Here is a 105,837-nt window from a genome sequence, read left to right on the forward strand (position 1 = left end):
GACAATGGGAGGATTGGGCTGCCGCCCTGTGAACCCACGGATTGGCCAGCATCACTACACACGGGGCAACTAGACACTGTGTGCCTCTGAATGGGATGCAAGAGGAAACACACAGCACTATTCACAAGGGATTCCTCCCATCCCCCCAAACTGAACCTAGCTAAAACCACACTGTGAGAGCTAACTTCCTGCATATTCTGAGAAATAGAGGAGATGGAGGAAAAGTTAAATGACACCACAAGGAAGCAAACAGACCAATCTAGACAATGGACTTCCTACAGAACCACATTTATTCAACCAGTCAGTGACATGAATAAGTGGGAGAAAGTGTTCGAGAGCACTTAGCCCAAGTAATGTGTGATTTTGTTGGGATCCTGGCTCAAACAAACTAACACATTAATTAAAAAGGACACTTTGAAACAATTGTGGGTACTCGATATTTCCATGGAATAGTTCATTTTTGTTAGGTGTGGATGGTATTGTGGTTATGTAAGAAAATGTCCATTTTAGAGATGGATATTGAAGAATGTAGAAGTGAAATGACATAATGGCTGGAATTTGTTTTTAAACACTTCATAAAAAAAGGAAAAAGGATGATTAAACCAGAGTGGACAGATTTGGGAGAACTCTAGATGAGGTTGGGTTGGAGCAGGTGAGGGCAGATATGCCCATGAGGCATATGAGAAAGAACGAGAGAGGGTGCTGGATCTGGAGCAGTGGGGTGAGACCTGGATTGGCAATGAGATGGGGAGATGGCAGCATTTGTGCAGTCCGAGAGGATATCGGGGATGTGCAGAGCCGACTTCTCCAGGCACAGTGCCCACGAAGAGGTTCTATTTGAAAGCCCACCAAAATGTTTTGTTTTAAAATAAGAAAAAAAAAAGAACTTGTAGGTTGAAAAAATGTTTTAATACACAATATTAATTTATTCATCTTTATATCAACACAGTTGTGCAAAGTAATTTTTTTGAATTTTTAAAAATTTGAGAGAGAGAGAGAGAGAGAGGAACATTGATGTGTTGCTCTACTTATTCATGCATTCATTGGTTGATTTTTGTATGTGCCCTGACTAGAGATTGAACCCACAACCTTGCTGTATCAGGATGACACTCTAACCAACTGAGCTACCTGGCCAGGGCATAAAATAGAATGTTTATTTACTCTTTTAAAGGAGGAGGCCGCCCACAAAGCAAAAGTGGCATGGGCTATGAAAGTCAGAAGTGGCCCTAGGGTGGGGAGAAACCTGCCCGGACATGGAGCCTGAGGGAGGCAGGAAGCCTCTAAGCCTGCACTGTGGGGAACAACCCGGGGGGGGGGGGGGGGGGGAGGAGATGTGGTCGTGGTCCACCCTCTAGGCTCCATCCTTGTCTCTCCTATACAAAGACTTAGGGCATCTCAAGCTGGGCTAGGAGCTAGCACATCTGGGTTTGACTCTCCCTGGATCTTGGGCTGTGCCCAGAGCAGAAGAGACTCTGTCTGTCTGCCTACCCCAGTCTGGTCCAGCCTGCAGCCCAGGGACCGGTGGAGCGTGGGAGGACTCCCATTGACACTGGGAGAGGCCCAGGAACCAGGAAGGCTCTGCCCTGCTCAGGTCCCCGTGTTTCACTAAGCCTTCCTAGCTGAGGCTCAGTGCCTGTAGGTGCTCATGCCCCAGTCCCTGCACACACAGACCTCTCGGCACAGGCCCTTAGTGTAATCACTGTGTTCTTGTAAAGCTGTAAATAAATCCCACAGGATGGCCTGCTTCTCTGCTGAAGGGGGACACCCTGTGATCATTTCCTCTAGGTCTCTACTCCGTTTGTCCTCAGGGGAACATCTGTGTCTGGAGAGGCCTTGAGATTAGGGCAAAAATAAGGGAGTTGGGAGGTATCTCAGGGAGCCACTGGCCTTGCTATTTGGAGGGAAGAAGGAAGGCTTCCTCACTTGGGGAGCCCCCAGTGTGAGTGGGGAGGCAGGGCAATCACATCACACTGGGGCTGCCAGGCCACTGGGCCTGCCTACTTTCACAGGCTGAGCAGGAGAATAGAGAGAGCGTAGCTTGCCCTGGGGTTGCTGAGATGGGCTTTCTGCCCACCCAACCCCCCCCCGTTCTAGGCCCATAGCACCTGACCAGATCAGATAGGGCACGTTCCTGCAGTGAGCTGCCCACTGACTGGGACTGTGCTGACGCAGGCAGGAAAATATTAACCCAGTGGAATGGGCTCATACTCATGTGTGCACCACTGCGTGTGTGTGTGTGTGTGTGTGTGTGTGTGTGTGTGTGTGTGTGTGAGAGAGAGAGAGAGAGAGAGAGACAGAGAGACAGAGAACACAGAGAATAGTTTTCACATGCAAGACCAGATAGAGATATGCACATGCACAACACACCTGCCCATTCACACACATGTTCACACACAGACATATACAAAGACACACATGGTTTTTATACATGCCTATTCCTTCAGTATCATCTCCCAACTTTGTCAATGAGACCCCCTCCTCCAGGAAGCCTTCCCTGATAGCACCAGCTCATACTAGAAAGTGACAGGCCTGAACTCTATGCCTGGTTTCTGATGCCACATTAGGCAGTCTGACATTAGCTTTAGAGTGGAGCAGGCCTGGGTTTGAATTCTGGTTCTTTGACTTACAGGACGTGTGCCCTTTGGCAAGTGGCTGTGCCTCCTGACCCTGTCTGCTCTAGTCTCTGTCCACATTGTCCTGGAGGTCCAGGCATGACTGAGAAGGAAGGACAAGAGCCGGGCTGGGGGTATGGTTATTGCAATGTCAGGGTTAAAGACCATCCTGGGTCCTGCCTGTGCTGTCCTCCCTCAACCCTGCCCCAGACTAGCCCCTGAACCCCTAGTTCTCCTATCTTGGCGGGCCCTGGCTTCCTAAGGCAGGGGCAGAGTTCTGATTTAGACATTCTGGTTCTGGGTGATCTTGGGCAAGTTGTTACCTTGCTCTGAATCTCAATTTTCTACCTGAAAAATGAGTTTGAAAGGGAACACTTACCTAGGTGAGGCTTAAGGGTGTTTTCTTTTTTGAGGAGAATGAGAATCTCACAACTTCACCCAGCTGATGTGGCTCAGTGGTTGAGTGTCGATTCCCAGTCAGGGCACATGCCCGGGTTGCTGGCTTGATCCCCAGTAGGCAGCTGATCAATGATTCTCTCTCATCATTGATGTTTCTATCTTTCTCTCCCTCTCCCTTCCTCTCTGAAATCAATAAAAATATTTATGAGAGAGAGAGAGAAAGAGAGAGAGAGAGAGAGAGAGAGAGAGAGAGAGAGAGAGAGAGAGAGAGAGAGAAAACCTCACAACTTCAAGTGATTTCAGAGAGACCGGGGTCCTGGAGGGACCTGTACTGGGCTCCCACCCCAGCCCTGCCCCTGCACCAGAGCAGCTCCTTCCTCACTGCTGGATGCGACGGACTCCTCAGGTACACAACCCCGGGCTCTGAAGAGTCAGAAAAAACCCAAGTCTAAGACATTTGATTGCAAGTAGTTTACATGACAAGTAAGTTAATCAAGTGGCATGTTGGTTGAAACAAATAATTAGCTAAAATGGTTAGCTTTTTTACACATCAACACTTTTGGGGCATTTTGGAGAAGATCGGAGAATTTTTGGCATCTTTGGGTGTTTTCCTTCACTCTCATTTTAAAAAATTTCTATGTGCATGTTTACTCCTTATTGGGTTTCAAGCACTTGTGTCTGTCCCATGCTGTTCACGAGAGAGAAGAGTTGGACACATTTGAAATTCTGTGCTGTACAGTCAATGCATGATGTGGATGTGGACCTATTGGCATGAAAAGCTATTCTGAATACATGTTTTGAGTGAAAAAAGTACTGTACAAAAACTTTATGTAGGTTTTATTCTTTTATTATTTAAAAAATTTTTTAAATATATTTTATTGATTTTTTACAGAGAGGAAGAAAGAGGGATAGAGAGTTAGAAACATTGATGAGAAACATCGATCAGCTGCCTCCTGTACACCCCCTACTGGGGATGTGCCCACAACCAAGGTACATGCCCTTGACCAGAATCAAACCTGGGACCCTTGAATCTGCAGGCCGACGCTCTATCCACTGAGCCAAACCAGTTAGGGCTCTTTTATTATTTTAGATAATAAACAAATAAAAGAATCTGAGATTTTCAAATTTGTTTTCTATTTTTAAAAAATTTCCTCTTCAACGATAGACAATTATATCTGCTCGACTTGCTTGGCTATGTGTTCATAAATATTTAAATTTTCAGTTAGGTTGAACATGAGTGTCACCACTCACCAGTTCACATTGTCAGGTTTTTGGTGTCATGAGAAATAAATGAGCATGGGGTTATTTCCAACCTTTTGCTAGTAAAAATAGTGTATTGCAGACAAAATTAGAACAAGAAAACTAAACAATTTCTGAAAGAGGGACTTAATGCCTAAAGAAACATCAGTTTGCAAAAATTGCCCTGCAGCATACTCATTTTACCAATTCATTTTCAGCCAAATTAGTTTTTGACTTGATGGGCTGTTGCTACCTTCACAAACCTTTTCCTGGGGCCTGTCTGGATGCCAAGAGTGACTGGTGGCAGAGCCACATATCTGCCGACCCCGTCTCACAGATGAGGAAGCAGAGGCCCAGGGCAGGGACTGAGCCAAGGTTGTGCAGAGAATTTGATGCCCAGTGAGGACTTACACCTGGGGGGGACGGGGGGGGGCAGTCTTCACTGCAGTTCAGAGCCAGCTAAAATTTGAATTTCAGAGAAACAATGGATCGTGTTTTAGTATAGGTATGTTACAGATATTGCAAATATTGTTCCTTTGAAATTCAAATTTAGCGGAACATCTTATATTTTATCTAGTGGCCCTACTGAGAGTTTACCCCGTGCAGATAGGCCCCCGGGTGTCCCCTCTCTGCTCTCCATCATCCCACTGGCCCTGGAGATCCTCCCAGGCTCTGCATAGACGCAACTCTGACCCAAACACCCAACCTTGCAGCCCCTTTAGCTGCCTCTCCTCTCTCCACAGTTGATCTTCCTGTCTCCTTAGCCACCACGTCTTCAATGTTGTGGCCACTCTCCATCCCACCAGCTCATCAAGGCTGGTCTCTTCTCACACCCAACTCGGGCCACAGCCCCTTCGAGCTCCTGGCAGCCCAGTGAATGGGTGTCTATCTCCTCCTCACCTGCTCCTTCTCAGCCACCCACGTGTCCCCTGTCTCTTGCCCCACTCCCTCCCGCTTCCTGGCAATCCCATTGACTCTCATGGTGAAGGCCCAGGCGCTCATATCTCCTGTTCTCTTTCTCCAGCGGGAACCCTCTCCCAAGCTCAGGCCTCCTGGATGCTCCAGGGCCTCAAGGACCCTAAATTGACTACTTTGTTCCTCTCTTTGCTTAGAACCCGTCGATGGCTCCTCAGGCCCTTGGGATAAAGTCTGATCCCGTGTCCTGGCAGACAAAGTCCTTCATGGTCTGCCCCTGCTCACTTCTCCAGCCCTCCCTCTGAAAGCCACTCACAGCTCCCAGGTTTTCTCACAATCCCATTGGGCTTCAAATCATCGCCCTCATCCCACCCTCCCCCACTCACCTTGGTGGACTCAGCTCCCATGTCATCTCTTCTGGAAAATTCTTACCTCCCTCCAGGCTGGCTTAGCTGCTGCCCGGACTCGCTCCATCTTACCACGGTGTGTCCTAAGTCATCTGCCATTTATCTTCTCTCTCCCGAGAGACAAACGGGACTGCGTCTTCTCCATCTCTGGTCCTCAGCACCCAGCCCAATAAATGAGCTTAACCACTGACTTCAACATGGATTTCACGTTCCTCCCTCACCAGCCGGATACCAGCCTAATCCAACTTTGCCCAAGCTCTGACCTCATCCTAGACCTCAGCTCCACTTTTGACCCTTACCTCACCCTCATCTCAAAAGCACACACACAAGAAAGGATTAAAGGCAGGTGTCCTCCATGTCCAGGGTACATTCTCCTGTCCCAGGAAGGACAGCATCCTGAGCCCACTTGAGTCTGCAGAGGTGAGGAGTGGAGCCTGTATGTGTGTGTGTGTGTGTGTGTGTGTGTGTGTGTGTGTGTGTGTGTGTGTGGCAATGAAAGAGTTCACTCCTAAGGATGACTTCTGACTCAGACTGCCGCTGATCCCTGCCTCTCCCTGAAGCATGGCCTGCAGGACAAGTTGGGATGGGGACCTGGGCAACCCAGGTTCCAGACCTGGCCTGGTCTACTGGCCCCCTCTAGAGGACAGTCCTATTCCAGCTCTTACACTGCCTCCCCACAAGGAGTTCCCTGGACTTACTGTCTCCCACCTACCAGTCCGCTTCACGGGTCTCCTTACAATTTGCAGACCAGCAACCATTCCCTTTTGTCTCAGCACTGGGTCACCTGCTTAAATCCCGAATTGCCTCATCCTTGGAGGCCCAGCTGTGCCCCAGCTCCAGAAGTCCTCTCAGAAGGCAGCGGGTCCCCGGCTGGTGCCTGACCCCACCTTGGTCACTGAGCTCCTGCAGCCCTGGGTCGGAGCCCCATACTCTGGTCAGCTTTGGTTCCTCCACAGGGGCCTCACTTGCTATGCCCAAGGGAAGTGTTTTCGAGCACAGGGCCTAGGTGTCCCACCCCCTGCTCAGATGGGGGCTCCCAGAGGCTGAGACCCAGGCTTCTTCTCTCCCACTCCAGAGTAGGGGCCCCCAGAGGACCGGGCTTGGCTTTCTTCCTCCCCTCTCAGATTGGAGTTTTCCTGCAAATATGGCTCATGTGTCCTCCTTCCCTTCAGACTGGGTAAGTCCAGGGCCTGAGTCTCTCCTTCCTCCTTCAGAATAGGGGCTCCCTGAGGACTGACCCAGGGTCTCCCCCCGAACCTCTGCACCGGTGGTTGTTGATCTCCAGAACTTTCCAATCCACATTCTGCACAGCTCTCCCCACAGCCAGAGACGCAGGAGCCTCTGGAGCCTGCCCTGGGCCTGGGAGGGCTTCCTCTGGCTCTGGGCTGGACACTTGGCTTGGAGGACAGGCCCTTCCTCTGGGACCATGAGGCCCAGGCCCACCCTCAGCTCCATCTCTGACCTCACAAGGGCTTTCTCAGAACCTGGTTTCCATGGCACTGCTGGCAGGAGAAGTGATGCTATTCTGGGCAGTTCATCTGGACTTGGCTCAAGTGGCACGGGCCAAACCCCTGCTCCACTGACCTCTCCTCTGGAGGAGCAGAGCAGAGCAGAGCAGCCCTGGGCGCCGCCCCAAGAGGGCGGAGGGGCGGGCCCTAGACAGGGGACACAAGGACAACAGAGCCCCAGCTGGGGGAGCAGCCAGAGCTTGGGACAGTCATGGAGAAACAAGACTGAGACCTGCTGTAACTGCGCAGGCCCCAAAGTGGACGCTGAGGAAGAAGGCATTTCAGCAGAGTGAGTCTGGCTCTAGGCAGGGCTGGGACACGGGGACCTCCTCTGGGACCCGGGCCTGGGACTGCCACTCCCCGGGAACCATATGGGGAAGAGGTGACCATGTGACCATCTGGGGAAGAAACCCCAGATGGGAGGTGAAAGCCTGGATGTCTGTTCTGGTTTAGTCCTGAGTTGCTGCATGACACTCGCTCTGGGCTTGTTTCCTCGCCTGTAAATTGAATGCTGGGAGGATCAGCGGTGGAGCAGATTGGGAGGATGTGTGGCGCTGGGCTGTCAGCAGGGTGAGGGGTGGAATCAGGAGACAGTGGAGACCAGTGACATTGGATTGAAGCAGGAGGGATGAGGATCAGAGAGATGGGTTATTGCTGGCTTTGCTGGAGTGATTTCTCCCCCTGGAGAGGCTGGGGTTGGGGCTAAAGCGGTTCTGCAATCAGGGCTGGGGTTGTGACTGTGCTGCAGCTAGAGGGAATTGGGCTAGAGAACAAGTGGGACATACAGGATGGGGAAACTCAAGAGTTATGTTGGTGCTGCCATTTGCAAGGAAAATGGGAATATAAGGAATTTCCAGGAATGGTGAGAAGGATAAAACTTGCTCTGAGGGGGGTATGGACCTAATGAATTTTTAGAACCTCATCCTGTGTGCATATGTGTGTGCAAGGAAGAGGCCCTGGAAAGTCACAGTTTAAGTCAGCAGCAGGAGGGCTTGAGGTGAGGCCCAAGGCAATAATAGCCGCACGTGAGGGTGGAGCCACTGCGGGAGTCTGTGGTCATCCCCGCTGTCAAAGTGTGTTACAGACATGGGGAGGTCAGAGGAGCTCTGAAGGGCCTGGTCCAGAGGTTAGGGTCCTGAGGACAGCATGGGTAGAGGGGGTAGGACTCCAGGGCCTCTTCCCATTGGCTGACGCACATCCAACCGCATGCCTACTCCCTGCCAGGTTGGCTGGGTTGAGGGGTTGGAACCAGTAGCAACTGGTCCTGTAGCTTCTCCTGGAGGCTGAGGTCTGAGGAGAATGTGGGGCCAAGTTCTGCACCCCCAAGCCCTAGTGACCACTCTTTGCTTCCACAGTATCTAAACATCTCTGCCAGAATGACTCAAGCGGACAAAAAGAAGCGGTAAGCACCCACTCATTCCCCTATACCAGCCCCCATCTCCCACCCAGGCGCACCCAGTGCCCTCTCTGCCCCACTCTCAGCCTCCCCCTCATGCCAGCTGATGCCCTCAGAAGCTCCTGGGGCCCAGAGAAAGGGCCTCTCCCACCTGTGCCTGTAGCGGAGCACAGGCTGGGCCCTGGGGTGAAGGGAAGCTCAGAAAGACCTGGGTAAGGGTCAAGGGGTTGGTCAGTGGTGGTGCTCATCTGAACTAAACTCACTACCTCTCACCCTCTCAGGCTCAGGTTTTATTGGGTGAAATAGAGGCCACAGTCCTTGCAATGGCCAAGGCCCTACCTACCTAGTCTGTTTCCTCTCTGACCTCCCCTACCCCACCCCAACTCTGCCCACTCCAGCCACATTGGAGCTTCCTTTTTTTTTTTTTTTTTTTTTTAATATATTTTATTGATTTTTCACAGAGAGAAAGGGAGAGGGACAGAGAGCTAGAAACATCGATGAGAGAGATACATCGACCAGCTGCCTCCTGCACACCCCCCACTGGGGATGTGCCCGCAACCAATGTACATGCCCTTGACCGGAATCGAACCTGGGACCCTTCAGTCCGCAGACCGACGCTCTATCCACTGAGCCAAACCAGCCTCGGCCACATTGGAGCTTCCTTACCTCAGTTCTTCAGTGACTGTTCCTTTGCCTGAAATACTCTTCCCATAGTTAATTGTGTCTTTGCTCAAATGCCACATCTTATTTATTTATTTAAAGAGAGAGAGAGAGAGAGAGAGAGAGAGAGATTGGCTTGTTGTGCCACTTATTTATGCATTCATTGATTGATTCTTGTTTGTGCCCTGACTGGGGATCGAACCTGAAATCTTGATGTATCAGGATGATGCTCTAACTCAGAGGTAGAAAACATCTGGCCCATGGGCCATATAAGGCCTGCGAAATCATTTGGTCTGGCCCTGCCAAGGTATTAGGGGTGAGTTAAATATTTGACCAAATACAGCAGGCTAATTTTTAAGTTGATAATTTGCATAGCTCATGGATGATGTTTTAAATATTCAAACAACCCTTGGCAGAAAAAAGGTTCCCCACTCCTGCGTCTAACTGAACTATCTGGCCAGGGCTCAAATGCCACATTCTCAATGAGGTTCACTCTGACTGCTCTATTTAAAATCACACCCCCCCTCCTTTTCCTCGCTCTGTCTTTCCCCGTAGGACATACTTCCTGCTCTATCCACCTCTCCTCTGCCTCTGTGGCACCTTCCCAGGACTGTTTTTGGGTCCCTGACTGCCTCAGGCTGCTCCTAGGCTCTTCTTCGGGGCTAAGGAGGCCAGTCATGGGGGCAAGGGGACCATACATGGTGATGCATGGGAGCTGGAGTTGGATGGGAGCCAATGGGTCATCCCGGCAACTCTATGTCCCTCCCATGCGCAGCCCTGGGTTTGTTTTCCTGGGATAAGGACAGAGCAAGGACTGGGGTGGGTGAGCAATGAACATGGGGGCCCCGCCAGAAAAGTAAAAGGTGGTGTATCCATGCCTGGTTCACATTTCTCACTCCCTCTCCTTACTCTGTGCTGCTGTGAGGCTGGGGAAATTTAGGAGGTCTGGGTGGGTGGGGGTGATGTTGCTATCCCAAGCAGGGCAAGGTAGTAAGTGCCTAGTGTCAGCTTCAGGCAGTCAACGAGGAGGGTCACCAGTCTTAACACGCACCAAAGGCCACACTTAGAGTTACCTCTACCCCTCTTTCTCCTCTTTAGCCTCTGCACCCCAATCTCCTCCAAACTCAAGCTCTATCCCTCCCCACCCCCAATAGACGATAGAGCCTAAAACTCACTTTTTCCCCTATCCATCCAATCATGAGTTTATTAAATAAATATTTATCAAGCATCTAACATGTGCAAGGCACTGCAGAAAGTTCTGGGGATCTAATGGAAAGTAAGACAGATGAATTCCCCAGTTTTTATTCATTCTACAATATATATTGGAACACCTATGTGTCTGGCACTGTGCTAGGCACTGTGAATACACCAAGGAGTAAGATCCTCCTTTCCTCTCTCTCTTTCTCTCATTTGTTCACTCACTCACTCACTCACTCACTCACTCACTCAATAAACTTCTGTTGTGTTGACCTGGTTTTGAGCGGGTGCACTTTGCAGACCCCCTCATCTTTGACAGAACCTGGTGCACATTTCAGGCCTCAGTGCTGTTTATAGAGCCTGGGAGCAGGCTTTGTCTCACCCTGTGCTGCGTGCAGAATGCCTTTCGGTTGTCAGGTCCTGCCTGATGTCTTGCCTGTGTCCTCAAGGTACCTGGTTCCTGCAGGCAGGCAGACAGATAGACAGACAACTGAGTTCCACCTTCCTCCCTGCTCTCTCCCACTTGCTTCTCACCCAAGGCTCATTGGCACCACAGATTGCATTAATCAGATCCCCAACTGCCCCCTCTGCAAAGTGGCCTTGTTGGTGGGGTCTTCCCACTGGCACAGTCCCCACCAGAAAGAAGAAGCGGCATGACCCGATTGTCTACCCCCAGCCCCTCTCCACGTCCCTGTGACACTCAGGTGTCTGATCCCAGCTGTCTCAGCAGCCCGGAGCAACAGGAGGTGTGTGTGTGGACAGGCCATTGGGTTACTCATTAACTCAGCCATGAGTTAAAGGGCTGATGGGTAAGTAGCAAGTACACTTGAGTCTCACTTTTGCTTATGGGTTTGGGCTGCTGCTTCAGGTCCACCTGCAGGGCCAGGATGATCCTGTCGCCCGTGGTAATAAGGATGCAAGCAATACTGCAGAAGGAGATGGTGCGGGAGTTCCTGGCTGAGCTCATGAGCACATTTGTCATGATGGTGAGTGTCATGATGGGGCTCTGAGGAAGGGGCAGGAACCCAAGACTTCACGAGGCTGGGGCTCAGTAAGGGCAACCCATGACCCCCTCCCATTGCTGGCCTCCTGGGTCACATTGCCCATTCCCCGTCTCTGATCTGGGAGCCTGAGGGGGAAGCACAGGAAAGTAAGGAGAGAGCTCTGCCTTCCTCACTGTCTTTTTGGGAGAGAAAGGGCTCGTACTTTGTGGAGGCAGAACAAAATCATGGGCTGGGGAGTGTCAGGGGGCATGGCTGGAAGTGGGGAGAAGGGAAACCAAGAGGAAAGAGATTGGAGAGAATGTTGAGTGTCAGGTTTTTTTCTTTTTTTTGTTAATACTCATCTGAGGATATTTTTTCCCCATTGATTTTTAGAGAGAGTGGAAGGAGGGGAGGGCGGGGGGGAGAGAGAGAAACATCGATGTGAGTCATGTGGATTGGTTGCCTTCTGCACTCACCCTGACCGGGGCTGGGGATAGAACCTATCATCCAGGTATGTGCCCTTAACCAGGAATCGAATCTGCGACCCTTCAGTGTGCAGGCCAACGCTCTAACCAGGCCAGGGCAAGTGTCAGGTTTTGAGAATTAATACTGAGGGCAATGGGGAGACATTGAAGGTCTTCAAGCAGAGGGGAATGATGCGGTCAGATTTGGATTTTTAGAAGGAAATTCTGGGTGTAGTGTGGAGTCTCAACAGAATGGGCAAAGCTGAGTCAAGTGAGGGGAACCAGTTAAGAGACAGTTGCAAAGACCTAGGATAGAGAATGGCAAATGGTCCAGGGGTAGAGAAGAAAGCACCTGTTTGAGGCAGTTGTAGAAGATGAAATCAAGGAGGTTTCTTAAGCCATAGATGTGGGGTAAGTGCCAAGGGGGCCATTCTGAGCCCTGGGCCCAGCACAGGGCCAGAGGTCAAGTCAGTTTGGACATGATCAGGTGAGGTGCCTGGGAAGAAATCTAGGGGGTGTCGGCTGTAGAGGTCTGGAGCTCATGACAGAAGCTTGGGCTGGAAGTATGGAGTTAGAGTTCGTCAGAATATGGATGGTGGTTAAAAAACTGTTCAGTGAGAGTGAATATGAAGAGACAATACGTTGAGGAGAGAGAATGAAGAATGGCACACAAAGGGGCCAGGGGCCAGAGAGGTGGAGGAGAAAGTGGGCGGTGACCTGGTGACAGAGTGTGGGGGGCCCACAGACAGAGAAGGTGAGAACTGACCAGGGTCCATGCGGTTTGACAACATGGAAGTCACTGGGCACCTGGCAAGGGCTCCTTTAGTGGGTGAGAGGACAGAAATGAGACCTCAGCCAGGAGGTGCGGTTTCTTGGAAACTCCCTCCTCCCCTGCTTCAGCTCTGCCACCTTCCCCAGCCAGCCTCGGCCCCTAAGCTGTAGCCATGCTTGTTTGTTTGCACCTTACGGAGGACCCAGGTCCATGGAAAGGAGGGGCAGCCTCTGGGAAGAAAAGTAAAGGCCGTCAGGAGCACGCCAGAGGAAGTGGGGGGAGAGAGGCAGAGTGTGTGAGACAGTGTGAGCGTGCCTGAGTGTGTGTGTGTGTGTGTACGTGTGTGCGCGCCCCAGGATAGGAGATGGTGGGACTTACGGAGCCCAAGGGACTCTGGATGCCTGGGTCCTTATCCTGATCCTGCCACTGAGGTCTGCCTGGAGCAGATCTCTCTGTGCCTCGGAGTGTGCCTTCTCAGTCATAAAATGTGCTGAATGGGGCCTTCGTGGGCTTTGGAGATGGGTTTGAATTCCGGCTCTGCTACCTTCTACCTGTGTGATCTTTCATAAGTATCTTAACTGTTAACACTCTAGCTTCCTCATTAGTAAACATGACACTAACATCGAGCTGGCAGACTTGTGTGAGGAAGATCAAGAGCCCAACACCCAGTTCACATGTAGGACCCCTGTGTTGGTGTCTGGTCATCATGACAAGTGCTCTAAGCTGCTCTCTCCTCCCTGCCTCCCACTCCTCCCTCCCTCATTACTCACCCTCCTGCTTGGCTCCTGAGCTATGAGGACAGCACTGGATTCTGTCCTGCCTTAATCCAGGGCAAAGTAATTCATTTATGACAAAACATTCCAGTCCCATGAGGGCTATTAAACCTTGGAACCCTGGAGGCAGGAGGGTGCTTCCTTGGAAAGCCCTTAGGGGAAAGGGCACCACCCAGTGATGCCTGCCCATGTCTGCGTTTCTCTTCCTTTTATGGAGATTATTATTGAGCATCTATTGCATGCCAGGCACTGATGCTAAACTAAGCCCCTTACATGCAATACCTTCCCAAATCCGCAGTTTCCCCCTCTGAGAAATTATCCCCATTTCTCAGAGGGGGAAACTGAGACTCCATGAGACTGGTATTTGCCCCAAGTCACATTTTAAGGTAAGATTAAATCCAGTCTAGTCTAACATCATGGTCTTGACCCTTAACCTCTATGCTCTGTGTCTTAGTGATGGCAGGATTTCTGACCCTCTGGTTTGTTAACTAGCCCCTGGCTGAGATAAGGCCCGCACTTTCGGGCTCCAGACAGTCCAAGACCTCACTCCGAGCCTTGTTTTCCCCGTCTGTAGAGTGGGAGCAGAAACATTCGCCATTCAGAATTGCTGTGAGAATTAAAAGAAGTAACACATGTAAAAGAACTTTGGGAGGTTTAAGCTCATATAGGACATTGTGTTATTGTTATTTGTTGGGCCTGTGCCAAATTGATAGGAAGTTCAGTGAATCATCGGGGTAAAGGTTTTACAAGAAAAGCAAGTGTGACCTTGGGCTCCGTTTACTGCGGCCAGGATGAGGGAAACGGGCTGTTCCACTCAATTCCTCTCTGCCATCTGTGGAGAGTGTTGTCCTCGAGGCTGGCCTTCTGACTGTTGGAAGGACTTGGCCACATTTACTGACCAGGAAGGGAGGAGCTGGGACATCAGGGAGCTGAAAAACCAGCTGTAGACGTGAACTGGACCATAGGGCAGGGGTTGCAAACTTACTCGCTCCGGGGGCCAGAGAGAGCAACTCAGAGTGGAGGGGTCCTAACTGCAGAGCGCCGACCCGTGCAAGGACGCAGTTGCCACTGCTCCCGCTGACTGCTGCCATGCAGGGTGGAATGTAGGTTCGCATTACCTGGGCTTCTGATTCCTCAAGAGAAGCGGAAACTTCTGATCGTCAAAACTGAGTTATCCAAACCAAGCACGTGTGTTGGATGGATTAGGCCCATGGGCTGCCACTTAGCAACCATGACACAGGAGACCAGGTGGGGTTTATTCGCTCATTCATTATTTTTAGCAAATGGCTCTGAGCTCCTACTTGGAAATAAGGACCCTTGATCTTCAGACCTGCCATGCCCGCTCCACTCCCTGCACTTCCTGACACCTCCCAAACCTGTCAGTCTGTCCTGACCTCACTCCCCACTCCCACATCCCATCTGGTTCCTGTCGTTTCCTGCCTCATCCTACCCTTGGCCCTAAGCTGGCCCACTTCTGGGCCCCTCTGCACCTGTCCTAGGGCTCTTGAGGAATGCAGTGGACCCTGCTCACTGCCTCTGCCCTACTCTATCCTGGCTATTTCACTTTCCTTCAGACTTCCCCAAAGCTGCTCTGTACTCTGCCTGCTTTTTATTTTATTGTTTTTTCTTTTTTAAAATATACTTTTATTGATTTCAGAGAGAAAGGAAGAGGGAGAGAAAGATAGAAACATCAATGATGACAGAGAATCATTGATCGGCTGCCTCCGGCATGGCCCACAGTGGGGATCAAGTCCACAAGCCAGGCTGGGAATTGAACCGTGACTTACTGGTTCATAGGTCCACACTCAACCACTGAGCCACGCCGGTTGGACTGCCTGTTTTTTATTTTTTAATTTATTTTTTTAAAATATATTTTTATTGATTTCAGAGAGGAAGGGAGGGGGAGAGAGAGAGAGAAACATCAATGATGAGAGAGAATCATTGATTGGCTGCCTCCTGCACACCCCCTACTGGGGATCAAGCACGCAACCCGGGCATGTGCCCTTGACCAGAATCGAACCTGGGACCCTTCAGTCCGCAGGTTGACACTCTATCCACTGATCCAAACCAGCTAGGGCGGACTGCCTGTTTTTTAAAATCAGCAAATGGCTTGGCCTCCCGCTTGAAAGAGAAAACCATCAGGTGGGCTTCTGTGTCTGGCTCCTTACCCACCTGTCCCTCTCACCACCAGAACACACCTACCTGTGTATCCACATTTCTCCCCCTCCACTCAGGCATGGCCCTCCTTCAATCCTGTCAGTCCCATCCCTCAGTCTACTGAGATACTTTACCCCGTCTTTTCTCTCTCTCCTTCATCTCCAGCCTCTCCCTCTCTCAATCGTAACATACCAAAGTCTCTCTACTTAAAACAGCACAACACAGAACAAAACATCCCTCCCTTCATCCCATGAGCCCCTTCATTTATCACATTCTCGCTCCCTTCCTTCTCAGGCAGGTTCACAAAGGGAGGTCTACCCTGGAGCCCTTCAACTCTTCCTCGCTGCCTACTCACCTCTCAGCCTCTAAGACCTGGCTTCTGTCCCCATGGCCTGATGATACAGTGCTCACCACATTATTAACCCTACCAGACCTGAGGCCCTGAACCTCACTGTCCCCTATACCTGGGCTCCTGAGCATTAAAGAGAAAAAATCAACAGGATATAGAAAAATGTTAGTTACATGCAAACGAGTGGTTAGAATAAGATGGAACTTGGAGACATTGTAGAAAATAGGTACTAGGCAAAGTACAGAAAATTAGGTAAAGCAGTATAGCGGCAGATTCGGAAATTACCGAAAAATCGGTACAGCGGTCTGGTAGCTTTAAGGCCTTCATGCACTTGACCCAAAGGCTGCACCGGACTGTGTGGACCACACCCTCCTTGGAAACGCTGCTTCTCCCTGATGTCCAGGACACATTCTCTCCTTGTTCTTCTTTCATGTCAACACCTGCTCCAGCGAGCATATCCAATGCCCTCCAGGCTCAGCCCTCAGGTGCCTTCTCACTCTGCGTCCTCTCCTGCTTTCCTCCTCCCTGATGGCTTCAGAAATAGTCCTCATGTCCACAATTCTCCGGGTTATCTTTTTCAAAAACTCTAGAACTATCGAAGGGAAATACAATAATGAGCCATATATGTAATTTTAAATGTTTTAAAAAGGTAAAAAGTGACAAGTGAAACAAATTTTAATAATTATTATATTTAACCCATAGAGCCAAAATATTACCAGTTCAACATGCAATCAATATACAATTATTAATAGGATTCTACAGTCTCCTTTTCCTACTAAGTCTTTGATGAATTTGTACTTTACACTTAAAGCAGATCTCAGTTGGGACTAGCCACATTCCAAGCACATAAAAAGCCACATGTGGCTGGTGGCCGTCACATTGGATGATACAAATCCAGATTCTGATTTCCAGCAGTCTGGACATCTAGAGGTTCCTCGGAGTCAACATGTCCAAAACACATGGACTTTTTTTTCAAAGGAGGTGCTGAGTGTGGCCTTAAAGCAGACTGTCATTTTGTCAGGATCTAGGATCAGGTATTCCAGACAGAGGAAATAGCATATGGAAAAAAAGGGGCATGCAGGGAACAGTGTGATTGTTTGGTTTGAGGCTGTCTGGCATAGGTGACTGCCTGGGATTCAAATTCTGGCTTACTACATGCAGGCTGTGTACTTTGGCCAAGTCACTCAACTTCTCTAAGCCTTGGATTGTCCATCTGTCAAATGGGGAGATCAATAGTACCTAATGCATATGTTGGTGTAAGGGTTAAAGGAAGTGAGAGACGTAATGTTTACCAGTGCCTGGCACATAGTAAATTTTCAATAAGTGGTTATTATTATTTAGTGGTAATACTACTGCTGAACATAGAGAATACTGGAGCAGATATGAAACGGAGAGGCAGAAATTATGTCTTGAATGGAGGCCTACTGAGCTTGGACTTTATCCTAGAAATGAAGGGGTGCCAGTGAATGTTTGAATGAGGGGCTGACACGATCAGACCTCTGAGTTAGAAAGGTCACTCTGGCTGCAAGGAGCAGGCTGAAAAAGATCTGGGAAGAATGTAAACAGAACTGATTGGGTGTGGGGGAGGGGGGAGAGAAAGCTCTCATTTGTGACATCCAAGTTTCTGGTTTGGCCAACTGAAATGGGGAACATAGGATCTTTTCTGAGATGGTGAGCTTTCAACAGAGAGTCCAAGATGCCTGGGAACACCCAGACTTCCAGTGGGTATCGGGAAATAGGGATCTGCTCCCAGGTGCAGGTTTTGGGAATTTTATGCAGTAGGCATAGCTGAAGCCACAGACCCGGTAAGAAGACTCAAGAAGAGTGACTGGGGCGAGACATGAAAGGGGCCAGGGACGGAGCCCTGGGATCATCCACACTCATGAAGCAGATGAAGGAAAAGGATGTGGGAAGGAACTGTTAGAGGGAGGTGGGAGGAAAACCATGAGGGAGACATGTCATGGAGGCTGAGAGGAGGGACTTTCCAGGAGCAGAGTGGTTAAGAGAGTTAAAGTCAGCAGAGTCAAGTAAGACAAAGTCTGAAGGGACCTTTGGGAAATCAGAGGGCTGGAGTCCTCTGAGAGAGCTTTAGTCTTGGTGAGATGTGGAAGCAGAAGCCAGATTGAGGAGGGAGAGCAAGGGAATAAAGGAGCCAGCCAGTGGGTTCTTTCCTGGAGCCTGACCGGGGGGGGGGGGGGGCAGGGAGAGGTGTCCACAGGTGGACAGGAAGGCTGGGCTGAGGTGGGGAGGTTTACTTTTAGGAAGGAAGAGACAGGAGTCTGTGGGAGCCAGTCAAGGTGGGGGGGGGGGAGATATAGGCAAGAGGGAGGCCTCTGCAGAGGAAGGGAGAGGCTGGGTGCAGGTATCAGAGCTGAAGAGATAGGCAGATATAGATTCAGATGGGTGGCTGTAGGAGGTGGGGGTGTCACCTGAGGAGACCCAGCAGTTAGGGATGGGTAAGAGCTAGAAGTTTAGGAATTACACATGAGGGCAATAGAAATGTTGCTAAGGTGCGAGTTAGAACCCCACTGGCTTCCAGGGCCGATGTGGGTGGGGGCCGTGGCAGACTCCAGGCATGAAGTCTGGAGATCCCTTGAAGAATCTTCCCTCAGGCTAGGCTGAAGTGTGAGATGCTCTGAGGGGTTCAATCCACAGCAGCCAGGTCCTCCTCGAAGCCCTGCCGTCCCCCGACCTTCAGGTGGGCTTGGGGTCTAGGGGTCTGGATGTGTCCGTAAGAGCCTCTGACTCCACTATCCCACTTTGGCTGCTTTTACGCTCCCCACCCAGCTGTCACTGGTCAGGTCTTAGAGGCAACAGGGAGAGGTCATGAGGAGGGAAGTCTCTGGAGGAAGAGGGCATGGCAGAGGGTCTCCCAGGGCGATTTGGGGAGGCCCAGGGCATAAGGGTGAGGAGCCCGAACTGAGCTCTGCGCCCTCCTCTGAGGTTGGGGCTTCTGGGAAGGCAGCCCCCTCAGAGGCCCTCCCTTGCAGGTGTTTGGCCTTGGCTCCGTGGCCCATATGGTTCTAGGAGAAAATTTTGGGAGCTTCCTCGGTGTCAACTTGGGTTTTGGCTTCGGAGTCGCCATTGGAGTGCACGTGGCAGGGAAAATCTCTGGTGAGTGAGCCTGGGCCCTGCCCGACTGTCAAGGCCAGGAATCCCCTGCAGGTTCTTCCTGCCCGTCTCCAGCCATCCCCTTCTCCCCGTCATCCAGCACCTCACCCCACTGCCCACTTGGAGGGCGCATACCCGAACCCCTCTTTCTCACCCAGACCCTTCAAGGGCCTCCTTGACCCACCATTTTTACAAGCTGGGTCAACTCAGCCAAGCTATTTATTTTCTTTACTCCTCCCTTTCCTTAATGATGAAATGGAGATGGTGGTCTCTGCCTCGGGTCCTTGTGAGAGTTAGGTGAGCGTGCACTGCATAAACGCTTGCCTCATTATTATTGTTGGGGCTCTCCATATTGCTGCTGCTGTTGGGCCAGAATGCTGTCATTCTCCCGACACACTTGCCCACCCTGCAGGGGCCCACATGAATGCAGCGGTGACCTTCACCAACTGTGCACTAGGCAACTTGTCCTGGAAGAAGTTTCCTGTGTATGTACTGGGTCAGTTCGTGGGTTCCTTCCTGGCTGCTGCCAGCATCTATGGCATCTTCTACGGTGAGTGTCCTGTCCTGGGTTGTCCACTTCTGGCCTCAGCCTCCTCCTCTGAAATATGGGCAGATCTGATCTCAGCGTCCTGGCCTGTGAAAATGCCTGGGAGAGAAAAGCCCTGGAGATGCTCCCAACCCCTGCCTCCAACCTTATCTCTGGGACTACAGTGGGGTTGATTGAATTAGGGGCAGTTCCACACTCTAATCTGTCTCCACAGCAGCCATTATGGACTACTCGGGCGGACATCTGACAGTGACTGGGCCTATAGCCACTGCTAACATTTTTGCCACCTACCTTCCTGAGTACATGACTTTGTGGAGGGGCTTCCTGGATGAGGTCAGTGGTTCAGGGTGGTTCTCCCTCCACATGCCCTCCCCGCCTCAGGAAGGGGCCGGCAGGCAGCCCCTCACCACAGAGGGATAAGAACTCTGATGGGAACGGTACTGAGATATATCTCTGCAGGGGGTTCAGCCTGGGAGCACGGCTGAGGCCCTGCTTTGGCTAGAGCCCTGGGTGGCTGCTATGGCATCTGCTCCCCAGGTGTTCGTTACGGGGATGCTCCAGCTGTGTCTCTTTGCCATCACGGACAAACGTAACAACCCAGCCCTGCCGGGGACACAGGCCGTGGTGATTGGCATCCTTATTGTCGTCATTGGAGTGTCTCTGGGCATGAACACAGGATATGCCATCAACCCATCCCGGGACCTGCCTCCCCGCTTCTTCACCTTCATTGCCGGTTGGGGCACAGAGGTCTTCAGGTAGTGCCCTGCCCAGCCCACTCCTTGGGGGTTTGTGTGGGGGGGTTCCTGGCAGGGGGGGGGGGGGGGGGGGGGGTGGGGGGGGGGGGGGGGGGGGGGGGGGGGGGGCGGGGTGATATGCGGAACAGCACAGGAGAGTCCTGCAGAGCTGCCAGGTGGTCTGGGGAGGCAGGAGTGGGTCTCGACCTCCCCTCTGATTAGCACGGATGCAGATCTGCTTCTGGACTGAATGTACATCCTGCCCCAGATCAGCCCCTGTCCCTGGATCAGGATGAAGCTGACCAGAGTCTCAGGCTCAGGGGTGACTCCTGGGTTAGGATGGGGGTCACTCCTCTACTCTCAGGCCTACTCCCCGTCTCGGCGTGAGGTGGATGCAGCTGCTGCCTCTGGTATCGGCCCCCTCACCGGCCTCTGCCTCTTGCCTGCAGGGTTAACAACTGGTGGTGGGTGCCAGTGGTGGCACCACTCCTCGGTGCCTACTTAGGTGGCATCATCTACGTGATCTTCATTGGCTCCACCATCCCACGGGAGCCCCAGATATTGGAGAATCCCGTGGAGTATGAAGACCCCCGAACACCTGTACTGCCCAAGACCATGCCTCACCAAACTGCGAACTCTTCCCTCGCCTCTGTCTCTGTGTCCCTCGACAACAGAACTCCAGTCCAGCCTATCCCACCCTTAAGTGACAACATCCAAGTACAGCAATTCTAAGTAAGATTATTTGCGACCCCATCCCCACCATAAAGCCCTGTCCCACAGTGGCACCCTTGCTTCCTGGGTGCCTCCTATGGTTAGGGTCCCCTCCTGGTTCTTCCAGGAACTCTAGGGTTATGCCATTGCCCAAAGCTAGAGAACGGACCTAAGAGGCCTCCAACTCCTTCCAGTCCTGGGAGCTGGGGTGCCCCCTGGGGGAGAATGGGGAAAGGCTACGGGAGGAACAGAAGATCAAAAGGTGCCAGGCACAGAACAGTGGACTTTGAGGCACAGGACAGGACAGGGATGGCCTGGGGAAAGACCAACAGCTAGCTGGTGGGCGGTCAGTTCTGGGGATACCCTGAGCTGCTACCCTGAGCTGCCCTGGGATAGGCTCAAGACTCTCCCTCAGTTTTGGCCAGTCCTCGCACCAGATTAGACAAAACCCAAGCATGTAGGTCAGAGTCTCAACCTTTTTTTTTTTTCCATTATTGTCCTACCTCAGAAGCCATATGTGTGTGTGTGTGTGTATACATTTTTTTTTTATTGAATTCTAGAGAGAGAAAGAAAAATATCGATGTGAGAGTGGAACATTGATTGGCTGCCTTCTGCACACCCCCTACCAGGGATTGAGTTCTGACCGGGAATTGAACTGGCGACCTTTTGGAACACAGGACAATGCCCAACCAACTGAGCCACATCATCCAGGGCTAGGCCCCCACCTCCCCCATTACATGGTATTTTAATACCACAGCTACTAGTATACTGTATATCTGTTTGTATATTTTATGTATACCTGTGCTTTATATACAAATAGTAAACTTTTTCATTTACGCCTTCCAATAATCAATTTTCTCTCTCTTGGGGGCAAAATTACCCCCCACCCTTGAAAATGCTTGAGTAGACAGACGGAAAGTATGTAAGGGATTAGACTCCTCTTCCTTACTCCTGGTGCCAGAGCTGTCCCACATTGAGAAACTCCAGAGCTAGAAAAGAAGATGCAGAGAGGCAAATCCTTCTAAAAGGTGGAGACAGGAAAAGGCCCCATGGAGTTCGAGGGGACAGGCCCAGAGGTTGGATGGAGATAGGGCAGCTGGGAGACACCAACTCTGGGGCCAGACAGGAATTATCCTACTTTCTGGGACTCAGAAGGCAGCATTGTCCATGGTTCCTATCACTGCTTGTGTTTATCCTTTCGGCAATTATTGAGCACCTCCTGTGTGCAGGCCTTGAGTGTAGGAAGCTGGGTGTTTGCCTTCGAGAAACACAGTCTAATGGGGACAGGAGCCAAGAGCTAAGTGGTGGAGAGGGGGCTACACGGAGACTGGAGGGCTCACAGTCTGGTCTCAGAGCAGAGGCCAAGGATGGCTTCCCAGAGGAGACGGAGCAGAGCTGGGGTCGGGGGTGGGTGTACACTTTCAGGGGTTGGTTGCTGCCCTTTACAGACTGAGGGGACAGAGGGCAGAGGAGGGTGGGCTTTCTTCTGGAGGTGGGGACATGGAGAGAAGGGATTTAGAAAGTCCTCCTGAGCTGCTGTGTGCAGGTTGGTGGAAAAGGGAGATATTTGGGCCTGCAAGCAAGTATGGTGAGAGGCAATAATCGGAGAGGAATAGCAGGTCAGTGCTGGTGGGTGTGGAGAGGAAAGAAGGGTTTTGCTCAATAACTAGGAAGTAAAACACTCAGGACTTGGGCTGGCATTGGATGAAGGAGTGGGTGAGGACAAGGCAGGAGTCAGGTCTGACTTTCAGTTTCGGGCTTGGGCCTGTGACACTGGAGATGTCTCCACTGAGAGCAGAGCACGGGAGGGGAACTGGTTTGGAAAGGAAGGTAAGTTATATGGTGGACATGCTGAGCTTGACTTGTCTATGGGACTTGAAGGGCAAGAGATGTGTAGTCTTGGGCAAGTTACTCAACCTCTTTGGGCCTCGTTTTTGTTTTTGTTTTTTTTGTAATATTATTATTACCTACCATTTGCGTTGCTGTGGATATTCAATGGAATAAAACATATACAATGCTGAGAATAGTGCGTGGCACATAGTAAATGCTCAATAAACAATTATGTCTTTTGTATAGTCTGGAGTTCAGAAAAGAGTTGAAGGAAGAGATTGAAAAAGTTGTGGGTGTGTGGCTATAGCTGGGGCGATGGAAGAGTGAAAGGAGGGTCAGTGAGCAGGATCTTAGGGGCACAGCCAGGAGGAGGCTGTGAGGTGTGCAGTGGGCACCTCAAGAGGTGTGGCTGAAAGGGGGCACAAAGTGGATGGTCAGGGGGCATTGGAAATAATCCAAATGTCCATCAACATGGGAACAGATACTTACATTGCAGTACAGTCACATACAACAGGTTTGATACATAAATAAAAACTAAGGCACAATAACTACCTGCAACAAGGAAAAATTTTGGAGACATAAAAAGCAATGCAGTGACTGTATACAGTATGACACCAGTTAGACTGTTGACAAACATGCAAAAGTAACATTCTTTGAGCAAACACATGATAAAACTACCTAAAAAAAAAAAAAAAAGGATGATTCTTCCAGGGATATAGGGTTATAGAAATGGGAGATGAGATGGGGAGGAGCATAGGGGTGGTGCAAGCTATTAATAATTTTCTAGTTTTGGAGTAGGGAAAAATTTATGGGTTTGTTACATGATTAAGCTTTTTAATATATAACTGATATGTGTGTACATGGGTTTCATATATTTTAAAAGGTGACAAATGGCTATAGCATGAGAACAGGTGGTGGGAAGAGTAGTGGTGCTGAGATTATAGGGAACCCAGGGAGAAAGGAGAGAGGTATGTCTGACATCCCAGAGTGGAGCTTAACCAGGGAACAGGCCTGGGAGTAACCGGGGAAGGGCCCACAGCTGGAAGTCCCAGCCAACGGCTTCCCCCTGTGACCCTGGATAAGCCTCTCTCTTCTCCTCTCTTAACCTCAGTGGTTCTGTGAACACGAGGAGAGTGGCCTTTCTAATTCCTGGTGTTTCAGAGCAGCATAACCATAAGGCCTCAGTCACAGGTAGGAGAGGCATATATGGGTCCCAAGGTTCTGGTTGCTACCCTTCTCTGTCCCTCAGTGACTACTTCGGCCTTCTGGCATCTTCATGTCCCTGGGAGGTAGTCTCAGAGCCAAGGAAGCCAGTGAGTCCCTCCCGAACCCCTGCCTACTATCCACTGCTCTGCCACAGGCCTGCTCTAGGCCTGTTGTCATAACATCCTGCAGATTCTGATCCCAATGTCAAGCTAGATGAGCCCGACCCGTCACAGAGCATTTCAGTACAGAGCACAGACCCCTTTCATTCTCTTGGCAGATGTTGACTGAAAGCCTACAGCATGCCAGACACCATTCCAGTGCTGAGGATACAGGCACAAAGATACACAAAAGTCCTTGTTCTCATTGGAGCTGATATTCTGTGCAAAACATGTGTTAGAAGGAGGAAAAGCAGGAAAGGGGGACAGGAAGTATGTGGGAGTGTAAAGACAGAGGCCTCATGAGGTGACTTTGATAAAACCTGAAGGGGGTGAGGAAGTGAGCCATATGGACATAGGGGAAGAGCACGCCAGGCTGAGGAAGGAGCCAGTGCTAAGGTTCTGAGGTGGGAACATGGAGGGGTCACTGCTGGAATGGGAGGGGGGAGTGAAAGGTGATGAGGTCAAAGAAGAGGGATAGGACAGAGGCTTGGGGTAGAGGCTAGTGAGGGAGGTCTCTGGGGGAGAGAGGCAGGTTTCACTGCAGGGAGGAAGAAAGGAAGGATAGGATAGGAAAGAAAGCAGGAGGGGGCGGGGGGCGCAGGTATCATGGTGCCTGTGGTTTCTTTCATCTCAGTTCTCCTCTCTCTTATGCACGGGCGCACACACTCACGGAATCCCTCCTGTAACCACTCCCTGGCTGGACCCAGGAAACATATCTGTGCAGCTCTGGGAGCCAGGCTAGGACATGAGCCACGGGAGTCCTGGCTCCACTCCCAGGCCCAGCATGGGCTGGATGTGTGACCGGAAAGGACCCCCTCCCCTCTCTGGGCCTTGGTTTCCCTATCTGTACAATGAGGCCTCTATCTGTTGGTGTCTGGGGAGCTCCCCAGCTCTAACTTCTTCCAGAACTTGGAAGCCTAATGTTATGATACTACTTCCCTACCCACCCCATGCCCTATCCCAGCTGAGGCTGTGGATGGGGACAGGGGTGGGGCAGAAAGAACTACTAGCCCCAGGCTAGGCCTCTCCAGGGCATTGCAGACAAAGGTTTGGTCCTCAGCCTGGTGGTCCTGGCTTTGGGAAGAGCCCTTACTCCCTTGTCCAGCCTGTTCTCCCACTCCCACTCAGGGCCTCTAGGGGACAGGCACCCACAGGTAGCACCCTGGTCTGGCTGGTCTGTCTCCTCCCTCGGGTGGGGTTTTGCAGCCCTGGAAGGGGTGGGAGTAGCCATCTCAGGCCAGGCTGGGGTGCTAAAACTCTCAGTGGGAGGCGGCTATGACCACTCAGAGCCCAAATCTGACCGTGGCTCCTTACCCACCTCTATGCTGACTCTGGAGTGGGAACAGCCATGACCCCAGACCTCCTGTGCACCACAGAGACCATACTATGCACCTAAGAGCACAGAAAAAGGCCAGTACACCTGGATCAAAATACTAGCTCTGCTTCTCACTACCTGTATGATCTTAGGTAAGACAGGACAATTACAGTTCCCACCCCATAGGGCTGCTGGGACGACAAAATGAGCTATGCCTGGCATGTAGGGAGTGTGTTATCACTCTACATCTTCTCATGTATCTCATGCCATCATGCCCATCTTACATCCAAGGAAACTGAGGCCTGGGGAGATTGGCTCAGTAAGGGGTAGAGAGTAGGGATTTTAATCCTTATTGATATGATCTTGGCTAGTTGTTTTTTAAAAAAACCCTCATGTGAGGACATTTTAATTTTTACAGAGAGAGGGAGAGAAAAAACACATACACATCAATGTGAGAAACACTCATCAGTTGCCTCCCGCATGCGCCCTGACCAGGGCTGGGGACTGAACTCACAACCTTTCAGTGTATGGGATGACCTCCTACCAACTGAGCCACACTGGCCATGGCAACCTGGCTAGTTTTTGTTTTTTAAATATAGTGGAATATAGTCTGTAAACATGCATATTACATACAGGTACAGTTAAAATAACAAAACACTAAAAATAGTAACAATTAAACCACACAAATGCATAAAACCCCCCAGACACTCAAGTGCCCCTCATCAAGCTTAGGCAGGTTATTGGACCTCTTGGGCTTCAGTTTCCTCATCTGTAAAGTGGGGATAATGAGGCTCAGAGTAAGGTGCTTCAGGTTTCAGTTTTGCAATCCATGGTGATGGAGCAAGGCTGAAGGCCGATTTTATTTTTATTTTATATTGATTTAAGAGAGGCAGAGATAGAAAGATCAATGATGAGAGAGAATCATTGACTGGCTGCCTCCTGCATGCCCCCTACTGGGGATCAAGCCCGAAACCCAGGACCCTTCAGTCCCCAGGCTGATGTTGAGTCCTTCAGGGACTCAACCACATACCTGCTGGCTGATAAGGAGGATTCCTCACATGGGGGTCGCAATAGCTCCCTAGAACAGCCCAGCCAGGGCCAGCAAGAATGTGTTCCTGCCCTCCCCACACCCCACATTCCCTTACCTGTGCCCTGGCTTCTGGCCCCAGGTGAAGGGACATTAGAGAATATGAACTAAGGGAGGTCCATTACTAGGGTTAGGAAAACTGGATAGGTGGTGGACATACCAGGAAACAGTCTGAAGGTTGGACATGCTAGATCACAGGTGCCTGTGGGACATTCAGGGAAGATACGGGCCTGAGCTAGAGAGAGAGCTTTGAAGCCCAGGGTGGCATTTGAAGGCTTGCAGATAGTGGGTCAGGGAGAGATGATGAAGCCCGGTGGAGCACCTATGTTTAAGAGAGGAGGAGGCCAAAGGGGAGGAGGCATCCAAGTTCTATGATGTCTCCTGGATCTGGAGCCTGAATACTCTGGGGCCTTAAATGAATTGTGTCCTGGGGCCTCAGGAGGTTCAGATGAGTCAGGGCAAGTAAGAGAAGCCCACACCCAGGAAATCTGGAAGGAAACCCCAGAGACCCTAACCCCACAGAACTCCACTTCAGGCCCAGCTCTGGTTCTGGGAATCTCTGACTCTTGCCCTGTCTTTAGCTTGCTGCCCTGCAGGTTATAGGGTGCCCAGGGCAGTTCTTAGACCTCTTCTCTTTCACACACCCCGCCCCCCCACAGCCCAACATTATTTCATCAGTCTTTAAATAACATTCTATGCCAAAAGCTGCCAAAATTAATTTCCATCCCAATTCTGTATCCAGGCATTATCTGTGGCCTCCCATGTACAACTGCCTACTGGACAGATTTTCTTCCTCCAAGCCTGCTCTTCCCACGTTTCCTGTTTCAGCAAACGGCAAATTCATCTTCCCATTACTCAGGTCAAAAACTGTGAAGTCATACCTGTCTCCTCTCACACTTCACTTTGCAGCTATCAGCAAATCCTACAGGTGTTAGCACTTCTCACCACCCCAGGTTTGAGCCACTGTCACCTCTTACTTGTATTACAGCAGTGGTTTTCTGACTGGTCTCCCAGGCTCTTCCCTTGCTCTAACTCAGCTCTACAGCACCTGGAATGATCCTTTCAAAAAATGAACTATAGCTTATCATTTACTCCTCTGCCCTGTCTTCCAGTAGCCTTAAGGGCCCTGGTACTCTCTCCCTTATTCATTCCCTTATAGCCTGATGGCTTTGTGTGTCCTTCAAGCATGTTTGCAGTTCCTTCTGCCTGGAATATTCTTCCTTCAGATATCTGCATGATTTATGTTTCTCTCTGTGCTTATACCATGTATATCAACTGGCAGAGAGAACTAGTATTTAAAAAAAGAGCCGGCTGGTGTGGCTCAGTGGTTGAGGTCACTGGTTTGATTACTGGTTGGGGCACATGCCCAGGTTGTGGGCTCGATTCCCCGTAGGGAGCATGCAGGAGGCAGCTGATTGATGTTTCCCTCTCATCAATGTTTCCTTTTTTCTATCTCTCTCCCTCACTCTCTCTCTCAAATCAGTAATAACATTAAAAAACAACAAAACAACAGTTAAAAACAATGAGGGTTTCTTAAGGTGGTGGTTGAGTAGTTGGATCTTTCTCACACCTCCCAAAACTAAACTGGAATTTAAACTAAATTTGGGAATATTTACCCTGAATTACCAACTGAAGACTAGCTGAAGAGGAGACTTGTAAACAAGGAAGGGCAGAAACCACTTTGAGACCGCACCTGTACAAAAGCTCGCATGATATGGTTGGGGTTGAGCCTCACAGCCAGTCAGCCTGAGAGGAGATCCCAACCATAAACGGGAAAATAACAAGACCCAGTTACCATGAGAGCCCAAATATCCCACTAATGGGAAATTCCTGGAGCATACAGCTCAGGAGTTCAAGGAGACCACACCACTGCATCCCACAGAACATTTACTACAAAAGGCCACACCATGAAGACTTGGAGTCATAGTTCTATCTAATACACAGAAATAAACACAAAGATACAACTAAAATGGAGAGACAAAGAAACAACCCCTAAATGAAAAAGGAGGAATCTCCAAAAAGAGCAAAATGAAATGCAGGTAAACAACTTACCAGACATAGAGTTCAGAGTAATGATTATAAGGATGCTCAAGGAACTTAGAACTACAAGGAAATCCGTGGGAACTACAGCAACATGAAAAGGATCATGAATAAGAACCAGTTGCATCCCCAGAATAAATCCCACTTGCTCATAGTATATTATATTTTTAATGTATTGCTGGATCTGATTTGCTAATATTTTGTTGAGGATTTTAGCATCTATGTTCATCAGGGATATTGACCTGTAATTTTCTTTCTTTGTAGTGTCTTTATCTGGTTTTGGAATTAGGTTAATGCTGGACTTGTAAAAGGAGCTTGGAAGTCTTCCCTTCTCTGGAATTTTTTTGAATAGTTTGAGGACAACAGGTATTAGTTCTTTGAGTGTTTGGTAAAACTCGCCTGTGAAGCCATTCGGTCCAGGATTTTTGTTTGCTTTGAGTTTTTTAAATTACTGTTTCAATTTCATTAGTAGTTATAGGTCTGTTTAGGTTTTCTGATTCTTCCTGAATGAGTTTTGGAAGATTTTATGTTTCCAGAAATTTGTCCATTTTACCCAGGTTGTCCAGTTTGTTGGCATATAGTTGTGTAGTATTTTCTTACAATCATTTGTATTTCTGTGGTGTCAGTTGTTATTTTTCCTCTTTCATTTCGGATTTTCTTTATTTGGGTCCTCTTTCTTGCAGTCTGGCTAAAGGTTCCTCAATCTTGTTTATCTTTTCAAACAACCAGCTCTTGGTGTCATTGATCTTTTGTATTTTTTTTTTTAGTCTCTATGTCATTTATTTCCACTTTGATCTTTATTATTTCCTTCTTTTTAGTTACTCTGGGCTTTGTTGTTTTCTTTCTAATTCTTTTACTTGTAGGGTTAGATCACTTATTTGAACTTTTTCTTGTTTCTTGAGGTAGGCCTGTAATGCTATGACCTTCCTTCTCAGGACTACTTTCACTGTGTCCCATAGATTTTGTGTTGTTGTGTGTTTGTTTTCATTTGTTTCCTGGAAGTTTTTTATTTCTTCCTTGATTTCACTGATAACCCATTCATTGTTTAATAACATGCTATTTAGCCTCCATGTGTTTGAATGTTTTTGCAATTTGCATATTACTGCTATCTATCTATCTATCTATCTATCTATATATATATATATATATATAGATATAGATAATACTGGAAGTCCTAACCACACTGATCAAACAAGAAGAAAGAATAAAAGGCATACAAATTGGAAAGGCGGAGTAAAACTGTCATTTGTAGATGATATAATATTGTATATAGAAAACCCTAAAGACTCCACCAAAAAACTACTAGATTTAGTAAATGAATTCAGCAAAGTAGCAGGATAGAAAATTAACATCCAGAAATCAATGACATTTTTATACACTAATAATGAACTTTCAGAAAGAGAAACTAAAAAATCAATCCCATTTACCAGTGCAACAACAAAAATAAGATATCTAGGAATAAACTTAATCAAGGAAGTAAAGACCTACTCATAAAACTATAGGACATTGAAATAAGAAATAGAGGAAGATACAAACAAGTGGAAGCATTATATCAAACTATACTACAAAGCCACTGTAATAAAAAGCAGCCTGATACTGGCACAAGAACAGGCATACAGATCAGAGACCCAAGTAATCGACCCACGTCATTATTATCAATTAGTATTTGACAAAGGAGGCAAGAGCATACAATGGAGTAAAAACAGTCTTTTCAATAAATGGTGTTGGGAAAATTGGACAGGTACATGCAAAATAATGAAACTAGACTACCAACTTACCCAGACAGAAGAATAAACTCAAAATGGGTAAAATACTTAAATGTAAAGGTATGAGTGTGTATGTGAATGAAACCATAAACATCCTAGAAGAAAACATAGGCAATAAAATCACATACATCTCACTTAGCAGAATTCTTGCTGATATATCTCCTAGGGCAAGAGAAATAAAGTAAAAAAAAATAAATAAATAAACAAATAGGACTACATCAAACTAAAAAAACTTCTGCACAGCAAAAGAAACCATCATCAAAATGAAAAGGGAACCCACTGTATGGGAGAACATATTTGCCAATGATACATCTGATAAGGGGTTAATTCCAAAATATATAAAGAACTCATATAACTCAACAAAAGGAAGACAATCTAATTTTAAAATGGGGAAAGGACCTAAACAGACAATCTCTAGGGGACATACAGATGGTCAAGAGACATGAAAAAATGCTCAACATCACTAATCATCAGAGAGATGCAAATTAAAACTACAATGAGATTATCACCTCACACCTGCCAGAGTGGCTACCATCAATAAAACAAACAGTAAGTGCTGGTGAGGATGTGCAGAAAGGGAACCACAGCACACTGCTGGTGGGGATGCAGACTGGTGCAGCCGCTGTGGAAACAGTATGGAGGTTTCCTCAAAATATTAAAAATGGAACTGCCATTTGACCCAGTGATCAATCCCACTTCTGGGAATATATCCTAAGAATCCTGAAACACCAATCAGAAAGAACATATGCACCCCTATGTTCATAACAGCATTATCTACAATAGATAGATCTGGAAACAGCCAAGTGCCCATCAGTAGATGAATGTATAAAAAAGCTGAGGTACATTTACACAATGGAATATTACATGGATGTAAAAAGAAGGATCTCTTACCCTTTGCAACAGTATGGATAGACTTGGAGAATATTATGCTAAGCAAAATAAGCCACTCAGAGAAAGACAAATATCACATCTCACTTATATGTAGAATCTAATGAACAAAATAAACTGATAAACAAAATAGGTCGAGAGACATGGATGCAGGGAACAGAACAGATCTCAGAGGGAAGGGGGTGGGGGTGCGGAAAGAGATTAACCAAATAACTTACATGCATGTATGCATAGCCAATGGACACAGACAATAGTGCTGTGAAGGCCTGGAGTAGGGTGGGAGTTAGCAAAAAAAAAAAAAGGGGGGGGAACATGGGGGACATCTGTAATACTGTCAAGAATAAAAAACAAATTAAAAAATGAAAATGTGATACATTTAAGATAATAAACTATTCTAAAAAGTTTTAAATAAAGAACTTTCCTGAGGCAAAGTGTAAAACACTCCCACACCATCCCCATGCTCTAGCTTTGAGGATATATACTGCCCCCTCGTGGCCATTATAGGAAAACCCCTCTGTTTTGGGTGGGGGTTGCTGGTGTTCTCTGCATTTGTACAGCGTAAACTTTCTTGTCTTGACCTCATGGGTCATGCAATCCCAGGGCCTCCAGTGTGAGCTGCATGAGCTGCCACTGCTCTGTGTAGCGGAGAGGACACAGGTTTTGGAGTCAGACCTGGCAGGAATATTAGATCCCCAGTGGTTAACTGAGTGATCTTGGGTTAGTGACCTAACCTTCAACCTTCCGTTTCCCCACTAGTGAAATGGGGATAATAAGAATACCTACCTCATGGGGCTTTGAGAAGTAAAATATGAGCACTGTGCTTAGTGCATATTATGCGCTCAGAAGAGATACTTGAGAAAGTGTGGGTATATAAGGACTTCTGACTTCTTCACCCAGGTGTCAGACTTGGGGTGGGTGTGGGGTAAGGGTGTGTGTGTATATGGAAGCCTCAGCCCCTATCAGAGCAATTTTGTGACTGCTCTGTTCCTTCCCCCTATGTGAGCTGCCCTTGAGACAGTCCTGGGACAGGCTCCAGAGATGTGATCGTGCTGAGATGCCAAATGACACTGGCAGACTCTCTGACCTCTCAGACCCTGTCTCCCCACTACCCTCCCAAGGGCTCCGGGCAGTGTACAAGGAGAAACTATTACCCATCTGACAGATGGGGAGACCAATGCCCAGACACTGGAAGCAAAATGCCCAGTCACACAGAGAGCTGAGGCAGCCAACAGGGCATCCTAGCAGTTCAGCTGGGTTCTTGCACCCAGGTCTCCCAGGAGGCTGTGCAGCATGAAGCCTGTGGTGAGGGCTGCCTGGGCCACTGGGAATATGCCCAGGCAATTGTTTGGGAAAGATGATGCACCTTATCCTGAGGACTCAGGCCCCTCCTGGCCTAGGGCAGCTCTATGTTGGGAAACCCAAGGCCTGGATATCCAGTCCTGGCTTGGCACACACAAGTGAGACCCCATGGAGCCTTGTTCCTTCGATCTGGGCCTTTGTAGACAGGGATTGGATGGGCTTAGAGAATGCCTTGGGGAATTGTGAGCTCTGAAAGGCCATGAGATGGTTTGGGACATTTGTGCTGTCATATGGGGAGTTTGGGAGAATTTGCCTGATGTGTGGCAGAGGAAGGGAGTCTGAGGTGGAGAAGCTCTAGCCTGGCCTGGCACTTTCTCCCTGATTTTGGAAGAGGTGGCATGGCAGCAGGTTCTCTTTAGAGAACAGTCTCCAGGCTTTTAGGCATGAAGCACAAAGACGGGCACCATGTGGGAAGGACACGCCAAACCTAAATCTCAGGACCTTTGGTTTGAAACTTTGCACCTCCCTCACCAGACTGACCCCACCCCTGCCCCCCAGGCCTGGCTGGGTCCTGTCCAGGACACCATCCAGAGCTGCTTCAAACAGACCTGCAACCTGGAGGGCTGCTTTCATCTTGTTCCACATACAACCTCCTACTGCATGCCAGGCAGGCTCCACTATTGAGAGGAGTCAGCCCTACCAGAGGGAATTCCAGAGATAAGAACTTGATTTCTGGAAAGCTCTGGCCCCATAAACAAACTCCTGCTGGAGAGTGTGGGGCTAGAGAGGGGAGCAAAGTTACACCTGATTCTTGGGGAGTAAGTGTGGAGTCCTGGTCCCCATAGGCTCTCTCTATGTCTGGGGTGGAGGGATATCTTTTCCTTTAGTCCACATTCATGTGGTCTTGTCCAAGGCCACTGCTCATTGGAGAATGAGAAGCAGCTTCCTTTTGCTGAGGGTGTCTGGGGTCCCTTTGGCGATGCGGCGGGGGGAAGGGCTGGCTAGCTCTCTGCTGCTCCCTGGCATCCTATCCTACCTCCTGGATCTCCTGAAATGTCTTCCCTGTTTGCAGCACCAATTCCAACCACCCTCATCCTCTCACTTGGCTTGCTCCCAGAACTCTCAGCTGGGCCTCTTACCTGTTATCCCTTCAATCCCTGGGCAAACAAAGGTCCATGGCCACATCTGCTGTTTTTGTACAACCCACAAGCCAAGAATAGTTTTCATATTTTTAAAAGGTTAGGCAAAATAACAATATTTTGTGATGTAAAAATGACATGAGATTCTGATTTTATAAAATTGTTATTAGAATGGAGTTCTAATACTCATGTATTGTCTGTGGCTGCTTTCAAACTACAATGGCAGAGCTGTACAATGGTAGCTGCAATAGAAACTCTACATTCTAAGCCTCAAATATTTACTATCTGTCCCTTTACAGAAAATGTTTGCTGGCTCCAGCTCTAGATCATAAATCCAGCCGAGCCGCTCTCTTAGAATCCCTCAGTGGCTCCCCATGGCTCTCAAGTTGACCTGTCTACGCTTTCAGCTTCATCACCTGTACTTCCAGTTGTCTGCCCACTCTGGGAGATCCCTTCCTCAAACCCACACAAGCCATACACCCGGGCCTGCCTCATGCCCTTTACCTTCACTTGGCATGCCTCTCCTCCATATGGCAATATGCTGTCTCTAGACGCAGCTCAAATGCTTCCTCCTGTTTCTCTTCCCCACCAGAGGTCCTTCGCCCAAGCAGAAAGCTAACCCAGTCCTACCATTCACAAAAAACTCCTTGTAGAACTCTTTAGCTTTTAATAAGACTAATGACCGATTTCTGCCAGACCAACCCATTCCACTATATATATTCAGGTATGTGTCCCCTAATGGATTACTAACTAAAGAACAGGCCATATCTGCTCCCCACAGCCCTAGTACAAGGCTGGTGCTAAGTAGGCACACAAGTATTCACCTGAAGAGGCATGCTCAGCACTCTACCCTTTTATTTGGCTAGTATATGGAGACAAAAAATGCTTACAAATTTTCCAGATATCAAGTATAATTTTTATAAACTTTCAGCACCTATGATTAGGTACCTCTACCTATGTTACCTCATTTAATCACCACCACCCTGGTGAGGTAGTTCAATACCTCCATTCCACCAAGTGGCAAGTTATATGACAGAGCTGGAATCTGAAATCAGGTTTCCTGCCTCCTGCTGATTCTCTCAATGTACAGTTCACCCACTAAACCCACTGATTAAAAGATGTAACAGATGTCCGTGGGCTTCCCGTTGGGTATCGGGCCAATGACCCTGTGCTAAATGGGCCCACATAAGATGGTTTTATAGATCATCTCTTCCCTCCAATTTTCTGTTCCCACAGCTGTACCTGATGCTTTTCAAGGCAGATTGTCTGGGTTGGACCAAAGGCTAGTCCTGCTCTGTGAAAATTAAGTGCTAGTTTTGTAAAGTCATTTCTCAAATCTCCTGTTGCTCTGGGGCTCGTGGCTTGTTTTGGAGCAGAAGGAAGTTGGAAGTTTGGCCTCCGTGCTGAGGGGTGCCAATGCGGAGGGCCAAACTAATATAACTGGTAATGCACCTGCCTTAAAGGAGCTTGAAGAATGCTTCCGGGGGGCTGCTGGGATAAGCCCTGGACTATCCACATACTTCTTTGACTATTCAAACAGAAGTTCAGGGCTCAGACACAGGGAGAGCTAATATGGCTGCTGAAGGCCTGGGAGAAAGCAACACAGGCAAGATAAGTCTACCTGAGACTTTCTCACCAGAGAGAGGCGTTGGGGCTACTCTGGTCATACAGAGAGGCCACAGTGTGAGCGTGGCAGGAGGAGCTTGTTCTCGGCCATCATGATGGATCGCTAAAGTGACTGTCACCAGACACACTCAGTGATGTGGTATGAGGTGCTCCCTGGACTCTAAAACATGGAATTCTTTAAAGCCACCCAACTTCTCTGCTAGTTCTAGAACTAATAATACTGAGAACCACTAAAATAAGCTCAACTAGCTATATCTATGACAGTTTTTGGCAAAAGACTCAGATAAGATAGCTGGGTTCAACATAACACGTGTGATTCTGGATATGGTGTATCAAATTCAATGTTTGATATTTCAGACTGAGAAGTTTGCTTGTGTCTGTGATCAGTCTGGATTAAGAAAGCGAGGTACATCTAATGTTGCAGGCATTTTCAGGAGGATGGATAACTGGGATAACTGAGGCTATGACTAAGTGTCATAAAGGGGGTTTCAGGCTAATATTCTGGTTTGTCCAAATCAAGTCCAATGTTCTAAGCCTCTGAGCAATCACAGTGAAGGTGTGAGGAACCTCTGCAAATACATGACTGAATCTCTAGTGACCGTGCAGCCAGCATCTGCTGCACAAAGACACTTCATACTGAGGGATCAGAGGACAGGGGATTTCTGACACACTCATGCTTTGACGTATCAATACAAGACAGTATGAGAGGCTTAAGTCCACCAGGAAGTTGGGAATAAGCATGATTTATCTGCTGGCAAACGAATCCCCACCTAATCATTCTTTCATCTAAGTGCATCTTGAGCTTCTCAGTCCTGGACATCAAAGTAGTCAATTACCGCCTCCTTTTCTATCTTCTGTAAATTATTGCTCCCAGGATTCCTGAAAAACAAACAAAGAATAACCCATCTTTTCTTTCTGGGGGAACCCAAATTCAGGTCTTTCGAAAGTTAAGAATTGGCTGATTTATCATTTGTGAAGCGTTGATAAGATAGCAGGGCCCTAGCGGTTTGGCTCAGTGGACAGAGCGTCGGCCTGTGGACTGAAGGGTCTCAGGTTCGATTCCGGTCAAGGGCACATGCCTGTGTTGTGGGCTCGATCCCGAGTAGGGGGTGTGCAGGAGGCAGCTGATCAATGATTCTCTCTCATCAATGATGTTTCTATCTCTTTCCCTCTTCTTTCCTCTCTGAAATAAATTAAAGAATATATATAAAAAAAAGATAGCAGGGTCTACATGAGCTAAGAACTGTTGAAATTTGGTGATGGGTGCACAGGGGTTTATTATATTAATACTATTTTCTCTATTCTAAAAATTTTCAACAATACAGTTTTATATAAAAATTAAGCAAACAAAGGGGGGGGGGGAGAAAGACACCATGACTACACATGGTTATGTCCAGGTGGTACTGGAGGCAGCTGTGGAATAATATGTAAAATACTCCACCCGTTTCCAAAACCACTGCCCGTGTAGACAGGCAATCTGCGCTGACTGGAATCTAGGCCATCCACTTCCCAGGGATGATCGGGGCTGACACTGGGGGTTACATGGCCCCAGACGCTCCTGCTGGGGCTGTGTCCAATGGGCAACACCCAGCTGCTCTATCTGGTCCCAAGGGAACAGCGGTTGCTATGACCCTTATGTTGACCTTGTAAACTGCGCTACCCATGCTCCCAGAGGTTTTGTGTAGAAGGTACTGCCAGGGCTTCTGTGTGGAAGGCCAGAACAGCAGGAGCCCTATGGGTTTCAGAGAAACTTTCACCAATTCTGCTTCATCACAGTAAGGCAGCCAGCCTCCCTCTGCCAGAGAGAGGGGGAGGGACAGTGCTCTTTCCTTGCTCCTGAGAAAACACCTGGCAGACTTGCTGTTACTTGCCAATGTGGTTTTCTTTTCTCTTTAAATTATGAATGCATGTTTTTGTTGTAAAAATGACTCAAATAGTCACCGAAACCGGTTTGGCTCAGTGGATAGAGCGTCGGTCTGCGGACTGAAGGGTCCCAGGTTCGATTCCGGTCAATGGCATGTACATTGGTTGCGGGCACGTCCCCGGTGGGGGGTGTGCAGGAGGCAGCTGGTCGATGTTTCTCTCTCATCGATGTTTCTAGCTCTCTATCCCTCTCCTTTCCTCTCTGTAAAAAATCAATAAAATATATTTTTTAAAAAAAAGACACAAATCGTATGGAAGTAGAGCAAAACATGAAAGACCCCCCCCTTTCCTGCCAACTCCCCACACCAATCCCACTTCCATCCAGAATAACTGCTGTAAATTGCATGATGTTCCTCAATCATCTCATGTGACAGACTGAATCCACTTTCCAGTGTCTCCACTACACCATGGAAATTACATCATGACTGCTCTTCCTTGAGTGGAAGTGGGCATAGCAAACATCAAATTGGAACCCCTCTGGCATGACAAATGTGTCTGACATCCAGTCAAACCTTATATATTTGAACATGGAACCCCAAGGCCAGGCCTGAAGAATCCACCAATGGCTGGGGCAGCCCAGGATAGCTCAGCCCTGCTAACTTCTCTGAACAGCCAGGACCCTTGGGAAAGCAGCTAAACAATCCTTACTTGTCTGACTGTCTGTGATGAGGAATTGGGGGTGGAGGCCGTGCCTGCATTTCCTTTTCAAGTACACTTGTCAACGTGGTAGTTGGACAAACAGACTTCCCTCTGAGGAAAGAACACAAAATATTGAAAAGTGAGAATTCTCTGTGGAGACAGGCAGACAGCTAGAAATCCAGTCCGTGACGCTATGATGTTACTGAGCACTCTTTGATATGACCTATCTCTGCTCAAGCATGTCACCTTCATTTATCCTTCGTCCCTTCCACCACTGGTTACCTGCTTTTTCTCATCTCACTCTTGATCCTAGATCCTCCTTGTCCCCTCCTGTCTCACATTTCTGCCCCCGTTTCCTCTGATGGCAAACGCTTTGAGTCACAGTGCAGCATTCTTTCTGCTTCCATCATGCCAGGACAGAAGGGAAAAAGGGACAGATGTGATGGGCAGGCATCCAACCCAGGCCCTCAGGGTCTGCTCCCTCAGCCTAGGGAATGCTGCCTCCAGTGACAGATCTTGTTCTGGGCAGACGTGAGGCTTGTATTCTTTAGGTGGGTCTGTTCTGTGGACTGAAGCTTTGGCTCTGATTGGACCTCTGGATCACCTCAGAGTGGCTGCCCCAAAAGGAGAACTATTCTTCCAGGAGAGGAAGTAAGGAAAGCAAACACTGACAGATTGCTTCCCGGGTCCAGTTTGTCCCAAGCAGTTCCTCCTATGATGGCAAGACCAACCCACCTGACTGCAATGACTACGACATTGCGCTTCGGTTCACTGTCATAGCTCACGCTCTCCAGGCCGTACACTTGGGCCAGGTCGTGGATGATCCGGCGGTGGTCTCTGTTCATGGGAGGGAAGAAGTGGCTCTTCTTACTGTTCTTTCCCTATATTAAGGGAAAAAGAGAATGAGTGAAAAAATTATCTTGAAATCCGAATATGCTTACAGAGGTCCTTCCTCCCACACCAGAACAGCCTGGGTCAATAGAAAGGCAGCTGAGTTTTAGAGGCCTACAGGGCACAGCACTTCACTGACTGCCAAACAAGGACAGCGGTTTGGGAAGATGGGGGCTGATGCACTTCATCTACTGTCAGCCACACAGTAGTAGCTGTCCAGGTGAGGGACAAGGATAAGTGAACTAAGACTTAGACAGTGAATGGTTCCTATTGAGGTGGCCTGTAAGCGGGGAGAGGGTGATAATCCCAAGAAATGACTAAATAAATGTAAGACTTACAAAACAAGAAAATCTCACTTCCTAAAAAAGTACCTCTGCACTAAAAATCATGTATGTGCAGATACAGACACCCAAGCAGAAAAATACATTTGCTCAGGCACAGCCAGCATGGCTCAGTGGTTGAGCACCGACCTATGAACCAGGAGGTCATGGTTAGATTCCCGGTCAGGGCACATGCCTGGGTTGCAGGCTTGACCCACCTGGGGCAGCCATGCAGGAGGAAACCAATCAATGATTCTCTCTCGTCATTGACGTTTCGAACTCTCTCTCTCTCTTCCTTCCTCTCTGAAATCAATAAAAACATATTAAAAAGAAAAAAGAAAAATACATTTGCTCAAGTTTCCTAATTAGAAGATGAACAATTATTCCATTTCCTCCTTTGTGTTAGTATCCTGCTGGGAAGTGAGAACGAAGGGAGGAATAGAAGGGGGCAAGACAGATGGTGGGAAGAAAAACTTCATTAGATGTGAAGCTAAAGCATCTCATCCTCAGAGTCCCCACTGAATGAAGAGGGAGCCACTGTGCAGCTGGCTGCTTCTGACTAAAGACTTCTTTTGCTTCAAGCTACCTCCTCAACATCCCTGGCTGCCTCCAGGAGAGAGGCCTCACTCTTTTTGAAAAATATATATTTTTATTGATTTCAGAGGAAGGGAGATGAAAAGATATAGAAACATCGATGAGAGAGAATCATGATTGGCTGCCTCCTGCATGCCCCACACTGGGGATTAAGCCCACAACCCAAGCATGTGCCCTGACCGGGAATCAAATGGTGACCTCCTGGTTCATAGGTCGACGCTCAACCACTGAGTCATGCCGGCTGGGTGAGGCCTCACTCTCGAGACTCCTGAAAAAGTCTACGCCATTAGTCTTCAGCTCTAGTCAGCCATCTTTTTAACTTTACCCAAGGATTTCTTTCCTGCTTTTGGGGTAATAAAGAACTAGTGTGTCCTATTATACAACAGCCCTTCAGAGATCTGAGGGCCCAGCACGTCTCCCTAAGTATCTCACATAGTCTTTCAACTATCACTATTGAAAACCCTCATCCAGGTTTCTTCACCCACCCTTAGGCAATGAACTAGGATATTGATTTACATGTAATTTACTGCAGATGACTTTCCTAAACCAGGACAGGGCTTCTGTGGATATTATTATGGCTGGGCTTTTGGGAAAGACAAGAATCCTTAAAAGGAAGTTGTGACTTTTCTACAACTACTCTATATCAACAGTGTTTCTGGGACTTGATTTTTTTATCAAGCTGGCCTCAGAGATATGTCCAATGGGATGTTTTGACTTCAACCTTATTCACGGCTTCCACAAGGGCTTCCATTTCCTTCTCAACGTCACTGACAAACTTTAGGTCCTTCCTGAAATGAGAAATCACGACAGTTAACTTCATCTGTTTCTGCTCTTAGAAAATCCCTCCTGCCCACCCTTTCTGCCTGTAAAGTGGGGACAAAGGATAAGTGAACTAAATGAACTATAATGGACAATGTGAGGAGAAAAACTGCAGAGGTCAGGAATTTTCAGAAAATAGAATGTTGATTATGACTGAACTAAGAAAGAAAAAGCAAATATGAGAAAGAAGAAGATGGAAGAAGAAATAGCCATCAGAGGGCTAGGAGATAAGTGGACAATAAGAGCTGTTACTGCCCAAGTGAGGCCCCATGTGACTGAGACCTGGGTGGACAGAGTTGGCATTTGGCCAGAGTATTTAGGCTAGTCCAGCCTCAGAGAGGCCCAAACACCTACCATAGGGGCACACACACACCAAGTTCAATTCCCCAAGGGATAGTTCTGAGAAACTAAGAGAAGGATTTTTATTAAACATCATATAATCTCCTATAATAGATATATAAACTTTAACTGGCTCAATCACAGAGGAGTACATATTAGTTTTATCTTAAAAGACCAAACACTCTTATAAGCCACAATCAAGAAAGTAGGTAAAAAGTTATATACCTGGCATCTTCTTTCAAACTGTCACTAAATTTTGATGCTGAAGAACGTACATTGAAAGGATCAGAATCATCAGTGATATGAAATGCCTCTGCTAACCGCCTAAAAATAAGAGAAGAGTATGTAAATAAAAGGAAAGGAGGAGGAAAGTATCTTATAGTAACACAAAGTGCTCACCATGTCCCAAGTTCTTTATACATTAACTAGAGGCCCAGTGCACGAAACTTGCTGGCCAGGGTCTCTCTCCCTTCCCCTGACGGCCCCGCCCCTGGTCAAACTCCCGGACAACCTCCCTGTCGAGCAGACAATTTGCATACTACACTTTTATTATATAGGGTGATCTCATTTTGGTAAACCCGATTATTAAGGAAAGAATAATAACAACTTGGGACAAAATACAGTATTGTCTTCATAGAAGAAAATAAACAAGACAGATTTATGTGGGTCTGAGCAAGCCATAGACTAACACTGGGGACTTAGATTTTTTGGTGAAAAGAAGGCTGGGGGTTTGAGAGTACTGGAAATGGTCAATGAGGGATGAGGTTTCACCTAAACATCAGATCCATTAAGTATACCTATAAATATTAAAATTAACATCACATTATAGAAGTCTGGAAAATAAAGAATCCTGTTAACAATATACGCACTGCATTTTTGTACATTTCCTTTCAGATTTCCCTCCCTATAAATACACTGCAATCAGTGTATATAAAACTTTGCCTCTTTTTTCCCCCCTATCCTACCTAATAAAAGAGTAATATGCAAATTGACCCTAACTCTGCTATACCCACAAGCCACACCCACCAGCCAATCAGGAGCAGATATGAAAATAAACCCAACCAAGATGGCTACAGCCACAGAGAGCAAGGTTTCCCAGGCAACGGAGGAAGCTAAGCTTTCCGCCTGCCCTTGCAGGCCTAAGCCTCCACTCAAGCTACAAAGTTTCAATTATAGAAGGTAAACAAATCCAAAAAGAAATGGCGGCAGCCATGGAGCTGGAGAGAGCAGGCCAGGGTTGCCCCTGGCAACGGAGGAAGCCAAGCTTTTCACCTGCCCTGGCTGGCCTAGGCCTCCACTCCAGGCTACAAAGTTTCAATTATAGAAGGTGAATTAACCCCAACAGAAATGGCTGCCGGCCACAGAGTGAGCAGGAGGCTTGGCTCCGCTCCAGGCTACAAAGTTTCAATTGTAGAAGGTAAATAAATTCCAGATACCAGGGCCTCCGCTTGGGTCGCCAGGGGGTGTGGCTGGCCTGCAAACCACCACAGGCCCCTTGCTCAGGCCGCCCCACGCCCCAAGGGAACCCCCATCCTGATCCGGGACACCCTTCAGGGCAAACCAGCTGGCCCCCACCCCTGTACCAGGCCTCTATCCTATCTAATAAAAGAGTAATATGCAGATTGACCATCACTCCAACACACAATATGGCTGCCCCCATGTGGTCAAAGATGGCTGCCCCCATGTGGACACAAGATAGCCACCACAAGATGGCCAGCAGGGGAGGGCAGTTGGGAGGCACCAGGCCTGCAAGGGAGGGCAGTTGAGAGGGATCAGGCCTGCAAGGGAGGGCAGTTGGAGGCAATCAACCCTGCAGGGGAGGGCAGTTAGGGGTGACCAGGCCGGCAGAGGAGGGAAGTTGGGGGCAAACAGGCTGGCAGGGGAGCAGTTAGGCATCAATTAGGCTGGCAGCGGAGTGGTTAGGGGGTGATCAGGCTGGCAGGCAGAAGCGGTTAGGGGCAATCAGGAAGGCAGGTAGGCGAGCAGTTGGGAGCCAGCAGTCCTGGATTGTGAGAGGGATGTCCGACTGCCCGTTTAGGCCCGATCCCAGTGGAATCAGGCCTAAACGGGCAGTCGGACATCCCTCGAAGGGTCCCAGATTGGAGAGGGTACAGGCTGGGCTGAGGGACACCCCCTCCGTGCACGAATTTCGTGCACCGGGCCTCTAGTCATTATATGATTAGCTTTTCTCATATTACTGTTTGGTTTTCACACATACTGTTTTAATAGTGCGTAATCCTCTAACTATGTATATCCCGCAATTTACTTAAACATTCCCCCTTTAGGGTTCTTTAACAGTTCTCGTTTCTCAATATTATAAGTGATACAATATCTTTGAGCAAAGAGCTTTTAAGGTTATTTCTCTGGAAAATGTTTCCAGGTGTGGGATTACTGGGTTACATGGTACGGACCTCAGACCCCTGGTCATCACATGCTCAATGGCCTCCACAACTGCCCGTATGTATTTTGACCAACAGTGTATGAGTCTCATGGCAGCTCATCAACACCCAGGTAATGTCTTTTTTTTTTTAAGATGAGCTTAGCACTTACTATAATTTTCACTTATACGGAGACAGGCGTCTTTTGCAAGCTTAATGCCCATAAGAATCTGGTTTACTATTGCTAGATTTTCCAATTTTTCAAAATAAGTTTAATTTTAAAAAATTCAAGAAAATTTCTAAGGGGGCAATTTTTTGATGTTTTGATTAATTGGCCACTAATTCAAATTTAACCTTTTGCACTTGGATGTCGAGTGTGACTCGACACGGTTAGCATTAGAATAAAGGAATCGAGAAAAAAGCAAGCGAGTGCAAAGGGTTAAATACGAATAAAACATGTCTGTGGGAAAATCTGGCCTGCCAGTTTTTCATTTCTGCAATGAAGTATATATCTGCAACTTCAGATGGCATTTTTTAATTTTAAATTTGCATTTCCTTTTTTTCTTAGGTCAGTGGGTATTTAAGAAAGAACATACAGTGAGAGTCATTATGTCATCACTCTAAGATTGGGGAGAAATTCAAAAGGTTTTCAGAAATAGAGAGCCAATTGTAATCAATAAGTGACATTTACTGAACACCTAATATGTACTAGACTTGTGCCAAGAGCTTTGTGTGTTTCATCTTTAGTTTTAATGTTTTAATCCTCACAACAACTCTGGGAGGTAGATCCTATTATTGCCACTATTTTTATCATTTTCAAAGAAAATGAAAGCTGAGAGAGGATATGTGATTTGCCCAAGGTCACAAAGCTAAATGATTTGTGAAGTGAGAATTCAAATAAAGGCAATCTGACTCTAAAGCTCTGGCTCTACCTATTATACAATACTGTCTCTCAACTACCTAAAGGTCATTTCCATGTTTTTAAAGACCCGTGTTTTCACTACAGCATTTCTGAATACTCAGGACTCTTAGTTCACATTTTGCAGCTAAGAACACCCTACCTGATGGCTTTTAAAGGGCAAGATTTCTGAACAGCAGTTACTACAAAGTTACCATAGGAGTCAAACCAAGGGAAATTTAGGCAGTACTATTAATCATATTACCTTCTACTCATATAGCCACTTAAAGAAGGTGCTGCTAACAACTGTTAAAAGTCCAACTTCAATATAAAACAGAACTATATTTTGTCTGTATTTGTTTGTTTCTGTTTAACTTTTTATCTTGAAAAATTTTCCAAGACAAATTACAAGAATATTATAATAAACTCCTACATAACCTTCACCTAAATTCTCCAACTGTTAACATTTTTATAGGGTTATACCTTTTAATCAATCTTTATTGGAACCAGAAAGTTTGCTGGTCATTGAATAAATGCTGCTTGATCTGATAAAAAGTATCCTCAAATAACTTTCAGCAAACATCGTATTTACTGGTAAATATTTAAACGTTTCCCTACGAGATGGGGATAAGTCAGAAATATCTATTATTACCACCTTCCATTCAACATTGTACTGGAGTCGCCAGCCAGTGCAATAAGGCAAGAAAAAATAAGTTAAAAATTAGAAAGAAATAGCCCTGACTAGGTGGCTTGATTGGTTGGAGAATTATCCAATACCAAAATATTGCAGGTTCAATTCCTGGTCAGGGCACATACCTAGATTGTAGGTTTGATTCCCGTTAAGAGGCATTCAGGAGGCAGCCAATCCAGGTTTCTCTCTCTATCTCTCCCTCTCCCTGCTTTCTCTCTCTAAAAATCAATAAAATAAAAAATCTTTAAAAAAAAGAATAAAGGTAGCACTACAGAGCACTGAAAAAAGGAGGTCTTGTTAAATGGTACTGGTCAAATGAATATTCATATGAAAAAACACTGAATCATGACCACCCCTCCTTATATACCAAGATCATAAAATCAGTCTAGGTCAATTGTAGTTCTAAATGTTAAAAAGGTAAAATAATACAGCTTCTAGACAGTAACAAGGAATGTCATCATGACCGGAGATAAACAAATATTTCTTAAATAGGACATAAAAAGCCCTACTCACTAAGGAAAAGGCTGATGATAAACTGCACTACCTTCACATTAGAAACTCCTGTTTATCAAGATACCATGAAGAGAGTGAAAAGGCAGGAAATATGAGAAAATACAATATATAAAACCAACAAAGGTTTCATATCCAAAATATAAAGAACTCCTACTAAACAAAAAGAAAAAAGCCAGACGACACAACTTAAAACTATGTAAAAGACTTGATAGGCACTTCATAAAAGACAACATACAAATGACCAATAAACATAGGAAAAGGTGCTCAATCTCACTGGTCATCAGGTAAATAGAAGTTAAAAGCTCATTTACATCAAGCTATACATCCATGAGAATGGATTAAAATAAAAATACTGACAATTCCAGCCGAAACCGGTTTGGCTCAGTGGATAGAGCGTCGGTCTGCGGACTGGAAGGTCCCAGGTTCGATTCCGGTCAAGGGCATGTACATTGGTTGCGGGCACATCCCCTGGTGGGGGGTGTGCAGGAGGCAGCTGGTCGATGTTTCTCTCTCATCGATGTTTCTAGCTCTCTATCCCTCTCCCTTCCTCTCTGTGAAAAATCAATAAAATATATTAAAAAAAAAAAATACTGACAATTCCAAGGCTAACAAAAATGTAGTGCAGCCCTGGCCAGTTTTTCTCATGTGGTTAGAGCGTTGGCCCTCGGACCAAGGGTCAAGGGCACGTACCTCGGTTGCAGGTTAGATTCCATGTCCTGGTTGGGCACATGTGGGAAGCAACCAGTTGATATGTCTCTCTCACATCAATGTTTCTCTCTCTCTCTCCCCTTCCTCCCTCCTTCCACGCTCTCTCTAAAGATCAATGAAAAAAATATTCTCAGGTGAGAATTTAAAAAAAAAAAGAGCAATGAGAACTATGACCCTGCTGGTGAGAGTGTAATTGGTACAACCATTTTGGACACTGTTTGGCAGAATTGAATAAAGCTGAACATATGCATACCCTATTAATAAGCAATTCTACTCCTAGGCTTATATTCAATAGAAACAAATACATATATGCACCAAAACAAGTATAAGAATGTTTTTGCAGAACATTATTTGTAATAGCCCAATACTGATAAAACAGATATCTATTAATGGTAGAAAAGATTGTGATATATTGATACAATAAAATATGTGGGAATGAAAGTGAACAAAGTACTATTTGATGCAACAACAGGAATGAATGTCACAAATGTAATGAAAGAAGCCAGACAAAACTAATACAAGCTATATGATTTCATCATTTATATAAATTTCAAAAACAGACAAAACTAATCTAAAGTGTCAGAAGTCAGAATAAGAGGTTATATCTTTGTGGAGTACAAGAGAGGATTCTGGTAATTTTCCATTTCTTGACCTGGTGCTGATTATAACACTGTATTTACTTTGTGATGACTCACTGATCTATATACTTCTGATCTTCTACATATATATTACACTTGAACATGAGAGTTCACTAAAAAACTTTAAGCCTCAAAAAAAAATTTTTTTAAGTCTCTTATCTCCAGTGGAATCAGGAAGTCTGCTAGTCATGAATAAGCATGCTGTGGCATGTGATGTTTATACCGTGCCCAAAACCATATGAGCTCACGTTTCAGAAATATGCTGAAATCGTGTTAGGTACTTTATCCTTGGATACTTCAATTCTTGATGATCAAGTTTCTCTTGCTCTCAATAGCAGGAAAATACGCAGAGCAGAAGCAAGTGAATGTTTGAAGGGTTGCTTCCTCCCACTAGTTTCACAGAGCTTAAGGACAATTAGATGAACAGTAGATGACATTACTTACTTTTTCCTTTCTAAGGCTGAACACTCCTCATCACATTCCAGCCTTGGGAAGTAAATGAAAAAAATAAAGTCAGAGCACAGGTTTCAGAGTTTCTAGCTAGCAATAAGATCTTAGTTATTAGTCAACCTGGAAACAGAGCAGACTCTAGGCCAGAGGATGGCTGGATGAGGTCCTTGTCAAGGATGGGTGGGCAGGCCTCTGAGTTATTAAAGTTGAGGAATCCTCAGAAGGGCCTCTGAATGTCCCCTGCCTGTTCAGTCCTCAAAAATGCTCCCAGTACCCCTCTGACAGCCCCACCTCCACCTCCTGACATAGCTACCTCTGGTTCTCTATTCTCCAGTGGGTTGGGCTAAACACACCTACACCTCTGCTTCCTCTGGCTACTGGCTGGAGTGAGGCCTGGAAAAGTCTCTTCTAGGCTCAGCTATACACTGAGTAAAATTCATTGGATTGGACTGTGTGTGACTCTTAATATCAAAGGTCTGTTGAATACCTTTGTGTACATGGCTTTACTGTGAGGTACTGAGAAATGAACTGTTCCTGCCCTTTGGAAATTAAGCCTAATAGGAGAAAGAAGGCATAGCCACACATTTTTTAATTACTTGGCTTGCCCTGGCCAGTTTGGCTCAGTGGATAGAGCCTCGGCTTGTGGACAGAAGGGTCCTGGGGTCAAAAGCATGTATCTAGGTTGCAGGCTCCTCCTCGGCCTGGGCCCTGGTCCGGGCCCTGGTTGGGGCATGTGCAGGAAGCAACCAATTGATGTGTTTCTCTCAAATCAATATTTCTCTCTGTCCTTCCCTCTCTCTAAAAATCAATGGAAAAATATCCTGTGTGAAGATTAAAAAAGAAAAAAATTACCTGGCTTGGTGAATTTCCTTCTTAGTAATTAACTTGCTGATCTCCACTGAATCTCCAAGCTGCATGTCTGTTATTTTAGAGGCCATGGAAATAGCAGCTATTCTGAAGTATAAAAATGAAAGGGAAGAAAAGGCATTGCAGTTTCACAAGAACCTCCTCATACTAGGCACACAGAAGACTTCTTTCAAGGCATATCTACCACTCAACAATTTGTGTGGCCTGAAAAGCCCATCTATTATTATCTACTTACAAGCTGATGGCATATCTCCTCAATCAGATTCTAAGCAGCTAGCTCCACAAGAAACTATGAGATAATCCACTCCTCAGTGCTCCCTTGAACATCCAGGGCAATGCCTGGTACTCTGGGGGTAGCCCAACACTGCCACTCTCTGTCGTCTGCATACTCCTAAAGTCCTATCTCCATGGCACATCTCTATCCATGGCACACAACCATCCATTCCTAACACTTCCACTTCTGTACTCAGATCCCTGTGTGAACACATGGGTCCCAAGATTTCTGGAGGCTGCAAAGACAGTCAGAAACCCCCACCCCAGGGGAAGAGCACAGGACTTGGACCTAGCTATGCCACCACAACTGGTAGGGCCTTTAAAATAACTTCAGGACATCTTCCCTTCTGATTTCACGGTTAATAAGACCAAAAGGGAGAAAGAGAAGAAGGAGGAGGAGTAGAAATAAAGAGGTTATTTATAAATTAAAGTTCAGGAAGGAAAGGTACATAAAGCAGTACCTTTTCTTTGAACCAGAAAAACGAACTTCAAGAAAATTTTCTTAAAAACTTTCCAACTTTTACAAAAGTTGCAAGGATCCTACAATAAACACATGTATTCCCTTTACTTAGATCCACCAATTGTTACCATTTAGGTAGCACTAACCTTTGATAAGTACTGGATGCTTCAGAGCAAATCATGATCTCTTTTCTTCGTCCACATTCACATTGCAGCTCAATCTGAAAGAAGATTAACATGGAGAGACATTTAGTACATGGCAACAAGGTGAACAGGCAGCTTTCACTTTTAAAGCCTCTCTCATCCTTAACCCCACCTGAAAGGACAGGCCTAGAATGGAGTTTTTACCACTGAACCAGAAACACACATTTGACCCAGAACCAGTCAAGGCCTAACCAACTACTCCTCATCCCACTGCTTTTACCTCCTCAGGGGGGCGCCTTGCTTAATCCCTCAGACCATGTTAGCCCCCTTCTCACATACTCTCACAGCTCCCTCTACACGGGGTGTAATACTCCTTCATGACACCAGTCATAATTAATTAACTGAGTAATTAATTATCTGACCCATCTAATTGAAGGGGCCATGTGTCTCCCGTTCACTGGTATAGTGCCAACACCTAGCAAAACATCTTGCATAAAACAGACCCTTATATATTTAAAAGGCCATCTCAAGGTGGGCTGACAGAAATCTATGCAATTTATTCCACCTTTCTCTTGCTAACTTAACGCAGTTTCTTGCAACCAATGACCTCTGATAAGGATGCGTGCCCAGGTGCCGCTACAGGCAGTTCTAGACTCATTAGCAGCCCGAGAACCAGAGTCTGTACTGCACCTGGAGCCGGGAATACACACCTTGGCTTTGCAAGCAGTCACGGGGCAGGGTGAGCTGAGGTGGCAGGGTGCCATGCATGGGTGGCCACAGTCAGCTCTGGGGGTGGTGCAGGGCTGCTTGCAAGCCTCATCCACAAGACACTCTCCTTTGTGACAGAGTCTCTGACACCTGTGCATCCCACACGGTAGCGCAGCACTGCAGGGTAATCCGCAAGAAATATCCACCAGGTGACACGGGATGTTGCTTCGTAACTAGGAGAGAAGGAAGTAGTCAAATTTTTTTCATCTCCATGTGGGATTTGGGGTGAGTTTTAACTTTCTATCTAAACATTTCTAAACTTTCAAAAAGAACATTTTTTATTTCTTTTATAAAAAAACTAGAGGCCCCATGCACGAAGATTCGTGCAAGAATGGGCCTTCCTTCCCCTGGCTGCCAGCACTGCCTTCGCTCGGCTGGAACAGCCTTTCCCTTTCCGTCTTTGCTCCGGCCCAGAGGCACCTTTCCGCCTTCACTCCAGCTCAGAGCCCCCTGGGCAGTGCAGAATGCCTGCATCGTCGCCATGGCGACGACGCAAGCATCCCACTCCGCCCTGGCCGCTAGGCACCTGTGTATGCAAATTAACCCACCATCTTTGTTGGGTTAATCTGCATACTCACTCCTGATTGGCTGGTGGGTGTTGTGAAGGTACGGTCAATTTGCACCTTTCTTTTATTAGTGTAGATATATTTTTATTGTTTTCAGAGGGGAGGAGAAATAGAAACATCAACGATGAAGAGAAAGCTGCCTTCTGCATGCCCCACACTGGGGATCAAGCTCACAACCCAGGCATGATTCACAGGTCAACACTCAACCACTGAACCATGCCGGTTGGGTTAGAACATTTTTTTCAAAAAGTAATTTTTATCTGAAAACAATTAGGCAACTTTTCAAAGTCAGAAAGTTAAGCTAAAAAACAAATATGAACCTTTTTTAATAATGCTTGTTAGGATCCAAAAGGATATGTGGGAACAGCCGGGTGTGACTTGAGACATAAACTTCCCAAGGTGAGTAATAAGCATGTGAAGCCACATAACTAGGAGTATTTGAAATGCTATGACCAACTGGGGGATCAGACAATCTTTTCTCTAGGGCACTAAGTTGACAGACAAATCCTGAGAGCTGGGGCACTGATAGCCCATGGGTTCAAGCTGCTGGTAGGGCTGTTTGTGTATTGTTGTGTTTTTATTGATTTGGAAGAGAGAGAAAGAGAAAGAGAGAGAGAGAGAGAGAGAGAGAGAGAGAGAGAGAGAGAGAGAGACTGACTGAGATTTGTTGTTCCACTTATTTATGCATTCATTGGTTGATTCTTGTATGTGCCTTGACCAGGGAATCAAACCCACAACCTTGGCATATTGGGACGACATTCTAACCAACTGAACTACCTAGCCAAGGCAGGACTGTTATATGTTATTAAATACTCAACTCTCCTCATATCTCCTAACTCATAGTCTCCACAACGTTAGACAACTCTGTCATTTAAAAAATTAAGTCAATCGGCCATTGTAACCCCCAACTCATTTTTTCTTAGAAATTGCCTCCTTCTAGGATTCCTCACTCCAGGAAAAAGATGCAGGAATTGTATTCCTATGGAACCAAAGGTTACCTTTATATAATCACTCAAATTCTTTCAAAAACTCTCAAAATGAGAAACATACTTTGACTCTAGTGACACATAATTATCACTCTTGAAGAGGTCTCTGAAGTTTAGGGTGTACATGCTTGTAACACTTTGGAATCAGTATTTTGGTAGATTGTAGTTCCCGATTATTAAACACTTACCTACTCTACTACCAGGGCGCTGGAGATAACTTTTGCACATTAAGTGTCCTCTGTTGTCCCCGCCCCTAATGACTTGGCTATATTCTCATTACCCTTTAGGATGTTATTTCCGTGTGTGTGTGTTTGTGTGTGTGTGTGTGTGTGTGTGTGTGTGTGTAGTATATAGTTATGCAAAGTATACCTTAATTTACTTTTATATATTTTTTTCCTTTTACATTTATATTTTTTACTGTTAATCCTCAACGGAGGATATTTTTCCATTGATTTTTAGAGAGCGGAAGGGAGAGGGAGAGACAGAGAGAAACATCGATGTGAGAGAGACACATCGATTGGTTGCCTCCTGCACACACCCCAACCAGGGCTGGGGAACCTGCTACCAAGGTACATGCCCTTGACTGGAATCGAACCCGGGATCCTTCAGTCTGCAGGCTGACACTCTATCCACTGAGCCAAACCAGCTAGGGCAGTAGTCAGCAAACTCATTAGTCAACAGAGCCAAATATCAACAGTACAATGATTGAAATTTCTTTTGAGAGCCAAATTTTTTAAACTTAAACTTCTAACGCCACTTCTTCAAAACAGACTTGCCCAGGCCGTGGTATTTTGTGAAAGAGCCACACTCAAGGGGCCAAAGAGCCGCATGTGGCTCACGAGCCGCAGTTTGCCGACCACGGAGCTAGGGCATACCTTAATTTTTTTTTTACATGTCAATAGCAAACCTCTGCTTCTTGGGAGTATTAATTTTGAGAAAAAATGAGACTAACAACTCAAAGTGATTCAATAAAAATAAATCTCTGGCTGGAATAATGAACATGACAGAGAAAACTTACCTCATGTTTGCCCATGCACCATTTCTGAGTTAGGAAAGTACAAGGGGGACACTTCTCTTCACTGTGACAAGAATGATATACTATAGAAAGAGAAAGGTAAAATTAGAAATAGTGTTTAAATAAAGCCACATAAACTATTATACATGTTATAATGGCATAGACAGGGGACTTTTACACATGGAGTATTTAGCACAGCCCCATGGTCTGTCCATTCTACTTATTCTTTTGGCTCTACCTTACACAGCAACTGCTCACTTCTGCTCAGACATCTTTGTTACTCATCCACCTAACATGCTTCCACTGACCCCTTTCAATTTCCTTGCTACCTGTAAGAGACAGTTCATCCAAATTCATGTCCTGTAACAAAGCCTTCCTTAGCTGGCCACACCCTGCCCTGAGCTCTCTTACAGCCCCTAATGTCTTAGTTCTTAAGTGGATGGCTTGCTGCCATATTATCTGGCCCATCTTCATGCAATGGTTAGTTGTGTCATGTGTACTTAAATACCATCCTCTTCCTCTCAGGGAGAATGTAAGAACCTCAAGGTCACGGGATATTTTTTCTTCCTCTAAATCTCCCTCTGTGTCTCACAGCATGCTGGATATATGACAATCACTCAAAAAAAGTGAAAGGAATGCTGAACAAAAGCAGGCTAAAACAAAATTCACAAATGGTTAAGCTCAGACTATGGACATTAACCAACAGGCTTTGGACTTCAGCTGTAACATCCGCAAATGAGTGTAAAGGAGAAGTGGGTGAGTACTGGCTTGAGCATTTACTTCATGCTGGTGTAAACACCACAGCAGGGGCTTGCAAACTAAGCTGGGAGGGCCATCCTAAGATCCTCAGGGAAGCAAGTTTTCACTTCAAAAAGAACTTACTGGTAGATGAAGGGATAAATGGTGATGGAAAAATAAAATAAAATAAAGAATTTACTTAAGCCCTGATTGGTTTGGCTCAGTGGATAGAGCGTCGGCCTGCGGACTCAAGGGTCCCAGGTTCGATTCCGGTCAAGGGCATGTACCTTGGTTGCGGGCACATCCCCAGTAGGAGGTGTGCAGGAGGCAGCTGATCAATGTTTCTCTCTCATCGATGTTTCTAACTTTCTATCCCTCTCCCTTCTCTCTGTAAAAAATCAATAAAATATATTTAATAAAAAAAAAAGAATTTACTTAATTCCGTTTTACTCTATTAAATTAAAAATTGAGAGCTAGTTGTCTAATTGTCAGTATGAATCAGATGGCCAGAGTTACTGTAAGTATCAAATCTGATGATCCGAGTAATTTCAGGTTTGCCTCTGGGACTTGGTTAAATGAAATGATGGACCTGATATGGTCCTAGAGCAGTGGTTCTCAACCTTCCTAATGCCGCGACCCTTTAATACAGTTCCTCATGTTGTGGTGACCCCCAACCATAAAATTATTTTCATTGCTACTTCATAACTGTTAATTTTGCTAGTGTTATGAATCGTAATGTAAATATCTGTCTTAGGCGACCGCTGTGAAAGGGGTCGCGACCCACAGGTTGAGAACCGCTGTCAGGGGTCGCCTAAGACCATCAGAAAACACAGATATTTACATTACGATTCATAACACTAGCAAAATTACAGTTATGAAGTAGCAACGAAAGTAGTTTTATGGCTGGGGGTCACCACAACATGAGGAACTGTATTAAAGGGTCGCGGCATTAGGAAGGTTGAGAACCACTGTCCTAGAGGAAAGCCAGTGACAAGACTAAATAGATATGAAAAAATTGGGGGTGATTAGTAGCTTCTCGCCTGGTGTCTGCAGCAGACCATTAGAGAAAAACTGGAAACAGTTTAAATGTCTAGCAACATAAGTTATGGTCCATCTATGCAACAGAACAATCCACTGCCATTGAAAAATCTATTTGTAAGAAATATTCATTGATAAGGAGAAAGGCTAAAATTACAATAAGAGGGGAAATGCTAGTTAAAATGCATAAGTTCAACCCTAGTCGGTTAGAGTATCAGCCTGTGGACCGAGAGTTTTGGGTTTGATTCCCTATCGAGGGCACAGCACGTACCTCAGTTGCATATTCAATCCCCAGCCCTGGTTGGGGCATGTGGAAGACAACCAGTCTCTCTCTCTCCCCTTCCCTTTCACTCTCTCTCTAAAGATCTATGGGGAAAAATATCCTTGGTGAGTTTGAAAAAAAAAAGAGAGAGAGAGAGAGTTCAGAAGAATCCCACCTTTATTTTAGCGGGGGGAGGGGGGGAACAAATATGTATTTTGCCCATGAAAAAAAGATTCCCAAAAATACACACTAAGTTTAATTCCTAAAAGAAGACATAAATGATATTTCAATCCTTTGACTTTTATCTCTTTTTTCTTTCTTTTTATATAATAAACATACATTGCTTCTATAACAACAAAACTCAATTTACTTTTAATTTTGTAAAAAGATGCTCAACTTTGAAATATGCACCAAAAGTGGAGGCCACAAGGAAAGGAAAAAAATGTCCCTGAAAGACAAGACCAGTGAGGGCTTCTCCTGGCCTTTCAGGTGTGTCTGACATCAACAGAGCAAAGCAGTGGAGGGCACTGTGATTCCCAACTGTGGCTCCAATCACAGACCCATCTTCACAGACGCAGCCTCTGAGCAACTGTGGGGGCGAGGGATGCCATCACAGCATGATCTCAGAACAGCGAAGACCATCACGCAACATTCTAAATGACATGGTGTGAGAAGGCTGTAAGGTGTGGAGGCAAGGGGATGGGACCCACCTGGATGGTCACAATCATGGACTCTGGCACAGGTTTGGGTACACTCAGGGGGCCTGGTACCACAGGGAACTGGAGGGTAGATCACTGATGCACCACAGTGGCAGGATAATTCATCAAAACCTGGTGGAGCAGCGGGTGAAACAAAATAACCCTTCATGAGTTTGGGATGAGCACACACATATTTTACACACACACACACACACACTTTTTCTTTTTTGGGGCTTATATTTCTAGAGAATAGGCTGATTTTTTTTTTTTTTAATCCTCACCCAAGGATATTTTTTCCATTGATTTTTAAAGACAGTGGAAGGAAGAGGGAAAGAGAGAGAAACACCAATTCGAGAGAAACACATTGATTGGTTGCCTCCCGCATGCCCCAAACCAGGGCCGGGAGCCTGCAACTGAGGTACATGCCCTTGACCAGAATCGAACCTGGGAGCCTTCAGTCCATAGGCCGATGCTCTATCCACTGAGCCAAACTGGGTAGGGCTAGGCTACTTTTTATTTTTTATGTTTTTATTTTGTGAAAAGTGTGGAGCAGACAGATATAAAGTGTTTCATTTTTATCTACAATGAACTCTAAGTCCATGAGCTTAAGACAGTTTTATATGTATTTTATAAACAACAGATCTATAGGCCATCTCTTTTTGAGAGAACAACATGAGACTTCCACTAAAGGTATAGTTCTTTTTTAACTCTTTTGGTTAGGAAAATGATAGCGATTATGAGAGCTACAGTAACCAACATACAAAAATATACATTTGAATATAAACCTCAGAGAGCCACTGAAGCAATTTTAAAAATTCTCATAGTATAATCAACATCTATGGTGCTTGACATACAAAGTTGAAATGAAGCACAGAGTTACACTGTGAGTTTATTAGGCACAGTTCATAAACCAAATCAAAATGAGAGCTCACATGGGACAGCTCTAAGGAGCAGCCCACTTAACCCACAGATCCCAAGGGGAACCAGTTCTCCAACTCTGGGTCTTGATAGAGGCCAGGCCCTTGGATCATGGTTCTCAACTAGGGCGCTGGAGTTTGGAAACGCAGGGACCTCTAGGATCCCCTACCCACTGCTCTTTTCTAGTCAACACTCTCCAGCAAACCCTTCAAAGGTTAGACGATGTGGTAGAAAGAGCCCTGTAAATACAGTCAGGAGACTTAGACTCCTAGTCCTACACCTATTATTTATTTGCTCAGGGACTGCAGGCAAGTCCCTCTGAGATTTTTTTTTTCTTTTGGTCAAATGAGGATACCAAACTTTTACCTATCCACTCAACAAGATTATTGTGAGGATGAGCTGATATATGTGAAATAGCTAGGTAAAGGGGCCATATATGTTTTTCTGTAGAACTCCATGTGTGTGATCTGTAACAAAGCACTGACTCAATTCCTTTTCGAAATGAGACGAGCCTAGCATTCTAGAGAAGACATAATTATGGGAAATCTGACTTAGGCCAATCTTTTTTTTTTATTGATTTCAGAAAGGAAGGGAGAGGGGCTGAGAGACAGAAACATCAATAAGAGAGAATCATTGATCGGCTGCCTCCTGCACACCCCCCTACCAGGGACTGAGCCCACAAAACAGGCATGTGCCCTGACTGGGAATTGAACCAGTGACCTCTTGGTTCCTGGGTCAACGCTCAACCACTGAGCCATACCAGGCTGGGTTTAGGCCAATCTTTTAATGCAGCAGTTCTGAAAGTGCTCTGTTGATCTCTAGGGATCCCTGAGACTCTTTCAATAAGTCCACAAGGTCAAAATTATTTTTATAATAATACTAAGATATTATTTACTTTTTCTACTATGTTGGTACAAAAACAAAAAACCTGCCAGGGCCTTAATGCAAATCAAGGCAGTAGGATCAAACTGTAATCATTGTATTTTTCACTGCCAAGTACTTAAGAGTAAATATAAAAATGTCAGTTTCACTTAAGAAAGTCTTTGATGAAGCAGCAAAAAAACCAAACAAAAAAAACCCCTTGAATGTTGAATTTGTATATTTTTAATATTCTGTGGAATAAAATGGAGAATCTGCATATAATACACTTTTGCTGCACACAAAAAACTCTGGTTGTGCTCTGGCCAGGTGCTCAGTTGGTTGGAGCATCGTTCCATATACCAAAAGGTTGCTGGATGATTCCCAGTCAGGGTTACATACCTACGTTGTAGGTTCAATCCCTGGTTGGGGGAAGTACAGGAGGGTCAAAATTGATGGTTCTCTCTCACATCAATATGTGTGTGTATGTGTTTGTCTCTCTCTCTCTCTCTCTCTTTCTCTCTCTCTCTCTCTCTCTCTCTCTCCCTCCCTTCCTCTCTCTAAAATCAATAAAAACATGTCCTTAGGTGAGGATTTAAACAAACAAACAAAAAATGGGTTGTTTTTTGAAGAATTGCACTTCTCTGAGCTGTGAGCTAAATTAACTTTTTATTTTTACAGAATATCATTTTTACTTGAAACAATGACTGACAAACTATGGTTATTCAGACTTGGGTATTTAGCAGACATTTTATAAAAAATGAACAAAGTCACCCTAACCAGTTTGGCTCAGTGGATAGAGCGTCAGCTGGGGATTCAAGGGTCCCAGGTTCGATTCTGGTCAAGGGCATGTACCTGGGTTGTGGGCTCAGTCCAACATGCATGAGGCAACCAATCAATGATTCCCTCTCATCATTGATGTTTCTATCTCTCTCTTCCTCTCCTTTCCTCTCTGAAATCAATAAAAATATATTTAAAAAAAAGAACAAAGTGAGCCTGTCACTTTATGAAAAAATGACTTTGCTGCCAATGACAAAATTCAAGCTTCGAATAAAAACAGAATATTTGAAAATATGTAATTATCACTATGATGAGCTTGACAATTTCCTATTACTTTTCCTAAGAGTCTTCTGATGGTAATTATAGCAGTGAGTTTTTAATAGTATAACACAAAAGTTGTCAACACTTCAAAGATATGCATAACCCAGTGACAACTATTTTCCAAATGATCAATGTATGACATTGTAAAATCATGCATGGGTAAAAGATCCATTCAAAATACAAAAAAATCCAATGAATCTTAATGTGACCAAGAATAAACACAAAAATACTGACTTAAGTACTTTCTGAAATGAAGTTAAGTTTTGGTGTAATATCAAAAAAGAATACTCACAATTACCTGTAAAAGTTTTAAAATACGCAATTCCTTCTTCAACTAGCTGTGTGAAACTGGATTGTTTTCCATATGCCTCAACTATATTGCAATAGACTGATATAGAAGCAGATGTGAGAATGCGCTATCTTCTATTAAATCAAGCAGCTACTCTTCTAATGTTTTTGAAAATATAGTTTTAAAAAATTGTTACTTACGTTAACATGCAATGGTAACTACAATTAAAAAAAAATATTATACTAAGTGAAATAAGCCAGTCAATGAAAGAAAAATACCACATGATCTCACTCATTTATGGATAATAAAGAACATTATAAACTGATGAACAAAAAGATAGATACAGAGACAGTAAAGCAACAAACAGACTTTCAAATCTGTATCATTGTATTTTTCACTGCCAAGTACTTAAGAGTAAATATAAAAATGTCAGTTTCACTTAAGAAAGTCTTTGATGAAGCAGCAAAAAAACCAAACAAAAAAAACCCCTTGAATGTTGAATTTGTATATTTTTAATATTCTGTGGAATAAAATGGAGAATCTGCATATAATACACTTTTGCTGCACACAAAAAACTCTGGTTGTGCTCTGGCCAGGTGCTCAGTTGGTTGGAGCATCGTTCCATATACCAAAAGGTTGCTGGATGATTCCCAGTCAGGGTTACATACCTACGTTGTAGGTTCAATCCCTGGTTGGGGGAAGTACAGGAGGGTCAAAATTGATGGTTCTCTCTCACATCAATATGTGTGTGTATGTGTTTGTCTCTCTCTCTCTCTCTCTCTTTCTCTCTCTCTCTCTCTCTCTCTCCCTCCCTTCCTCTCTCTAAAATCAATAAAAACATGTCCTTAGGTGAGGATTTAAACAAACAAACAAAAAATGGGTTGTTTTTTGAAGAATTGCACTTCTCTGAGCTGTGAGCTAAATTAACTTTTTATTTTTACAGAATATCATTTTTACTTGAAACAATGACTGACAAACTATGGTTATTCAGACTTGGGTATTTAGCAGACATTTTATAAAAAATGAACAAAGTCACCCTAACCAGTTTGGCTCAGTGGATAGAGCGTCAGCTGGGGATTCAAGGGTCCCAGGTTCGATTCTGGTCAAGGGCATGTACCTGGGTTGTGGGCTCAGTCCAACATGCATGAGGCAACCAATCAATGATTCCCTCTCATCATTGATGTTTCTATCTCTCTCTTCCTCTCCTTTCCTCTCTGAAATCAATAAAAATATATTTAAAAAAAAGAACAAAGTGAGCCTGTCACTTTATGAAAAAATGACTTTGCTGCCAATGACAAAATTCAAGCTTCGAATAAAAACAGAATATTTGAAAATATGTAATTATCACTATGATGAGCTTGACAATTTCCTATTACTTTTCCTAAGAGTCTTCTGATGGTAATTATAGCAGTGAGTTTTTAATAGTATAACACAAAAGTTGTCAACACTTCAAAGATATGCATAACCCAGTGACAACTATTTTCCAAATGATCAATGTATGACATTGTAAAATCATGCATGGGTAAAAGATCCATTCAAAATACAAAAAAATCCAATGAATCTTAATGTGACCAAGAATAAACACAAAAATACTGACTTAAGTACTTTCTGAAATGAAGTTAAGTTTTGGTGTAATATCAAAAAAGAATACTCACAATTACCTGTAAAAGTTTTAAAATACGCAATTCCTTCTTCAACTAGCTGTGTGAAACTGGATTGTTTTCCATATGCCTCAACTATATTGCAATAGACTGATATAGAAGCAGATGTGAGAATGCGCTATCTTCTATTAAATCAAGCAGCTACTCTTCTAATGTTTTTGAAAATATAGTTTTAAAAAATTGTTACTTACGTTAACATGCAATGGTAACTACAATTAAAAAAAAATATTATACTAAGTGAAATAAGCCATTCTATGAAAGAAAAATACCACATGATCTCACTCATTTATGGATAATAAAGAACATTATAAACTGATGAACAAAAAGATAGATACAGAGACAGTAAAGCAACAAACAGACTTTCAAATTACAGGGGGAAAGTTAGGGAGAGGTGGGGGAGATAAGAAATCAAACGAAGGACTTGTATGCATGCATATAAGCATAAACAATGGACGCAAAACTCTGGGGGGTGAGGGCATGTATGGGTGTGGGGTGGGGGGGTAATGATAAGATATGTACACATATAATACCTCAATAAAAAAAATCCTATCTAATAAAAGAGTAATATGCAAATTGACCATACCTTTGCTACACCGCCAATCAGGAGCGAGTATGCAAATTAACCCAACCAAGATGGCTGCAGCCACAGAGTGAGCAGGAGGCTTCGGTTTCCCCAGCAATGGAGGAAGCCAAGTTTCCCACACACCCTGGCCGGCCCAGGCCTGCACTCAAGGCTACAAAGTTTCAATTATAGAAGATAAAAAAATCCCAACAAAAATGGCGACAACCACGGAGCTGGAGAGAGCAGGAGGCTTGAGTTGCCCCCCCCCACCCCTGTGCGATGGAGGAAACCAAGCTCCCGCAGCCCTGGCCTTTGCTCAAGGCTACAAAGTTTCAATTATAGAAGATAAAAAAATCCCAACAAAAATGGCGGCAGCCACGGAACTGGAGAGAGCAGGAGGCTTGAGTTGCCCCAGGTGATGGAGGAAGCCAAGCTCCTGCAGCCCTGGCCTTCGCTCAAAGCTACAAAGTTTCAATTATAGAAGATAAATAAATCCCAACAAAAATGGCTGCGGCCACGGAGCGAGCAGGTTTGGCTCCGCTCAAGGCTACAGTTTCAATTATAGAAGATAAATAAATCCCAGATCCCAGGGCCTCCGCTTGGGTCGCCGGGGGGTGTGGCCAGCCTGCAAACCACCACAGGCCCCTCGCCCAGGCCACCCCATGCCCCAAGGGAACCCCCACCCTGATCCGGGACACCCTTTAGGGCAAATCAGCTGGCCACCACCTGTGCACCAGGCCTCTATCCTATCTAATAAAAGAATAACATGCAAATTGACCATCACTCCAATACACAAGATGGCTGCCCGCATGTAGTCAAAGATGACTGCCCTCATGTGGACACAAGATGGCCGCCACAAGATGACCAGCAGGGGAGGACAGTTGGGAGGGACCAGGTCTGCAATGGAGGACAGTTGTGGGTGATCAGGCCAGCAGGGCAGGGCAGTTGGGAGGGACCAGGCCTGCAAGGGAGGGCAGTTGGGGGTGAGCGGGCCTGCAGGGAAGGGCAGTTGCGAGGGGACCCAGGCCTGCAGGGGAGAACAGTTGGGGGGACCAGGCCTGCAGGGGCGGGCAGTTGTGTGTGTATATAAATCAATCAAAATTATACCTATATTTTTTGTCAGATCAGCAAAAATATAATACATTTCTTGGTGTGCTACAGAATTAGTAATTAACTTATGTGTGCCATGAAATGAAAAAGGTTGAAAATCATTGATAGAAAGAAAAATTGCTAAGGACAGAACCTGGGTCTATAATATTTATTTACTTATTTATTTATAAAATACCGTATTTTCCAGTGTATAAGACGACCTTTTAACCCAGGAAAATCTTCTCAAAAGTCGGGGGTCTTATACGCCGGAAAATACGATAACCCACCCATCATTTGGCAATAACTCACTTTAATTCTAAATTGTAAATACCGTATTTTCCAGCGTATAAGACCCCCGACTTTTGAGAAGATTTTCCTGGGTTAAAAGGTAGTCTTATATGCCGGAAAATACGGTATATTTTTATTGATTTCAGAGAGGAAGGGAGAGGGAGAGAGAGATAGAAACATCAATGAGAGAATCATTGATCGGCTGCCTCCTACAGGCCCTCTACTGGGGACCGAGCTCACAACCCAGGCATGTGCCCTTGATCGGAATCGAACCCGGGACCCTTCAGTCCCCAGGCTGGTGCTCTGTCCACTGAGTCAAACCAGCTAGGGCTATAATATTTAAGAAGGAGGTAGCAAAAGAGGTATCCATTAATGAACCAGACTCCATTTTAGGATCATTGCCTATATCCCACGTTTCATACATTTAGGGACAACAATATAGCACTACGAATAACTTTCTTTTCTTAAAGTCTTTTTTATTATTATTTTTTTGGTTAATCCTTACTCAAGGATATTTTTCCATTGATTTTCTTTTTTAGGGAGAGTGGAAAAGAGAGGGAAAGACAGAGAGAAACATCGATGTGAGAGAAACACATCAATTGGTTGCCTCCTGCATGAGCCCTGACCACGGCCTGGGCCAGGAAGGAGCTTGCAGCCAAGGTATGTGCCCTTGACCGGAATCGAACCCTTTGGTCTATGGCTGCCTCTCTACGCACTGAGCAAAACTGGCTAGGGCACAGAATAATGTTTTTAAAAAACTTAATATATCTGAAATATTAAGACTTATTAGGTCAGTAATTCATACCACTCTAAGCATATAATTATCTCAAAATACATTATGCCTAAATTCCTAGAAAATTCTTATAATAAAGTATACAGTGAAGACACTCACTGGCTTGCCAGCATGTCTGGCAGTTCCCACGATGACAAGGTTCTTCACATCTATGAAGGCCACAACGGAGTTTCCTCCCACAAATCAAAGGACATTTGTGCTCCTTATCCTAGGAAGAGGATTATATTTGTTTACAAAATTATCTCTATTTTTTTTTTCATAAACAAGAAGATTAATAATAATAATCCTATATAATGAGAGAGGAATATGCTAATTATCCGTTACGCCTTGAGACGTAATGACCAATTGCATAACGACCAGATCATGAATCTGCAGGAGGGTGGAGCAGCGAACTACAAGTGGGCAGCAAAAAACTACAGGAGGGGGCAGGGCAGCAAGGTGTGATGGAGGGAGGGGGCAGGGGGAGCTACAGGATGGCGGGGCAGTGGGCGGAGAACTACAGGAGGGCAGCAGAGCTACTGGTGCACAGATTTGTGCGCAGGCCTACTAGTCCTATCTAATAAAAGAGTAAATGCAAATTGACCGTCACACCAAGACAGAAGATAACCACCCCCATATGGTCAAAGATGGCTGCCCCCATGTGGACACAAGATGGCCGCCACAAGACGGCCTGCAGGGGAGGGCAGTTGTGGGAAGTTAGGGGTGACCAGGCCAGCAGAAAAGGGTAGTTGGGGGTAACCAGGCTGGTGGAGGAGGGCAGTTGGGGGAGACCAGGCCAGCAAGGGAGGGAAGTTGTGGGGGACCCAGGCCAGCAAGGGAGGGCAGTTGGAGGGGGGACCCAGGCCTGCAGGGAGGGCAGTTGGGGGGACCAGGCCTGCAGGGGAGGGCAGCTGTGTGGGGGAACCAGGCCTGCAGGGGAGGGCAGTTGTGGGCGATCAGACAAACAGGGAGAGCAGTTAGGGGTAACCAGGCTGGCAGAGGGCAGTTGGGGGAGACTAGGTCAGCAGGGGAGAGCAGTTGTGGGGGACCAGGCCTGCAGGGGAGGGTAGTTGGGGGAACCAGGCCTTCAGGGGAGGGCAGTTGGGGGGGGGGGACCAGGCCTGCAGGGGAGGGCAGTTGTGGGCAATCAGGCCAGCAGGGAGGGCAGTTAGGGGTGACCGGGCCAGCAGGGGAGGGCAGTTGGGGGGAACCAGGCCTGCAGGGGAGGGCTGTTATGGGGGGGACCAAGCCTGCAGGGGAGGGCAGTTGAGGGGGACCAGGCCTGCAGGGGAGGATAGTTGGTGGATACCCAGGCCTGCAGGGGAAGGCAGTTGGGGAGGACCAGGCCTGCAGGCAGGAGGGCAGTTAGGGGTGACTGGGCCAGCAGAGGAGGGCAGTTGGGGAAGACCAGGCAAGCAGGAGAGGGCAGTTGGGGGGGACCAGGCCTGCAGGGGAGGGCTGTTATGGGGGGACCAAGCCTGCAGGAGGGGGCAGTTGGTGGGATCAGGCCTGCAGGGGAGGATAGTTGGGGGGATACCCAGGCCTGCAGGGGAAGGCAGTTGGGAGCCAGCAGTCCTGGATTGTGAGAGGGCTGTCCGACCGCCCGTTTAGGCCCGATCCCCGGGCCTAAACAGGTGGTCGGACATCCCTCAAAGGGTCCCAGATTGGAGAGGGTGCAGGCTGGGCTGATGGACACCCCCCTCCCCGTGCACGAATTTCATGCACCAGGCCTCTAGTCTATATATATAAAAGCCTAAGCGACCATCGCTACAACACACACTGACCACCAGGGGGAAGATGCTCAACGCAAGAGCTTCCCCCTGGTGGTCAGTGAGCTCCTGTTGTCCGCCCCCCTCCCCTTTCCCAGACCCTGATTGGGACTGGGTGAGATGGGCCCTTGATTGGCAGCCAGGCCAAGGGACTCCACCCATGCATAAATTCATGCACCAGGCCTCTAGTAATAATAATAAAAGCTCTCCATATTTATGGATGAAATGATGTCTGAGTTTAGCTTCAAAATAATCAGGGGAGGTGGAGTTAGTGGAGATGTGGATGAAACAAGATTACTCATGAGCTGATTACCACTAAAGTTGGATACTGGGTATATGGGACTAGTCTCTCTGCTTTTGTGTATGTTAGAAATTTTCAATAACAAGAAGTCTTTAAGTCTTTAAACACTAGCTTATAAATAAGTCTTGATATACTGTACAAATTTATTACTCTTCACTATGTCAATAAAATTTAAAACAATTATGTATTTTTTATATATACACACATACACATATATGTGTAAGTGTGTACATGTGCATTACCTTGCTACTGGTACTGTGCTATCTGACTGCCAGAAGTGCTTTCTTTAGTTCCACAGAAGTGAATATTACAGATAACTAAAACTTGCTCTTTCAACAATGCCACACACATTTTACCTACTACAGGAAACCTGAAGCCCAAGTTACTAAGCACATGCCAGTCTGTGTGCTGGGATAACACACAATCTCCTGTGGAGAACTGCTCATCCAGCAGTCCTGAGCTCTGGGGCCTGAGGCCTCTGTCTTTCGTCTTTTTCTTCCTCCATGTTGCCACTGACTGACATTTTAACCTGACTGAGGTCAGCTTGATTGGGCAGCTCTCTGACTCCTGCTCAGGGGGCCCCTTCCAGTGATTTGGGCTGCATTCCAGATGGCTGAGGCTTCCAGAAGCCCAGCTCCTGAAAGAATGCAATCTGATTGTGACTAATGATGGGTCCACTTACCACACAGCATATCTCATTACATTTATGCCGTCCACACAACCGTTTCTTGTTACACCTCTTGTCGCATATAAATGTAGCATCTGCTGTGGACAATTAAAAAGAAAAACAAAGCAAAGGCTATAACAAATATCTGAGTGACTGCAAAAATACAAATGTAATAATAAAAATAAGCACCGGCCGGTGTGGCTATTTTAAAATAATTATGTAAATAAGTGGTTAAAATGTTAATAGTGAAAATGCATATTAATATAAGATACAATTTTTCACTTGCCAGATTGTCAAAAAATAGAAAACAGAAAGACCAATATACAGTATGTGTGAAGGTATGGAAAAAAGGCACACATATTTAGTGATGAGAGTATAAACTTTTGGAGTACAAATGTAACTATTAAAAATTTAAGTAGTGCCCTAGCCAGTTTGACTCAGTGGATAGAGCCAAGGACTGAGTCAAGATTGAAGGATCCTGGTTTTGATTCCAGTCAAGGGCACATACCTTGGTTGCAAGCTTGATCCCTGGCCCTGGTCAGGGTGCATGTGGGAGGCAACCAATTGATGTGTCTCTCTCACATGGCTGTTTCTCTCTCTGTCTCTCCCCCTCCCACTCTCTATAAAAGAAAAAAAAATTAAGTGGTAATTTCATTTTAAGAAATTCTTCCTACAGATATACTTTCAAAAAAGGTAGGACACTAAGAGCCCAAGTAATAACAACAAAATACATAAATTAGACTTCATCAATATTAAAAGCTTTTGTGTATCAAGGAACACTTTCAAGAAAGTGAAAATATTTTCCCATTTGACTACCATATTTTCTCCTAAAAGATTTTAGTGGCTATGCTTATGGGACAGATTAAAATTGCCATGATCTAAAGAGGAAGGATTTATGACCTCTTCTTATATTAAATGACTAAACAGAAAGAAGAAGAAAAAAAAAAGCAACCCACACACAATGGGAGAAAATATTTGCAAATCATGTTTCATAAGGACCTAGGATCCAAAATATATAAAGAACTCTTACAACTCAACAACAACACAATTTGAAATGGGTAAAGGATTTGAACAGACTCTTTTCCAAAGATACACAAATGGCCAAGTACATGAAAAAAGTTCAACATCATTAGTCATTAGGGAAATGAACATCAAAACCACAACATAGCACTTCGTACCCACTTAGGACAGATATAATCTACCTAATAAAAGAGTAAGATGCTAATTGACCATACCTTTGTGACACCCACCAGTCAATCAGGAGTGAGTATGCATATTAACCCAACAAAGATGGCAGGTTAATTTGCATACACAGGTGCTGAGTGGCTGGGGTGGGGTGGGCCTCTGGGCAGTGTGGGAAGGCAGAAAGGCGGCTCTGGGCCGGAGCGGAAAGGCGGCTCCAGCCAGAGCGAAGGCGCTGCCAGCAGCCAGGGGAAGAAAGGCCCATTCTTGCACGAATCTTCGTGCATTGGGCCTCTAGTAATAGTAATAAAAAAACAACAACATAGAAAATAACAAGTATTAGAGAGAAATTGGAACCCTCACTGTTGGTGAGAATGTAAAATGGTATAGCTGCTGGCTGAGGCCCTGGTACCATGTATCTAATATCCTATCAAGTCTTAAGGGGATCAGACATTGGAGTCTGTGTGTAAAAAAGTTTGCTTCATTAGTCCTGGCTGATGTGGCGCAGTTGTTTGGGTATCATTCCACACACTGAAAGGTTGCTGGTAAGATTCCTGGTCAGGGCCCATGCCTGGGTTGCGGGCTCAATCTCGATAGAGGGTGTGTGCAGGAGGCAGCTGATTGATGTTTTGCTCTCATACTGACGTTTCTCTCTCTCCCTCTCCCTTCCTCTCTCTCTAAATATCAATAAAAAAATCTTGTTAAAAAAGCTTGTTTCATTAGATATTAGTTACCTTCACTTCTCTTCAATATTTTATTATGAAAGTTTTCAAACATATAAAAAAGATTGAACAATTTTACAGTAAACATGTAAAATTTACTCATTGTCCACTACCTAGATTCTACCATTAGTTATTTTTCCACATATCTATTTTCTACCCACCCATCAATTTATTTTTTAATGCATTTTAAAGTAAGTTGCAGATATGATCACACTTTCCCTAAAATTTTCACACTTCACTAATTAGAATTCAATTTGTTTCCTCCTTTTCTTATGAGGTAAAATTTACATACAATGAAATGCACAAATGTTAATTGTACCTTCGCTGAATTTTGACAAATACATTTACCCCAGAAAGTTTCCTCATGCCCCTTCCCAGTCATACCTTCACTTTTGAGACTGGTACATGGAAGCTCCTATGGAAAAAGAAAAAGTAACTACTTTAAGAATAAATGAAACAAAACAACTATTGTATAATGCTAAATGTAACATGTCTATCCCAAATGTGCTGTACTTCTCTGGCAATTTATTCACCAACTTCACTATCTCGAGCAAGATTAGCCCAGTTCCTATATTAATATGCTTTACTTACAACAAGGCCCCAGGTTTACTAATATTTCATGCAAATATAATTGTAACAATCTTTGTGGTCTGGCCTCCAAATGCACAGCAGATTAGGTATTATAAATCTAAATGGAAAGAAGGGCTGCTAAAGGTAGGCAAAGCAAAGAGAAATAACTGCCTATTAAGGGTACATATAGACAAAAAAATTAAAAATTGAAAATATGTAACAATCTGGTGTCATTTAATGCAGGGGCAAACAACTCTACACACTTAAGAGCATTACTGACAACCTAGCTGGACTGTAGCAAAGTGGGATTAGAGTACACCTTGGCATTCAAAGTTTTATTACTGTGGTTTGCATTGTGTGAATGGCCCCAAAGATCTATCACATGTAATTTTGTGGAAGCATGATCCAGAATAACATGAGGCTGGTACGTGGGGAACAAGTCAGTCATTTGGGGTAGAGTGAACCTGGCTGGCTGTCCAACAACTACATTTGTATTTGGCTTTGATGACATTTACAGGTTGCATTGTACTCAGAAATAAGCAAAATGATAAAAACATTAGTTCTTAGTGAAAATGACCCTGGAAATAAAAAAGGGCAGCCACTAGAGTTGATAACAGAAGAGGTCAAAGAAATTGAAGCTTTTGGCCAGAAGATGTTTTAGATAAATTGATGAGTTGGCTAGGTTTGATGATACCAAAAAATTCCTACATGCTCTCTAGAGATATAAAGCAAAGGTGACTCATGAAATGGCCTGAGTGAGTTTTCCAGTTAAGGCTAATCCTGGACTGTACAGGGGAAATGACATGCTAGAGTGGTATCTATCTAGGGAAAGGCAGAGCTCCCATAAATCTCTATAATAAATATGAATTACTAATAAAAACTTAAATACAGTATTCTTTGTAAAGAGGCAGTAATATATGCCATATATTTCTCAAAGACTCCCACTAAAGTGATTAAAACAACCTTTGAAGCTTTAATAAATGTTTTATTTATCTAGAAAACTTACTTCCATGGAAAAGGTCATTCCATTACAAAAGACATTTCATGAAAAATCTACATTCATGAAAAATCTGGCTGTACAATGAGGTGATGATTATCAGTATTTCGAAGAGATTTTTTTTTTTTTACTTTGTCAAAGGGTTGAACAGAATTCATATATTGAATGAACTTGTGAACTTATATAGCAATTTTACAATAAGACTTTTATTTGCAAAAATTTACACATAGCTTTTTAAGAATACTCTTACTGCCATGGGGTCCACTATTAGAGGGAGTGAGGACACAGAGTGAATGAGAAGCAAAAAAAGGTGAGTGAAAAAAGGATTACTAGGAAGAAAGAAGCAAATCGACAGTAACCATTTTGAGCTCATGCGTACCAACATGCTTGTGATTCTTTGTCACAAAGAGCACCTCTGGACATTACTAAATTTGTGATTACTAAATCATGGCATCTGTCTTCCAGTTGTATTTACAAAGCATAAAGTGGCCTTGTACCTGACATTCAAAACTCCTTTCTGCCCCTTGTATTCTGTGATTTCTTTTAGGAAAAACAAGCAAACAAAAAACCCATAATGCTCACATAACTTTTGCATGTAAACTGTGGTTTTACATTTTTTATTTTATTCTGAAGCTTAACTATTAATGCATCTCCCAATTATGGATTATATCCTCAGAATCATTTGTAAGTCAGCTGATACCCAGACCTTGGGCTGTATTTAAGAAATAGAACCAACTGCTCAGAATTCTGTCTGCACCCCAGCCTGTGCTCTGCTGGGACAAGGTTGGCATGCATTGAAATGACTAGCAGTAGGCCAGAGAGCAGGATAGTTCAATATTCAGTTTGTTCCTCAAGTTGATTACCCAAAGACTTCCACAGGAAGGCTTCCTGCCTCTTCTGGTACAGACAGAGGAATGGGCACTAAGGCCTCATTTCAAAATGGTAAGACACCCTTTTTATAACACAAAGTCCAATTCAAACTGCCCAGCGTAGAAAGTAGACACACTGACTAAACTTGTCAATTTATAAAACAGTTGTATAGTGAGAACTGTTACCTTAAGAGAGGTCTGACTTTCGTCATTGGCTTCTGGGAGGTAATATTGAAGCCCTTGCAATATCATGCCTGATAGGAGTGCCACTGTTTGTCTGGGGCCTTGGTTCACAAGTAACTTGGGTTCTAGTCTAATAATATGACTTAGGGTCAGGATGGCCACACTGGATAGTCTTAGGGTAGGAGATGACCACACCGTAGAGACTGATGTGATTTAGGGTGCAGGCTTTGGGCCACACAATATCAGTAGACCTCTGGAAGGACTGGAGACTGAGATCAGCTACAATGGCAGTCAATCATGCTTACACAATGGAGCTTCAATAAAAACTGGGGGAGCTTCCCTGATTGGCAATACTCCACTGTACACACTGATGCTGAAAAAGTAACAATGTTCCAACTCCATGGGGAGAGGACAACTAGAAGCTTCACATTTGGTACTTTCTCCGACTCTGCCCTACATGCCTCTTCCTTTGGGTGATGGTAATCTGTATCCTTTCCCTGTGAAATACTGTAACAATGACTATAACAGCTTTCACTGAATTCTGAGAGACCTTCTAGTGAATTATCAAACCTTGAGGGTGGTCATATGGACCGTTCTAATTCAGCAGTTGTCTAAACTCTTGCAGTGGGTGTCAGAAGTGAGGGCAATCTTGTGGACTATGTTCCCTCTAACTTCTTAGTTAATCCTTTGCAACAGTGCTATTGTTGTTCTCTTCCAACATCTAGCATTATCACACTTGATTTGCTGAGCTGTACTTGCCTTATCCCCTTGACTGGCCTTTGAGCTTTTATTGCCAATCCCTTCTCCACCCCAGATATCTATCCTACAACCATAGTAGGTGTCATTATACACTGGCTAGACTAAATGAATCATACGTAGTATGACAAGAGTAAAACTGAGATTATTTTGATTGACCTCCTCTTCCATAATCACCAATTTAAAAGGCATTGGTGACAAAACCTTTAGCATTTTTTAGGATTTACCTTTGTTTTGAAAGAGCATCTGCAGGAAATAACTGATGTGCGAGAGCATGGTCCACAGTCTCCTTCATGGCAGAGCTTTTCACAGGTATGAATGAAATCTTTAATAAAAATGAAAAGAGCTAAGAATGAAAATTGCAACTACTCATTGCAGATTCCCAAACTCATTAGCCACATTGGTCTTCTACCTCTGTTCCCTACAACTCCAGAATCAGAGTTGAGAGAAGAAGGATATCATCAATGCTTTTCCCCTTATTTTCCCTTTATCCAGGAGGCTGAGCCTTTTCCAGCAAGGACAGAGTCCAGCAGTAGTCACTGGAATATGCTTTGGATTGCATGGTGCTTTGCCTAAGTAAAAGAACAGATCTGTTTTGTCCCATGTAGCTCAGTTGGTTGAGCATTATCCCATGTACTGAGAGGTCTTCAGTTTGATTCCTGGTCAGGGCATATGCCCGAGCTGTGGGTTCGACCCCCAGCAGGAGCAGTGCAGGGAGGCAGCCGATCAATGTTTCTCTCTCATCAATGTCTCTCTCTCATTTCTTCTCTCTAAAAATCAATAAAAACATTTTCAAAAAGAAAGAACAAATCTATCTCTTTCCTTATTTAGACCCCAAGTCTCCAGGTTACATTTGAATCTCCTTAAAATTGTAGCCATGGATTATGTTATTATAAGTGTTCCTGACTGGAAATCATCCGAGAATAAAAAATGATAAGAAGCCATGATCTATAATCTCATAGACTCGAGCTCTGTGAACATCTGGTGATAGATGGCATGCCATTCATTCAGTTAAGCAAGGTTTAGGACAATTCCTGTCTCAAGGACCCCTCAGGGATCACCCACAGTCTCTTCAGTTTAATTGCATCTTTGATTCTAATGTCTATTTCCCAAAGGTAGCATATAGATGGATCTTGTTTTTGTTTAATTGTTTAATCCATTCACATTGTTATTATTAATATTTGGATTTACACCTGCCATTTCACTTACAGTTCTTTTTAAATTTTTTAAAAAAATATTTTTTTATTGATTTCAGAGAGGAAGGGAGAGGGAGAGATAGAAACAACGAGATCAAACTATAGCAGAAAGGATGGGGAGGGTTGGGAGTGGGGTAAGAGATTAACCGAAGGACTTGTATGCATGCATATAAGCATAACCAATGGATGCAAGACACTGGGAGGAGGGTGAGGGCATGTGCCAGGGGGTAGGGGAGGCTAGGGGAGGGTCAATTGGGAAAAAAAAAGGAGACATATGTACTACTATTTATAATACTTTAAACAATAAAAAAAAGAAAAAAGTATGAAGAATAAAAAGAAGAAAAAAGAAAACGATGAGAATCACTGATTGGCTGCCTCCTGCACGCCACACACTGGGTATGAAGCCAGCAACCCAGGCATGTCCTTTGACTGGGAATTAAACTGTGACCTACTGGTTCATAGGTCAATGCTTAGCCACTGAGCCATACTGCCGGGCAAGAGTTACTTTCTTAATGGTTTTTTTAGGGCTTACCATATATACCTTAGCAGAATCTACTTCAGATTTAAATAATTAACCTAATTCCAGTGAGATATAGGAGGCTTATTTCTATATAGTAACTATATTCCCTCTTCTCCTCTTTTGTTGTATTGTTATACATCGGACAGCTATATGTTATAAACCCAATAATATATTGTTTTAACTATTACTTTATATATGTTATAGTCTATTAAAGAAGTTGAGAAAAGAGAACAGTATATATTTATAGTTTTTTATATTTGTCTTATTTACCATTCCTGGTGTCCTTCATTTGTTCCTGTGAATATGAGCTAACCTGTGGTATCATTTCCTTACTTCAAAACAACATTGATCCCACCCACCTCCTTTGTCTGTTATTATCAGATATATTTCTACAAATAATCCAGTTACATACATATTATTTTATACAATTGCTTTTTAAATAAGTTGAGAAAAGAACATGTATTTATACTGTCTTTTTTTATTATGATGTAATACTTTTACTCTTTTTCTCATATGGATTTGAATTTACATCTGGGTTTACTTGCTTTCAGCTTAAAGAAATTCCTTTAGTATTATTTATTGTAAAATAGCAACAAATTCTCCACTTTTATCTTTATTTTTGAAAGGCAGTCTTGCTGGATATAAGATTCTTAGTTGCCAGGTCTTTTTCTTTCAGCACTTTAAATAGGTCATCCCACTACTTTCTGGTTGTGATGTAGTGTTCCCCATTGTTTCTGATGAGAAGTCTGCGGTTAATCTCACAGGGGTCCCCTTGAGTGATTTTTCTCTTGCTACTTTAAAGATTTTCTCCTTGTCTTATGCTTTAAGCATTCTTACTATGTCTCTGTGTGGAGCTCTTTAAATTTACCCTATTAGAGTTTGTTGGGCTTGTTGGCTATACAGATTAATGTTTTTCAATAAACCTGGAAAATTTTCAGCCATTATTTCTAAGAATACTTTTCTGCTCTTTTCTCATCTCTTGGTATTCCCATTATATACTGTACTAAAGGCCCAGTGCACGAAATTCGTGCCAGGGGCTCAGCCCTTGCAGCCACGGTGGCTTGTCTCGGCCCTTGTAGCCCTGGCTTCACCCGGAAGGTCGTTTAGCTGTCTGGTCTAATTAGCATATTATGCTTTTATTATTATAGAAGACTAGAGGCTCGATGCACAAAATTCATGCAAGAGTAGGCCTTCCTTCCACCAGCTGCCAACACCGCTTCCCTCTGGCACCCGAGACCCAGGCTTCCCTCTGGCCCCAGCTTCATCTGGAAGGACGTCCGGAATCACATCCGGAACGATGTCCAGTCTAATCGCATATTGCACTTTTTATTATTATAGATATGTTGGTGTGCTTAAAGGTGTCCCACATTTCTCTGAGGCATGTTCATTTTTCTTCATTCTATTTTCTCTCTGTTCTTTGGATTATACAATCTCTATCAATCTTTACATTCATTCATCCTTTCTTCTGCCACGTCAACAATACTGTTGAGCCCCTTTAATTAAATTTTCATCTTAAGTATTGAACTTCTCAACTCCAAATTTTCCATTTGGTTCTACTTTATAATTTCCATTTCAATTGATATTCTCTATTTGATGAGACACTATCTTTATACCTTCCTTTACCTCTTTAAGCATGGTTTCCTTTAGTTCCTTGAACATACCTTGGTTTTTGTTAAATCTGACATAGGTCACTCTCACAGATCACAGAAACTTTCTGTTGCCTATGTTTTTTTCCATTTCTTTGCATACTTCATAAATTTTTGCTGGAAGTCAGACATTTTGTGGCAACTCTGGATACTACTTTCTCTCTCTCTCTCCACTGTATTTTTGTTGTTTGCTTATCTGTTTTGTGACTTGTCTAGGCTACTTTAGTGAAGTTTATTTCCCCTCTGGTATGATGTCCTTGGTGTCACTCTTTGGATGGCAGAGCCTGGGAAGACAATGGTTTTAGTAGAGCTCTATGACTATCTCTTTCCCTGATCGCTCAGTTACGCTGTCTGCCTCATTCGGTACGACCCTCACACTTGAGACCCCACTAATTGCTGACTGGTTGCTCTATTGTTTTCAAAAATGCCTTGAGGCATAAAATTGCTCAGGGTCTGATCCAAGGAAATTTGGGCAGGGGTAGTCTTTGAGGCAAGTCTATGAAGTTTGTTTGACCCCAGAAAGGCTCCTCTTAGCCATCTCCTTTTTTTTTTTTTTTTTTTTTTATGGTGAACTAGCTGGCCTATAGTTTAGCTTGTTACTCTTAATTAAGAGGAGTTACTGTTTTCTAAAGGACCTTAGCCCTGAACTTTCCCCCACACTCCGTTTCAGTTCCTTTGGGGAACACTTTGGAGCTTGCTTTCTTATGGACTGCCTCTTCCCCTGGGAGTGTAAGCCACTACTTTGGGTGCCAGATGGGATAGTAGTCTCTGGTTTTCTTTGCTTAATTCTCTTAATGTGAAACCTCTGCCCTGCAAGTGAGCCAGGGTGAGGGTGACTGGGGCCCAGCATTCTCACGTATTGTGATTAGGCTAGAACATTCGACTCATGGGTAAAGCTGAATGAAGCCCCCAACTTCTCAGCTGTGCTTACCCTAATTTTAGCCTCTTTAACCTGGAGTTAGAGGGGATGAGAAATGCGGTAGTCTGCTCCACCCAGTAAAACACCCTTGATTGTGAGCTGAGGGCAGAGGAAGCCCTGCCTTCTTGAGCACACCCATCCTGAATGAAGCTTTGTTAAGTGCTGAGCTGGAGGTGGGGGAAAGGAAGAAGGAAGTGGGTTGTGACTCAAATGACACAGATTCTTGCTGTTCTGAGTTTTAGTAGATTTTCTTCAATAAATATTTCTTAATTGATGTATGCCTGTACAACAATTTTCAGAGATTTTAAATGGTTGTGTGGTGTGTTTTTTTAAGGTTGTGCCAGCTTTGCTTGTTTTACTGGGGGTGGGTCCAAGTAGCTGCTCATGCTACCATCCTGATAGCAGAACTCCACTTAGTCTCTTGTAATAAAGCTAAATGTCTAGACTGGAAATTTCCTACGGTGAGATACTAAAAGACTTAAACAAGCTTTCTATAGATATGCCAGATCTGAATACACTTGATTTTGAGCTTCCCAATCCAACTCAACCAAGTTCCTTAAAAGTTTGGCATAGTGAGCCCTAACTGATTTGGCTCAGTGGATAGAGCGTCGGCCTGCGGACTGAAGGGTCCCAGGTTCGATTCCGGTCAAGGGCATGTACCTTTGCTGCAGGCACATCCCCAGTAGGAGGTGTGCAGGAGGCAGCTGATCGATGTTTCTCTCTCATTGATGTTTCTAACTCTCTCCCTCTCCCTTCCTTTCTGTAACAAGTCAATAAAAAAATATATTAAAAAAAAAAGTTTGCCATGATTAGAGTGATTATCCTTGAATCCCTTGACCAGGTCAGTTCATACTAATAGTTACTATCCTTCTTTTGCTCAAGTCCCTTTGCATTACTCATTTAATATTTCCTCTTTCTCTCATTGCCAACAAGGTATCTTAGCCTCTGCGTAGAATTTCTGGTGATTATACATGAAATTCTTACAAAACTGACTCATGTGCTTTCTGAGAAGGGAAGATCTTTACCATCCTTGATTTAAAAATCATTTGATCTCCATCTCTATCTCATAGGGCTTATCTGAAGATACGTAGACAAGGAAAACCAACAGACGTAGGTTCCTGCTGGTACATGGAAGAAGTGTCCTCCCCCACCCCCTCCCTCCATAAAGAAGTTGCCAGGTCATTGCAAAACTGTACACATATATTTCCTAAAGACTGCCTCAGAAAGTCTCAGTTAGAAACTTAGACTAGTACTTTATAGCTAATTCCAAAAAGTCTTTTCTGGTTTCTATATCCAAGTAATCAGAAGCCACAGGTCAGAAGAAAGGTAGAGCCACTAAAGGTAGGATAATCATTGACAAGAAAAACAACAAGAAGTTTTAACAAAAGATAAAACAATTCAAACTGCTCATTGGTATGGGAAACTAGCCTGAGAAACCTCAGCAGTCCCTGAGGGCATCACTGTATTCAGCATAATACAGTAACTGAGGTTCAGAAAAATGACGACTCTGGGTCAATAATGGGAAATACATTTTCTTTGGTTACCTCTGTTTAAAGAAAGAAGATAATTTTAGAAAAATGTCCATCTAAAATTATGCTCAGAAGGTATTATCCTCAGCTAAATGGAAAACTTCGCTATAAAGAATGACATTTGAGTGGTCTAAATGGCTAATGCTTTAGTGTATTTAGAATTTTAGTTAAGATATGAAAATGCTTTTAAAAATTGGACCCTGGATTAGTATATCTGGAGTTCATAGTAGTGTAAGCTACTAAGAAAAATTATCCTCGCGCTCCCTCCCCCCCATAGAATAGTATCTTATGACAAGTGATCCGAGTTAGCAATAAAATACCCAAATCAGAAAGATAAATCACTTGGGCAAATGTGAATTTTCTTAACTATATTTTGAGGAGGAAAGGATATGTGCCCATATAAATTTGATCCTAATATTTAGAAAAACCTCTGATATTATAACTAGAATTTAAAATGACTTTGCTTAAGTAGTCATTGCTGCCAAACATTTACATTCATATGTCGACTAGTTACCTGAGGAACCACAAGACAGAGGCTTGCCGCACACTTTTCCACATGTAGGGACAGGATCCATGCACGTTTTCCGACCACTACTTCCAAGTTCTAGCAATTGGCTGAGAGGAGTTTGCCCACAAGGGCAATAGCGTACCAGATGGGGGAGCCGTGGGCACGGCTGGCAGGGCTGAGGGTGGCACACTTGGGAACACATGTGGTTCCCACATTTCAAATCCCTGTTAAAAAACAACAACAGACTATTACACAATTGTTGCATAAAATACAGCTTTATTCTAACTGAGAAAAACATAAAAACCTTACTTGCCACATATCTTTAAACAGCCAAAATCCCCAAATCCATCAGACTTTCCCATGTCCGTTCCACATAACACATCTCGCGAGGTGTTGCCACAGTAGCATACTTTAGGACACAATTTCAAAAACATGAGATTAGTTACCCGTATGGGTTCTTAAAATATTCCAAATAATCTATAGGAAAACACAAAATACTATTCATTAGTGTTGATCAGACCTGATGCAGAAATGAATGTGGCTTATACAGCAGCTCTAAGTCCCACCTAAGAGCTTCATCATAGAAGGAAATAAAAAATCATGTGATACTCTTGTGCCTCTGTAGCATATCCTGAAAACAGTATTAAAGTGAAGCAAGTCTCTAAATTAAGGAACTAATATCTGGTCCATAAGGCCATAATGGAAAACCAAGAATTGTGAGTTGAGTTTGAAGTAATCATGTTTAAGTATTCACACGAAATAAAAATTTTCAATAATTTGAGACTTTCATTTGTTAGATAGGGAACCTAGTCTAACATCTATAGATTTTCCTGTGGGTTCAAGAAACAATGGATTCCTTTATTTCTTGGGGTCAGCAATGAATGCGTTATGTTTAAGGAGTTATGTTTCTGATGTATTAATAAGTAACAAAGTCTGATAAGAATTGTCATCAACTTACATAATTTTTCTAAGTATCACTTTAAGTTTGTAATGAAAATGTATCTCATTAAAATTAGTCTATGCAAGCTCTGTCGGCCTGCGGACTAAAGGGTCCCAGGTTTGATACCGGTCAAGGGCACATGCCTGGGTTGCAGGCTCAATCCCCAGTAGGGGATGTGCAGGAGGCAGCTGATCAATGATTCTCTCTCATCATTGATGTTTCTATCTCTCTCCCTCTCCCTTCTTTTCTAAAATTAATAAAAATATATTTTTAAAATCAGTTTATGCAAATATACCAAACCCTATATAATAAATGCAGACCAGAAGAGAATAGAAATTCTGCAGATCTAATGATGCTTTCCTTCTTTCTGAGTATACTTAGATATCTACTTGCACAAAAAAACCAACATCAGAATAAATATAACATTACAAAATCATAGCAAATCTTAAATTCATACATTTAGTAAAAAATAAAATAGAATGCTTCTAACAAAACATTAGAAATAATACTCATAAAAACTGTATTAAAACAAATTTATCTTTGTCCAGCCAGAATGGCTCAGTGGTTGAATGTCCACCTATGAACCAGGAGGTCACAGTTGGGATTCCTGATCAGGGCACATGTCTGGGTTGCAGGCTCAATCCCCAGTGGGGGATCTGCAAGAGGCAGCTGATCAATGATTCTCTCTCATCATTGATAAACACACTCTCTCTCTCTCATCCTTCCTCTCTGAAATCAATAAAAAATATATAAATAAAATAAAATCTATTGTCCAAAAAAAAATATCTATTGTCCAGCCCTGGCTGGTTAGAACATTGTTCCGACATGCCAAGGTTGCAGGTTTAATCCCCAGTCAAGGTGCATACAAGCATCAACCAATGAATGCATAAATAAGTGGAACTACAAATTGATGTTTCTCTCTCTCCCTTCCTCTCCCTCTCCCTAAAAAATAAAAAGTACAATTTATTGTTCAAATTCTATAAGACAATGACCTATACTGGTTTTATGAAACAAAAATAATGAAAACTATCTAAGCATTACCCGAACCAGTTTGGCTCGGTGGATAGAGCATCGGCCTGCGGACTGAAGGGTCCCAGGTTTGATTCCAGTCAAGGGCATGTACCTTGGTTGTGGGCACATCCCCAGTAGGGGGTGTGCAGGAGGCTGCTGATCGATGTTTCTCTCTCATTGATGTTTCTAACTCTCTATTCCTCTCCCTTCCTCTCTGTAAAAAATCAATAAAATATATTTTTTTAAAAACTAAGCATTAATATATATCTTTAGTTCTCTCTATCCAAGGTGCAAAAGCTAACAGTCTTTGTGACTACAGGTTTGAGACGAATCCATGTCATCAAGAAAACCATAAATAAGGCTCCAGAAAAGTACAAAAGTATTGCTGGATGGTGTTTTCACCACTTACCTTGGTTCAATATGATGCGGCAAGGCTGGCACGGACCCCCATGGCACAGCTCAGCGCAGTGGTGCTGACCACAATTCAAAACATTCTCACATGGGTTAGAACAGTGGACTGAGACAGCCTGCCCACAGCGAACTGTGTGCCTGTAAAGACAGTAGGTGTAAAGACAGCATTGGTCTAATGTTGGACATTAAGCTCCTGTTTGACAGCTAAACTAGTACCGAAGACCAAGCCCTTCCCCAAAAGCTACTAAACCTTTCTCTTGGTCCCGTTTCCCCCACTTTTTCTTTGTTTCCAATTACTCTGTCCTTCTCCGCTTGCTTCTTTTTCCTCCCTTGCTTTCCTTATTTCCCATTCTGCCTCTCTGTCCCCTATTTTCTGACCAATGAGGAACTGAAAGCTACTCCTAAGTTTTTGTTATATGCAACTTCTTCTGAGTTCCCATGAAGCAGCAGCAGGAGGGGAAAGGGCCTGGAGCTCCCACAGTAACTTACAGATGGCAGTAGGAAAGTTGGAGAGGTGTCACTAAATATACATTCTCAGAATGAGAATGGCATCTCCTGGGGCTTGGCACTCTGGCATTTTATGTAGCTATAAAATTTAAGAACATACTATATGTGACTTTGATTCAGGATGGGGAAATCATTCTGCCTTTGTTCTAATAAACATCCTGAGTTATCAGCTAGCAAAGGACTTGAAGCCAGGGCTTTCAGACAATTGTCTTCAGGTCTCTTTCCAGTTTAATGGTTTAGAACTTGGAGTCTATTCTCCTACATGCAAAGTTTTATTCTAACCCCTACTCCTATTTCAAGTACACATTTTGTTTTAAAAAGTCACTGTTATGGATTTAAGACGATCAGTTGCCAGTGCTCAGCATCATGGCTAACATCAACCCCTTGAGGAAAACATTACCATCTCTATGGTAAGAGAACAAGGCTCAATGAGACGAAGCAACTTGCCCAGGTCAACAACTAGGTTAGTGGCAGAGCCCAGATATGACCTAGTCTTTCTGACCCAGATCCCTTGTATGTGACTCTCAGGCAACACTGTTACCCTCCTAAGTTTAGTAAATATTAAACTTATGCTTATTAATGAAAATCTGCCTGATCCCATTTCAACAAGTGGTTCAAAAATGATTTTATGGTCTTCCTGGGCTTCAGAGACATTCCGTAGTTATCTGTGATCCTTGCAGGAGAAATTATATTGTAATGAAAAAATGAGAGGCTCTGGGGTCACTTATTATTTCATTCAACAATATTCACTGAAAACCTCCTAGATGCCAGGTACTGTGCTAGCCACAGGTAAATGGTTCCTGCCTTCTAAACCTAAAAAGGCCTGGGTTCAATTCTGGTTCTTTCACCCAGTAGAGAAGTTAAGAAAAATAAGTCCCTGTCACGTTGGCTTTTCTTAAAAAAAAAAAAAGCAAGAAAAAGTATTTTTATTGATTTCAGAGGGAAATGGAGAGGGAGAGATAGAAACATCAATGATGAAAGAGAATCATTAATCAGCCACTTCATGCACACCCCCTACTGAGGATCGAGCCTGAAACCTGGGCATGTGCCCTGACCAGGAATTGAACCATGACCTCCCAGTTCATAGGTCAATGCTCAATCACTGAGTCAAGCCAGCTGGGCTGTCACCTTGGCTTTTCAATAAGTAATCTCACTGTGCATAGAACTTCTTAATCATTTATAAGATTGCAAAACAGGATCGAGGCAGCAAAAAAAGCTACTCTATAGAGAAAAGTACTATTTATGCCTACATTTATTTACTAATGGTAGTAAATAAGTACTATTTACACATACCTACTAATTTTTATTTTAGAGATTCACACTGAAATCATCAATGAGGAAAAATAAGTCTTATTTAGAGTACAATTCTAACTTTACCTGGTTCGTCCACATTCACATGTTTTAGTCATAAAGGCGGGACAGGGTGGGCAAGGTCCAGGATGGCAGAGACTAAAAAAGAAAAACATGGATAAATAAATCATACATATAAACCAAATCTGAACAAAGCTGCCCCAGCTGGCTCCCATTGTAATATGGCAACAAATGCATCTACTCTGAAATGTTTTAGTATTTGTCTAAAGGTAATTAAATTTAAACAAAGACAACAACAATGTTTTTATATAAAAAGAATTGATAGCATTATCATCTTAGAATATTTAGCCAGAAAAGTAAAACCCAAGTCAAAATACTTGTTTTATTTGGGTCAGAGATGACATTTCCAAATATGGTCTTGGCCCACTTAGTGCAGTGTGCAGGGATAAAAATTGCTTGCCCTTCAGTTGAATGGCACGATGGCCAATGGAGTCTTTTAGAACCTGAGCAACATAATAGAGCTCAAATTTATTAAGTCCATGAGAAGTACAGACATTTTCTCATCAGCTAGTGAAATAATAACCAGACAATGGGCTAATGATGGTAACAGTTGACATGAAGGGGTGGCACGCTGTTAACACAGGGAGAAAACAAAGGGGAAAGGGACTCATGGAAAGAACTGGGCTTAGCAATATGTTACTGGTCAGAATTGGACCTCTGAATAGAATGCTTTTTATAGGAGCTATGACATAAAGAGACCAAAGCCCCGCCGGTATGGCCCAGTGGTAGAGCATTGACCCATGCACTAGATGGCTGGTTCAATTCCCAGACAGGGCACATGCCTGGATTTCGGACTTGAGTCCCAGAAGGGGGTATGCAAGGGGCATGCAAGGGGCAGCCAATTGATGTTGATGTTTCTATGTCTTCGATGTTTCTTTCTTTCTTTTTTTTTTTTTTTGGTTAATCCTCACCTGAGGATATTTTTCCATTGATTTTTAGAGAGTGGAAAGGAAAGGGAGAAACAGAGAGAAACATTAATGTGAGAGAGACACATTGATTGGTTGCCTCTTGCACGCACCCCGACCAGGGCCAGGGAACCTGCAACCGAGGTATATACCCTTGACCGGAATCAAACCCAGGACCCTTCAGTCCACAGGCCGACACTCTAGCTACTGAGCCAAACCTGCTAGGGCTGTCATCGATGTTTCTATCTCTCTCTTTCTCTCTCCCTTTCACTCTCTCTAAAAAATCAATAAAAACATATATGTAAAATAAAACAAAGAGGCCAAAGAAAAAATTTACAAAATGGAATTATGTAGTCAAATAAATACTGCCATCTTCAAAGCAGATAATCTGGTAAATTACACACCTGTTCAGAAATACAACTACTTAAAGTACAGTGGGAATTGCTATAATTTTTGTGCCTGGTCTTCCAAGGTGAGCCATTTTGACAGATAGAACCCACAAAAGACATAAGTTTAAGCATCTGTGTGTGTTTAAAGATGAGTATCTGTATTCAATAGTTATATTTCACATGATATGACTCAACCCTTTCAGGTGAAACTATTTTCATGCAAGCGGTAATTTCTTATTACTGAATTTAGTTAAAATGCCAATTAAGGGAAGGAATAGTTTAAACAGATGAGTCCCTTGGGTTCTGAAGAAGGACCTATAGAAGCAGCCAAAGGAAGGGCAGGGCTAACTGCCCAGAAGAGAGCAGGTCATGCTGTTTAGTCCAGTATGAATAGCTTTCTCCCCACTGACAATTCCCCAGCACCACCACATCTTGATTACAAGACCTCTGGTTCAACATCTACTCCTGCTCCATGCAGAAGTACCGAGATAACACTCTGATGTCTGTTTCACTCTTAAAATCTAAGACCACTTACCACACGCCAGGCTTTGTACCAAGCTTCTTACATGCATCAATTCATTTAATAATCATAACTCTGTATGTTCTACAAGTTCATATCATTATTATATTATATTATATTATATTATATTATATTATATTATATTATATTATATATTATATTATACTAGAAGCCCGTTGCACGAAGTTTCGTGCAATAGACTTTTCCTTTACCTGGCTGCCGGCACCAGTTTTCCGCCAGCAGCAGTTTTCCTCTGGCCACCCACCGATCAGAGCGCCTCCAGCCAGAGGAACTCCGATCGGGAGGCGCTCTGATCGGCGGGTGGCCAGAGGAAAACTGCTGCTGGGGGAAAACTGGTACTGGCAGCCATGCAATCGGCCACCCCGAGTTCCGCCACCAGCGTCTTCTGCCAGCCCCATGGGTCCTTCCGCAGCGCCTGCCGTTTAGGCTGGCAGTAGGAGCGGGGAATGGGGACTCGTGAGTCCCCGCCCCCCGCTCCTACTGCCAGCCAATCGGCCACCCTGAGTCCCGCCCCCCGCGCCTCCAGCCGGCCCAATCGTGGGCATAGCGGAGTGATGCAATTTGCATATTGCCTTTTTATTATGTAGGATTATATTATATTACTAGAGGCCCGGTGCACGAAATTTGTGCAACGATACGGTCCCTAGGCCTGGCCTGCGATCAGTGCCATCTACCCCAGCTGCTGGCAGCCGGCCCCTCTCCCCGCCTCCACCCACCCCCGGCTCCCCATTCACCATTGGGCGATCAGAGACTGCTGGCCGGTGGGGAGGGACCAAAAGGTTAGCCGCCCTGCCTGCTCACTGGCCCCGGCCCCTGCCACTGGTTGCCCTCTGTGTGTGGGGTGACTGGCGGGGTGGGGTCCTTGGCCTGGCTCCACCCACATCCGCTGACACCCACCCCCGGTTCCCCATTCACCATTGGGCGATCGGAGCCTGCCGGCCACGGGGAGGGACCGAGAGATTGGCCATTCCTCCGGCTTGCTGGCCCCACCCCCTGCCGCCACCCACCCCCGGGGTCCCCGTTCGCCAGCGGGTGATTGGAGCCTGCCCAGCAGGCCCTGATCAAGCAATCGGGGCCTGTGGGCAGCTCCTGTGTTGAGCATCTGCCCCCTGGTGGTCAGTGTGTGTCACACGATTGCTTGTTCCTCCATTTGGTCGATTTACATATTACCCTTTTATTATATAGGACTAGAGGCCTGGTGCACGAAATTCGTGCATAGGGGGTGTCCCTCAGCCCAGCCTGCACCCTCTCCAATCTGGGACCCCTCGAGGGATGTCTGACTGCCCATTTAGGCCCGATCCCAGTGGGCCTAAACGGGTAGTCGGACATCCCTCTCACAATCCAGGACTGCTGGCTCCCAACCACTCACCTGCCTGCCTGATTGCCCCTAACTGCTTCTGCCTGCCAGCCTGATCATCCCCTAACCACTCCCCTGCCAGCCTGTTTGCCCCCAACTTCCCTCCTCTGCCGGCCTGGTCACCCCTAACTGCCCTCCCCTGCAGGCCTGGTCCCTCTCAACTGCCCTCCCCTGCTTGCCTGATCACTCACAACTGCGCTCCCTTGCAGGCCTGGGCCCTCCCAACTGCCCTCCCCTGCTGGACATCTTGTGTCCACATGGGGGCAGCCATCTTGTGTGTTGGAGTGACAGTCAATTTGCATATTACTCTTTTATTAGATAGGAAGGAGGATAGGCTCAGAGAAATTAAGTAACTTGCCCAACATCACATAACTGTTAAGTGACTCAAACCCAGCAACTAAGCCTTGGTCTGAGGTCAAACTTGTAGAAAATGCATTTGTAACTGATTAACTGTTTATTATGTGCATTTATCTTATTCTTTAGACCAGTGGTCAGCGGCTCATTAGTCAACAGAGCCAAATATCAACAGTACAACGATTGAAATTTCTTTTGAGAGCCAAAAACCGACTTCTGTGCATGGGCCACGAAGTTTCAATCGCACTGTACGTGCACGCCCGCACGTGGTATTTTGTGGAAGAGCCACACTCAAGGAGCCAAAGAGCCACATGTGGCTCGTGAGCCGCAGTTTGCCGACCACTGCTTTAGACTGAATATGTTCTAAAGCTCTCTACTTATTGTAGGGAAGAGATTCACATCCTAAACATACTGCCCAACATGACCCTTCACAATTACTTTTTCCCAAACAGAACTCTGCCCTGTCCACTCTTTTTGGCCTGGATATCAGTGGGGGATATTTCGTCTTAGAAGCCAGCAGAGTAATATAGTGAGAGGAGCACTGGCTTTGGAAATACCAGCTCCATCATGTCCTAGCATTGTGACCTTTGGCAAGACATGTGGCCTTTCTGAGCCTCATCGGTAAAATGGAGATGACAAATATCTATATACATCACTGGGCTGTTTGAAGGATTCAATGAGTTAACTTTTACAGGATAAGTGCTCAGTAAATGATACTATATTGCCCTTTACCCCATCCTGTTACATGCTAACCAGATATATATACTCAAAGCCATGAGCAAAATGTGTCCAACAAGAATCCCCAGGGGTTTAGTATTCCAACTTACAGATTACAGGAATGTGGGCAGTCCTGTCCAGGCTGTTTCTTTCTACAAACTTCACCACAACTATGTGGAATTTCATTTCTGCTCCATTCAGGATTCTTTACCTTGCCTAAAACATATCAGATCAGATAGTCAAATGGTAAAAACTTTAAATGTATCCTAGATTTTAATGAAATAACACAACATAGCTAGACAGCATGGAACATCAATGTGGTTTTCATTACTTCAGTAAGCACATTATCCCACATCCTAAAATAAAATGTTGAATATAATGCTATTAATCAAAAGCTTCACTGAGTATGATAAATCTTAAATGGTGGGTTACCTGGAAAAGATAAATATAAGGTTATTTTTACTTATAAAAATGCCCCTTTGACTAATGGACACATTTAATCCAAGAAAAACACCTACAAAATAAGCCTTCTATAAATGGGCCCTTGAATTGATATGGGAATATCTGCTATAAGGGTCAAAAAAGGGAATAAGGGAAGAGAGCAATGGGGGAGGGGGGGTGGGCAGAGAAGGGTGGAGAGAAGCAGTAAGAGATGGAAAGAACAGAAGTCCTCTATTCTAAAGCTATAAAGTAGGCATGAAGGGGCTATATTTTTATAATTAATGTCACTCTGCAAATGTTTAGTAAGCATCCTCCGTCAACTGAGCACAGAGATAAGAAGAGTAAAACTGAGGCACAGGACTCCTCCTTGCTCTAGAGCAGGGGTGGGGAATGCCTGGCCCTAGGGCCACATAAGGCCCGAGAAATCATTTGGTCTGTCCTGCCAAGGCATTAGGGGGTGAGTTAATAAAATGTTTGACCAAATATAACAGGCTGTTTTTTAAATTGATCATTTTGTATGGCCCACAAATGATGTTATAAATATCCAAATGGCCCTTGGCAGAAAAAAAGTTCCCCATCCCTACCTTAGAGTCACACATTGATTTTTAGAGAAAAAGGGAGGGAGGGAGGGAGGGAGAAACACATCGACTGGTTTTCTCCTTCATGTGCCCCTCTGAGTGACTGGGCACTCAGGTACATGAAATCGAACCTGAGACTCTTGGGTGCATAGGCCGACACTCTAACCACTGAACACCACTGGCCAGGGCGAACTGAGCTATTTAAAAACAGGAAGAATATTCCATAAAGAGGGAGGCACAAGGATAGTTAGTAATGCTGGTCTATAGAAAATCTCTCTATTATAAACATCAATAACTGATTCCTTGGGTTAAAATAAAGTATACTTCAATACTACTTTCCTTAGGCTGCTCAAATCTGTAATATCAAAGCTGTTAGAGCTAGAAGTGAGAAGAAGCACATGTCTATACCTGCCTTTGCCATTTGATCAGCTCTGGTCTAAAGTGAAGACCAAGGAGAACTGCACCACAGCTTGGAAATAGCATGAGCCTGGAGGACATGACGTAAAGACCCTTCTCCAGAATACTCTGCCAAGGGCGTAAAGGTCTGTGACTCTATCTGTTTGACAGACAACAAGTATATGATGTCTAGTAGACCCCTGTAGCTTTGAATTCTTATAAGTAACTTCTAAAACATGCCTAACAGACCACCTCTCCTGGGCTGGGAACTGAAGTACAATGCTTGAAGTGGAAAAGACTTCAATGTATGCAAAAAAAACTTACCACAGAAACAAGTGTAGGTATTAGGAACATGTGCAGAAACATTCTGACAGGCAGGGCACCTCCAACCACTCTGGCCATCTGCCAAAAGAAGGAGAAAACAAAAATAATTTCCTTTAAAAAGCACACATAATTTAAAAAAATTTAAACCTATAATAATATAATAAGCCATAACATTGAAGCAGTGATGGTAATTTCCATGTTAAGGATTTAGATATTAAAGAAACAAAATCACAATGCTTTTGCTTAAATACTGTATTTAGGCTTATATTTATAAGGACTTTAGATACAATGAATCAAGTGGGTATCCATTTTGTTCTCTATTTAACTGAGATATAAATGACATACAACATTATGTGAGTTTTAAGGTGTATAACATGTTGCTTTAATATATTTACATACTGCAATATGATTACCACAATATTGTTAGTTAATACCTCCATCTCATCACATAATTTCTTTTTGTAGTGATAATGTTCTATTTCTTCCAGATTTATTCCTCATTTTGTTAAAAGTTATTTTAGAGAGAAAGAGAAGAAGGGGGAAAAGGAAGAGAGAGAGGGAGAGAGAAACATAGATTTGTTGTTCCACTTATTCATGCGTTCATTGGTTGCTTCTAATATGTGCCCTGACTGGAGTTTGAACCCACAACCTTGACATATTGGGATGAAGCTCCAATTAACTGAGTAACCTGGCCAAGGCCTATTACAGTATTTCTAATGTCAAGATAACCATTATCTGAATGTTGGCTTGAAAAAAAAGAAAAGGATAAAATATTTTGAGTACATGCATGAAAGCCCAGATATCTTAAATTAGAAGAAGAGCCACAGTTCAGAAAGCATGTTATTAACATTTGCATTACCCATAAGTACTAGTATCCTTTGAGAAAAGTCCACAAAATACTATGGAGAAGATTTGTTAAAGGCAAAACAACTTTCAGTATTCCAAATATGAATTAAACAGTGGGTTTCTATAAATTTTCTAAAGCAAACTACATAAGAAATGTTTTCTATAGTTGCTACCTGGATAAAAACCACCATTTCAGTAGACGTGACTGATTTTATTTTACCTTAAATATATTTTAACACTGTTTTGTTTAGCTGGTTTGAGATCTACAGCTTAATACTGGCCATCTGAAATATGTGACTGAGACAATATATTCTCCCTGCAGATAAAATATTCAAGAAGAATTAAATAGCATTTTAAAAACTGAATATATTAAATGGGTGAGAATAACTACTCAGAAGAGAGAAATGACTGACCTGCTTGAGATGCTGGAGACCTTGCCCATTTTTTTATGCAGTTCAAATGAAACACGTGGTAACAGCTCTGACAACTCCACACTGGGGCCGTGACGCGAACCAATTCACAGCACACCATGCACTCATATTTTTCTGTAGTTAGTTGTTCAACTAGAGAACCTGTTTAAAAAACAAAACAGATAAACTCAAACATAGAAAACCAATCCTTACTTTAGTCAACCAAGGATCATCAAAGTATCTGAAAGAACCCAAACACAGAGGTTTTAAGGGATGTCTGAATCTGTTCAGAGACAGGCCAAGAAGAGGCAGGAATATGCTGAGGTAGAAGATTTAGGAAGTAGACATTCAGATGGGAATTCCCACAATTGAGGAAACATTCCTAAGAAACCGCCCAGCAATGCCCCTCATCACACGACTTGAGCATCCACAGGAGCAGCACACTGTAGGGCCCTGCCTTGCCCTACTTAAAGTGGGATGCTCTGAATCTACCAGATCCAAGGATTCAGGCTAGGGTGGGGCTTGTGAATGGCCAATTGCAAGAAACTGAAGCCTGGATAGCTTCCAAACAATCCATGGTGGTGAGATGGTTCTTGCCCTGAAAGTCTTTTTTTTTTTATTCTCTCAATAAAGATATGCTTAGTGCCTATCACAAGCGCATAGTAGGGCTACTAGACAGAAAGAGAAACAGTCCCTGGCTCCAGAAGCTCGCCATCATGGCATTATAAGACTCCTTCCAGATTTATTCCTCAATATCTTCACCCACTTCCAGACTTTTTCCTCAAATACAATCTCAGCAAAGCCTTTCTATCCCAAGTACAGTCAGGTGCTCTCAGAGATGAGTGTATAATATATATATTTAGTTCATACTTTAGGCATTACTAGTATTTCACGTTATTTTATTTGTTTTTAAGTCTAAATAGGTTATAAGAATAAAATAACCTTAAATCACCCAACACAATGCTGTGCTAAAGCACTTTACACACATTATTTAATTCTCTTAACAAAGTTAAAATATGAGTATTATTTTATAGATGAAGAAACTGAGGCTCAAAGTGGTTAGTTAAATCACTTACACAAGGTACAAAACTAGAAATTAAAAAGCCAAAATTCAAATTCATTCCTATATGACCCAGAAGCTCACATTTTAATCCTTTGATAGTATTAGCTCTCCTAAGATTACTTTGTCCAATTTAATAACAAAAAAATACAAACACGCCAGGACTGTGTGCTCTGTGAGGCAGGGAGAGTGCCTTGTCTGCCTTGCTCACTGTAGTATTTCCTGTTTCTGACAAATACCAGGTGCTCAATAAATATTTGTCAGATGACTGGATGAAGGAACAAATGAGTCAAGGAAGTTACATTTTTTAAAAAATACTCCATCTTTGCATCAAACTCAAAGGGAAGTTCAGCATAATAAGGACTGAACTACATCTTTCCACTGGATGTGGCAAATAGGAAGCCATTCATGACCTTAGCAGCAGCTCTGAGTCACGTGGTGATGATGGCAGAGGAATGAGAAGTTAATCAAAATTGGGAAAAGGGGGGGGAAAGGCAAACAACTCTTGATTTGACTGTAATGGAAGGATAGGAAACACTACTGGGAGGTCATATAACAGGGTAAGTTTTTCTTGTGGTGGGTAGAACAGACTTGGGAAGATCTTCAGCTTGAGAACGTGGAATAGTAAATGTGAAAAAAATTGATGAAAGGAAATATAGGAGGAGTAAGTCTGGAGTAGTCTTAGATGAAAAGGAAGGACAGCTGACCAAAGTCATACAAGAGAATATAGGCAGTGCTGAAAGCCAAATGAGGTTGGAGACACTATTCAAAAATATTTATTAAGCCCTGGCCAGTGTGGCCCAGTTGGTTGAACATCGTCCCATGCACGAAAAGTCTGCCAGTTCAATTCCCTGTCAGGGCTTATGCTCAAAGGGTTCGGTTCCTGGTCAGGGTGTTTACGGGAGGCAACCGATCAATGTTTCTCACATTGATGTTTCTTTCTCTCTCTCCTTTCCTTTCAATCTAAAATCAATAAAAGCATATTTTTAAAAAAAATTTACTAACACCTACTGTGTCAGGCACTCTAGACACTTAGGATATCCAGTGAACAAAACAGACAAAAACCTTCTGCCCTATGAAGCTTATTATCTAGTGGGGGAAAGTAGACAATAAATGAATAAATTATGAAAATATGTAGTATCATCAAATAGTGATATGTTGCTATGGAGAAAAATAAACAGGAAAGGAGGACAGGGAATGCTAACAGTGGGGGAAGTATGGTTTTAAACTAAGTGATCAGAGAGGCTTCCCTGAGAAGGCAAACTGCAGCAGCGCCAAATCTGTACTATTATGTAATCTCCTGGAACAGCATTCTGCTACCCAGGAGGAGGAAAGATAGATTGCACCATCAATCCAGGGATGTGATTCTACCGAACGGCTTGGCAGAAGGATAATACTTCAAATGACCTATGGTAAGTCCCGCCTAGAGAGGGAATGCAGATGGGTAGGAGGCTGGCAAAACTGGTAACGGGTGGAAGAAACTGAGGGAGCCAGAAGGACAGGAATCTATGGTCAGAGAGTGGAACACAGACTTTAATATTTCAGAGATGGGGCATTTCCAAGATTATTTCCCTGGTAGTGGGTATGAAAATGAAATGAAGGTCAAAGTCCCTGTGGTTAACAATATCAAAGAACTTGAAGATGGCACAATGCATATGATCACTAAAGTTTCTCAGAATAACAGCAAGATATATGGTAAATTAGTTCCTAAATTTGAACATGCCTTAGAATCACCTGGAGGCTTGTTAAAAGGTAAGACTGCTGGGCCCCAGAATTTGTTTAGTAAATCTGAGAAAAGGCACAAGAATATGCTTTTCTAACAAGTTCCCAGGTGTTGCTAATGGCTGCTAGTCTGGAATTACACTTTGAGAACCACTGTGGTAAAGAAAAGATGTAGCTAGAAGCATTAATAAATGAAGGTTGGGAGATCTGGAGGCTAATAAATGATAAGATATGGCAGGTGATGTAGTTACAAGGCAATGGAGCATTAGGTTCAATGAAAGGATTTTAAAACAAAGGTAGAAGAATGATTTAGTCTGTCTCCATCAACTACCTGCATTCCTTCAACAGCCTCCTAACTTGTCCCTTTGCTTCCTTAAAGCCTAATCTCCACACAGCAGGCTGAATGCTCATTTTAGAATGTTAGAAAGATCATGCCATCCCTTTTCCCAAAACCTTCCAGCTGCTTCTCATCTTCTTACTCAGAACCAGATCTAAGAGCCTCACATAATCCAGCTCATGTGATTTCTCTGATCTCCTCCTAACTGCTTCCCCACTACCTTCACTGCTCACGATCCTGCCCTCCCACCCCAGTCTAAACCTGTTTCTGCCTCTGTCCAGAATGCTCTTCTCCAAAGAGCCACAGGGTGCACTCCTTCACTTCCCTCTGGTCTCTCTTCAAATGTCTCCTCATCAAAGAGACCAACTTTTTCTAAACTAGTGCCCCTGTTACCCTGTCCTCTTAACCTGTTTTATATTTCTTTTTAGCTTATCACCTACCTGACAAATTAAAAATGTAAGTGCTTTCTGCTTGTCTTCCCTACCAGAATGTAAATCCCATTAGCACTGTATTTCCAGTATCTAGAAATGCTTGGCACATAGTATTTACTCAATAAATATGAACAGTGTGCTCAAGAATATGTAGGGATGTGAGGCCAAGAAAGATTTGTTAGGCAGAACTCTAAGATGGCCTCCAAGACTCCCACCCTGGGGTATGTATTTCCTGTATAATCTCTACCCCTTGAGTATGGTGGGCTAATCTAATCAGGAGAGTCCTTTTAAAATAGTCTAGAGATCAGAGACAGACATCAGAGAGGTTTGAAGAATCTATAGCAGATGCTTTCCTATAGGCCTTAAAGAAGTAAACTACCAAGTTGTGGAGAGGGCCCATGTGGTACAGAGTTGCAGGTGGCTTCTAGGAGCTGAGAGTGACCCAATAGCCAGCAAGAAAATGGGGACCTCAGTCCCACACACATAAGGAACTAAATCCTACCAACAACCAGTGAGCATGAATGAGGACCCTACACCTCAGATGAGATTGCATCCCCGGCCAAGTTTCAGTCCTGTGAGACTGAGTGAAGAACTTAGCTACCTGGACCCAGACTCCTGATCCACAGAAACTGTGATATAATAAATTTGTGGTATCTTAAGCTACTACTTTTGTGATAATTCATTATGAAACAACTAGAGGCCTGGTGCACGAAATTCGTGCACAAGTAGGGTCCCTAGGCCTGCGGGTGATCAGGGCTGATCGGGGCCTTCTGGCTGCTGGCCAGGGCCTTCCTTCGTTCTGCACTGCCCCCTGGTGGTCAGCGCATGTCATAGCAAGCAATCAAACTCCCAGTCAAACTCCCGCAGGGACACTTTGCATATTAGCCTTTTATGTATATAGATAAGAGACCATTAACCAGCCTTACAAATTCAGAAGCAACTCTGGTATAACATTGCCTGGCTTCACAAACAAGTCAAGGCCCCAAGAATGACTACCTGGTGAAGCAAATTAGAACTCAAAGAACTATAGGCCAGTGTGAAAACAGACTTAGGCAGGTGGTGGCTTCACATGTTAGGCTGTATGTCACATTAAACTGGAGGGAGACCAGAACTGTGAAGGTCCATGAAGCTATTTGGTCTAGGTGAAATATATCCTCAGGGCAAAATGAGAAGTGTCTTCAAATATTACAAGAAGCTGATTTGCAATGAGGGGGAGGGGAACTCTAAGAAGAGAGACTAGTTGCTGTGTAGCTCAAAGGCTAGAACTTGAACCAGAGGATAGAAAGTATTTATAGTAAGGAAGAACTTTCTAACAGTCAAGAAAGATAGTCTCGTGGTTGAGCATCGACCTATGAACCAGGAGGTCATGGATTTGATTTCCAGTCAGGGCACATGCCCGGGTTGCGAGCTCGATCCCCAATAGGGGCGTGCAGGAGGCAGCCAATCAATGATTCTCTCTCATCACTGATGTTTCTCTCTCTCTCCCCCCCTCTCCCTTCCTCTCTGAAATCAATAAAAAAAAAGAGAGAAAGATACAGTCTGCGTCTAAGAAACTTATAAGTGAAGAGCACTGACACATAAACAAATGATGGTTTTCAGTGTAACTGCTATAATAGAAGCATGTATATGTAAGGGAAAGACATATCACAGGGCTGGAAAAGATTTATTTTATCTGTAGAGGTGAGAAAAGGTTTCCTGGAAATGTGACTAAACTAGCTTTTGAAAAATGAGTTAAGAATTCACCAATGAGCTGAGTGGTGGACATTCTAGAGAGAGCCAAAACATGCAACATCATAGAAAGATAAAAAGATATAGAGTCCAGGGAATAAAATGTGATGGGCAGCAGAAAATGGGGTTATTGGGTAAGGCAGAAGCCAAAATCTATAGGTGATGAAAAAAAAGTGAACAAAAGGGGGCAGGGTGGTAGTAGTGACACAATTCAATATATGCTTTAGAAAGATCACTCTCTGATCCTAGTATAAGAGATGAACTGAGAGAAACTGGAGATGCAAGATTAGTTAGGAACACTTGCAGATGAGCAGACAAAAGATGATGCAGACTGGAACCAGGAGAGGTAGTAGAGATATTACCATCCTCTACTTGTGCTTTCATAATCCAAAAAAATCTTGCACTGATGAACAAAATAGGTCCAGAGGCATGAAGGCATGAAACAGACTGACATATCACAAATGGGGGTAGGGGGGACGGAAAGGAAGAGATTAACCAAAGAACTTATATACATATATGCATAACCAATGGATACAGACAATAGTGTGGTGAAGGCCTGGTGGGGTGGGGCAGGGGCTGAAAAGAGGGGGGAAAGGGGAGGAAAATTGGGGGACATCTATAATACTGTCAACAATAAAATAAAATTTAAAAAAGCAATAAAGAAATATTCACCCATGCAGAAGAAAAGAGAACACAGAAGAATCAGTTGCTACATTTTATAATATTATGGCGCATTGTGTAGTCTTCTGTCAGTATTCATTATCAGTTATTTAGTTTATGATAAGAAAATAACTTTTGATTACTCATTCTGTCTTGGACTGTATGAAGATCTGTATTTTTATTACAAAATTTAATAAAGTAAAAAAAATTATTGCTACTAAATATCTATACCATCCATATATGCATTTTTCAAAACCCTTACAAAATTCCTTATTTAAGAAAAAATTCCTTATTTGTATTTGCTTATGACATAAAAACTAAGTAAATAGTTACCTACTGGGGAGAGGAGGTGGTGGTGGCAGAATCCAGGCAGATGATGAACAAGAACAGAAAGAGACTTTTCACTGTGTACTTTTTTTTTTTTTTGATCACCTGAGGATATGGGGGGTTTGTGTGTTTTTTAAATATTTATTTATTTAATATATTTTTATTGATTTCAGAGAGGAAGGGAGAGGAAGACAGAGACAGAAACAACGATGACAGAGAATCATTGATCAGCTGCCTCCTGCACGCCCCCCACTGGGGATTGACCCCACAACTGGGGCATGTGCCCTGAAGGGAATCGAACCGTGACCTCCTGGTTCATAGGTAGGCGCTCAACCACTGAGCCACACAGGTCAGGCTGTTTTTTGTGGGTTTTTTTAAAATTGATTTTAGAGAGAGAAGGGAGAGAGGGAGACAGAGAGAGAAACATAAATTAGTTGCCACTCATACACACCCCGACTGGGAATCAAACCCACAACCTAGGTATGTGCCATGACTGGGAATTGAACCCCCCACCTCTTGGTGTATGGGATGATGCTCCAACTAACTGAGCCACCTGTGTACCTTTTTATACTTTTTGACTTCTAAACTGTGTGAATATATTACCTATTCAAAAACTTAAAATCAGAAAAATGAAACATTTCCTACCCATCCAGGTAGATTTACCTGTGTGAGTTTCCACATTCTTTAGCACAGGGTTCTGTTTGCCTCGGGGGAAAGATGCGACTTGAGGATCCTGCCTCCTTATAGCACATTTCTCTGGGTCAATCCTTCTGGAAGACTTGTTAACGACTGCCAAGTTCCCATTGTTGCAGGCAGATTTTGCTGGTCGTTCACTAAGGTTGTCCTTTAGAATGGGGGCCATGCTGTTTCTGGGTCCTGCACTTGTATGTCGTTGACCCTCCTGTTTTGGTGGATTCCTGCCTGGACGCGGCCTCGCCCCCTCCACTTCCCAGGGAGGCCTTTTCTGTGAGTGTCTTCTCTGTTCATTGCGTCTGGCCCCAGACCCATCCAGTACTCCTTTTCTAAAGGATGTATCTGAAGAGTCAGGGTGGGTAACCCCCACAGGTTTGATATTTTCAGATCCGGCATCCTCGGGTTTGGGTGTCATTCTGTTACCCCACTCACATTTGAGTTTCCCCTTGACTTTCGGTCCTCTACCATAGCTATAGACAAATTGGGCTGCTTTTTTTGGTTTTGCTCCCCTGGGATCTGCACCAACAATTTCCTTCTCACTTTCAGCAGGGCTGTGCTCTCTGAGCTTTGTCCCACTCTCTGATCTGGCCACACTTTCTAAGCCAGATACATCTGAGGTCTGGTCAGTTACACTCTGTACTCTCTTGACTCTGATATGCTGCTTTTCACTCCTCAATTTCTGTACAGGTTGATTCTGAAGGTTCTTGAGTGATTTATTAGAAGCAGAGGATTGGAAAGAAAGCTGCTGACTCTTAGGTTTGCTTCCTGAAGGATGGTAACTGTACTGATGAACAGCAGAGATGTCATCATAAGGGATTTGCCTGGAAAGGTGACACGGAGGTGGTGAACTGTAATTTCTTCTACCAATCCTATTAGAATCTAGTCTTCTTTGACTCCCACAGTGTAGACCAGATTTTTTCCTCTCCTGAGGAATGAACTCAGAAGCATCCGTATTGAATTTAAAAGTACCTAGGACACAAGAAACAGACATGCCAGGAAATTAATCAGTTAACCATGAAGCCCATCAGACTATAAGCCATATCTAAAAGTTATTTTCCTAAGAACTTTGTATAAAACGGGCTCTTAGTAAAACATGTTTCCTGTGAAGGTGTTGGGTTCAAGGTGTCGTGGAAGACTGATCGTTGCATGTCCAGTAGCTTCACCAATAGCCAGTGCTGAGAGTTGCTAAGAAAAACTGCTCACCTGGGCCATCAGGCATTATTTATACATGCATTTATTTTATCAAAAAATTTAAAGTCAAGATCAACCAAAGGACTTGTATGCATGCATATAAGCCTAACCAGTGGTCACGGACAACAGGGGGGTGGGGGCATACGTGGGGAGGGGTTTGGGATGGGAATGGGGGGATGAGGACAATTATATGATACCATAATCAATAAAGAAATTTTAAAAAAATTAAAGTCAGCAAATAGTTCAGAGATGAGACATCAGTTGCAGGTTCCATGTGATCTTTAGAAACTCCAATGTAGCATTGTGCAATATCAAGTAAACAGGCTTAGGAATCAGCCAAAATCAGTTTGAAGTCTGGCCCTCCAACTTATGCTACAAGCTTAGGTATATCACTTGATTGCTTTTTGCCTAGTGTCCTCATCCATGACAAAAGACAATAATACTATTTTAAAAGGTTATTGTAAAATTTAAATATGATTTCATATAGATAGTACTTAGCATAGTAAGTATATTAGTTTTCATCTCTTCCCCCCAGGAATATATATTAGCTGTTCCATATATAAGCTTTATAATATAGTCCAGAATCCCAGAGTCTCAAAAATTAAACATATGCCCTATTCATTTATTCCCCCCCCCAATGCTTCTTTGTATAGTCAACTTAGTCTCATTTTGTCTGAAGCACAAAGACAAAATGATTTGCCTCAGGATACAAAACTAGTTAGTAGCCAAGTGAGAACTATATGTAGCATATAGAATATACTATGAATTTATAGGGCCAAAGAGACCTGGGTTTACTTATTGTCTTTATGGAAGTTATGTAACCCGTTTTCTTATATGTAATGGAGATAATAATAATTCCTACATCAAAGAGTTGCTATGAAGAGTAAAGCAAATTAGTAACATGTATAAGGTAGTTAAAATGGTGCTTTATTAGAGACATACAGACCCAACCACAGATGGGCACAGTTAACAGCCTGGGGGCTTTGGGTTTAATAATAATTGGGTTAGGTACTCTGTTAGGTACTTAACAGGTGCCAGGCACTATTTTAAGCACTTCGCATGTGTTAGCTCATTTAATCTTCCCTCGCATTCCTGATGAGAAAACTGCTACACAGAAAGAATAAGTAACTTGCCCAAGGCTACAAGGGTTTTCTAAAGCAGATTTAGAATTCCACCCCAGGCTATCTGGTTCCTTCAGAATGCTCTTTCACTATCACCATACTACACTGTCAGAGGTTGGGCAGCTGGTACCATAGAAACGTACACAAAAGTAGTGAACAAGATCAAAAAGGTCATAGGGTAACCTCTCACTCAATCCAGAATTTGTTCTGAAAGCTTTCATATAGGCAGAATTCCTGGGATGGGGTAGAGGGCCTTACAAAATGGCAAAAGGATTAGACAAATTCAGAAACTGGCAGAGAAGGTAGCAATGGCTAGATTAGACCAAGTGGGTATTGTGTAGTCCTTTCCTGCTTAAAGAAGCAAGGTCGGAGAGAGAGGCAGAAAAAGGGTCAGTAAATAACCTGGTAAAGGATGGGAAAAGGGTGTTTCATGTTAAGCAGTAGGGAGTTGATGCAACTAGAGATCCTAGACAGGGCAGTACCTATTCATACACAGAATGTGCTCCACTAGACATGATCTAGTAGGCAAAGCTCTCAGAAAGAGCCTTAAGAGACACGAGGAAGGGGAAAAGGGCACATGAGTCAGGAAACGGGACCTGAGACACAAAGATTTGAAACACCCTTTCCCCCACACTATTTTAAGTAGCTGGAAGATACTCAGTAAATGGTATGTCGCATACCAAGGCATTGCTATAGTGCAAGTGGTACCCTAGATCCAAGATTACATGGCAGCGCTGTAGGTGTCCATGGGTGGGTAGAGCAGAGTAAACTGTAGATTATAAAGTCCAGAGACAAAGCTGGCATAGGAGTCCGCACATGGGCAGAAAGACAGCCCCCAGGACTGGGCTGCTGTCTGAGGACTGAGGCAGGCAAGAGAACGAAACCTTGAGTGGGGATGGAGGTGTGGGTTAGAGATCATGCTGAAATAAGAACATGGAATAGAAACGAAGGCAAAAGCAAGCTCAGGCAAATAAGAGGGAGCGGGGAGATCTTTGGAGTATGGACTTTGTCTCTCAGTAGATGGGGAGGAGGAAGGAGGTTGTAACCTGGGGCACAACACTGTTGGCCAAAACGATGACTCACAACTAGTCCCATCCAATTCTTCTTCAAACACTGAAATGTACACAGAAGTGAGCCTGAGATCATTGGATCCACTTTAGAGGAGATGGGAAAAGAATGGGTGGCGGAATAACAAACACCAGCAGGAAAGGTTCCCACCCACCAAGATGACTTAATACCCAAATCAGGAATGGGGTACACCAATGCAGTGTGTTCTCCAACTTTCTGACCAAGATCCACGGTAATAAATACATTTTATCTGCCATCCAGTACACAAATACATATATACTCTTCTTAGTACCCTAACAGCTGGTTATAGATAGCAGAACTAAGATTCAAATCAATGACTGTTTACAAATTTCATGTTGCAAATTGCTGCCCTGTTCTTTCAAAGAGTGGGGCCTGAAACCAAATCAATGTAGTGGGTTGTGACAAATAATTCTTCAAAAGAAATAGAAAATGGTGTATTGAGAAAGTAAGGAAAGCCACTGCCTTCCCGAAATTTTCGGTTCACCACTTTTATATTTATGTATGTGTGCACTGAGGTCTCTAAGTTTAATGTTTCTTTTCGGTTACTGTCCAAAAGTTTGCAACACAAAGATCTGAGGTACACGCTGAAGAAAATGGAAATGGATGTTACATTAATAGCCAAATGAGGCTGTCTCTATACACAGAGGGAACTCCGGGAGAGGAAGTGAGCTAACCATTATGGAGCAGGTACAGTCCAGGGCGGGAGCCTTCACAAGAATTAACTTAATTACTCCCAACTGACGGGTGAAGAAAATGACTCGGTCACACTGCGAGTTCGCAGAAGGCCGAGATTGGAAACCACAGGTGCTCAGCGCGCGCCCCCGCCGCTGCACCGGGACGCGCGCATACACCTTCAGCACAGCGTGCAAAGCCACTAGGCGCCGAGAGCCCGCCAGTCACCGACGCCCGCCTGTCGGAGGATCAGTGCAGCTGCTGCCCCGGGAGGTACGGGACACCCACATCGACTCGCTGGGCTCTGGGACAAACCCGCTCTCCTTGGATAACCAGATGCCGGATTTCACGACCTAGTCGAGGATGGTCGAGGTCTCCGTAAGCACGACGCGCGCGCGGCTTGGCCCTTCCGAGCCACTATCCCCAACCCTAGTAGGCGCCACTCTCGCGATATGAATGGCCGAAGCCCCAGGACTCGTCACTGACCAAACATCCGCAACTAGAGAAGGGCCCACTCCTACACGGACCGGAGCAGTACCTGAGACCGGAGGAGCCTCCGCCATCCCGAGCGTGCCGCAACACCTAAAGCGAGCCCTGCAGTCCAGCGAGCGCTGTCACCCGGTCACGTGCCCTGGACTTCCGGCGCCGAGAGAGCGTTCGCCTCTGCGCGCCGGGTAGACGGGCCACAGAGTTTGCGCGGCCAGAGTAAACTGTGGTGCAATCCTGACGTCAGACAGTTGCGCCACGCTCGGGGCGGAAGGAGGAGACCAGAGACGATAGCTTGCCTGGAACACGGGTGTGGGGAGGGAGCGCGGGCACTAGCGTAATCATCCTTTTCGTTAAGATTCACTGTGCTCACCTGCCACTCTGCCCTCTTGCTCTCCCACCCAACCAATTTCTCTTGGCCCTCTGAAGTCAGCTCGGACATCACCCACCGTAGTTCAGGTTAAAAAACACAAAACTGCCCAGCTGGCCTGGCTCAGTGGTTGAGCGTGGACCCACAGTTCCATGCTCGTTTGTGTTGCCCGGATTATGGGCTGAATTCCCTGTGTGGGGCGTGCAGGAGGCAGCTGATCAATGATTCTCTCTCATTGATGTTTCTATTTCTCCCTCTCCTTTCCTCTCTGAAGTCAATACAAAATAAATATATATATATAAAAATAAAACAAAATTTAGTGGTCAAAAGGCAATCTTGGGACAAACGCTCTGCAAAACAACGGGTAATATACAAAAAGCTTTTACAAATCAGAAAACGATAAACCACATGTTGGAAATGGTGAACTTGAACGGGCAGATAACAAATACGAGAGATACAACACGAGGGGGAAAGTTTGGAGGCACTGAGAGTTTTTAAAGTATAAAATATAAAAACGAGTGTGTGGAGTGTTTTGTTGTTGCATTACGAAATAGAACACAACATTTAAGTGTAAAGCATCTACATTTGTAAAGTAATTCACTGGCCCAGGCTTTCATAAGAATGGGAAATAGATTCATTCATTCACACACATTTTAATGCATACTCTGTCTCAGTCAGGCATCGCTTAAAGTGCTGGAGGTAAATGGTGAAAAAATATAAACATAGTTCCTGCCCTCATGAAATGCATTGTCTAAAAATTTTTTTGGCTTTATAGTTGTGAGCACACAAAACAGATTTTATTCTTGGATTATTATTATTTATTAATAATAATAATTTCCCCACCCCTGTATTTAATCATCCAAATATCTGGAAGATAATGAAAATAACATTATTAATGTTGTTACCCAAACAAACCTAGTATACAGCTTATGAATGCAATACTAAAAACCCTATATTCGCCCTAACCGGTTTGGCTCAGTGGATAGAGCATCGGCCTGCGGACTGGGGTCCCAGGTTTGATTCCGGTCAAGGGCATGTACCTTGGTTGTGGGCACATACCCAGTGGGGAGTGTGCAGGAGGCAGCTGATCGATGTTTCTCTCTCATCGATGTTTCTAACTCTCTATCCCTCTCTCTTCCTCTCTGTAAAAAATCAATAAAATATATATTAAAAAAAACACACACAAAAAAACAAAACCCTATATTCTTTCTATCCCTGTCTTCTAATTCACTGATTGGATCCTCAGCTTCCCCTAATCTGCTGTGTATTCCTCCCAGTGTGTTCTTTATTTGTGCTATGTCATTCTTTATTTCTGTTTTCATAGTTACTATACCTTTTTTCATGCTGTTGAACATCTTTACCATTATTATTCTGTGTTTCAGATAAATTTCTTATCTCTATTTCATATCTCTTCTTCTGGAGAATTCTCTTGTTCTTTCATTTGGAGGTTGTTTCTTTGTCTCCTCATTTTGGCTGCCTGCTTGGGTTTGTGAGTATGTATTAGGTAGATCGGCTACGCCTCTCAATCTCTAGTGCGGGACAGTGTCAAACACTGTTTCTCTAAAAAGTAAATTTTAATGTGAATCAGCGACTTCTAATTCTTGGGTCAACCACTGAACCACACTGGCTGGGCAAAAACTAAGTAATTTATATTTATAAATTAAACATTTGTAAAATAATTACAAATTATGTTGTTGTCATGAAAGAAACTAGCAGAGTAACAGTAATAAAGACTTACTAGGATCTGTTTCAGAAAAATGTGCCCAGAAGTGGTCGGGTAGCTCAGTTGTTAAGAGTGTCATCTTGATATGCCAAGGTTGCGGATTCCATCTCCAGTCAGGGCACATACAAGAATCAACCAGTGAATGCATAAATAAGTGGAACAACAAAAATTGATGTTTCCCTCTCCCTCTTAAAATCAATAAATCAATAAAAAGAAAAAAGAAAAAAAAAGAGAGAAAATGTAGCCAGGATTCTTTCAGGAGAACAAAGGATGAGAAAAAGAAAGTTATGTGAAGATTCAGAGGGAACAGCATATGCAAAATCTATGAGGAAGGAAGGAAAGAGCTTGAAGTCTTCAAGGTATTAAAATATTTGCTGGACAATAGTGAGCAAAGAGAGGGACACCGTATGAAATTGCAGAGGTGGTTAAGGAGATCATGCAGATCACCCACAGGCCATGCTGACAGATTTTATTCCAAGAGCAATAGGAAGTTATTGAAAAGCTCTAAGCAAAGATACACTTAAGGATTTCTCTTGCTCCTCGGGGAAGAGTGAATTGTGGGGAGCAAGTATAGAAGTGGGCAGACCAGTTACATTTTTGTATTATGCAAATGCAGAATATGATGGTGGCCTTGACTAGAGTGACAGTAAATGTGGAGAAAAAAGGAAAGATCTGAAGTGTATTTCAGATATAACCCTTATACAGTTTCCAAACTTTTTCCAAACAATAGGTGTGATGTGCTCTCATTATTTTGTGTTTCTGATTACTGAGCCTCACATTTCTTAATGGCATTTATGTTTCCTCTTTTAAAATTGATATCCATTGCCCATTTTCCTATTTTGTTTCTGATTACTAATGAGCCTGACATTTCATAATGACATTTGTTTCCTCTTTTTAAATTGCTTATTCATATCCACTGCCCATTGCTCTATTTTTCTTGCTGTTGGTTTCTTGTATATTATAGATACCGATTCCTTGTCAGTTTTAGACATTTCAATTTTCATCTTCCATTAAGTCTATTAATTTTGTCCTTAATTTTGACAGATCAGTTCATCAAACAAACCTGTTGTCATCTTTAGAAATTACCAGTTTTATCATCAGTCTTGATCCATTCAGGAGAGAAGAGCTATACAGTAATTTGAACAGGAGAGGAATTATTTATTTAAGGACATAGTAACTATAACAGTGGATTGGAGTAATAAGGATTGGCTAATAATCAAAAGAGCTGTTGTGGCTCAGTGGCCCGCACACCAAAGGGTTGTAAGTTCAATTCCCAGTCAAGGGCACGAATCTGAGTTGCAGGTTTGATCCCAACCCCAATGGGTCAGTGCGCTCCCACAGGGGGAGTGCCGCTCGGCCAGAAGTTGGGGTCATGGCTGGTGAGCGCAGCAATGGTGGCGGGAGCCTCTCTCACCTCCATAGCAGCGCTAAGGATGTCTGACTGACAGCTTAGGCCCGCTCCCCCGGGCCCTAAGCCATTAGTCAGACATCTCCTGAGGACTCCCAGACTGCAAGAGGGGGCAGGCCGGGCTGAAGTGCACGAATTTCGTGCACCAGGCCTCTAGTGTGTGTGTGTGTGTGTGTGTGTGTGTGTGTGTGTGTGTGTGTATGTATGTATAATTATTTTTTTTTAAAGAGGTTGCCAAAAATCTACCTTGTAGGATGTTGGGAAGAGCCTTTTAGAGAGGTGTATCACAAGAGACACTTCACTACAAAACACCTGAGGGGGATGCCAGAAGAAGTTTCTGGCTGCTAGCTACCATACACTGAAAAAGCCAGCTGCTAAAGAAGCCATATGCCTTACAGGAGAGCCAGACACTGAAGAAGCTGCCCAGAGCACAGAAGCCTAACTAGAAACAGGAAACAAACGCCTTTTTTCCTGCAATATCTCTCTGGTGCCCTCTACTGACAAAGCTTAATAATACCTGCAAGCAGGCAAGGGATGAATATTTAAAAGGCTCAAATCCATTTCACAGAGCAGGCAAAAAGGTAAATTTGGAACTGAAAGGCAATAATTTATTAGTGGTACACTAGGAAACCTATTCATTATTTTCAAAACTTGTAAATAAATGGAAGTAAACAAACATTTATTCTTGCCTTTCCTATTTTATGCAAAGAACTGAGGTCTGAAAAAACCTTAGCATATTGTTTGTGGATTCCAAATAAATAAACTGGAGGACTGGCTGTGAAAGAGATGGGTTTATTAGGACTTACGTGTGTACTGGTGGTGGCTGACCAGTGCAATTTTCCACCAAGTCCCATCTGGCCTGCGGCCAGCAAGTGCGGGGGTAGGGAGGTGTTGGGGGTTGAACGTGCCAGAGAACAAGCTGTATTAGATCAAAACACTAGCTGTTTGCAATCTGGGCTCATATCTAGAAGCAGTTTCTCTTTGGTCTTTCTTAGGCCAAGGAGCTGGCCAGGCTCCCAAGGTCTAACAGTCCACTTACAGATGGTTTTCACTATATTCCCGCAGGGTGGGAGAGGGAGTTGGAGCATGGAAAGGAGCCCATGTACCCATTTACCATACACCATAAACAGTACTTCCACAACATACCAAAACTTATAACAAGCAATGAAAGCAGTGGTCAGATAGAAATTTATAACTGTAAATAGTGACATTAAAAAGAAGTCCTAACAATGGAGCATCATTCAGTGCTAAAAAGAAATGAGCTATCAAGCCAAGAAAAACACATGGAGGAAACTTAGATGCATATTACTTAGTGAAAGAAGCCAATCTAAAAAGGCTACATACTATATGATTTCCACTAGATGACATTCCGGAAAAGGCAAAACTATGGAGGCAGTAAAAAGATCAGTGGTTGCCAGGGCTTAGGGGGGAGGTAGGAAGGTACAGGACAGTGAAACTATTTTGTATGGTACTTCGATGGTAGGTATATTGTCAAAACCCATAGAATGTACACCACCAAAACTATGGACTTTGAGATAAAATCTATCAATATAGGTTCATGGATTGTGACAAATGTGCCACTCTGGTACAGAATGTCTACAGTTGTGGGGCTGGAGTGGTGGGCGCGGTTGTGCATGTGTGGGGATAGGGAGTATATGGGAACACTGTATTTTATGCTTGATGCTGTTGTGAACTGTTGACACATGAATGGCTGGTACGTGTGGCATTGTGAGGCACCCAGCAAGGTGGAGGAGGGAATGTTGTTGGTGAAAAGTTGACTGTGGAAAGGAGGATGAATCATGAAAGACGCTGAAATCAGGCAGGAATTTGGACTTGCCGTAGCACTCCCAAGAAAAGAAAGAAGCCCCTGCTTTTTTATTGTTAATAAACCCTCACATGAAAATAGCATGTTGCAGTTAACAAGGTACTCATGACAATTATCTGCATTCTTCCTCACAAGAGCCTTGTGAGGTAAGCACAATTTTACTAATAAGGAAACAGAAGCGAGGAGGCTACTTAGTAGTTATTACATAGCAGACCCAGGGCCCAAGCCTGGATTGTTCCTCAGTCTTCCCTCTATACCACAATGCCACTGGGTAAATTCGATTTCTGTAGTGGAGTTTTTAGGCTGAATTGATGTTAAAATTATATTAAATTTTTGAAATTGATTTTTAGAGAAAGGAAGGGAAAGAGATAGAAACATGGATGAGAGAGAACTATCAATATTGATCAGCTGCTCCATGCATGTCCCCTGTCAGAGATTGAGCCCATAACCTGGGCATGTGCCTTGACCAGGAATCGAACCAATGACCTCTTGGTGCATGGGTCCATGCTCAACTACCAAGCAACACTGGCCAGGCAACATTAAAATTATATTAAATTTGGTTTCTACAGTGGAGGTTTCAGGCGGAAGTGATATTATTAAAGTTATATCCTTTTGAAAAATATTTATTGAGTATAAATAAATGTCCTATACATTAAATATCAAGAAATATTCATTACTGATTACAAGTCAGGCTGTAATACTGAGGGAACCATAGAATAAA

At 44.1% G+C, this 105,837-nt stretch overlaps 2 protein-coding genes and 1 long non-coding RNA gene across 7 annotated transcripts; 2 read left to right on the forward strand and 1 right to left on the reverse strand.

Annotated features, from left to right (window-relative positions):
- Positions 1–7,239: 7,239 nt before the first annotated feature.
- AQP7 (aquaporin 7) lies at positions 7,240–29,681 on the forward strand. Of its 3 annotated transcripts, none has more exons than XM_079789882.1 (9): positions 7,240–7,369; positions 8,436–8,482; positions 11,202–11,319; positions 18,822–18,945; positions 19,355–19,492; positions 19,704–19,822; positions 20,027–20,244; positions 20,673–20,955; positions 21,495–29,681. In XM_079789882.1, exons 2-8 carry the CDS (start codon positions 8,457–8,459, stop codon positions 20,953–20,955), a joined length of 1,026 nt encoding a protein of 341 aa, XP_079646008.1. In that variant the 5' UTR covers positions 7,240–7,369; positions 8,436–8,456; the 3' UTR covers positions 21,495–29,681. The 3 variants fall into 3 exon arrangements, with proteins under 3 accessions (XP_079646008.1, XP_079646009.1, XP_079646010.1); XM_079789883.1 differs by having other exon boundaries at positions 21,564–29,681; XM_079789884.1 differs by having other exon boundaries at positions 19,707–19,822.
- A 581-nt stretch (positions 29,682–30,262) lies between these two features.
- NFX1 (nuclear transcription factor, X-box binding 1) lies at positions 30,263–100,080 on the reverse strand. Of its 3 annotated transcripts, none has more exons than XM_079790280.1 (24): positions 99,843–100,079; positions 95,202–96,200; positions 88,277–88,435; positions 87,018–87,095; positions 85,389–85,494; positions 81,022–81,093; positions 79,136–79,275; positions 77,085–77,184; positions 76,782–76,999; positions 70,685–70,782; positions 67,467–67,497; positions 65,194–65,276; positions 62,562–62,670; positions 54,916–55,035; positions 52,171–52,250; positions 49,543–49,773; positions 48,836–48,909; positions 47,942–48,043; positions 47,084–47,125; positions 41,039–41,137; positions 40,377–40,443; positions 38,586–38,731; positions 37,860–37,961; positions 30,263–36,167 (listed from the first exon to the last, which is right to left on the reverse strand). In XM_079790280.1, the coding sequence occupies exons 1-24, from the start codon at positions 99,865–99,867 to the stop codon at positions 36,095–36,097; spliced, it is 3,354 nt and encodes a 1,117-aa protein (XP_079646406.1). In that variant the 5' UTR covers positions 99,868–100,079; the 3' UTR covers positions 30,263–36,094. The 3 variants fall into 3 exon arrangements, with proteins under 3 accessions (XP_079646406.1, XP_079646407.1, XP_079646408.1); XM_079790281.1 differs by having other exon boundaries at positions 65,194–65,273; positions 99,843–100,078; XM_079790282.1 differs by lacking the exon at positions 54,916–55,035 and having other exon boundaries at positions 99,843–100,080.
- LOC307110840 lies at positions 62,677–64,225 on the forward strand. Its single transcript, XR_013814503.1, has 3 exons — positions 62,677–63,721; positions 63,755–63,852; positions 63,885–64,225. It is a non-coding gene; the product is annotated as an uncharacterized lncRNA (long non-coding RNA).
- Positions 100,081–105,837: the final 5,757 nt, after the last annotated feature.

Source organism: Cnephaeus nilssonii, assembly GCF_951640355.1.
Source record: "Cnephaeus nilssonii genome assembly, chromosome: 14".
NCBI classification, from domain to species: domain Eukaryota; kingdom Metazoa; phylum Chordata; class Mammalia; order Chiroptera; family Vespertilionidae; genus Cnephaeus; species Cnephaeus nilssonii.

What these genes read in the sequence shown, in the direction of transcription:
- AQP7 (XM_079789882.1), top strand. Translation starts at nt 8,457, where the DNA reads ATGACTCAAGCGGACAAAAAGAAGCG. An exon ending in TGAGCACATTTGTCATGATG is followed by an intron (nt 11,320 to 18,821) that starts GTGAGTGTCATG and finishes CCTCCCTTGCAG; the next exon opens with GTGTTTGGCCTTGGCTCCGT. An exon ending in TGGGGCACAGAGGTCTTCAG is followed by an intron (nt 20,245 to 20,672) that starts GTAGTGCCCTGC and finishes TCTTGCCTGCAG; the next exon opens with GGTTAACAACTGGTGGTGGG.
- NFX1 (XM_079790280.1), bottom strand. Translation starts at nt 99,867, where the DNA reads ATGGCGGAGGCTCCTCCGGTCTCAG. An exon ending in TACCAGTCTCAAAAGTGAAG is followed by an intron (nt 65,277 to 67,466) that starts GTATGACTGGGA and finishes AATTGTCCACAG; the next exon opens with CAGATGCTACATTTATATGC. An exon ending in TGACTGCTTGCAAAGCCAAG is followed by an intron (nt 48,910 to 49,542) that starts GTGTGTATTCCC and finishes ATCTTCTTTCAG; the next exon opens with ATTGAGCTGCAATGTGAATG.